We start from the raw sequence: 139803 nt of genomic DNA, 5'->3' as shown, positions 1-139803 counted from the left end.
TGAGTTGGGGAAGGGGAGAAGTGACAGAAGTGACCTGTAGATCCATTCTAAGGTGGTAAAGCTCCTGTGTGCACACAGCACTGTGCCCTCTCCAGCAGCCTGCTGACAGATCCTGCCAGGGAAGCTCTCCTTGCACGTTAGGTGGAGATGAAGCCCCTGACCTTGCCAAGGTCAAGGCAGTCCTCACTGGCAGGGTTTTCCCACAAGTCTTTTTGCCCTGTGTGACAGTCCTTGCTCTGTCCTGCCATCTCCTGGGATCACTACACCAACGTTTCAGCAGAGTGCAGCTGGTTGTTGGGTTTCCTGCACGGGTCAGCCATGCCTCAGTGCCCAGAGGTTTTGGGCACAGGTTGGCTAACTGAGGGCTCACAGGTGTTTGTGGGCTGTGCTCCTGCTGCTTCCCAGGGTGTCCTGTGTCACTGAGATGCTCAGAGCAGTGACATCCTGCCCTGAGTTACCCTGAAGGGACAGAAAATCCTTGCTTGGCAATGCAGCACTAGTTCTTGAGCTGTGCTGCTGGGCACACTGTTCCTTTGGGAGTGCCCTCTGCTATCACAGGGATTGCTGTCCCTGAGCCTGTCTGCTTGAAAGTACCAGCTTTTAAGGGAGAAATCAAATTAGGAAGATCTCTGAGTCCAAGGTGTGTAGTGTATAGCTGAACAAATCAGCTCTTGCCAAGACCGTATTTGTTTGTCATTCCTCCATTACAAAGGTCTGGAGAGTCAAGTAGTTTTGAGCAGCAGGTATTCCCTGTAACCACCTTGTTCATTTTCATCCACTTAGGCTGGAAGTCTTGAACTGGCAGGAGGCTCAGGGACTTCAAGCTGTCAGTGTGTTTTGCTCTGTGGTGCAAAGAAATGTCAGGCCTGGTGTTCCAGGGTAATTAATGCCACAGTTGACAGTTTCTAAAGCTCTGTTGTGGGCTCAGAAAATTAATTTGAAGCATTTACGGATTCCCCTGATAGAAAATAGATCTCTCTTGTTCCTCTAACTGGGAAGCCTCTGTACTGCCCTTCAGTTGTTTCTTGGAAACAACCCTTGAGCAGTGGAATGCACACTCAGCTAAGGAAAGTATTAACCCCGTATGCACAACTCAGAGGTATGTGCTGCTCTTAATCACACTCTTGGCTTTTTGGCAGCAACATCTTACCAAAACCACACTGCTTGTTACCTCAATTTCCTTGTAGATTTTGGGGTGTGGCAGCCTTTTGCTGCTAAGTAAAAGGCTTCTGATAATAGGCAGTCAGAATGTTTTTTAACTGCCTACCTGTATGCAGATGTGGTCGTAATTGCAAAGCTGAATTGCTCATCCCACATCTGTATCCAGAGGACTTGTGTATGTGTGTCCTTGTTCAGGGTTTTGCACCATTGGCAGATTTTATATAGAAAACTTACTTCACATGAGGATTTTAATATACCTGGATATTCTGGATGTTAGTCCTCCCTTTCACAATGAAATTAGGCTTTACTGCAGAAATTAGTTTAAGTCTAGACTATGTTTTTTGACAGTAATGGAAGGGGAAAAAAGGGACCTTTAAGAGTCTGCACATAGAATCTTGCTACATTCCCTTATTAAGGGCAGTGTAAGGAGCTGGGTGGGGAACTCGTCTTATCCTGCCACCAGCCTGGGCTGCTTTCCAGCAGGGAAAGGAATCTTTGGTAAAACAATTCCTTCTCCTTGGATTTTTTTTGTTAGTTGGGTTTTTGCTGGGAGGTTGTTTTTTTTAAGTTCTGTGTTTTAACCTGGGATGCCCCTTTGCTTTGGGGGCTTTGGTGCTCCCTCACTTTCCAGGAGAAGTGACTGAAGACCAGCCGAAGTGACTTGCAGACCAGACCAGTGGGCAGGAAGTGTCTGGCAGAGCTGTGGAGTTTGTAGATCTGAGAGATCAGGTTTTTACCTTGCCAGCAGCATCTCTGCCTCTGCAAACACCGGCTGGCTTTGTGCTGCCCACAAGACCTTCACAGGTGCAGCGTCCCTGAGTGAGGCTGCTGTTAGGTTTGGGAGATAATCCTCTCCTCAAGGTGAGAGCACGTTGTTCATTGATGTTCCTCTGTGCTGCAGTTGTGATCCAGTCCTCGGGCGGGCTCAGCAAGGATGAGATTGAGAACATGGTGAAGAACGCGGAGAAGTACGCGGAGGAGGACAGGCGGAGGAAGGTAACGGGGGGCCACAGGGTCCCTGCTGCCTGTCACCCGTGTGCCAGTGGCTGTGCTCACTTCTGAGGGGCTGGGGGCTCTGCTCTGTGAGCCCTTGAGCTGTTACCTCAGTATCTGCTTCCTTCCTTACAGTCAGTTCACACTGAGTTGCAAGAAGGTGTCTGCAGAAACATCTGGCTCTGGGGTTTGGGTTGGGTGCCGTGCCCTGTGTGCCTGGCATTTTATTGGCTCCCTGAGGAGTTCCTGGGCCATGGAGGCAGCAGTGGGCAAACTCACCTGCCTGTTGCTCATGACTAACAGCTTTGCAGCTCTGCTTATGTTTTTGCCATCACTGCTCTTTGCTGCCCACCTGCCTGCTACCTCGGCTGTGCCTTTGGAGCCAGCCCCCTGCAGCTGGGTGCTCACAGCAGTGCTCTGGTTAGATGGAGACCCTGTGGGGATAGTTAAGCTACTCTGAGTTCATTTGAAAGCTTAATTTATAGAACCTGCCAAACACAAGTGCACCTCAGCCTCTTCCTTGTTAAAGTGGGAAGTTGCTTTCCATAGTGGTTGAAGTCTCGCTGTGGCATGTGGAATTCCATATCCATGTGAGCACAGTGTTGGCCCTCAGTGCAGGGGAGGCCATCACGAGGTGCTGGAAATCCTCACTGGCTGTGTCAAGGAAAGACTGACACTTGCCAGTTGAGTGACTGGACCTGTAATACACACAGGATTGATGGTTGGAACTAATTGCTTTAATGAGGGTAATACTAATGAATTATGCAACTAAATATAGAGCATTGATTTTTAAGCAGACACAGCACAGGCTGACTCTGGGATATGGCACCAGCATATGATTAGTGATTGCAGGAACTGGCACGTGGGATTGATCCACTCTGTGCTCTTCCAGTCTGTAGGAAGCTACCTCAGGTGTTCAGGCAGTGCTGTAAATCTTGCCCTCAGTAGTGAAGGGATCAGAAAGGGACCGCAGGGGAGAAGGCAGGGAATAAATTCACAGGAAGCAGCATCACCTCAGAACTTGTAAAGCCACAAAGTACTGGCTGATGAGCATTTGTGGGTTAGATGGAGAACCATCAAAGAGCTTGGTGTGAAAGTCCCACTGTTAAATAACATCATTACCACGAAGCATTGAAGAGACTGCAATGAAAACCTTCCTGCTGCCTTACTTTGTATCTTAAATTGCGGGATAAGTTCTTCCCTGTTGTAGTCCTGAACTGGGACTCGCCCCTGTTCAGTGAGCTCTTGAGGAAGGTGATTAGGTTATTTTAACACTTCTCTTGACTTGACTTGTGTGATTGTAATTGTCAAAATTCCCTCGTTAACTTTTCAGATCATGGTTTTACTGCCGTGGAAATCTCATGAATGCATAAATGGGAGGTTTTGTAATAAGGGAACACAGCTAAAACAACCAAGCATTTGAGTTGTCTCTAGTGTCCTTGTTGCTGAAGAAGCTTCAAAAGCTTTTCCAAAAGCTCTGTTGCTTTCCCAAGGAGCAGAGTGTGCTGTGCTGTCCCTGAAGTTCCAGTGTGTGCTGACAGTGATGCTGCTTTAGTACTTCAACTTCAGGGAAGTGAGTTTGAGTGTGGCAGTGTGAGGGCTGACTGGCCTCTTTGGACCTCTTGGTGCCAGAGTGCATCTAGGAATTGTTTGCTTGCGTTTCTTGCCCCCTTGCCACTAAGAAGGACCCTTTGTGGGAACTAGAATGGAGCTTGGCAGTTTGGGCAGAGAAATGTCCTCAGGTTGTGTCAGCAGTGGTGTTGCAGCAGCCCCTGACGAGCTGTGTCCCCAGGAACGTGTGGAAGCTGTGAACATGGCCGAGGGCATCATCCACGACACCGAGTCCAAGATGGAGGAGTTCAAGGATCAGCTGCCAGCAGATGAGGTAGGGAGTTCCTGACCCTCTAGTGTAAAGCAGGTAAGGTTCCTTATCCAGTCTTTGCTCAGATTCTCACTTAACTCACAGCTGGCTCTGGCCCCTGGCACCATCTCCGGGCATGTTTCCATGCCAGGTAAAGGTGACATAGTCCTCAATCTCTGGTTTTGTGACTTGGGATGAGTGTGGCTGGTGGGAGGCTGTACAACAAACTTAGGAGGAAGCAGGTTTGGATAATGGCAAATACCCCATTTCAAAGTGTGAGTTCAGTGTCACTGAGGATCTCAGAGCCTGGGAGGCTGCTCACGAAAGGTTTCTGCACGAGCTCTGTCCTTGGCTTGGCCTTGCAGTGGTTTGATAAGAACTGTGCTGGGACCTGTGAGAAAGTTTTGCTCCAAAGCTGGAGATCCTGGACAGTGCTTCCCAGTGTGTTAACACAGGCAGAAAGGCAGAGCTGCTGTGCTGTCCTGGAAGTGCATGCACAGCATCCAGGAGCTGGAGGGCAATAAAAATTATTGTATCAGCTTAGCTCCAGCTCTTGGGAATGAAACGGATGTTTTAGTATCAAAGAGTGTTTTTCACACCACTCTGAGGTGGTGCACTGTGGATTTCAAAAGCCAAGTTCAGAACAGAGAGCCCAGTCTCTGGGAAGCAGAATAAAAAGGTTTCTGGGGCTCTGGGGTGTTTGGGGGACATGATTATAGTTTATTGGTAGTAGCCTCTGGTCAGTTAAAAGGCTGTTTCTCAGCCAGCAGATAGTGACAGGACAAGGGGCAGTGGTTTTAAATAGACAGAGGGCAGGTTTAGATGGGATATTGGGAAAGAATTCTTCCCTGTGAGAGTGATGAGGCCCTGACAAAGGTTGCCCAGAGAAGCTGTGGCTGCCCCTGGATCCCTGGAAGTGTCCAAGGCCAGGTTGGATGGGGCTTGGAGCAACCTGGGCTAGTGGAAGGTGTCCCTGCCCATGGCAGGGGGTGGGACTGGATGAACTTTGAGGTCCCTTCCCCTACAGACCATTCTGTGATTCCATGATACTGCCTGGCTCTCTGGGGTTATGATCACTGGAGTTTTCTCATACAGGAGCACTAAGCCTAAATCCCTGTTCCCTGCAGGGACTGTTCCCTATAACTTTTTTTGGGGGGAATACCAGGGGGAGGTGGGCAGCAGTGCTTGGAGCAGCCCTGTGCCAATATGGGCTGACAGCAGCCGTTGTTCTCCCTCCCCTCACCGTGATGTGACCAGAGCTCTGCCTGTTCCTTGCACAGCTGTCCCCAGGAGCCCCCTGCCCCTCCAGCAGCCTGCCAGGCTGGCAGGGGAATGCCAGCCTGTGTGGGGGTTGACAGATGGCTGCAGGGCTGGGATGAACCCACACTGCTTTGGTTTGCCTCTCTGCTTCTCCTCCCACGTGTGAGGGGATTAACCAGGGTGGTGAGCAGCCTTACTCGTTGGCTCCCTGACAGTGCCTTAAATATCGATGAAAACCAGCTTTCTCTCCCCTTCCCCTGGCTCCTGGGGTGGCTGACTCATGGCTGAGGTGTGCCAGGCAGAGACACGGCTGGCGGGCTGTCAGGCTCTGCAGGGCTCTCTGTCCTTGGCACCTCTGCCCAGACAGCAAACAAGGCCCCATTAACGCCAACTGGGACACGGTTAGTGAAGTGGACAGGTGCCCACTGGGAACTGGGCACAGTCCTGGTCCCTGCAGGCTCAGTTTGAGGCTTAACTTCATGATTTCTGGCAAGGAAAGGTAGTTTTGCTGTGGCAAATAGGTGGGATGGAGATTCTCAGTGAACCAAGTGCAGCATTTCACTGTGCTTGTTGTGTCTTACTTGCAGTGCAACAAACTAAAGGAAGAAATTGCTAAAATGAGGGAACTTCTGGCTCGTAAAGATTCTGAAACGGGGGAGAACATCAGGCAGGCAGCAACCAGCCTGCAGCAGGCCTCCCTGAAGCTCTTTGAAATGGCATACAAGAAGGTAAGTCTGGGGGCAGTTCCATCTCAGAGCCCTGGGATGGGGAAAGGGGGGGTTGGGACCCCAAACTCCAGGTAAGAGCTGGGCTGGAAGGGAGTTGGAACACCAGATTGCAGTTAGGGGCTGGGAGGGAGTTGGGATCCCAAACTGCAGAGAAGAGCTGGGCTGGGATGGTGCTGAGCCTTGGAGCAGCTCCCTCTGAGTGACACTGGCTGAAGGGGCAGCTGTGGAAGGTCAGGGAGAGCTGGAGGCCTGACGTCGTGGCCATGCTGCCATAGGTGCCCTGCATTCAGGCCTGGGCTTCTGGTACTGTACAGCATTCCATGGAAAAGTGCTGGGAGCTCCTCATGAGGAGAATCGAGAAGAACACAGAGGGGGTTTTTCCCTCAGTGTGGGGGGTGCCTGAAGGAGAAAAGCAATGCCCGATCTTATTTTCAGGATGACTAAACCAGGCTTCCTGTTCAGTCTGCCCAAAGCCACACTAGTAAGGCCACTGGGATTTTCTTCTCCATCTCCTTCCCAGTGAAAGGCCCCCCCATTTGAACCCTGGCCAGTGTGTTGTTACCTGTCCAGGGAGGTCTCGCACTGCCCAGGTGACCTTGGGGGTGCTGAGCTGTCCTTACTGTGGAAAGCTGCTTTCCTGATGTCAAACTGCAAACGTCCAAAGCTGCAGTATAAGCTTGTTTTGTCCCCTGGGAAAGCAGAAATAATGGGAAGATCGTTCCCTCCCTCTCAGAGCTCTTGCAGAGGTGAGGTTGGTTCTGTCCTCCAGTGGACAGTTGCCCCTTGCCCTGAGGGAGGGGCTCTCCGAGCTGGAGCAGCGAGCTGGGGAGGAATGTCCAGGAGCAGTTTGGTGTTACTACGACTAACAAACCAATGTTTTCACAGATGGCCTCTGAACGAGAGGGTTCTGGAAGTTCAGGGGATCAGAAGGAGGAGAAGCAATAAGTCTCTGTCTTGCCTTGGCTGGAGTATGATGAAGAGGTCGATTTTCTTGATGCTTGGGAGAGAAGGGACCTTCCTGAGCAGAAAGGGGCAGAATTCAGACTTACTGTGTTTTTGCAGTATTCTATATATAAAATTCTTTAATGTATAAACTTAGTGATGTGTCTGCTAGATAAATTGTCACTTGATGAAAGTTAATTCGTGCCAGACAGAGTTAGGCGTTGGGCCCTGGGGCGTTCACCTGAGGCACCTGGGCACTCGCTGATCATTTAATACTTGACACAATGGTGTATTAAATCTGAGATCCCAGTTTGGAAACCATGTCACTAAATTGAGGGTGGAGATGGAAGTCGTGCTGGAACAGGGAGGAGAAGAACTGCATGGACCCTCCTTGTGCATCTGAGGACCTGTGAGCAGGTAACGAGGCCTGTGAGCAGTAGGGCAAGGCTGGTGACGTTGGTAGAGACTGTTCAGCCCTGAGCTAGGCTGGTACCCTTGTTCTCAAGGAAAGGGGGTACTTCAAACTCAGCTGTAACATTATTTCTTACACAAGAGGCTATATGGAAGTTAAATACTTTGCTTGTCTGAGCCTTCTGCTCCATCCTGTGTCTGTTCTCTGCTTATGGTAAAACAATTTCCTTGATAATAAAACTGTTACTGGATTCACTCTGGATTTTTTTAAAATAAAAGCAGAAAAGTGTCCAACATGGAGTTCGTGGTATCCTGGCCTTTGATGGAGAACACGAGCCTGTTACTGCCTGTGAGAGCTCCAGGGGAACAGGCAACCTGTCTGGAACTTGGGCTTCATTCACAGGAAAAAAGAAGGTCTCTGGTGTCAGGTCGGGGTCGGTCCCTGCTGAGAGTGTCTCTGCTGCACTCACGAGATGCCTGAAGTCCTGTGACTGCAGTAACTGGGACTTCACCCTCAGGCACTCTGTGCTTGGGCTCAGCCTTAGCAAACCAGCTGTAGGCTTGGAGCAGCAGTTGCCCACTATGGCCTCTACAGCCCAGTCTTCCAAGGAGGTGCTTTCTCCTTGCCACAGTAAGGGTATCTGTCTCCTTTTTCCACATCTGTGTCTCTCTGTGTCATTGACTGAAAAGGAAATACAGTTTACAGCTGCTTTGTCCTGACACCTCAGGTATTTAGGAGGGAGGAAAGGATTTTTTTTTTCTGGCTCTAGGTGGTTTCCTAAATAAGAGAAGCTATGGGGGAAGGCTACAAGTGCTGATTCTGTGAGCTTTCTATTAAGTTACAGACTAGAAGGGACCAAGGCTGGGCAGTGAGGAGAGCTTGCAGCCTTCTGTCTTGGTGTGGAAGGGGCCCAGGGCAGCCAGAGGAGCAGGGAAGGGCAGTGCCCGGGGTGCCCAGCGTGGGGTGCTGTGGGGGGCAGGTGGCTGTGCAGGGGGGTCTGCACAGCACTCGGTGGTGTGCTGCCTTACTGCAGGGGACTGAGGAGATCCAACCCAGACTTCAATGCTTTGCTTTCAGCAGGGGAGCTGGTGGGGCCTGGGGATCCTGGCTCTACTGTGGCTGATTCCAGGGTGGTTGTGGGGTATGGTGCCAACTGCCAGCCCGTGGGGCTTCCACCAGGCTGGTTGAGTGAATGTGGGTCTCCCACGAGTGTACAAGTGACACAAAGGGTGTGGGTCCAGGCCCTGTTCTGTTGGGTTTTTCAAGTGGCAAGTCTGTATTTGTCCCAGTTTACTTGGACCATGTGGCTGGGGGCTTTCCTGGAAATTTTGAGGAACAGGTGGCTAAGGACTTTCATGTCCACAGCAACTGCTGCTCCCAGGAGCCGTGTGTGTCATCAGGATGGGCGGCTCCTGTCAAAAGTGATCCCCTGGACAAAACCACAGTCCGAAAAAGAGAAGGAATTCTCTGGCAGAGCAAGGTGGGTGTTTCAGATGCTGAAAGGAAATGTCCTTAAGTGAAACAGTTTGCAAACCATCCTCGGTGGAAGCTGTTCCTGCTGCCTCCCCCAAAAGGCAGCTGTTGCCAGAGCAGGGCTGGGGCAGCCCAGGACAGGGGGCTGCTCTGGGAGCTGCTCACATGCCATTTCCTCCCTGCTGGGCTCACGAAGCCGTGGACGGATCCTCTGCTGCCTCCAGGGTCCTGAATCATTGATCAAGATTGGCCTTTGCTGCTTCAAGGAATTATTTTCCCTGTTGCAGTTTAAATACATCTTTCAAAGATGTTCTTTATTTATTAATGTGCTCTTCTTAGCTCCTCCTTTATAAGGTAAATTATTGAACTGGGGAAGGAGCAGTGAAATGGGGTGATGTGTGTCATGCTGAGAAGAGTTTCTTGCTGGGAAAACCTGCCAGGGAGGCAGAAGGTGCAGCAGCTGGGCTGTACCTCTCCGGGAAGGAGTGACTGCTCTCCTGAGCCATTGAGTGCTGCCATCCCACCACTGGGAAGGCACTGGCAGCACTGGGACAGGCTGTTGGGGGTTTGTTTTCCACACAGGCTGATAGTTATTTCAGGAAGCTCGAGTGGTGCTGCAGCTCTAGAATAAATTACTGCTCCGTGGGTGGTAGTAATCAAGAAAAATTTAGTAAAACTTTGGGGAAAAGGCAACAGGATGATGTTCCCACCTACCTGTGGTGGAAGCTGGTCAGTGCCAGGCACAGCCCTTGGGCTCTGTCAGCCTCAAACACCATCCAGTGACACAAACAGGACTGAGCAGATCCCAGTCACAGCTCCTGCCTGACTAAGAGGGGAGGGGAGGCTGAGTTTCCAGCCAGGCACAGGAATCTCCATGTGCCTGCAGTGCCTTCTTTCCCTTTCCTGGGAGCCTTCTCCCCCAGCTCAGGACAGTGTGACCTGTTTGGGGAGTGTGCCTGGTGGGGATGAGGCTCTGCTGTGTTCCTGTGCAGGCAGGTGCTCAGCTTCCTTGGGAAAGTACTTGCAACACTGCCCAGGAGGAAAGAGAGAGTAGAGTCCCTGGATGGAGCTGGAAGGGCAGGAGTGCCTGGGAAGCACAGAGTAAGTTGACCTCCTGCCCCTCTGTGCACACTGTCCCTGGTACACTGGACACAAAACTTCTATCTCAGCAGATCAACTCCTAAAGCCACACCTAATCCACTGTCTTCCTGCTCCAAGGAGGATTAAAAAGGGCTGTGTGGGACTAGGTGGATGTGGAAGAAATACCTCTAAGGGTTGAAATTGGTACTTGCTCAGCCCCAGAAGAGAAGCAGGACTTTAAATCCGACTGGGGCCGGGGAGACACCATGGCCATGAGCCCCCCCTGCTCAGCATCCCCAGGAGAGCATCACCTCGGTGGGGAGGCACAAGGGAAGCAGCCTCCCTGCTACACTTAATGAAAGGAACAAGGAAATGGCTTCAGTGTGCTTTCATCGTGTTTCCAGCTGGTCCCATTTGGGACTGTCCTGGAGGCAGAATTGGCAGGTGCTTCCCGGTCCCTGGCACTCCCAAACCCCCTGCCTGTCATCTTTGGGGCAAAAAAGGCAGGTTGTGGGGTTGCAAAGCTGCACACTGAGGCTATGGGGGTGTTTGGCTGCAGTCCTGGACCTGTGCTCAGGCAGGAGAGGTGGGTGAGCTCCCCACAGTGCCACAAGGGTGGGCTTGGTGGCTTATTACTGCAATGTGCTCCTGAGAGCCAGGGACTGACAGCTCCAGTCCCCCCCACTAACAGGAGAAGCCCCAACCCAGGGCCCTGCAGGGGCACAGGGGAGCTCTGCTCCCCAGCCTCATCTGCCTGGGTTTGGTGTGACCCCCTGCCCTCCTGGGCCCAGAGGGGGGTCAGGAGGATGCCCTGGCCGAGCAGGGCTGTGGGGCTGGGCTGTGGCTGTGCTGTGGGGCAGGAGGCCCTCACCCCTCCCAGCCAGCCCAGTGCTTATCTCCCCTGTGCGGGGCAGGGCTGTGGGGCACAGTCCCCCAGCCAGCCACTGCCACCTCCTCCCTGGGCTCCCTGGGCACTATTCCAGCCTCTCCTGAGCCCCTGGGCCTTGCTGCCCTTCTCTGGACAGTCACCACTCCTTCAGTGCCTCTGAGGCAGTGCCTGGAGCACAGGGGGGCTTGGCCCAGACCCCTGTGGGTGCCATGTATGCCCTCAGATACCCCCAGCAGTGATGGGGCAGCAGGAAGGTGATGCTTCCCAGGAAAGGAGAAATGGGAGATAACCCTGTGGCTCCATAAAACCCTTCCATCTCCCCTCGTCTCCCTTCTCCCTGCCTCCTGTCCTGCTTGGCCTCCTCCAAATGTTGATGTTCACAGGCCAGAAAGGGACCAGGGGCATTTCCAGAACAGGGGTTGAGGGCTTTGGCTGCGCCTGGGACAGCAGTTGCTGCAGAGACAGGGCCCAGCAGAGGGAGGGAACCCTTGGAATGTGAGAGGGAGGCTGCAGCCCCCCAGTACAGGACCATCAGGTACTGCTGGGTGGGGTCTGGCCCAGGGGAGCTGGAGGGGGCACACAGTCCATGCTGTGGCCAGGTGAGCTGGCAGGGGCTGGGGAAGGGGCACAGGGGTGGTGTGGGGTGTAGAACAGGTGGCCTGGGGGGACTGAGGTGGCCCAGAGTGTGATCAGGAGTAGTCAGTGTGGATTCACTAAAGGCAAGTCATGTTTGGTCAACCCGATTGCCTTCCAAGATGGAATGATTGCCCGGATGGCTGAGGGGAGAGCAGTGGGTATTGCCCACCTCGACTTCAGCAGGGCCTTTGACACTCAACTCAGGCCATGTGGGCTGGATGGGCAGTGGGCTGGATGGAGAACTGGCTGTCATATCCCGGTGGGTTGTGATCAGTGGCACAGGGCTCGGTTGGGGGCCTGTCACTGGTGGTATCCCCCAAGGTTCAGTTCTGAGTATTGTTTAACTTGTTCATCAATTACTTGAATAAGGGGGTTGATGCCTCCTCAGCAAGTTTGCTGATGGCACAAAGCTGGGAGGAGTTGCCTGTGCACCCCTTCAGGAAGATCTGGACAAGTTGGAGAGATGGGCAGAGAAGAACCCTCCGAAATTCAACAAAGGCAAATGCTGGGTCCTGCACCTGGAGAGGAACAACTGTGGCACCAACACAGGCTGGGGGGGACCTGCTGGAGAGGAGAAGGCCCTGGGGGTCCTGGGAGACAACCAGCTGTCCCTGCCCAGCCATGTGACCTGGGGGCCAAGGAGGCCAATGGGATCCTGGGGGCATCAGGAAGAGCCTTGGAGCAGGGCAGGGAGGGGATCCTGCCCCTCTGCCCAGCCCTGGGCAGGCACATCTGCAGGGCTGGGCCCAGCTCGGGCTCCTCAGCACAGCAGGGCCAGGGAGCTCCTGCAGCGGGGCCAGCGCAGGCTGCGGAGATGCCCAAGGGATGGAGCAGCTCTGGGAGCAGCAAAGGCTGAGGGAGCTGGGGCTGTTCAGCCTCCAGAGCAGAGCCTGAGAGGGGCCCTCCCCAGGCTGTGTCAGGGGCTGCAGGGAGGGGGTAGAGGCTGGAGCAGGCTCTGCTCGGGGGGCCCAGCAATGGCCCAGGAGGAACGGGCAGGAACTGATGCCCAGGAAGTTGCAGCTGGACAGGAGGAAGAACTTCTTTGCTGGGCAGTGACCCAGCCCTGAAGAGAGAGCAGAGAGGGTGTGGAGTCTCCTGACTGGAGATCTTGCGGAGCTGTGTGGACACAACCCTGTGCCATGTGCTCTGGGATGGCCCTTCTGGAGCAGGGAGGTTGGACAGGTGATCCACTCGGTCCCTTCCCGCCTGTCCCCTCTGTCCATATCTCCGGGTCGGTGTCACTGTCACTGCCCCCCCCATCCCCTCACACTCCCGGCCCCGCCCCCCCGGGCCCCTTTAAGCGCGCGCGGGCGGTGCCGCTCAGCTCTCGCGAGACCAGCTGCTCCTCCCCGGGACTACACTGCCCAGCGTGCTCCGCGCGTGCGTGGATGGGTGGTGGCCAATGGCGCTGCGCCCCGCCGGCGGCGGCCCCCCCTCCCCGGAAGTGACGCGAGGGGCCCCATGTGAGGCGATTGCAACACATGGTGCGCGGCGCGGGGGAGCGCGAGCACCGCGTGCGACGTCAGCGCCGCGCGCCGGGGGGAGCGGGCACCGACCGCGCCCGGAGCCGCCGGGCCCGCACGGCAGCGCCCGGCACCCGCCCCGGCCCGCCCCACCGCACCGCGCCCCGGCACCGCCGGACCCGCCGCCGCACAGAAGATGGCGGACGATCCCAGCGCCGCGGACCGCAACGTGGAGATCTGGAAGATCAAGAAGCTCATCAAGAGCCTGGAGGCGGCGCGCGGGTGAGCGCCGGGCCCGGGGCCGCCGCCCCCGCAGCGCTGGGGGGGGCCCGGCCCGAGAGCGGGGCCGCGGCCGGGGCGCTGCCCGGGCCCGAGCGGGGACGCGGCGGGGCAGCGCCGGGCCGGGCCCTTTGTGCGGCCCTTGGGGGGGGCCGTGCGGGGCCGGGGGGGAGCGGGACCGCGCTCCCCACACGGGAGGGGCCGCGGCTGCCCCGGGCGGGGCGGCCCCGCACCCGCTCCCCCGCTTCTGCCCCCGCACTCCGGGCGGCCGAGGCCCCTCCGCCCCGCGGGCCGGCTCCGGTGCGTGTCCCGACCGGGACCCCGGGCTCGGTGCGGCCCCCATTCCCAGCCCGGCCGGCCGGCCGTGCCAGCTGGCACCGCGGGCGGGCGGATTCCAGCCGGAGGAGACGCTCCCGTGCCCCCCGTGCAGCTTTGGGCTGCTCCCAAGGGACCAACTGGGCCAGGGAAGGAGCGGGGCGAGGGCAGGGGGCGGGAGCTGAGGCAGCGCTGACTCGAGTGCTTCTCTTACTGACACTCACTTGATCTGTCTCGCCCCTTCCAGGGAAGGGCTCGGCTCCATTCCCCTGAAAGCAACCTTTTCCAAAGTTTGGGTAGTGTTAAATTTCAGGTCTCTAATCCCACTTATATCGTCCTGGCACTTTGATTTCTTTTTTTCCCACCAGAAGTAAAATTATTGGTTGTTCCTGCAGCTGGCTCATGCCAAAAGTGCCTGTTTGGGTGGGTAATTCAACAGTGGTTGGTTACATTGGTCGAGGACCCACTTGGGCTCGAGGAATTGTGAGATCTCAAGGTTCTGGGGCTGTAAAATAGCAAAGAAAGTGTGTCTCAGGATACACTTTCATAAAATAAAAATGAAAGGTTACTCCTTGGCCAGCCCAGTGGCTCCAGTTTCCACAGGCTCACTTGGGCAGGTGTCTCTGTACCTGAGGCACCACCTTGGGACAGGCTTCTTCACAGAGGCCCAGCTGCCCTTCTGCCATTTCCTCAGTGCTGGGGCTTGTTCTGTGTGGAGCAGGGCAGGGAATCGTTGAGCTGAAAACTAACCCAGGCAGAAGGGGAACTTGAGCCACAGGTCTCCCTAAATATATTTTACTTTGATATATGATGCAGCTGTGCAGGGTTGGGGCTGTGGGAGAAGGGAGTGGGGAGCCTGGGCTGCCCTTCCCTGTGGCAGAGTGGACTTTGGCTGCCAGAGCTGATCACTGGGCTGTGCCTTCGAACAGCACAGGTTGTGCCCACAGGGGTCCCAGCAAGCACAGAGCTGCTGCCTGAAAGTACAGAGGGCTTGGGAAGCCATGGGCACCCACTGCAGCCTGTGAAATAGGTGCCTATAACAGCACTGGGGGAGTCTGGGGGGGACTTGGGAAGTGTAGACTTGGCGTTTTGGGTCTCTCTGATTAGGAATGTGCCCACCTCTAGTATTGTTTGGGATAGGAGAAGGTTAAAGGTATTGGAGAGCTCCTGGCAGAGGGGAGGCTGAAGGGCAGTGGCTGTTGGGGGTATCAGCTTCCTGGGGCCACAGCCCATGTGCCTTCCCTGGTCCCCATCAGTGACCCCTGGCACACCTGCTTTGTGGTAAAGGTGCCATGGGCACCGTCAGATCCGTGTGGGAGGTTTAGCTGAGCCCCCTGGATCCAGCACCTCTCTTAGGTGTTGTGATCCTGCTGTTCCTTGGTTAAATATGTGCCAAACCACCACCCGAGGAAGGCGCTGATGGCAGCAGTTCTTAGGCTGCTTGTGTGGGAATGCGTGTCCTGCTTCCAGGGAGCCCTGGCTAAAATTATCCTAGTTTGGGTCCAGTAAGGAGAAGAGATGCTGCAAGTTGTGCCGGCTGCCCTGCACAGGAGGTGTGAGCAGTGGAACAGGCTTTTCCGGCCTTTGGGAGAGTCGCTTCCTCTTCCTGTGAAGTAGGAAGACCTGTTCTGGGGTGGGTTAGGGGGCACAGCCTTTGAACAGGGTGATGTGGAGGGCCAAGGACTCCTTGGCGTCTCCACCTTCCCTTACTCATGTCCTCCTAATAGTGACCCAGCAGAGTGTCCCAGTTTCATGTGCTGGTTGTTCCTGCAGTGGATCAAAGGGACAGGAAATGGAGGAAGCTGGAGTTAGACATTCCGTTGGCATATGGTGGTTGGGGCACCTCTGCTCTTATCCAGCTGTTTTGGGAAAATCCCAGTGAAGTCTGCAGGATGTTAACAAAATGTGAAGTGGGCAGGAGAGCAAGGAAGTGCTTTTATGGATTGTGGGATAGATGAGGGAAGGGGCAGTACTTGGTCAGAGCACTGAGGGGGAAGATTGGAGCCTCAGCTTTACCAGCTGGTCAGCTGGAGGCCAGCAAGGGTGGGACTGCCTCAAACTGGCGGGAATGCCCTGGATTATTTTCCCAGCCCTGCTAAGGAAAGCAGGCTCTTTCAGTGATGTCTGTAGAAAGAATCTGTCAAGTCAAAATAATGAGAAACAATTTTTAACCCCCCAACCCTCGCTCAAAGCCCTATCTCTGCTGGCAGGACTAGAAGGAGCTGGTATCTGTGACTTGCTTCCTAAACCAGAAGTGTGTCTTATCTGCTCCCAGCTCTTTCAAAGTCGAGTTGCAAATTGTCTGACCCTGTACAAAGTTAATGAGTTGATGTTTGTGATTTGGGGAGGTGGGAGGGAAGTAGCTGGTCTCTGCAGAGATGTGTGAGGGACAGCACTGGGATCCGAGTTCAGCACTGCAGGCAATTAACCTTCCTGGTCAGAAGAAGATGAGGTGAAAGGCTGGTCATGAGCCAGTTATGGCCTTGACAGAAGTACAGCCGTGTCATTCATCTCTGAGAGCTTGGAGTGCTCAGACTTTCATCAGACATCTCTGCTTCTCCCCTACACAGGGATTCATTCTGCTTTCAGTCCATAGGCAGGTTTTGTGGAACAGATTTGGTGAAATACTGTGCTCCCAGAAGTTGCAGCTGTGTCTTCCCAGGTAGAGGTTGCAGCAGTCCAGGTAGAAGCAGTATTAGCCACTGTTTTCCCCTTATCCTCTCTCAGGGCTTTTCTGCCGTTGCTTCATGCAGTTTTCCAGTGTCAGTGCTAAACTGACAATCCCTCTTTGTTCCTTTGGTCTCTGCAGTTCTGAATGGTTAGCTGGGCTATGGGCAGGGTTTTTTGCTAATCTAAGCTGTAAATGCAAAATCAAGTATCAGCAACAATAAGCAGTCTCTTTGATAGGAGAGGACCTGGGGTGTCACATCTGAATTGTGTTTGGAAAACTTCAGGTCTTAGAAACTGGGGCTTTCTTTGTGGAATCAGAAATGGTACTGACACCTTCAGAACAGGTGGGCATCCTGACCCACCATGAGCATGCAGGAGGTGCTGGTGCAGCGTGTGGAGCTCCCTTACAGTGGTAAAACCTTCAGGAACCCGTTCCCTGGAGACATCTCCCGCACCTGAACTTGCTCAGAGCAGTAGCCCTTAGTTACTTCACTGAAACCAGGAAAGAGGAGGCAAAAAGCAGGGTGTCTCTGAAGGCTCTGCCTGCAAACACAACTGAGGCTGACAAACTGTGTGTGGAAGAGTATTTTTTCCAAATTAGGTGTTTTGGAAGGTGGGGGGAACAGGGCAAATGCAGAAACTAAGTCTGAACAAGTAACTTATTGTGGTTGTAACTGGAAGAAATGTTTCCAAGCAGGAGAATGGTGAAATGGCAAGAGAAAGAGAAGTTTTGGTGTCTCCAAAGCTGTGGGAAGGCAAAGTAATGCTGTTTCCTGCCTGGGTTTGGATTCTGCCAGGTTGAGACTTGCATCTACAATGTGAGAGAAACCAAATGTGAGAGATATAAAAAGTCACCAGGAAGGACAGAGGGCTGAAAATACGTGGGAATTCCTGCAAAGTGAAACGTAGTTCTTCTTGAGGGTGGACAAGCTTGTGTGTTTTTTGGACATAAAAGATTTACCCAACTTGCTTTGCCCAGAAAGCATCATTTGCAGATGGGTTCTCCTGCAGTGCATCTGGAGTCTTGCTGGTCCTGATGGAAAGGGCCCAACCTTGGAATTAGTGACACAGTGCTGCTGTTTCCCAGCCTTGTGCAACAGGGACAGGAGGCTGTGCTTCTGCACACCCTCCTCTGGGGTGTCCTAGGACGGTGTTGTTTTGTGACCAGGCAAGCTGGCAAGACCGAGACCTGTTTGGTGGTTCTGGAGAACAAACAGGATAGTCTTGACCTGTTCCACCAATGGGCCTTTCCAAAAGCGGCCTGAGAGCCCACCTTCCTGTGAGTTAACACCACAGCACCAGCTGCTGGGCTGCATCTGGGGGGTAACTGGGGCCAGTGACAGCCATGTCCTGTACTGGTTTGCCTTGTTCCCCGTTTCTTTTGAACAAAAGCCTGGGAAACTGCTGGTGCTGGGGTTCTCTTGTGCTGCACTGGTGAGCTGGATTTCCCTCCTGGATTAGGCAAAGCAAATTCTCAGTCACTCCTGGGAGCACCTGCAGCACTTGCCTGTGGATGGATTGTCCTGCTGGTGGCAAGTGCTGTGCAGCTTCGTGGTGCTGAAGGTGCAGCTGTGCTGGAATGACTTGGACTGCAGAATAGTTGATATTCAACTCTGATGTGGATTCTCCTCCTGCTCCATCCCAGGCACAGCACCCTGGGTGCAGGGATGTACTCTTGATTCAGTGTAACACCACCACCGGGTCCAGGCAGGTATCAGTGCAGCTGTCTTGGCTTAAAGGGATGTCATGTACCAGGAGGAGCATTTGGTGTGGGATTTCATCCCTGTGACTGGCTTCTGGCTGCACTGCCAGAGATGTGTTGGTCCAGAGGCTCCCTCCCCTGCTCCCAGGCTGGCAGCAGATCATTTCTTTATCAGGATGTGCTTGTTGTTGTGGCTGTGCCTCAGGTCTGGGCTCTCTTGATGTAGGATCTGTTTCTGCAGAGCTGGAGCTTTCACCTTAGGACAGGGAGTGTGATGGAGACCTTGCTGGGTGAGCTGGTCCATCTGGGAAGGTGCTACTTGGCTTTCCAAGTGGTGCTGTGTGGTGGTATGTTAAGCTAGTGCCAGTCACGGCATAGCCTTGAGGGTCTCTCCACTTCAAACTGGTGTCTCCAGTGGACCTCTCTTTTAGGAAAGTCTTGCTTCAGCTGGAATTTGGACTGGGCCAGTGCTGGGGTAACCTGCTGTTTGTCACACTGCTGGGAATGTGGGACAGATGTGGGGCAAGGACTAGAAGAGGAGGGTCTGCAGAGTGGCACGTGGAATTTATCTTTACTGACAGTGAGTTTTCTGCTTTGACTTTATGATCTGCCATTACAGTGTGGAGTGTTTAGGGAAGAGGTTATGATTTAAGGTCTTACCTAAGCCAGATTGCTTCCTCAAGGTGGTGCTTTCTCAGCCTGCTTCTGTCAAGGGAGTTCCTGAAGGAGGTAAAGGTTATCATTAATACTGCCTTTTGCTTCTGGTAGTGTGAGGAGAGGGAGATGTTTGCAGAGAGGCTGGAATAGAAATAGTCCCAGGCAGAAGGGACAGCTGAGGGCTGTGGCAGCTGAGCAGGTAGGATGTGCAGCAGCTGCTTCCACACTGTTTCCCTGCTCCAACTGGTGGAGTCTCTCCAGGCTGCCAGTCTCCATAGCGCTGGGTTGGAAGCTGAATATGCATTTCACGTGAGCAGGGCTGGTCACACCTCTCAGGACCAAGGCAGTGTCTCTTGTGTTTCAGTGGTGCTGAGGGTGGGTGGTCTGAGAAAGCCCCCCCCCCCCCCGTTCCTGTGCCACGTGAGAAGGCAGCTGGAGCCAGGGAGAATGGCCAAGGGGTTGTTGATGTCCTGCTGGTTGCCTGTGTCTAATTGTTGTAAAACACTTCCTGGGCTCTCACCTGCCTGCTCTACCTGTTCCTTTTGAATTACAGCAGCAATTAGGAAGTGCTGTTTGGAGAGAACTTGCCAGTGAGTGGCTGAAAAGAACCCGAGCTGGGAGAGTGACTCCACGTCAGAACTCAGCGAGTGTTTGACAGCCCTGGGTCCTTCAGCAGCCTGGTACCTCTTTACAACTGTGTGAATCATTAGTGAGCAGTGTGATTCATGCACAGATCATCATTCACATCGAGCTAATGAATGAGCCCCTGAGGAATGACGTGGTAGGAGATGGGAGCGAGCACCTCAAAAGGGGACAGACTTTTTTGGCTTGGTGGCAATGATTTCTTTTCCCCCGTTAGCCACCTATTCCCATGTAGCTCTGAGGCATTAACATCTTAACAAGCAAATCTGGATTTGTTGTTTCAGTCCCTCAGTGTACATCTTGTACCCAAATGGCCCATTAGCATAATGCAACAAGTCTTTTAAACTTGGAGCATTAATAATTGGAGAGGGAGGAGGGAGAGCAGGGGAGCAGTGGCAAAACTGAACCTCCCAGTGAGTCACAAATGTCTGAAGTGCAGAAATGTCTGTTCCACTTACCAGTAATTGGGTATCCGGGCTTTCCACATGAGGTCAGATGCAGCCAATAGGGCCTATTCCAAACATGGCCCTGCAATTATGTTTTGTGGTGTGTTTCCTTAGATCTAAGGACTTCGGGGTGGCATTGATTCACCTTGCCTGTGGGGTGTGCAGGATCTACTTGTGCTGATTCAGTGCTCCTCAGCAGAAGGGGATGAGGTTGGGCTCTGCTCCTGGAGCTGCACGACTGATTTTGGGATCTGGGTGGTGGCCTGAGCAGCAGCCACAGTGTTGGAGCTGCTCCAGTTGAGGATGGAGGGACTGGGAACATGGAGCTGCCTCTGTTGACCTGTGGGAAGGTGGTGCATGGTGGACCAGTGGGCAAGGGCTCACTGTTACCTGCTCCTGTGTACCCTCAGACACATGATAGCTGGCCAGGCTGTGCTGTGGAGCAGTACAAGTCCGTGACCTGATTCTTCCCTCACCTCCATGCTGTCCCCGGGGAGGGAGGCGAGTGGAGCTCAGGAGGCAGGTCCTGGCAGCAGGCCAGGCTGGGGGGAAGCACTACCTCACCTGATCCTTGGTGAGCACCAGCCAGGCCTGCCTCTGCTCCTGCTGGAGCAGCCATTTGCTGCCTCCCTGTGGGAAGCTTTCCCTGGCTGCTGGAGCAGAGCACTGAGGAAATCAGACTTGCTTCTCTCTCTCAGGGTGGGTTCTGGCTTGATGCTTCTCTTCCTAGCTTCTCCAGTAAGCTTGGTGGCATCTGGGGGCTTTTCCTCTCTGAGAAGATCAATGGGTTAGGATACAAGGCCAGGATACCTTTCCAGGACAGCCTTAATGTTTGTCTTCAAGCTCCTCTGGCTGCACGAAGTGCTCTTTCTATCCAGTCTGCCAGCATTAGCAGAAAATGGTGTACAAGATTCCTGTCTTGGGCTCTGCAAGGACTACAGCAGGAGAGCTTGGCATTGTGTGAGCCATGGGGGAGCAGCTGCATGGTCTCATGCTGTGCAGCTAAGTGGTTTTCCTTTGTCCAGGGTAGAGGTGGCATTTACAGACTGATGAAGGAATTTGGTATCTGGGGTGTTTCCTCAGTTCAGAGGAGGGGGGCTCAATTTCTCCAGTTAATGCTTGTGCTGAAAAGGATTCCTGAGGAAAGAATGGCTTGGTCTCCTGACTCTGCAGTCCCCTCCTCATACCCACCCTGCCCCCATCTTGTGCTCTTTCTTTGCTTCAGAGGTGTCACTTGATCCAGAGAGGTGAACTCTTAATTTTGCTTGGGAACTGGACTCTTCATTATCTTCATACCCTTCTTTGGATGACTTGGAAACCTTTGAGGAACAACTTGTGTTGGTGTTGCCTTTTAGTAGATGATCCAGAGTCCTGTGCAAGCTGTGGTGAAATGCAGAGCACCACTGAGGTGCGGGTTGTGAGGTTCTTGCTGAAATTGTACTGTAGGAAGTTCTGCCAACAGTGTGGCTTCTGGCTCAACTCCACATTAAACTTGAGTGGAGCTCTGGTAGGTCCCACTCTGAGCTCACCAGTGCTGTGTGCTCTGTCTGGGTGTCTGTGCAGCACTTGTCTCCTGCTGAGCTGTGCTCTGAGCAGGGATGGGAGTTCATGTTTCTGATGGAGACATCACAAAGCTGTTGCCTCCAAGCAGCAGTTAGGTTGAGACATGTTGGCTGTGTTTGTTGCAGAGCAGTCAGCTGATATTTTCACAAGCAATGCATCCTTTGGCTTCCAGGTGACATTGCCTCTGAAGCACTGGGAGGGATCCCAGACTCCTGAGAGTCCCTGCTCTTTCCTAGCAGGCTGACAGGATTTCCAGGAAAAGTTGTGCAGCTTTTACATCTGCTGTTGTCTCTCTGGATTTGGCATCTCAAGTGGACTTGAGCCACTTTCTATTTGATGAAGGCTTTGTCTTATTAAAAGACATTAAGTTTTAAAGGGTACAGCTGTGACCTGTTTATGTCTTCACAGCCATAATTCATAAGTTGTGAGAGCATGTGCTTCCCTATGGCAAGGTCAGAGCTGTTGCCTACAGGGCAGGGATGGGTCGGGAGTGTCTGATGGCCTGTGTGTTGTAAGAGAACCCAAACCAGCAATTTTGTACTCTCCTATACCAAAGGACACTTGCTTTTTATAGCACTCCATTCAACGTCTCTGCTCAGATACAGGATCAAAAAATATTTTTTACTTACATCACTGATTCTGTGGACTGTGCCCTCGACTTTGGTGAAGCATCACGTGCCTGCAGCGCTGGGGATATTTGTTCAGAAGCAGCTCTGCCCTTGGACCTGTGGCATGTGCCTGATGGAGTTCTGCCTTGGATTACATGGATATTGCTGGCAGCTGTCTTGCAGCTGGCTGTGGATGTGTCAGTGATGGAACTGGTTTAGCCATCGTCTGGCTGGGGTGGTCTTGGCTGTCCAGGCAGCTTGGGCTCCTGGGAATATATTGTGCCTGCCCAGTAACTCAGTCCCCCCTGCATGGAGACCAGCAGAGGTTACCTGGGGAAGGTAACATTGCTTGGAGCACCGTGTGGCAACAGTTATTTCATGGAAAGCTTCCTAGCTGTGGAATGTGGTTAGGATCACGTTATCTGAAAGCTGTTTGCTCTGTGCTCCTGCCAGGCCTCACACTGCCCTTGATTCCTGGGGAAAGCAAGATGCTCATGAAGCTGTGCCCTGTAAAAATAGGCTCATTTTGAGTCCTAGAGAATGACTGGCCTCCCTTGCCTGTGTATCCCCACATTACACAGTGTGCTATCACGCAGTGTAAAATGTTTCATTGTGGAACAGCTACAGCTCAGCTGCTGTTTGTCAGGTCTCTGATACCACAGGGCAGGCCAGTCACTGCTATTTGTATAGCATGTCTGTGAAATTACTGCTCTCCTGTGCCAGCAAATATCCCAAATTGCAGGAGACAGGTTGACTGACTGTTCCTTCTCACACTTCTGGCTGTGGCTGCTCTTGTCTGCCAAGTTGAGGGGAGCTGTGGCTGGTGCTGCTGGTTTGGTTTGTGTGGCATGTTCAGGTCACTATTTCACTGACACAACACTGTGTAAGGTAGTGGGAGCCTTTTACAATACCATTTCTAGTTTTCAGCTGGAAAGCCTAAGGGTCTGCTCAGCTGTTCCTTCTGATGGGCATGGGAGTAGAAACCAAACCTCTGCGGTGAGGAGGGAGACCCAGAGCAGGAGGCTCCTGTGCCAGCTGTAATGGAGCACACTTGGCAGCTCATCTCTACATGGGGCACTGCCCACTTTGGCACTTGCCATCTGCTGACAGAACACAGAATATGCTGAGCTTGAAGGGACCCACAAGGGTAATCCAGTCCAACCCCTGGCCCTGGCACGAGGCCCATCCCCGAGAGTCACCCCTGTGCCCCAGAGGATCAGCCAAACCCTCCTGGAGCTCTGGCAGCCTTGGGGCTGTGCCCACTGCCCTGGGAGCCTGGGCAGTGCCCACCAGCCTCTGGGGGAAGAACCTTTTGCTGAGATCCAACCTGAGCCTGCCCTGACACAGCTCCAGCCATTCCCTGGCTGCTGTCCCTGGTCCCCCCAGAGCATAGCTCAGTCCCTGCCCCTCCTCTGCCCCTGCCCAGGCAGTTGGAACTGCAGTGAGGTCTCCCCTCAGTCTCCTCCAGCTGAACACACCAAGTGCCCTCAGTGTCCTCACATTCACCTTCAAAGCAAGGCCCTTCCCATCTTCATACCTTCCTTGGACACTCTCCAATGGCTCAATATCTTCCTGTATTTGGTGGTGCCCAAAACTGCCCCAGCATTGCAGTTGGGGCTGCCCCAGTGCAGTGGATGATCCTCTGGGGCACAGGGGGTGACTCTTGGGATGGCCTGTGCAGGCCAGGAGTGGACTGGATGATCCTTGTGGGTCCCTTCCAGCTCAGCACATTCTGTGATTCTGTGGTCCCTCTTAGGCAGGGCAGGAGGACCTTGCAGGGAAAACAAGCTCTTTGAGCTGTAGTACCTACTTGCAGGCAGAGTGGCAAGACTTTCCCTTCAGCTTTTTGGGGCCTGTGTCAGCAGGGATTCAGCGCTGCCACGCTGGCCACGCGCTGTGATAACGTGTTAACACTTGCTCTGAGGTCTCTCTGTCTGGGAAGGCTGTTATGTTTTGTGGTACAGTTGCCTGAAATTCCTTTATTAACGTCAAATTTTTAATGATAAGAACAGACTGTCCTATACCCAACCCTTGATTTTCTAAAGAACTTGCTGTCTTGGGAAGCAAAATATGCTTGTTCTTACTTCCCTTTTTTCCCCAAACAACTCTCTACCAGGCTGTAGGAGAAAGTTGGAGCCTACCTACAGTGCTTTAGGAAAAGTTGGAGGCTGGATCCTCATGTTCTATCCCAGAGATACCTAGTGCTACTCATTCCAGGCAGTGATAAATCTGAGCTAATTGCCAGTTCCTGGCAGGGCTGGCACAGTGAGCAGTCCCACAGTGCCAGCAGCACAGGGCATCTGCCTTCCCAGAGCTGGCACTTAACTGCCCCCATGGTTCTTACAGTGTGTGGGCTGGTGCCCTTGGTGCCCCTGATTGTTTTCCCCTCCCCAGTCCCACGTGCAGTGGCACACGTTGTGCTGGCCTGTGTCTGGGATGCCCTTTCCTGCAGAGCAAACATCCCGGAGCATCACGTCCTTGGATTACAATGGCAGCTCTTTGGCTGCTGTGCAGGCACTCCTTAGCCCAGAATAGGGACAGCAACTGTCTGGAGCTGCTGCCATCTCCCTGGCTCAGTTCTGTCGGAAAGCATTAGCTTCCAGCTGCTCTGGCAGAGCTTGGCTGGCTGTCCTAAACCGGGGGAAACCTTAGCAGTGCTGTGAAACTGGGATTGTGCTGAGCAGGATATAATCTGGAACTGGGTCCGTCCTTCCTTCAGGAGCACTGGGGGTGATCCAGGGAAGAAGCAGCTCATTCCATACTGGATCCCAGGTGCCAGTGTGAGCACTGCCCTTAAGCTGGATCGAATACTCAATTCACTATGGTACCGGGTGTGTGGGGCCAGGCTGGGAACATCCCCTGTGCCTCACATTCAGCAGAGCCCCCTGGGATTGGAGTCTGCTCTCTGGAAAGACCCATTTTGGGAGGCCTGAGGATGATTCAGGGGAAATATCTGACTCATTCCCAGGTAAATGCACTGCTGAACCTGGTGGCAGCTCATCTCGCAGCTGCCAGGGGGGCAGGATGGGATTTGCAGAAATACCTGTCATCTCGTTGAAGCTGCAAAGACCCAGAGGAGACCTGGAAATTGTCTTCCTCTGCAGAATAACCTACTTTTTTCTGAGTGTTTTTGAACAGCAGCTTTCTTAGAAACTCATGGCTGCGTTTTGTCTCACTGTGGTGAGTTCAGCAGATGCAACCACAGGGTTTTTTAGACCTGCTATCCTGCAGGAAGGTCAGAAGGCACAAGCTTGCTTGGAGAGGGGAAAAATGCCCTTCCGTGGTAGGATAGCAAGGTGTTAGTGGTGTGAATCAAGACAACCATCTTGATTCCTGTTGCCCACCAACTTCAGCTGGTGTCTTGCTGGTCTCAACCATTCTGGGATGTTTAGTGTTTAGTCCTGACCTTGTGCTTGTTGGAGGAAGAGGGAGACAAGCAGGGGGTGCTGGCTGTCCCCTCAGTTACCTGGCTGCCTAATGAGCCACTGGGCTGGGTGGCTGGGCTGGGTTAGGGTTAGGGGCAGTGGGCAGTGGCAGCAGCATGTGGCAGGGGCTCCCCCCTTGGGTGTCCAGGGACACTGGTGACAGGCTGACTGGCTCCTGCTGCTCCGGGCTTCCAGCATCCTGGGATGCCACAGTGTGCTCGAGCTGCTGCTCCTGTGGTAAGCTGCACACCAGCTGTGTCACTGGATTCTGCAGGAATTGGTTAGAGCCAAAAATAGCTTTGGCTCTGTAGTGGTGAAAGCATGCCAAAGCCAAGAAGTGCACTTGATGTTGGTAGTGGAAGGTGCTTTTGGATATAAATCCAGGCTGGAATTTGCTGAAGGGTTAGACCTAGCACAGTGCTGTGCTGTGTTGAACTAGTTTGAGATTTAAGTGAGGGGGAGTGCAGCATCAGAGAGACCCTTCTGGTTTGTTTGTTTGCAGTAATAAATCACGAGGGTTTATGAAAGCCACTGTGTCACCTTGGGCAGGGTGTTCCCAAGGGCCAGGGATGTGTCTCTGCTCTGTAGTTAAGGTGCTGTGTGTGGTACAAATAACCCCCCGTCTGATCCCATGGGTGCTCAGTGCTCAGTTCTGGGGCAGTGGAACACAGCACGGGGCCAGGGCTGGGATCTGAGGGCTACCTTGCATTTAAAAACTGAAGGTAGCTTTACAAGGCTTTTTTACTGAAGGATTGATCTTGGGAGGGCACACCCAGCCTTCCTCCTTGCTGTTCACAAAGCTGGGGAAGGGGCTGGAGCACCAGGAGCAGCTGGGGGGTCTCAGCCTGGAGAAAAGGAGGTTCTGGGGGGACCTTCCGGCTCTGCAACTCACTGACAGGAAATGTAGGTGCCGGGGCTCTTCTCCCAGGCAGCCAGTGACATGAGTCCTGTCTGCTCTTTCCCCTCTGGTCCTCATTCAGGAAAAATTGTATGACATCTCTTCCTAGCAGGAGAGCCAGGGAGCACCCACCTGCCACACTGGAATGCCCTTAGTTGATGCAGGAGGTTGTGATATTCTAATCTCTGGGAAGTCTGAGACTTTCTTCATTCAGAGGAAGAGATGAGTGCTACTTTCAGGGAAGTTAGGAAGAGTTGCTTTCATTCTGATCAGCCTCTTCCTCAAAGAAACCTGCTGGGAATGATAGACCATTATCTCTCCCCTAAGGCTGGTGCCATTCTCTGGGGTAGCCAGCTGCTTTAATTGAGCAGAATCTGGAGTGTTCTTGGCTGGTGTGACCTGGAAGCCTGAGAGCTGTCAGCATGGCTCAAAGCTCCTTCTGGGAATAACACGGGCAAGTGTCTCTTTGTGACTTTCTTGATTAGTGTGTATGGGGATCTTGGATATTAAAACCAATTAGTTGTCTTTAAGGTCGGGGACTTATTTGACCTGCCAGCATCTGTTTCAACTTGACCTGGATTGAAGATCTTTGAGAGAGGGCTGTCCAACTTCTGTAAAGAGGCTAATGAAGTGATGCTTTTTAAAGCACTTCCCTGCTGCCTTTGTAGCCCAAACACTTCAGGCAGTGACAGTCTGGAACAGCAGCAGGCAGGGGCTGTGTTAGTCTTCTCCTCCCCTAAGAAATGTAAAAGAGCAAAACCCCATTTTTTTGATGTCCGAAAAGCACTTTGTTGGTTCTCTGACTCAGAATCCTGAGAAGAGGTTTTTTCACAGAGCTTAGCTGGTTTACCCTTGAGAGAGGGCTGGAGGATATGATGAGGTATTTGATTTTTTTGTCATTACTCTAATGGGAAGCATGAGGTCTGGGTTAAATTTGAGACAATGCAGAAGCAGCACTTCAGACATCTGGGATACTTCAATGGCAAATGGGAGGTACCTGCTGGAAGGCAGATGGGAACTTCCCCAGTTTTCCTTCGGGCTTTGGATGGATTTGAACCATGAGGCGGCTTTGGGGATTAAGACCTCTGCAGGATCCATCCCAAAGCCGTAGGAAAAATCAATATCAAACTTACTTATTTTCATGTAATTTAAGCCTTTTCTGTAATTTGTGGGGTCTTATCTCCTGACTCCGTGCCTGGGGTTGGTGCTTGTGAACCAGCAGTCATGTACTTAAGCACAGTTTAGTTAAAGCAGCTGCCAGAGCTGGGGAGATGCTCTGGAGAGCAGAGTGCTAGTGGGGAAATAGAAAAGGCTGACTGAGGCAAAGGGATCCTTCCAGTTTTGTTTTCTCTATTAATCTGAGGAAAACAAAGTGCTAAAACAGCACTTGGGCTGCCTGGTGCTCCAGCTGTCTGAGAACAAATGGAATGGTCCTTAAAGTATGTGGCTGCACTGTTTTAAATAATCTCTGCTGGGAGCTGCTTCCCTGCCTTCAGCTCCCAGCCCTTAGCCTGCACGTGTATTCTTTTTTTCCCAGAGTAACATCCCAGGTTTAACAAGCAGCTTTTGGAGGACTTGCTTGGTAGTGGCAAACCTGAACACTGGGTTATAGAGTCAAATCCTCTGAAGAGCCTGTTTTATTTTCTTTACTGTCCCATTATTGTCCAGCAGAAGGGGAATTACACTGGTAGCAGTGAAGAAACATCCTTGGCGGGGCGGGAGGGATGGGAGGCAATGGCATGCATGGAATATCCTGTGGGTACAGTTGTTGCTTTGGTGGCTGGCTGCTCACAACCCCTCTCTTTTCCCTTCTCAGCAATGGTACCAGCATGATATCACTGATCATTCCCCCCAAAGACCAGATCTCGCGAGTGGCGAAAATGCTGGCGGACGAGTTTGGCACTGCCTCCAACATTAAGTCTCGAGTCAATCGCCTTTCAGTACTGGGAGCCATTACATCTGTACAGCAAAGACTGAAACTCTATAACAAAGGTAACTTCTAGCTTGTATGGATGCTGGCACACTTCCCTTTCTTGGAAGCAGCCTTAAGTTCCTGCACTATGCAGTTTTCTGCTAATCAAATCTGTTGGCCTGTGCTGCTGTTTTGCACTGATATTCCAGGTATGTTGCCCTTGGATGGCTACTACAGGGGTGGACTTTGGGACTAGAATAGTGTGGTGGTCCTTGTCTTTAATAAGCAGGCTCATGATTCTGTCCTTAGCAGTGCTGATTCTGCTAAACTTGGCCAGATTTAGGAGCTATTTATTCCACAATAGTTCATTTGCATTAAAGTGATTTTGCATCAAGCAGAAACTTCTGTGTGCCTTATGCACTGTGCAGCTGCCATCATTTGGGAGGGAACAGACCCAGACCATCTAAAATGGGCACTGAAAGAGTTCATCATTATTGCCTTTACACTGGCATATGGCCTTCCTTGGGATGGTCAGTCTGTAAATCACTGTATGAGCACTAGGAGAGCTCCATGGGGCTCTTCAGCCTTTCTCTGGGTCCTGTGAGTTTGCAAGCTCCTGGGTTTAACAGATCGTTGTAGGCATAGGTGCACTAAATGAGTTTGTTTTCCATTGTAGAGCTCTGGAAGGGAATGAGGTGGGGAAAGGGAAAGTTAAAGATTTGGGAACTTTAATTTCAACTTTGCCATAAGTCTCAAGGTCTGGCAGTTAGTTTGTGATGGGTGCAGCTTGCCATGTTTCTTAGTGAACTGAAACTGCATCGTGTCGTTTATAGTACCTCCAAATGGTCTGGTTGTTTACTGTGGAACAATTGTGACAGAAGAAGGAAAAGAGAAGAAGGTCAACATTGACTTTGAACCTTTCAAACCAATCAATACGTCGTTGTATTTGTGTGACAACAAATTCCACACAGAGGTAAGAATTCTCCTGTTGCAGCAGCCAAAGTCAGCCTGCTTTGCTGGGCTGCCTGGGCCCACCTGGGTGTGCTGAGCCTGTGGAACAGCAGGCTTTTGGGAGCACATGCTCTGGGGAGGGCTTGTGACTGGCCACAAATGTGTGATGTTTGCTGAAGGGAGTTGAGACACTGCCAGCTCCTGCCACACTGATGTCATGGCCCAGCCCATGACTGCTGAGTTGGTGTCACCCACAGACATAAGCTCCTCTCTGTAACTGGAGGCAGAGAGCTTTCTTCTTAACTGCAGAGGCCCATAGATCTTATTCCAAGCCAGGCCTTAAAGTACTGCCAAGATAATTATCAGTGTTGCCAGTCTTGATATCAGATGTGTTAACTGAGACCCTTGATGGAGAACTGGCATGTGCCTCATCTGTCTGGGATAAAGTGAGATTATTTTTATCCAACATCTAATTAAGTTAAATGAATGGTTTGAGGCATATTTAAAGTAATGTGGATTATAGCAGTCAGTTTGTTGCCTCTGTTTTGGCTCTGGCAGGTGCAGAGGTCTCAGTGTTTGCAGTACACCATTCCCCCCATGTCCAGGGTGTTCACCACAGTAGATGTGTGGGCTGAGACTTAATTGCCTGTTGTCAAACTCATGTGACATGGACTTGAGAGGCCCTTCAGTGAGGTAGTTCTGCTTGTTTGCTTGGGTTTTTGGAGATCCAATCCATTACTGGCTTTCAAAGGGTAGGAGTACAGGAAGGAACAGGTGAGGTACATCCCTGATATTCTGTGTCTCCCCACAAAGGATGAAATCCCAACACATCTTTGGCCTACCAGCAGTACAAACCTGTGCACAGGTCCAGGCTTAGAGTTCTGCTGAGTCCATGTGTCCACAGGCAAGTGAAAGCAAGAGGTAAATAAGAGAATTCAGGAGAGAGCCAGGGAGGTGTTTGTCCCTGCCATTGTTGGCAGTGGGACAGGGGCGGGTTTCCTTCTGCCCTGTCAGGAGAAGGATTAATTTGGTGTCCTCTGCTGAGGCTACTGCCTCAGGGCACTGATTCAATCCAAAAGTGCCCAGCAGGCTGTTCCCAGGAGGCAGCTCCAAGTACACTGGTGCTGCTGTGTGGCACTGCCCAGGCAGAGCGTGGCAGTGACCTGAGGGGACTCTGGTCGTTGCTGCTCTGGATGGTGTGATTGCTGGCAGGCCCTCCCTCTGGGGCTGTGTGCTCTCCCCTTGGGAGTAGGGGATTATTCTACTTCTGCAGAATCAGATGGAGCTGTAAAGCCTGCTGTGGGATGTGAGCACTGAATTCTGGGCTTTGTCCATCTCTTTGGTTGTAGAGCAATGCCTTTAACCCCATGGTTCCCCCAGCATGTACCCTGAGCTAACAGACAGGGCAGCTGGCTCTGTGCACTCACAGCTTTCCTAGGAAATCTGGAGGAGGGGATGTGAAGGAGCAGGGAAAGGAGGTGATCTTCACCTTCAGGCTAAAGCTGCAAGGAGGAAGCTCAGTCCAGGCTGCAGGAACAGAACAAAAGCAATAGTCTCTTTTTGGTGCTTGATAGGTCAAACAGTGGAATTGCTGACAGAGGGGAGACTGAGGGAATCACTGATCACTGGATACTGTATTAAAATAAGAGGGAATCAAGAACATCAGAGCTGCAGTCATCTGCTGCCTGGCAAGTTATCTGATAAGAATTCCTCTGGCTGTTTTATTGCCTGTGTGAAACCAAAGCACCTCCCCGAGGGGATCGGAGCCCGATGGGTCTGAGGGGCAGAGCTTACAATGACTTATTTTGATACCTTGGCTGGAGCATTCATTCCAGTCACACGATTTGCTTGGCTCTGTCCCAGTTGCAATGTAATATGCCACTTCCTCCTCTCATTCATCCCACTGCTGGGGAATTAATACAGAATATTTATTTTGGCCAGGAGATTCCATTAAACCTTAGTGCCTGTTTCTTTGAAGCTTGAAAGCTGTAGCTTGGTTTGTGGATTTTGGAAGAGGATGACTGATGGTTTTTATCCTTTCAGTTCAGCCCATTAATCAGGCAGGCAGGCTAAAGGGCCTGTGCAGTAAACCAGCACCATCACTTTCAGTATTAAACTGGGGACTTAAAGCAATCTGGAGTTTGACAAGTTCTCCATCCTGCTGATGTGGGTTTGCCAGTTAGAAAGAGGATTCTGGCTATTAGTTTTTTGGGGCATGTATAAATGAGAAAGAGTGTGTGTGCTGGATGTTTCCACCTGCTCAGGTGGCCCTTGAGGGAGCAGTAGCTGACAGATTCCCTTGAAATGGGAGTTTAGGGTGGGGTGCTCGGGATGTCCCACACCACCAGAAGCAAGGCTGGGCAGGAAGTTGGGCAAAAGTAACTCAAACCCCTTGATGCTGTGCAGTGCTTTAGTTGTTGGTCAACTTAAATGACCTTATGGGATGAATTCAGCTGCCCCCTGTACAGGGAAGAAAATGGAAGGATAACTTCATTTTGCAGCGAATGTTACGGCTGTCTTCTCTGTAAGCAGTTATGCACAGAACAACTATTGCTGCTGTGACTTGTGTTCTGTAAGGCTGAATCTGCCACAGACACTATAGATTTAATCATTCTGCCTGTGGGGCTTGAAGTCAGCAGGTGCAGCAGCCCAGTAGTTGTGGTAGAGGCGAGTTGAGAGGCTGTGTCAGTGTTTTGGAGTGCAAAAATGAACTGACAGTCAACTGAACAAGTTCTGCTTTCCTGGCTGGAGTGCTGGGAAAATGACTCTTCCAGCTGTGCCAGCCAGGGAGGTGCTGCAGCCTTGTAGGTGTGATCATTTCCCTTCTCACCTCCCTGAGCCCATCTCTGGGGCTGTGCTGTCACACCTGCCTGTGACCTCAGGTGAGGAACTGGCAAGGCTGTGAAATAGTGTTCAGAATTAAACTCGAGTTTCCTTTGTGCTCTTGACAGTGTTGCATGAGATTGGATTGTATATGGAAGGAATCCTTCCCTGTGGGATGCTGAGGCCCTGGCACAGGTTGCCCAGAGAAGCTGTGGCTGCCCCTGGATCCCTGGAAGTGTCCAAGGCCAGGTTGGATGGGGCCTGGAACAACCTGGGCTGGTGGAAGGTGTCCCTGCCCATGGCAGGGGGTGGAATGAGATGATCTTTAAAGTCCCTTCCAACCCAAACCATTCTGCAGTGGGCTGGAATAGTCACAGCTCCTGAATCTGCTGCTCTTCCTGTAGTTTATTTGTAAAACAAACAGCAATGAACACCTACAGAACTAAAACTGGTTGAGCTGGGCTGTCTGTGGTGACCTGTCTGAGCCAGGGTCCCTCACCCCCCGTGCTCAGTGACACCTCTGCTCTGTTCCAGGCCCTCACGGCGCTGCTCTCCGACGACAGCAAGTTTGGCTTTATTGTAATAGATGGGAGTGGGGCACTCTTTGGAACCCTGCAAGGAAACACACGAGAAGTCCTGCACAAATTCACTGTGGATCTTCCAAAGAAGCATGGTAACACGCTAGTCTGCCTCTAGACTGTCTGCAGCAGCATGTCCTGGGGTGGGATGTGGGGGTGGAAGCAGGGGAATTGGCCTGTAGGGGTTTAGCTCTATTCAAGTCTTTGCTTCCTTGGAATCTGACAGCAAAGCCTCTAGTCTGAACCTTCTGTCAGAATTAATGAATCATGGTAATATGCAGCTGATCCTAAAAGTGACACTTTTTATTTCTTGGTGCATTTGACCCTTTACTTGGTTTTGGGACAGTTTTAATGAAATGTTAGTAGCACAGGTAGTAATCCCACTTGGTTTAAAGTTTGCATCCCGTGGTGTTGTGTGCAAACATCAGTGAAGAGCAGGAAGTTGTTCCCTGCAAGAAGCACAGAAGCCTCATGTAGCAAGGAAAATTTGAGTTCCACTTGATAATGCTCTGTGGTAGTCAGGCACTGACTGTTAGGTGTTCCTGGCCTACTGTCCTGTGGAGAGTGGGATGGGACAAAATGAAGCAGAAACGTGTCCCGCAGTAAGGTTGTGCAGCAGGGGCTGCTGGGCTCACTGCATCAGCAGTGCACCAAAGGAAATGCAGAACGTGCACAGATGTTCAGTTTCTATAGAGAGTTGTGAGTCTGTATAGAAAGAAAAGAAAATCACCGTATTTTCCTCTATGGGATATGTGGAGAAAAATCTCTTGCTGTGAATGGACTCTCTGTTCACTGCCTGTGCCATGAGTGTCACAACTTGGCTTGTGGCACACTGCTGCAGCTGCCCTTGGCTTTGGTTCTTGAGGGCCTGGTTGGGCCCATGTTCTGACAGCCCTCCTGGAGTGCAGTGGTGCCCAGGCTGGCTCAGCCCTCTCGTGCAGGTCGGGGAGGTCAGTCCGCCCTGCGCTTCGCTCGCCTGCGGATGGAGAAGCGGCACAACTACGTGCGCAAGGTGGCCGAGACGGCCGTGCAGCTCTTCATCTCCGGGGACAAGGTCAACGTGGCTGGGCTCGTCCTGGCTGGCTCAGCTGATTTCAAAACTGAACTCAGTCAGTCTGACATGTTTGATCAGGTGAGTGGCCTTTCCTGAGCAGAGCTCCCCTGTCAAAGCTGTTGGTGGTAACATGGTAATATCGACAGTAACTCTGAGATGCTTCTCGAGAGGGGTGTAACTTGTGTCTGAAGTGACTGGATCAAAACTAAAAGTGTGGGGTATCCAAAGAGCTCTCCCTTTCCTAATCCCTCCTTGCAGGAGATCTCCTTTTCTTAAAACAGTGCCAATAAGAAATCTGTCCTCCCTGGTTTGGAAATAGCATTCTTTGTTCTTTGTCTCCCCAAATCTAAAGTAGAAGCTTTATAGGAATTAAACTCCAATAAACCAAATCTTAGTGTTCCTGTTGCCTGAAAATTGTGGTTCAATATCGTGCATTCAGAGGTCCCTCTGGCTCACAGCTTGTGCTTGCAAGGGAAGCCCAGTAGATGAATGCAGTGACTCTTGCCAGGCCTGTACTTTTGTGGTGGGATGAAGGAATCTGATGGCCCTGCTCTGGAACAGATTTAATTTTTCCTGTCTCCTCTTTCCCTTGTTTAGCGGTTGCAATCCAAAGTGCTCAAACTAGTTGACATTTCATATGGAGGAGAAAATGGGTTCAATCAAGCGATTGAGTTGTCAACTGAGGTCCTCTCCAATGTGAAATTCATCCAAGAGAAAAAACTAATAGGTATGTGCTGCACGTGCAGCCTCCTCCTGAGCCAGACACGTGTGACTGAATATGCTGGTCATACTTCCAACCTCCTGGTAGTGCCTTTGGGCTGCCCCAGCCCTGCCATGGTGGCTGAGAGCGTGACTTGTGATCCTTTCTGCCACCTGGGCACCTCAAATACTGGAGGGGGGGTGTTTGTTTATTTTTTTCTCCCCATCTTTTTTAGCCTTCTCCAATCTTTCACCAGAGATTGCCTTAGTTCCAGGCCTTCTGGTGACAGTTTCTTCTTGCATTCAAATGAAGCGTGTTTCAAGCTGTGTGTGGTGTGATGAGTGCTGGTGACAGTCTCCTTCTTTGTGCCCTGGCTGCAGGACGATACTTCGATGAGATCAGTCAGGACACGGGGAAGTACTGCTTTGGTGTGGAAGATACACTAAAAGCTTTGGAAATGGGAGCAGTAGAGATACTGATAGTCTATGAAAACCTGGATATAATGAGATATGTCCTGCACTGCCAAGGCACGGAGGGTAGGTGGCACGTTGGGAGACCGGGTGCTTGGGGGTTTGACACCTGAACTGTGTCACGGGGAGACATCACTCTGGAGGAGCTCCCTGAGGAGATCTGATCACAGGGAGGTTGTGTGGGCAGGTCACTGACCTGCAGCTTCCCAGCTCGGGGGGGAAATCCTGTAACAAGCAGGATTCCCCTGCAGAGAGGGAATTGCAGTGCCAGGGTGGTAGTTTGTCACAGGGCCAACCTGGAACCTGCCTTCCAGCTGTGAAAGTGTGATGCCAGAGGGGAGGCTGATGGGACCCTTAGGGCCAGAAACACAATTCTCACTGACTGCAGACAAACCCTGTGCCCACAGCAGGGCCTCTCCCTCTTCTGGTGTTGGCACTACAGCTGTTCCCTGCTGCTGTGCCCTCCTTGGTTGCTGTGAGAGCTTCAGCTGGAAAGGAAGGCAGTGCCAGTGAGCAGACCCTCTGAGCTGTAACTGCTGGCTGTGCTCAGTCTCTTGCTGCCTTTAACCTGCATCTGGTACCTTTATCCAACCTAATACTATTTTTTTTCTTGCTTCTCAGAGGAGAAGATCCTGTATTTGACACCAGAACAAGAGAAGGATAAATCCCACTTCACAGATAAGGAGGTATTCCAGCTTTGGGGCTTGTGGGTTTATTCTCAGTTACTGGTGCAGTGCTCTGGACATCTGAGCTTAGTTTGGCACAAGCACATGAGCATGGTGACCTTCTGGCACTCATGTGAGACTTCAAGGCAGTAACCTGTGGCTCTTCTGTTCACCTCCAGTGTAACCCCTGGACTTGCTTTTCTCCAGTCTTCCCTGCTGCCAGTTCCAAGGCTGTGTAAATGGGCTGAGGTGATAGGGGCTTTGGCCACCTTCAGACTATCTGCTACAGGAGTTTGGTGGCCACCATGCAGGCCAAGGTCCCAAACCATTGCTTCCTGCTCACTGTGCACTGATTTGGTCCGTGCAGAACCACTGTGAGGTTACAGAGCGTGACACGGATTGAGGTGCAGGGCAGTGTTTGCTGTAGGATGTGTTGGATGTGTGGAGCTGTCCTTTGCTGCCTGTGCAGGTCAGAAGCCCTGATGGGGTGTGGGGGGGTCTGTGTTACTTTGCAGAGTAAACTGGGCAAAAAAGTGTGTCCCTTGCCCAAAGGGTAGGCATCCCTGAGTCATCAGAGTTGTGCCAGGGAGGCCATTTCCAGCTGCTTTCCCTGCTGGAGGGAATTGCTGATTCCTTCTGTGCATGGAAGGTCTGCAGTGTTACCTGCAGTGAAGTGTGTCTATGTCAATAATCACTTGACCTTCTAGTTACAAAACTGTGCTTTTGGCCTCTGTATCTGCATGGATCAGTGCTCCTGACTGGAAGCAGTGTCTCTTTGAGTGGGCTGGAATCTTTGCAGGGTGTAGAACAAGTCTAAAGGAACAATGAAAACTGAGAGTGTAGCATGAGGTGACACTTGAGCAGAAGAACAAATAAGGCATTTTCTCTCTGGCTTTTGCCCTAAGTTCCAGATTAGAGAGGCCCAAAACAAGGCCTGTCAGTGTTTCATTTTATAGCACCAGGAGCCTTCTGCTTGAGCCAGGACTGTCTGACACAGTTGTGTCAGGAATGCCTTCCACCACGAAGCTTCCTGTGGAGCATTAAGGCTGCTGTCCTTCTTAGGAATGACAGAACCGTGGTGATTTTTAAGCCAAAGCCAACTTTTGGTGTGAATTTTCTCAATACCAAACAGACAGTGACCAGGACAGTTTTTATTATTCATTTCTCCCTTCCAATGTCTCCACAGACTGGGCAGGAACATGAACTGATAGAAAGTATGCCCCTCCTGGAGTGGTTTGCAAACAACTACAAGAAATTTGGAGCAACATTGGAAATTGTTACAGACAAATCACAAGAAGGATCCCAATTTGTGAAAGGATTTGGAGGAATTGGAGGTAAATTGCAAGAGAAAAATGTGGGGGTGGGGGTTTAGTGTTTGATTTGATAGTCTGGTACCAACAGTGGGATTAGTCTTAGTCCTGTCAGTCACGAAACTGGTTCAAGAAGAAATGGTGTTCACCAGGGATGTCCAGGTGAACTCATTCCATGTGCAGCAGGATGATGATGCCTTGTGGGCAGTTGTCACTGTCCAGCTGTGTTCCTCAGTCCCTCTGTCCTCCAGAGTGCTCAGAGGGGGGGCTGTTCTCCTTTCCAGCTGGGCATGTCAGGAGGGCCCTGAGCTGCCTCACTGTGTCTGACAAACCCCAACCCAGCTCCTGGGGCAGCTGGATCTCTTACTCAGCTCTCAGACCTTCCCTGTACTTGGGTCCCTGGTCTTGTGCTCCTTGTCAAAGTGTTTTTAGCCCAACTTCATGGAGCAATGAGACCCTGGAAGGCTTTAGTCCTTCTCCTGAGCTCAGTGACCAGGATCAGCAGAGGTGCAGGTGGATCCTGTGCTTCAGGCTGACAAAAATCATTGGCAGGGTAGGGCACAACCACCTGCCACGTTCCATGTTCTGCCCAGGCCAGGGATTCCAGGACAGAGCTGGGACTGCTTTGCTGCTAAACCAGCTCTGCCTCTGGTTGTGCTTGGCTTGATGGATGTGAACCAGGGATGAATGTATTGGAAACAGGAATTTCTAGGCCCAGAGAACCAATCAGAAGGAAACAAGCTTGGATTCTCTGGCTACATAAGGAGCAACAGGTTTCTAAGTGTTCAGGTTTGTAATTCCAGGAGTCCTTAATTTCCTGCCAGATCCAGCCTGTTCGCATGGTGGGATCCTCTGTGCTCCCAGGCCTGGTAGACTGGAAGGGAAATACTCCTTGAAAATACCCTTCACCTCAGTAAATGGGATACAGGCTTTCCAGAGCCCTGGATTGGTGTTTGGGGTGGGAAGAGTCCAGGAATACAACCATTAAATCCTGCTTTTCCTGCACTGTAAAAGTAACCTCAGTGCCAGCTGCCCTCTGGATTTAACTGACAGGCCTCTGTTGGAGCAGTTACATTGGAACAAGTGATCTGCTACTGGTATTTTTTGGAAATACAACCGTAAAAGAAATATTAGGAAGAAAATCCTTCCCTGTGAGGGTGGGGAGGCCCTGGCCCAGGTTGCCCAGAGAAGCTGTGGCTGCCTTTGGATCCCTGGAAGTGTCCAAGGCCAGGTTGGACGGGGCTTAGAACAACCTGGGCTAGTGGAAGGTGTCCCTGCCATGGCAGGGGGGGGATGAGATGAGCTTTAAGGTCCCTCCCAACCCAAACCATTCCATGATTCTGTGATACGATTCTAGAATGGGCTCAGCTCTTCCAGGAGGAATCTGACCTGGCTGGGCAGGTGGGCATTCCTTCCTTTGGGCCGTGAGTTCCCTGTGGATTTGTCCCTCCAGCTGCATGTCTGCTGGCAGGGCTCAGGGAAGCTCTGGATGTGCAGCCAGGGCTCAGGAAACTGTTCAGGTGGAATTTTGAAGAAGCTAAAGCATGTTGTCTTTACCAGGTATCTTGCGGTACCGAGTGGACTTCCAGGGCATGGAATACCAAGGAGGAGACGATGAATTTTTTGACCTTGATGACTACTAGGTAGTCGACCTGGGTCCGGCAAAACGTGCCTCGCCCCTCCAGCATCCAACCCAAGGAGCAAACTCATGGTGGAAAACACAACAGATCCCTGCCTTAGAATTGGAACATTTCCAGAACTTGATCCACAAGCATTGGATTTAAGAAAGCAAAACCCTACACTTTGATTTGTCATAGTGTCAGTGCAGCAGCAAACTACTAAGTTCCTATATGCCACTTTGGACTAATTTAAAAAAGAATCCCAGTTTTTACTTTTACTCAATGGTGAAATTGGTTGCTCTTGTATTTTATGGAAATGATTTTTTTAACCTTCATGATACATTAACTGCTGTAAACCTCTTCCTTCAAAAATTAATAGAAGTAAGATCCTACTGGTTTGTTTCTTTATACTTTGATTGGAGAAATCAATCGCTGCATTTGGCAGCGCCGTGACCCATTTACATGGCATTCTCAGCTTAGACTGCAGAAGAGATGTAACGAGGTTGAAGCCATTCTCTTCAAAACCTTGAAGAGGCACTGACCTGAGTGCTAGTTCATAACGTGTGGCTTGCAAATTCCAATGGTTTGGGGAGGCTCACCAGCCAAACGTGCTTTAATCTGTTTGCAGAAACACTGCTCTTATAAACTAGGAAATGCACTTCATGGATTGCAATGGAAATGCTGCTGAAGTCTCGGGCTTAATTTGGATTTGAGCAGTGCAGCCTTCAGGAATTCTATCTTTTTTTTTTTTCAGTCTTGACAAAAATAAACATGAGATTTCAGTGAAGTAAGGTACACTTGGCTTTTTGTTCCTCAGTAAGTTTTTCTTTTTGCTTTAGGACTGCGTAAGGTTTCCTTGATTATGTGAATTTGAACCCACAGTTCTTTAAGGGAAGTGGGTATTTTACAGGAATACTGAGTCAGTGAAGGCTGAAACTTTAGTGCTGGGGGTGTGGAACGTTGGATACCAACCCTTGGAGTGCTGGCACAGGCCCTGGGGACACCATCTCCCAGCACTAAGGCAGTGTCTGTCCTGGAGGGGATGTGCCCTTCATGGGTTAAAGCCCCTGGGTGCCCCAGACCCCCAAGGCTCTGTGTCCTGCCTGTTCCACGAGCACAGCCCGACCCGCTCTGGGTGTTGGGGTCCTGTAGGCCAGGGGAGCACTGGCACAGATCATGCACATGCACATGCACATGTCCTGCTTCTTCCCAGGGCTCTGGTCCTGCCTCTTCCCGGGGTGTGGGTTCCTGGCACTCCCGTGGGAGCCGGGCCTGTCCTGCCCTCCTGGTGCGTCGCCGGCTGCAAACCTGCCTCTTGTCCCATGATCCTGGTTCACTTGAACGGAGGGGGAGCTTGTCTTAAAATCTCTGCCACGCTGTTCTTTGAGGTCCAAAATTCCTGTGAGCAATACAATTTGTAACCCGGTCTCTAACCTGGCAGGTGGCTTTGCTGTCGCTCTCACATCCAAGCTGGAATTCTCACGGAAGGTGGGACTGGGTGTGCCGTGGCTGTGCCCAGAGCCAGGTCTGAGCACCCCTGGGGCCCTCACAGCGGTATGTTCTGGATTCTGCCATTGTAAATGGGTCTAATGTGACATGACAAGACCACAAAAATTGGATGTAAATTTACATTTTTGAATATACTGCTTGTTGTTTCACATGATACATTAGGGTATGCAGCTCCTTTTTGTAGTTTTTATTTTTACTATTTAAGTTTGGAAATGATGCCAAATTTTTGTATTTCTTTAATCAATGTGTTCTCTTCAGTGATATATATTGCATTATATATTGATGTGTATATCAATATATACTGATATGTATTACACTTACACATGCAAACACGTTCAACGGGGGTGGAAATTCCTAGCCTTCGCTACTATATAGCCTCTGCAGAGAGATCCCAAGCAGTGATATCTTGGTGTTGTGATGTACAGAAATGGAGAAGAGTATTAAACCATATTTAAGAATATAGTATGGACTCCTGATTTATTTTCTTCAGTTCAGGAAACTCCTGCTTTTTACTCCCAACTCAGTCCCAGCTTTCGGTCAGTGCTGGAGCATGGAGGCAGCTCTTTCAGCTGGGCTTATGTTTCTCTCTGGACCAGTTTTCCCCCTGTGCTGGCCCTGCTGAGGCCCCTCCAGGGCTGTGTCCAGTTCTGGGCCCTCATGGAAGAGAGACATGGAGGGGCTGGAGCATGTGCAGGGAAGGGAACGGAGCTGGGAAGGGGCTGGAGCAGCAGGAGCAGCTGAGGGAGCTGGGGGGGCTCAGCCTGGAGAAAAGGAGGCTCAGGGGGGACCTTCTGGCTCTGCAACCCCCTGACAGGAGGGGGGAGCCGGGGGGGTCGGGCTCTGCTGCCAGGGAACAAGGGACAGGAGGAGAGGGAACGGCCTCCAGCTGTGCCAGGGGAGGGTCAGGTTGGACCTCAGGAGGAATTTCTGCCTGGAAAGGGTGGTCAGGCACTGGCAGGGGCTGCTCAGGGAGGTGGTGGAGTCCCTACCCCTGGAGGTGTCCAAGGAAGGCCTGGCCATGGCACTGAGTGCTCTGGGCTGGGGACAAGGTGGGGGTGGGGCACAGGGTGGGCTCAGTGATCCTGGAGGTCTTTTCCAGCCTCAGGGATCCTGTGTTTCTCCAGCACATTCACTTGCTCGTTTAAGCTGTAGCTTAAAACCTCGACTTCAGAATAACAGAATCAATGAGGTTGGAAAAGACCTCTAAGGCCAAGTCCAGCCCATGAGTGATCACCACCCTGTCAACTAGACCAGAGCACTGAGTGCCACGTCCAGTCTTCCTTTAAGGATGGGAGGAAAAAATCCAACACTCCAAAGGTTGTTGTGCCATGAGTGTTACCTGTGGTGATCTCCTGAGGCAGGTGAAGGGCAGCCTGCAGGGGCAGAAACCTGCCCTTAATCTTCCAGTCACAGAACACTTGAGAATTTTTTTTTCAGGGGCCTTTCCTACCCTCGCTCCTGGCGCTGGACCCGCACAGACCCGCTCTGGCTCCGTGGGCCTGAACTGCCACCTCTGGTCTCTGGAGCCAAGCTCAGTGTAACCAGGGCTGTCCAGAGAGCACCTGCCTCCTGCCCCAGCTGGAAAGGCAATACGGGAAAGACATGATTAGTATCAGGAATTTTAAGGGATGTGTGAAATCACCTCCTGGCTGGTGTTGCTCAGCTGAGATGCTCTGGCTGAGGCTGAGCATCTACCTTCACAGCAGAGCAGCAGGATCTGGGTGGGAGGCTCTTTGCCTGTTGCTGTCACATGCAGGTTGGTGCAGCAGGAGTTGTTCTTGAGACCTGAGGCTTCCCCTTTTGTAGTCCCTGCCTCTCCCTGTGTTTGATCTGCAGCTGGAGCAGACAGGAGGGTCTGGGCTCGCCGTCCTTGGGTCTCCGGATACCCGAGTTTTGGAGATGTGCCACTTCTGCTGGAGCAGAAATAATGATGCACAAATCTCATGCTGTCTGTGACCTAAGTACAGAAAACAGATCACCATTCATCTTCTGGTACAGGTCAAAGCATCGAGCTGAGGTCAGGACCAAATGAAAAATATAAAAACGATCCCCTCAGTCAGCGCAGTCACAGGAGAAGCTGCTGCTTGCAGAAAACTGCCCACTGGTCTCCCCCCTTGGTGTAACCAGGCATGTGGATGTGTATTGTTAAAAAACCCCAAATATTTCTCATTTCACCCTTTACTGGCAGCACCAGCAAGCCTGGTTTCTGCTTTCCAGTTTTGCATTCCCGGGGAAAGGAGGAGCAGCAAGGCCTGGCTGCTGTGGAGGGATGCCCAGAGCTGTCTCCTCTGGTGTCACAGCTGCTCCACGCCAGACCTGCTTGGAAGCTGCTGTTTCCTCACTAATCTTGGCTGGTTCTCCTGTCTCTCCCCCTTCACATTTCAGTGAGAAAACACAAGTGGGTCTCATTGGCCACGTGCACTGGGCTGCCTTGAGGTGTGTCTGGGACCCTCCAGCTGCCTCTGGAACACTCCCAAAGGCACCTCACCCTGACAGAAGGATGAGGCCACTGGAGAGAGAGGTGGTGAAACTCTTTTCTGCCTTCCAGCTGCCAAGATCCAGTCGCTGGGTCCCTTTCACCCTTCAGAAAGCAGTTCTGTTGCAGCCTGGCTTTTGTTCCAGTTGCACTCAGATTGTTTCCTGGCTAAAAGTACTGACTTCCAGCCTTTTTTCACACCAAATATTGCAGCGGATCAGGTGGTTTTTCCTGCTGTGTAAAGGTGAGAATCACCCTTGCAGTGCTCCCATCCAGGAGCCTCGACTACCTTCAGCACATGGAACTGATACAGCTTGGAACTGGGAAGGGGGTTTGGGAGGGGGCAAGTGTGGCCACTTCCAGCCACAAGTGGTCAGGGGCTGCAGGTTTGGGTTTGGGAGCCAGGCAGGATGGCTGGATTGGGTGGATGGATGGATGGAGGGATGGATGGATTGGATGGATGGAGGGATGGATGGATTTCCACCCACCTGCCTGCTGGACCATGGGCTGGGAAATCCCTGGAAGGGATCTGGCCTTGATCAGCTGAAATTGAGAGAATAAATGAAGTGCCACTTCCAGGCTGTCCCGTGGAGCTGGTGCTGGGCATCTCAGAGTGGCTCAGAGCACACCCAGGGTCCCATCCCAGTGTCCAGCTGAGCTCGGCCGGGCTGGGGGGAGGCTCCGCTGCAGTGCCTGCAGGGGATCATCAGCTCCTGCTGCCTGCCTGCTTCTGTTTCCTCACACCGAAGGGCTTCAGCTCTTCCAAACGTTCCAGCTGCCTGTGCCCCAACCATCAGTGTTACCTGCTCCTTTTCATGTCATGGGTAGTGAGCCCACCCTGCCCTCGCTGCCTGCCCTGTTTGCTGTAAAGCTGTACCGTGTGCTCAGATATTCTAATAATGCACTTTTTAAACACCATTTTTTTGTCTTGCCGTAATTAAAGCCAGAATTTGCCCTTTCTAAGCTGTTATTTCGGGAGCTGGAGCCTGGCCTGTGCTGTTGTTGCTCACGGGCTGCAAATGCCATTGTCCTGGGCAGCCGAGCCCGGCCCGCGGCACTGGGAGGCAGCTCTGGAATTCCACTCGGCTATTCTTAGTCGGTGGTGAAAAATTGCACTTCCAACACTTCTGAGTCGTTGTCAGGGCTTAAATAAATCAAAGAGCAAATCCTGGCTTCTTGCTAATGAGTGAGACGAGGGGGTGACCTCGCACTGCTGTGGAGGCTGAGCTGGGGAAAGGGTGGAATTGGGGGTGGGGAGAGTCTGGCTGGGGCTGGGAGGGGCTGGGACATCCCAGCTCTGCCCCAGCCACTGCTCTGTGCTGCTCGGTGCAGGTATTCCATGGCCACTGCTGGGGGCTGACTCCTGGCTCCTTGCTCTTCTCCCAGTGCCCCTCTCAGGGCTGGTCCCAATCCCCTCTGCCTCCCCGGGCTCCCCCTCGGCTCTGCCGTGGCTGTGGCTCCCTGGCTGTGCTGTGTGTGCAGGTCTGCTCCTCCCAGAGCCACCTCAGTGCCCACCCTGGATGTGGCAGCTCTTGGACAGCCAGGACTGGGAGGCAGGAGCTCCTGAAGGAATCTGTGTGCAAGTCCAGCTGTCTGAATGTCCAAGTGTTGGACTCTTCCCTACAACCCCAACCACCTCTGGAGCTCTTAAGGCACAACCAGTTTCTAACCTACGTTCTTTTTAATGTCAGGGCAGGACTTTCCTGAGGAGCAGCTTCACCTGTTTGGTCACCAAGTTTCCACGTTGGCACAAACCTCTCCTCTGGCAATGCTCTCTCAGGAGCACCAGTGAGGTGCAGCCATGCCGTGTCTCCTCTCCAGCTTTTCTTCTCCAGACTAAACAAACCAGCTCCTGGATGCTTCCCCAGGGATCAGGGTCCTGGCCACACTCCTGCAGCCCCTGGCCAAGGCACAGGGCACAGCTTGTGCTGCTCAGCCATGGGGGGATTGGGATGGTTTGGGGGGCACAGGAGGGCACTGACTGGGTGTGCAGGAAGGATGTCAGAGGACAGACCTTACCCCCAGTGGGGAGGTTCTGCACTGTCATGTCTAAATTTACCCCAGATAGCAGAGAGGTTTGTATTATCTGAAGACAGAGGGGATGGAGGAGGGAGACTTGCCTGGAAGGTAAAAGTGAACGAAAAAGCCGTTTTCCAATGAGGAAAATGGAAACTGTAGAGGAACTAGGAGGCAGAAGAGAAGAGGGAGGGCTGCCTGGTCTCCCCTGGGCACTGCTGGAGCTGGATGCCATCTTTCAGGAACACTTTGCCTGGCCACAGATGTCCCCAGTGTGGGGACAGTCCTGCTGCTGGGCCTGGCTGAGGTGGAGGTGTCTCCCCTTGCTTTGTCCTGCTGCCGTGGTGCCTCCCCCAGGTGTGGGGGTGGGACACCCCAGTCCCTGTCACTGGGTATTTTGGGGGTCTCAGCCTTCCAGCTCAGCACGTGGCTTCCACAGCTCCCAGGATCTCCCTCTGGGCCGAGCCTGGGTGGTTCTCAGAGGGATTGCAGCTGCTCAGAGGCCTGGAAACATCCATGGGTGTGAAGGTCACCCCCATCGGGGTCCTGACTGTGGCCTTCCAGTGTCTGAAGGAGCAACCAAAAGGATGGAGAGAGACTATTTCCAAGGGCCTGGAGTGACAGAACAAGAGGGAATGGTTTCAACTACCAGAGGGCAGGGTTAGATGGGATATTGGGATGGAATTCCTGGCTGTGAGGGTGGGGAGGCCCTGGCACAGGTTGCCCAGAGAAGCTGTGGCTGCCCCTGGATCCCTGGAAGTGTCCAAGGCCAGGTTGGACAGGGCTTGGAGCAACCTGGGCTGGTGGAAGGTGTCCCTGCCCATGGCAGGGGGGGGTTGGAATGAGATGACCTTTTAGGTCCCTCCCAGTCCAGGCCATTCTTGCTGGGCTGGACATCCCCCCCCATGGGCACAGACCCTGGGTGCTGTTTGGGAGGTGCCCCTGTGCCACATCACCCACTGCCTCATCTCCTGGGGTTCAGGCTACCAGAGGAATCAAAGAGCTGCTGTAAATATGTCAAAATATCAGAATACATCCGAGGCTCAGGAAGAACTGCTGTTCCTAAGCCTCTCTCCTCAAAAAGCTGCCTTTCCTTTGGTGTCTGGCCAGACAGGAGGTGTTGGGGGCTCCTGCAGCTCAGGCTGCACTGCACAGGACAAGAAATCTGGGGCTGCTGGGGGCCAGCAGGGATGGCAGGACCCAGGGGGACCCCCAGGGCATTAATCCTTCCCAAAGTCCACACAGCTGCAATTTGTGGTAAAAAAATAACCTGTAAGTAAATTCCAATGAAGACCAACAAAAGGGCTGGGGCTTTTCCCTTTCACTTGCAAACCCAGCAGGAGGTTTCATCCCTCACTGCCCAGTGCTGGGATAAAGCCCCTGTGTGAGACTTGCTTTTATTCTCAGTTCTTGTGATGGGATAAGTGGGCTGCTCTCAGTCCCTCCTGTTTGTTGGGATAGGTGGATGTGCCTGAAGGGCTCTGCAGAGTGAAGCAAGTCTTTTGTAGCTTTATTGTCATCCTCCAATCAATTATTGGCTTCAGGAGGTTGTCTTACCACTGGCAGGCCACCAGCTGCCCCAATGTCACCTCCTGGAGCAGGCTGGAGAGCCAGCACTGCCCTCTGCCACACGTAGGAGCTCCTGTGCTGCTCCTGCAGCCAGCGCCGTGTCCTGGGTGGATCTGCCCCGAGCAGTCCCTGGGGGCTCTTCTGTCTTCTGGTCTGTACATTTAATTCAATGCTGAGGGCTGAGCTTTGCAGCATTTTCACCACATTTGATCCAATTCTTGAGGGCACCCACTGTAATTTCAGCAACCAAAGAAAAGCTGGGGCTCAGTGAGTTGCTGTCACTCGACAGGGACAATCCCTGGCTGTGGTGGGAACATGGTCCAGTTCCAGCTGAGGTCAAGTGGAGTCCTTGGGGCTTGTGGTTGGCTCAGAGCGATGGCAGCACCACATCCTCTGCACTGGGGCACCTGCAGCATTGGGGCAGTTTGGGGGGACACAATGAAAGGAAGAGATTGAGCCATTAGAGAGCGTCCAAAGGAGGGCAAAGGGATGGGGAAGGGCCTTGATTTGAAGGTGTGGGAGGACACTGAGGGCACTTAGTGTGTTCAGCTGGAGCAGAGGAGACTGAGGGGAGACCTCACTGCAGTTCCAACTTCCTGGGCAGGGGCAGAGGAGGGGCAGGGACTGAGCTCTGCTCTGGGGGGACCAGGGACAGCAGCCAGGGAACGGCTGGAGCTGTGTCAGGGCAGGCTCAGGTTGGATCTCAGCAAAAGGTTCTTCCCCCAGAGGCTGGTTGGGCACTGCCCAGGCTCCCCAGGGCAGTGGGCACAGCCCCAAGGCTGCCAGAGCTCCAGGAGGGTTTGGCTGCTCCTCTGGGGCACAGGGGGTGACCCTTGTGGATGGTCCTGTGCAGGGCCAGGGGTTGGACTGGATGATCCTTGTGTGTCCCTTCAACTCAGCACAGTCTGTGATTCCGTGATTCCATGATTTACTTTGCTCCAGCCCCCTTTAGGAGTGACACCCCCAGCCTCAGCTTCAGGGAAGAAGGTTTGGATCTGTTTTTGACTCCTGCAGCAAAAGGGATGCTGAAGTTCCAGGCAAGGGATGCAGAAACCCTTTTTGTTATTGTCCCTCCTTAAAATCCAGGTGAGAGCCCTGGAAAGGCTGCAGAGCAAGGCTGGCTCCGAGGATAAAACAGGGATTTTGTGACTCTTTTTTGTTTTCTTCATCCAGTACAAGGTGAAAAATTTTTTTAATTTCTTAAGTGTCCAAAACATGCTGAAGGCATCCAGCAAAAATAAAGACATTGCTGGAATAACCTGACTGTGTGTCTACAGAGAGCATTTGCCAGGGACAAATCAACAGGACAAGAGGACACAGCCTCAAGCTGTGCCAGGGGAGGGTCAGGTTGGACAGCAGGAGGAATTTCTGCCTGGAAAGGGTGGTCAGGCACTGGCAGGGGCTGCCCAGGGAGGTTTGGAGTCTCCATGCCTGGAGGTGTCCAAGGAAGGCCTGGCCATGGCACTGAGTGCTCTGGGCTGGGGAACAAGGTGGGGATGGGGCACAGGGTGGATCCATGGGCTGGGAGGGCTTTTCCAACCTCAGTGATTCTGGGATTCTGTGAGTACAGAATCAAATGCAGTGTAAACATGAAATAAATAAACAGAAAGGTGCATGGGGTCTGGGTTGGGGCTGGGTTTGGTTTTAATGTTGGGGTACCAGTGCTGTGAAACAGCATTTCAGTGCCCCCAGTGTTTGAACATTGTGGGTGATGTGGGGAGGAGCTGGCCTGGGGCTGGGGGTGGCTCAGGGCTGTGTCTGTGCAGAGGTGCCCCTCTGGCAGGGCAGGGGGTGTGGGGGGGCTGGGCATGCCAAACCAGGCTCAGGTGGGGCTGCGGATGCTGAGTCAGGCTTAGGGGAGAGGCTGCAGGTGACTCCAACCCCAGAGGTGCCATCCAGGACAGAGCAGTTCCCACTCCAGAAGTCCCCACAATCATTTTGCACCAAGTGGAACGGTGTCCAACAGCTCAGTGTGAGGGGTGTGAGGGCTGGGCAGCTCTGGGGTCTCAGCCAGTTTCAAATATGGTTTACTACAAACTGAAGGGTTTTTTCATAGTACTCTAAAGCTGACACTGTATGAACTCTTCCCACCTTGTAAACACCTTTCTGAATTGTATGAGCTGATGGTTTTTTGTAGTTTTCATATGACTGGCAGTTTGAGTCCATATTCAAGACCAAGTCCCATCATACCAGAGAGTATTTTTTTACTGACTTCACCTGCCTGTGTGAAGTGCAAAGAGCAACTAGTGCTGTTTTCCTACACCTGGGAGAGGGTTTCTGGGCTTGGGGAGACTTGAGGAGCAGCGGGCTGTGAGCAGAGGACAAGAGGCTTAATCCATGCTTTGGAAGGTGATTTTCTGCCTCTCTCATCTTTGGACCACAAGCCCATGTTCTGCTCATCCCGTGGGCTGTGTGAGCTGTGTGAGAGCTGCAGCCCTGAGTCACCAACACGGGCACTGCAGTTGCAGCCTCTCGCTGCTCACACCTGCCTCTCCCTCCCTTCCTCATATCCCAATCTTTATCCAGGGAACAAAGCCACAGGAAAGAAGAATTGCTGGACCCCATGCTTGGGAGTGTGGGTGGAGATCAGTGGGTGCCCTGTGCCCCATCACCCAAGGCAGCAGTGCCAGCAGCCCTGTGCCCACACCCTCGTGAGAAGCAGCCCTGGCACCACCCTGGGACACCACGAATCTGCTCATGAATCTTTTCCAGATCTTTAAAAAACCCATCGAACCCAGTGTCAGCTCATTTTGGCTACAAATACTTCTTTGAAGGAAGAATAAATGTTTTCACGCTCCAAGTGCAGCCATCCCTGCCCTCACAAGAATGTTTATTTATATCTTACTCCTACCAACTGGAAGTTCAATAATTATTCTTCCAGCAGGAGAATTTGGAATGGTTCTGCCCTTGCTTTTCTAGTGCTCTCACTGTTACTGGTCATTGAGTAACCCCTGATCCCTATCCAAACAGCCAAATAAACACTGCAAGATCCAAGATGAGGGTTTTAGTGAGTAGACTCTGTTAGGCTGGGGATTTCAGAAAGGCATCTGAAATTTGGGAAACGGATACCCACAGAGCTGCTGGAGGATTTGAGCAGCTGCCTCCCACCAGCCCCAGAGCAAATCCCAGAGATTCTGTCATTTTGTCACTGCCTGGCTCTTACTTTAACTTGTTTTTCCCTGCCTCAGGCTGGATCAGCAGTGGCACTGAGGGCAGTGGGTGGGTTCAGAGCAGCCTGTGTCCAGTTGCTCTTATGCTTATCTTGTGGATGTTTAACACCCAAAGGCAGCCTTTGAATAAAGGTCCAAGCTGCCAGGATGATTCCCATCTGCCTGGGCTATCCGAGGCCTAAAAAAAAATGCAGGAAATGGGCACAGGCTTAGAAATAGTTCACTTTATTATCCAGAAAAATGTGGTGAGACAAACTCAAGTGGTGTCTGTTCCAGTACCCCAGCCCAGGTGTGCTGTGGGGCTGGTTCATGGCAGTGTGACCCACAGCCAGACCATCCCGCGTGGGAATAGAGGTTGGGGGGATCAGGGAGCAAATCCTCCTGTGACAAATGAAGGTAGAAAAAACAGGGACTTGAAATGATGGCCAAGGCTCAGCAGGGTCAGCCCAAGGTGCTGGTTTGGGCCGGGGCCGTGTCCTGGCGCACGCCCAGACAGGGTGACACGGAGCTCTCAGGGCAGTGCTGGGCCCGAGACCGCAACACAAGTTGTCCAGGGTTTTATTAAACACCTGATTCCTTTTGCTTTGATGCAGTGAGGATGACATCACCCTCAATGGATTCTGGCCCTGTTGCACAACGTGGAGATATCTCTGGGTTCCTTGGCACCGGGACTTTCCCTCTTCCACTTCCCCTCATCCTCACAGGAGAACGGGCAGAGCGAGTTCTCTTGGGCTGAAACTGCCCCACCGCCCGGGTGTGCTTCCACCTGAGCAAGGTCCTCATTAGCACTAATTACCAGCCATGTCCCTGCGTGGCTGCTGTGTTGATGTGACACAGATCTGTCACACACCGGGGAGGAGCTCCTGATATGGCCTTGTCTCAGCAGAGCACACGCCCACAGACTGCTGCCCAAATTGCTGCAGCCTGGGGGTCAGGTACTCGTGGGAATATCGTGCTTGAATCATAGACTGATGGAATCACTGGGGTTGAAAAAGCCCTCCAAGATCATCGAGCCCACCCTGTGCCCCATCCCCACCTTGTCCCCAGCCCAGAGCACTCAGTGCCATAGCCAGGCCTTCCTTGGACACCTCCAGGGATGGGGACTCCAAACCTCCCTGGGCAACCCCTGCCAGTGCCTGACCACCCTTTCCAGGCAGAAATTCCTCCTGATGTCCCACCTGGCCCTCCCCTGGCACAGCTGGAGGCCGTTCCCTCTCCTCCTGTCCCTTGTTCCCTGGCAGCAGAGCCCGATCCCCCCCCGGCTCCCCCCTCCTGTCAGGGGGTTGCAGAGCCAGAAGGTCCCCCCGAGCCTCCTTTTCTCCAGGCTGAGCCCCCCCAGCTCCCTCACATGACTGACCCTCTCTCAGTGAGTTCGTATCTCAGAAAAAATTTATCAAAAACCTGTTTTTTCATCCATTTTATTAGGTCTTGGACATGTCACTCACGAGGTCTTACTTTGGGAGCTGCTCAGAAACAATTTGAATTTACAGATGCAGGGATCAATATCCTGGTGTTCCCTGCTAAAGCCAAAATGTTTGATTTTTTTAATAATGCTGTCCTTAATTAATTTCAACGTTTTTGTCTTTCTCTCATATCATAGGAATTGTTTTTATCACTATTACAAGCAGATTACAGGAACTCGAGTTCCAGCTGACATCTCCTGCCACAGAGTGAGACCCACGGCCGCTGCTGCACCATCCATTGGTGCAATGCATCAACTGCCAGAATGAGACACGGATTTATTCTTTCTACAAGTAAATGGAAGATTTCCCCCCCTCCCCTTTTTTATCCTTTTTTTCTTTTTTTTTCATGTTTTCCTCATTTCCTATGTCCTGGCTATGTCCTTTCCATAGTCAGGACACCAGCCTGGCTGTACAGCAGTACTTTGGAAAGCCCCAAAAGCATTGTGCTGGTCAGCAAATCTCTATTCTGTGTATATTTAGACTGAGACATGCTGATTTTTTACTTTGGTGTCACAAACAAATCTCTGCTGCCTTGGGTGATGTCCAGAGCAAACGTCTGATTACAGGGAGAGCAGAAGAGGCTGGATTTTGTCCCATCTCAGTCTCGGTGACACCTCTGTGAGCTGGCTGAGGGGGAGTTACAACGGGTGTGATCTGACCTGCAAGTCCTTTGTTACAGGTCATGATGTGAAGGTGGAAGGAATTCAGCTCAGGTGCCCAGGGTTGACAGGAAAAGCCCTTGGATGTTTTTTCACCTGGAAATGGAGTGTTGTCCATTGAGGGTCAGCAGTGCTCACACAGCCCAGGCTGACATGGGCACGTGTGTGACTTTGGGCTTTATGGTCCCACTTAGAGGGACTTTGGGGCAATGGCATGTTTGGTATTGGCTTTGTCCAGAAGAATGTAAATGGGGCAGCTTTTGAGGTACATCAAAGTTTCATCTCCAGACTTGGAGCAGTAGCAGTTGTTTGCTGGGGATGGAGACTTGTAGCTCCTGCTTTACCTTTTAAGTCCTACAAAAAGGGTTTAGACCTCACAACAAGCATTGTCCTAAGCAATTTTGAATGGATTAAAGACATTTCTGCTGACACCAGTGTCCTGGGAAGCAGGTGTGCTGTCAATAAGAAAGGACTTTGCACCATTCCCATTTGTCCACACTCCATCTCTCTACCATTTGGCAGAAATTCAAACAGGTAACGGAAAAAAATGCTTAGCAGGAAGCTCTGGGTCCATTTCCATGGCAAGCCCCAGTGCTGTGCTGTCACACTATGCTGCTGTTAGGACAGTTTGGATTCCAAATTCCAATGCCTTCTGCTGCATTCGGTCCCTGCTGTGTCATCTGCTGGCAGCCTGTGTGTCCTTGGTCCCCGAAGCACCTGAGTGTCTCCCATCCTGCCCTGGCTCCTGGGTGCTCCTTGCCCTGCTGCAATGGGGGCACTGCAGTTTGACTGCGGGATACAGACCCTGAAGGCTGAAAAAGCTGCTCCTTGCCAAAGGCTGAGGTTAAGTAGATGGAAATACCATCACCTGAGCCAGGTGTTTCCATGTCCCCTTGCAAATATGGCACATCTCCTTTACAGGCTTTTGTATCTCACCCTGTCTCCCTCTCACCTGCATGGGAGGTTTTCTCTGGCAAGATCTATTGGTTATTTCTGGATGCTGGGCCTGCTGTCAGTGGGATTGTGGTAAATAATCCCATGTCAGTGCATCCATGACAGGGATCCCTCTCCTCCAGGGCTGGCCCTCTGAGCAGCTGGAGGAGCAAAGCTGACAGGAACAGGCACCCTGCTCGAAGACAGGACAACCTGAGCCAGCAATGCCAGCAAGGTCAGGCCCGAGGTTGGGGCTTCTTAAATAAAACTGGTTATTAAATAAACAGCACAGTGTGCAGAACCAGCTCGTGATTCGGGGTATCACAGAATCCCAGACTGATCTGGATTGGAAGGGACCTCAAAGCTCATCTCATTCCACCCCCTGCCATGGGCAGGGACACCCTCCACTAGCCCAGGTTGCTCCAAGCCCTGTCCAACCTGGCCTTGGACACTCGCAAGGATGGGGCAGCCCCAGCTTCTCTGGGCAATGTGTGTCAGGGCCTCCCCACCCTCACAGAGAAGAATTCCTTCTCCATATTTTCACCCCTGAGTCCCAGGTGGTGGCACCTCCTCCCGTGACACCGTGGGCCGTGCAGGAGCTCAGAGGGGCAGGTGTCTCATCTCCCAAGGTACCGTCCTGTGTTGCAGCTCTTGGGTTTGTAACAGGCATTCTGGGCTGAGCGAGTCACTCCCAGCTCTGCTGAAAGCAGAACTGGGTCAGAGCTGCTGGGACACCTTACAGGGACAGCTACAACCCCACCCAAGGTCTCATTCTTCATGAAAACACGACCCGTCACACACCCCGGTACCGGTACCTGGTGACGCTGACGAGGCTCCCTCACCCCCTGAAGCTCTGTTCTCCTCCCCCCCCAGGGCTTTCTCAGCGTTTATCAGGTGGATACAGCCCTCAGGCTGGCATCAAGAGGGCGATTCCCTCTCTGGGTGAGCCAGAAGGATCCCAGAGCCACTTCCCTGGGCACAGTCCAGAGCGAGGGAGGGATTCTCCCAGGACTAGCTGCTGGAAGATTTCAGTTTTCCTTTGTTGGTCTGGGTGTAGAGCAGGAAAAAGAAATTCAGCCAAGTCTGCTTCAGTAGTGGGATATTCAAACTGCCTGGGACAGAATCAATTTGAGAACAGGAAAGCGTCATCTATTTAAATCTGTTAATTTGCCACGGCAGGTGGGAGGGCAGTGGAGCAGGACAGGGTGGAGCAGAGGGAGAATTACGGAATCCCAGATCGGTTTGGGTTGGAAGGGACCTTACATTCATTCCCACCACCTGCCATGAGCAGGGACACCTTCCACCAGCCCAGGTTGCTCCAAGCCCCGTCCAACCTGTCCTTGGACACTTCCAGGGACGGGAAAGCCACAGCTTCTCTGGCAGCCTGTGCCAAGAGCTCGCGGCGAGCACACGCGGGTTCTCAAAGGCGTTTTTCCAGCGCTTTCGATTCCCCGTTTCCAGCACAAACCGCAGCGCGGCCCCTCCCACACAGACACACGGACCGGCCCCACAGCCCCGCAGGGCCGCCCGTCCACGGGAGCGGGGACACGGCAGGGGGGCTGGGGGCGCTCCGAGTGCCGCACGGTCCCCTGCGCTCCCAGAGAGCCGGGACAGCCCCGCCTGTGTCGGTCCCCCCACTTCCAGACGGCTCCGGGGGAGCCGGGACAGCCCCTTTGGTGTCGCTCCCTGAGGGCTCCGGGGGAGCGGGGACAGCGCCGTTACTGTCGGTCCCCGCGCTCCCTGAGGGAGCCGGGACGGTCCCTTTGGTGTCTCTCCCTGAGGGCTCCGGGGGAGCGGGGACAGCGCCGTTACTGTCGGTCCCCGCGCTCCCTGAGGGAGCCGGGACGGCCGCTTTGGCGTCGTTCCCTGAAGGCTCTGCGGGGCCGCTCCCGTCACCCCCCGCGCGCGCGCGCGCGCGCGCGCCCCGCCCTCCTCCCCGCTCCGCGCGCCGTGACGTCACGGCTCGCCCCGGCGCGCGTGCGCGGTCGCGTGCGCGTGCGCGCGGCGGGGGCGGGCGGGCCGAGCGGGGCCTGGCGGGCGCGGGGCGGCGGCGGCGGCGGCGGGGCCGGGCCGGGCTGGGCCGAGCGGGGCTGGGCTGGGCAGGGCTGGGCAGGGCAGGGCAGCGCCGCCGCCGCGATGGAGCCCGACTCGGTCATCGAGGACAAGACCATCGAGCTCATGGTGAGTCACCCCCTCGCGCCCCGCTCGCCCCAGGCCCCGCGGGTCCCGCCCCGCCGCTCTGAGGGGGCCGAGCCGGGGCCGCGCCCCCCGCGAGGCCCCGCCGGGGCTCCCCGCGGGTAAATCACTAACAACAGTTAACCCCGCGGGGGCCGCGCCGGGCCGGGGGCGCCGCACGGACTCGCAGCGGAACGCCCCGGGGAGGGGGGTCCGGTCGCGCCGCCCCCGCACCCCCGGGCCGGGCCCCCCCGGCCCCCGCGCCGGGCCGGAGCTCCCGCCGAGCGGGGCCGGGGCCGGGGCCGCGCCGGGCCGGCACACACGGAATCACCTAATTGTGTATTGGTTGTACTCCTAATTAACGCTCACGCCGCTAAATTCACCGTAGTGGAGAGGCGGTCTGATGGGAGCAGTGGGAAGAGATGTTTTTTCTTTAATATAAGAAAATTAGGTCTCTTCAGTGAAATATGAGGGACCCTTCGTTTTGCTGCCTTTAGGCATGAATTAAATTCAGTTAGGAGCTGGGAGAGAATAATAATCAGTAAATATCTTCTAATTTATTTGCCATGAGCGTAACTGCTTTTTGTGCTAAGCATAATTTGGTCTCACATACGAGTTTTCATGCAGTTCTTCAGAATTGAGGGGCAGAATGCAAGTAATTTGCTGTTAAGGCACTCTGAAGGTGAGCTGGGTTCAGTGGAGACATTAAATGGGTTTTTTGGTCAGTGGAGTTCTTGCTAAATTACCTGATCTGGAAGATATGAACTTTCTTTAAATGTATCACCTGGCCTCAAAAAGCAGAAATAAAATAGAAAAAGGGGAAACCTAAAAACCCCTTATGTTTGTTTCATTATTTTTACTGGTCGCTGAGGCCAAGGGCTTAAAAGCTGTTCCTGGGGAACCTCCTGCCCTGGCCCCTGTGCATCCCTGGGGGACATCAAAGCCATCAGTGCCCTCCAGCAGTGAGGGGAAGGCTGGGGCCGCTCTGTGGGGTCCCTCACAGGACCAGGCTCCTCCAGAAAGATGCCTGTGAAATTCCCGAGGGGAGAAGTGAGTTCTGATGGCTTTTTCCCTCCCTGGAGCTGTGATTCACTGACGCCCCTCTGCTGGGGGTTGTGTGAGGGGCTCAAATAGCATTTGGGGCTGCAAGGTTTGGCTCCCTCAACTTTCTTTCTTGTTGTTTTCTAAGTGCTCTCCTTTTTAGTCTCTCCTATTTGGGGCCAGGCTGTAGCAGGAGGAAGCAAATGGAACTTTTGCTGGTAATTGTTGTACCCTCCATTTACAGCTGGAGCTGGGAAATATGCTGATCCATGCAAATATCTGTGGGGTTAGTAAGAGTTTCATTATGTAGGAGGAGGTTTAAGAAACAAATTTTTCTCTCTTTCACAAGAAATGAATATATGTAAAAATTTTAATAAGATGAACAGTTCTGTAGCTTCTAGCAGAAAATGGTACTCTGCAAAATGTAGATGGTAGCTGAATTTAATGTTAACCTTAGCGAGGGCTTGCACAGAAACACTTGTTTGAGTGGAAATGTTTCACTAAAATAATTGAAAATCATCCCTAAATGAGGACGTGGAAGTTTTGCCTTCTTGTGTGGTGTGGAAGGTGAGATTCTCCAGGAGATTTGTTTAAATCCACAGAGTAGAAGCTGTTTGGGCTGAGTTTCCCATCAGGGATTTCTGTGTAAGATGAAAGCTCGGGTGTTAGTGCTGGTGGGAAACATCCCAAAGCCTGGGGCTTAGGGCTCATCCCAGCCTGGCAGACCTAGGGGGGTGCTGTCTTCGTGAGAGTGCTCTTGGTTACTAAAAGCAGGATGTTTTATGCCTCTCTGATACAGGAGATGCCATTGGTGCTCTCTGGGTGCTCCATTACTTCCCTGCAGTGCCAGGATGAATCTGTAGTAAATAGAGGAGCAAATGTGTGATGTGAAAGTTCTGAGGAGCAAACACAACTGGGTTCTGAGGGGCTGATAAACAAGAGATGATGTGTCAACACAGTAATTGCACGGAAGTTTCAGAACGCGCTGTTCTAGCCCTCGACTCTGCCTTCCCTGGATAAATCATTTGCATTTATTTAAAGGAAAATCAGTTATGGAAATAACACTCTTCTATTTTTAAAGCTGGAATCTAAGAGAAATATTTTAAGGTTTCAGAGTGACAACTTTGATTTGCTGTATGAAGTTTTAGTGAGTGTTCCCAAGTCACTGTATCTCTTAGGACAGCTGAGGGCTTCCCATGCCTGGTGCCAGTTCTGTATCCTGTCATCAGTCATTTCCAGGGATGAGCAGTGATTGAGCGATGCCATTCCATGGCTTTGAGCTCCTGGTGCCTGCAGAGGTGGTTTTGGGAGGCTCGAGGCCTCACAGGTTTCCTGGGGCTGACTGGGGTGTGCAGAGTCAGGCCCATGGTGTGTGCAGGGGTTGGGTCTGGCTTAGTCACCTCCGGCCTTAGGACGGGCTCAGGGAAGGGCTGTGTGAGAGTGGGTGGGAAGTGAGGGGTGAGGAAGTAATCCGGAACAGATGGGGGGCCAGCCACAGTGATTGAAAGGGCTCTTTCTTCCTGGGCTTGGTTTTCTCAGTGAAATTAGATAACTGTGACCTTTCTGCTCTTTTAAAGAACCAACCTTTTTTCTTTCTTAAGGTGAAGTACTAACAATGCTTTGTGAAATAGGTGTTGTTACCTCCAGAGTGTGAGCTGTGTATAAAATCCATGGTGTTCAGTCACATCAACCCTGTGACTTGCCTTTGATACCTGCTAAAAGCCTTGGGTTCTTCATTTTCTCAGGAAGCTTCCCTGCACCATACTTCAGTTTTACCAGCAGCTTTCAAAGCAGGGGTTAATTAGCTGCTTAGTTTATATTAAAGTGGTTGTAAAAGAGTACATAAATATGACAAAGAAGGTTTTTTTAATACAGGTTAAAAAGTTAAGCATTTATGGGGTAAACTGTGTCCAGCGTAAGATGTCGATAGTACAAGAAAATAAATCTGTTGCTCCCAGGCTGTGGTACCCACCAGACCCCTCCGGGCCGTGGCTCCTGTGTGTAAATTCTCACATCTGTGTTTCACTGTGCCCCTGGTGCCTGTGCTGTTCTCCAGACACAGATCCCCATGCTGGCAGTTCAAATCCAGCATGGCACTGCTCCTTGGCAGGAGCAGGAAAGGGTTATGGAAAGGCCATGCCTAGGAATAAAAGGGACAAGCACTTGTTCACAGTGTTATCATTTGCATCTTGAAGTTCCATATGTGGAAAATAATCTTCCTAACACACTGCCTTCAGTGTCTAGAACGTCTCTGGCTCTCCTAAAAGCATCCAGTGTTTAAGTACCTCTGTAAATAATAAATGAAGAACTCTAATTGAGTATCTTGCCAGAAATCTTTCCGGCTGAAGGTCTTCAAATCTGAAGGTACCAATTTCAGAAGGATGTGTTTCACACAGGCCTGCCTTGCCAGCAGCAGCTCCTGCTGTAAATCAGTTCCTTGGGTTACTGCAACTGGAGCTGGTTGTGCCCCCAAACTATTTAAAGCTTTACAGTGCAAAATAAATCTCAGTATTCTGTTTGGAAACTAAAATACAGCTGCTGTGTGTATCTCAGGAGGGCTATAGTAGTCTGACACTTTTCTTCCCTGTCTCAGTCTTTTCAAGCCAAACAGGCAAAGCTGTATTTGTGGGAATTTTTTTCTACATGTTCTTGGAGGAATCCTTCAAAGAGCAGACTTTTGTAGTGATGGAGATACAGGCAATGATCATCTTTGCAGCTGAAACAAAGGAGGTGCTGTTCTGGCTGAAATGTCACTGGTTCTTAATCGAAGCCTGGGAGTAGATTGAGAGTTAGTAAGGCTTTTGTAAACCTGTGTGTAACCTAGTTGTGCTTTCTTCAGCAGGGTAACAATCTCTTGGCTCTACAGTTATCATTTTTTTGATCTTCAGTAGCCAAATGAGCAGAGCTGGGAGCTGTGTGTTGGACATTAAAGCACACAGGGGTTCATACATGGGCTAAAGGCAGTGGCTGGAGCAGACAGCTGAAGACGTGGTGCTTGGATGGGTGTTAGGAAGGCACAGCCTTAGGATGAGCCTGTGGGGCAGGGGATGTGAGGTCTGTGCTGCTGCCAGGCTCCGAGTGACAGTCCCATTTCAGAGAGTGCCTCCGAGAGGAAGGATGCAAAGCTAAAGAGAAGAAATTGCTGTGTCTCTGGCAGCCACGCAGAAAATGGGGAGGAAGAGCTTAAGAACATGAATTAGAGCACGGCAACTGCATTTGGAGCCAGCAGAGTGGGGAGGAAATGAGGGAAGTAGACAAAGAAGTGTGGAAAACTGCACCTTTTGGGAAGGGTTAGGTGAAGGAATGGTCTGATTGGGGAAATGGGATGGCAGAGGGAAGAAGGAGACTACAAAGATGCAGAAGTGTGAGGTTTGTGATGAGGGTGGCAGCAGCCGTCAGTTTATGCAGGTGAAGGAAAGCTGCAGATGTGCCAGTTGTAGGGAAAATTCTGAAAGTAAATTGCTTTTGGTTCTTAATAGAAAAGTTACAGTATCTTGAGGAGAGTAAGCCCTGGTGTTTGACCAAAGTTTCACTTTTTCAGTCTCTTTCGAGGTTTGGAGGCTTTTTACCTCCCAGTGCAGCTCCATTTTGTACCATCAGTGAATTTTCCAGCTCTGCCCCACGTGAGCAGGGGAGGTGCAGCAGAGAGAGTTCCCTTGAGCTGGAACACGTGCAGGGCTTCCTGTGTGAGAGCAGCGTCCGGGGCTGCTGCCCGAGCCCTGCCCGTGCCTGGGGATCCACATCCCGGTGTCCATGAGGAACGAGATCCCTCCCTGCAGGCAGGCTGGGGTGTGCACAGCTGCCCTCTCTGAAGTGCTCTTGGGTTGCTCCTTTCCAAAGCACGTGGAGCATGTGGAGCACGTCTGCCGTGGCTGTCACACGGTGCTCACTGTATCCCTTGGGATACAGGGCTCCGAGCGGTGTGGAAAATTTGGGTCGCTGAGGAGCGTCGTGAGCAGCATGTCAGCAAAACAACCTGCTGTGCCCTCAGAGAGGCTGGGAACGTGCTTTGAAGGACGGCTGTACCTTTGCATTTCCTGTGTGTTTTCTCAACCACCTTCTCTCCTTACACCACCGTGCTGTGTGTCTCTGCTGGGGGGGTGTTGCTGTGCACTTGGAGGTCTCCGTTGCTTTGGCATTTCCAGATCCCTGTCCCTGGGCAGCTCCGGTGCTTGTGCAGCAGCATGTGAAGGGAGATTGCTGATGGCCCTACAATGAAATGGATGTTGCAGCAAACGTGCCAATGTGAGAGGGATGATGTGTGGGAGAGAGTAAGAGGCCATGGTTATGAGAGGGCTGCTCCATGACAAGGGGTTTTTTTGTTGCAAGGGAGAAAATAAATTGAAGGGAAATGAGAATATTTACTGAGTTGTTTAAACTAATGCTGATTAGTAACAATCCTTTCCTTCCAGCTTTTTTCTTGGGTGATGTCTTCTTTATACAAGTGCCACTGTTTATGTTGTTACATAATCTGATTTCTTGGTTTGATTTTTATGGCATCATTATTCACAGAAAATCCATTTTTTCTGGAAAATCCCTTCCTTCCCACCTTTATTGATGTATTTATGAGCTCAGTGGTGTGACATCTGACAGCCTACTCTGCTTTCCTGTACCACTTCCACACATTTTCCAATATGAACAATGCATGACCGAGACCAGATAATGCAAAAGTAACATAATGCTGTTTGTGTTTTAATAACCAAAAAGCACTGACTCTTTTTGAAAACTTAATTTGCTTCTCATGCAGGCTAAATTAACAACGGGAACGTTTGAAGGCATGTTGTTTCTTTGGTGCTTTGTTAATCCAGGTCCCCGCAGGACTTGCATCCTTGTATTTGCACCCCAGGAAATTACCAGTTTTATTTGGGATCAAAGAGTAGTTCAGCTTCCCAGGCCTGTTTCTCATATGAATACAGCTGGAAATTTGTAAGATGTAGTAGGGACCTACTTGATAGGAATAGGGACTGATGTGCTTTCTGGGAAAAATGGTGAAAAAAAAACTTCTGGCTGTGGCAACACTACAATATTTAGTTTTGCTCATTGACTTGGAGGAGAATCACAACTATATATATGTGTATATTCAGTGTACAAGTTGCAGGACTGCACTCTGAGTTTCATTCTGCTGAGGAGTTTGTGAATGTGGAGTTCTGGTACAGAAGTTGTGACACGTGCACTGTTTGCCTTTTTGAGAGGTGTGTGGTTGTATTTCAGGGTGGTTTGCAGGATGAGACTGTGTTCAAATCTCCCAGCCTTTTCAGTGAAGCCAATTTCAAGTTTTCAGACAAAAATACCTACAGCTGTTTGAAAATCTACTCTTAGAATTTGCAAAATTTAGTAATCTGCAGCTTGGATTTGATAGAGAATCTCTTGGGGCATGGAAGGACTGGCCAGGGAAACTTGTTATTCAAGCTGTCTCCATCACACCAGTCCTTCTCCAGACCAAAATCAGACCTGTGCTGTGACAATTGCAAATAATTTTGAGGTTTGCCTTCATGGAGAAATACCTCTCCTTCCAACACCCTGCTGGCTCTGCAATGACTTAACAAATCAGTACATTTATATAATTTTGATAGGTGACTTCTTGCTGAGCTGTATTGTACTCTTAAAATTCTGACTCATATGCCTTAACATCTTAGTACTTTTCTTGGCAGCCTTAAAAAATCATACATTGGACATGGTACTGGGCCTACAGTGCTGCTTTGTCCTTGAAATGCTGCCCTGTAATTACTATGGCCTTACCAGTGGTAGAAAAGCAGGAAATTGGCCCAGATGCTCCTTTCTTTGGGAAGCTGTGAGCCATCAGGGACATTCATGTCCTCATGGAGCAGTTTCTTGACACAGCTGGGGACAGTGGCAGTTTCTCCTACCCTTCTGAGTTGCTGGTGCCTTGAGATGTGGAGCACAGGCTGAGGAACAGTCGATTCAGCTCCCTGGAGGGGCTGGAGAGCAGGGCAGAGGGTGAGAGACGACCGTGCCGTGTTCGTCTGGGGATGTGGCAGCATTTGGTTTTAGAAAACGTTGTTGTTGCTTCTGGCTGCTGGCAGGGCAAGTTTTATAGGCCACGGCCTGGACTTTTTGAAGATCTCTCTGAAAGGCTCACAGATTGTTCTCTGTAGGATGTGCTTTCTGTGACACGTGTAGTGTGAGTTTTCTGCAGACTCCGTCTTTTAGGGGTTACTGTTCCAGCTGCTTTAAATGAGTCACCTAAAGTGTGCTGCTGACAGTATTGGCTGGAGGCCTTTTATCTCTTTGCTTAGCAGGGGGTGACATTTTCTTATCTCAGGAGTAGCGGACTGTGTCTTCCTCTGTCCTGGTTCTGGATTGTTTTCCAGAGAAGGAGCTGAAAATACACAGAATTCAGCGCTGTTGTTCAGGTCTGGAATGTCATAATGGCTCCATCTTTGTACTGCAGATATATGAGGCAAGTCAGGTCATTTTGAGTCTGGAAACAGGGAAATAATCACTGCAGTCAACTACTTTAGAGCATGTACATAGCAGATCAGGAGAAGCACATGGGGCTGTTTGCAGACCTGTGCATGGCCCTTGGGGCAGCTCCTGGAGCGGCCGTGTGAGGTGTGAGCTGGTGCTTGGAGCTTTAGTATTTGTTTTGTTGTTTGCACTGTAGTGTCTTCTCATCTTCTTTAATCTTTGCAAAGTGAGCTGTAGCCTCAAAACACTTGTTCATTGGGTGATTCAGGGTAGGGGAAGGAGCACTTGTTGTCAGTAAATCCGTTTCTCTGTCTTAGATCCACCAATCCGCCGCCCCACTAACGCAGTCGGTGCCGGGCTGGTCAGTGCCTTGTCTCTAACAGCTTTAGCAGTAATTGGGCTTTCGTTCAAGAAAGAAGTAGATACACCAAGCTGAAGATGATTGGCTGCTCTCTTTTAACAGACAAGTCTGAGAAGGAAAACCCATTCGAATCCCCTTTCATTCTGGATTGGTGGATCTGAAGCCCAGAAACAAAGTTTCAGGTAAGATGTCACCCTGTACTATATCTTGCTGCTTCTGCTTAGACGAGTTTGTCCGCACATTCAGTCTCTTGCTTTAACTGCTTCATGTCCCCAAAGTGTTTGGACACAGGGAGTCAGCTGCTGAGCTCGCAGTCAGAAGGGGCGTATCCAGGAGTTACAGTAGGACTGTAGGGAATTGCTGGTCTGCTGTGAAGGACAGGCGTAGGAACATGAGACAAACTTCTGTGGAGCTGGAAAGCCGTGTGTGCAGGGGCACGGAGTGAGTGGCTGCCACATCCTGCCTCTGGAAGGGCAGAGCAGCCTTGCCAGGGACTGCATTGAGCTTCTCGGTGGAGTTCAGGGAGCTCACAGGCTCTGAGTTCTGATGGCTTCAGCAGAAATGGAGAGAGTTTCTCTAGTTGTTCCTAGTACAAACTCCTGTAGCTTTTCCTGCTGAAATACCATTTGAAATTCTGTTGTGGGCAGTGTCCTAAACCCTTTGTGGGATTTCAGTGGGAAGATCTGTCCCCAGCTGGTTTTGGAGGTATCTAAGCCAGGTGTAAGACAGGGCCTTAGGAAGGAACCTTGAAGTGATAACGGGTTTATTTCAGAGCAGGGGAGAGTGGCTGTATTTTGAGTCACATTCATCTGAGATTTTGAGATGACTGTAAAAGGCTACAAGATGTTGTCTCAGAGGTGGGTTTGGAGGGTACTTTTGTGCCCCAGGAAGGAAAGCTGTGTCCCTAACTGGTAGGAAAATAAAGTTCTGCCAGTTCAGTATATATGGTGTGAACAGGAGAGCTGCAGCTCTCCCAGTGCCCAGCTCTGTTGTCAGTTAGTGCTTTGATGAACTTGGCAACTTATTTCCAAAGTCACTCCAAAGCAATGCCCCTCAATTCCTTTGGGCAGTAGTAGCAATAGCACTAAGCCACTCGTGTGTTCTCTCTGGCAGGGAGTTGCTACAGCAATTGGTAAGGCCTCAGTATTTAACCTCCTGTACCAGAGACTCGTAGGTGCCATTGGTTGTTTTAGCTCTGCGTTTGTCTTGCTGGCGTGGTATTTTGTGCAAAAGTTATATTTGAATTTAATTGATAAATACATGTGTAATGAATTATTTGTGCACAGGGTGCTGTTGGTTTTTGATTTGGTTTTTTGAGTAGTAGAATTTTATTTGGTTAGTGTGGAGAGGTGTTGGACATGCTGTTCTAGTGTAATTCTTTAAAATAAACCTGGGGGAAAATCTAAGGGAAGTACTTACTAACCTTAGTCTGGCACATTTCTTGCAGTCTTATCTGATATCAAATTGAATTTGTCCCATGCACTTGTCAGACTCACTTTGGAGTTAAAACTGTAAAATAACATCTTCCTGTGGAATATTTACTGTTCAGGGTGTGCCTTTTTCTAAAAAGAGAAAATTAGGAGGCAGAAGTGAACTTGGCATCTTTTATGATGAAACCTGAAAAGAGGAAATAATTCAAAATACACTGAGGGGGGAAAAAAGAGGAAGCATAAATGTGTGCTCCTGCTGATCAAGATCCCCAGTGTTATGATATTTAATATTGCTTAACTTTTGGAAACATGAAACAGCCCTACAAAGGCAGCAGTAGAGCTGAACAGGTTGATGGCTTTGTTCTTGCCTGTGTTTTGAATCTTACATTTCAGAAAATACAACATAAGGCAGCTCTCATGGCTGTGTCAATATTTCTGTGCAGCCTCTGGTGTACAAACCCTGCCTGTGAATCCCGAATTTTGTTATGTGAGAGCCCAGGCTTGGACCTCAGGAGTGTGTGTAGTCGGGGGTTAATATTATTGTTAGTTATGTTAGGCCTCACCCTTAAAAACTTAATACAGAAGAGAGTCTGAGACAACTTTTAACATGTTAGACAAGTTTCAGCCACATTTTTGTACATGTTTAACTCACTCAAAGTGTCTCCTGTCCGAGTTGGCAGTGCTGGGTCTCTTTTTCCCAGCTGTTATGTGCTCAGAGCAGGGGTGCTGCTGTCTGGAGGTGTCTGTGACCCCTCTGTTCCTGCTGCAGGAGAACAGGGGAAACCCTTTGCTTTTTGAATGTAACACAGGGTGTGTTAATGCAGAAGGGAGTTTTGGAACTGGGGGAGTTGGGGTGTATGTGCATGAAGGAAGGAGGGTTAATCTAAATACTGTGTATTTTGGAAAATTTAAATGATTTCAGTTCATGTTCAGAGTGATTTACACAAACGAATTAGGATTTTCTCCCTAGTCCTTTGTGTCTTCCTGAAAATGAGCTGCTGCATCTGATGAGTCTTATCCTGATGAATAAATTATAATGGAGTAAGATGGTTATTATATTCAGGGAAAGCATTTTATCTTCTCTCCACTGAACCCATATTCCTTTTGTAGCATTCATTTGGTGTAGCACACGTGTACTTTGATCTCCAGGAGCAGAGTGGGACAGCGTTATCCATCACCCTCCTGTGAATTCAGTGTCCTATCTAGAGCAACGGTGTGGTAATGAGGAGAATTTCTCTCATCAATTATTTTCCCTTTGTCTTGCTTTAAATTTCCTGATTCCTCACTTACTGCTTTTCCCCAAATGCAAGAGCTCACGTGCAGATCTTGAATGGCTGTTGGAAAGTTGTTGCATTGAGCCACTTTTATTGGGAATGGCAAATCATTTGTCTAAATTGGTTTTCCTAATGGCACCATGACTCAGTTCTTGGTTACCTATTTTTTTAGAATGATCTGATAATAAAGGAATAACCAGAAACATTTCACAACTTAAAAAGAGTTTGCTACTGTGTTTTTGAGAAAATCACTTTTGCATTTGTAGTTCATCAAAGGACAGAAATGCAAGAGCAAATTATATCTAAGACAGTTTTCTTGACCTGAAAATATAGTCCTCCTTAGATTGAAGCAGGTCACTGGAACACATGTGTAAAACTCCATGGAGTTTGGAAATGCGTTGTAGGGATGGTGCTCCAACAGCCTGGTCTGGACGCTCCGGACGTGCCGTGAGGCTGCGTTTGGCCCTGGGAAAGGCGGCGCTGGGATGGCACCAACTGCAGCAGACTGGTACAGAGCATGTGGACACCCTGCACCTCCAGGGGACAGCGTGGGCTCGCAGTGGGCTGGGAGGAGCACAGAGTGCTGCCCTGGGCTGGGGGCAGCCTGTCACTGTCCCAGTCCCTCTGCAGAGCAGGGCCGGGCTGTCACCGGGGACACTGTGGGTGCTCCCTGCATGTCCCACACGAGTATTCACACACACCCCACACTGACATTCCTGCTCTCCCACCCCTCACATCCTCAGAGCACTCCTTCCCGTGCCCAGTGATTCACCACTGCTCTGCCTGGCACTCTGAATAAATCACTTACAGTAAAAGCTCCAGGTAAGATCTGGATGATATCCCAGCCTGCAAACCGGGATGGACTTCCAGCTGGCAACTGTGCCCTGCTGAGTGTAAAATAATACTGAAGGCCTTGAAACAGTGCTGCTGCTTTATGGTTTTCATGTCTTATGGTGGTTAATGCTGATTTTTGAGAAACTGAGATCTGAGCTTGATATTAAATTTGAGTTGGGAGCATAAGGCTTTCCCAGGTGCTCAGACTACCCTCAAATCCAAGTTTGCTTTTCATAAACACCCCTTTGTGCAGCACCAAACTGAACCCCCAGCCGTGGAGAGGGGATTAAGTAGCAGCAGTTACCCTATAAATTTATCAATATTAATTGTTAATAATTGGAAATAAAGAAGTGTCAGTTCTATTGGTCCAGGCCTAAATCAAAGTAAACTAAGCAGTAAATCACCAGAAGTGAGTAGCATGTGAGTTTCTTACAGCTAAAAACCTGTACCTTTTTTGCCAGTTCAAATATCAATTTATAGCCCTATGGACATCCAGAGCACAACCTAACCTTGCTGAGGAACTGGTCTGCTGTCCCAGGAAAGCTGAGAAAAGCATGTCAGACTTTAGGATTTATAAACTGAAAAGATTTGTTGGGTTCTGATGTTCAATTTCTGTGTAAGTTACTGCAGGAGGAGTGAATTAATATAGTTAGCCATGCTTCCTGGAAAAAATGAAGAAAATTAGCTCCTTCATTTGTTTTACTGCATTTTCCTTTGGAATTCCAAAATACCTCCCCTTGCCAATCTTTTTTGGAATCTGTCTAGAAACTGTTTGTGAAAAAACAAGGATATTTTTGCCTTATGACCCGAATTTCCCAAGCTGTAAATTTGGATTCCAGTTAATTTGGATCCAATAAGTGTGGATTCCTTAAATTACCTTGTATAAATAAAATGAATGCTTATAACTTGCGAGGTCATAGTTTTAATACTTTCTAAGAGCTGCAGCACAAGGCTTGGTTATGGAAATGCTGTAATTCTTGATTCTGACACTGCAGTGTTGCCATCCCTGGGCAGCAAAGGGATGCTGGTTCCATCAGGAATACCCACTGTAGTCCAGAGGCATTTCTTGAGCAATTTAATGGGCTTTATAGGATAAATGAGGGATTTTTCTTTTTAAGGGATACAAAAGTGTGAGGATTTCCGTGGGACATCACTCTTTAATGATGCACTGAACCAAATGGTTTCTGGACATTTTACAGTACTTTAACAAGACAGCAGTGCTGTAACCTGGGAGAAGTCCAGGGGGAATGAAAACTTTGGATGGTTCAGGGCCTGAGAGGGTTTTTTTTGATACCTTCATCCTAAAATGTTGGTTTGTTGGGTGAACACTGCTTTGTGCTTTGCTGTTAATATAAGAAGTTCTTAGCATCTAAGATTTAAAGGCATTGAAGCATGTTCCTTTTTTACTGATACTACTGAGAATTTCCAGGTTTGAATGCAAATGCGGCATTTACATAGGCTGCTTAAATTTGAGATTTAAGGTTGAAACCTAAATCTTGCAATGTAATTCCTGGAGCTTTGTGTATAGAAGTAAAATCAATCATCTAATAATAAAATTAGGGTACGAATCCTTCCAAGTGTAAGGCATGGCAAAGGTCAGTGGGAGTTTCTGTGTTCTTGCCCTAGAGCTCAGAGCCCCTCTGTGCCCTGCAGACAGGGCCTTCAGGTGATCCCACGGCTCTCCAGACTTCCTGAAATCGTGCTGCATCTCCCTGGGATCCTGTGGAAAGACAAGTGGAGAGTGAAGGCACGAGTTCAGGCTCCTGCTGGGCAAGGTTAAGTTTGTAGTAACCATTAAACTTTTATTCCTGACAGTCCCTACGCAAGCAGGTCAAGCAATGACATGTCGGTGAACACACAAATGTTTGCACGTTCCTGTGTGGTGTGAAGTGGGAGGCAATATTTAATTTGTAGTGTTGTGCAATATGGTTTTATAAATCCTTTCAGTCGGGGTTTCGTAATCCTGTGAAAAGGCTTTTGTGGGGCTTCAACTTGGCATGGAAACGGCCTCGCTGTCTAATGTATTTTAAATGAAATTTAAAAAAATGTTCTTGAGTGACCCATCTTTCTTTTAAGTATTTAAAATTCAGCTTATTTAGGTATAAAGTAGTTCATAAAAGAAAAAGCAGTCTAACAACCTAAACTAGTGAAAAATAATAAAACTATTTAGCTTATAATTTATGGACACCTACAGGTGTAGATTCATTAAAAACATTATACTCGGCTTTGTGCATCTGATCTGAACATCTTAGGAGACAAGTTTGCTGTGTTTTTTGATCAATGATTTTTATTAAGTCATGTGAGTAAAATGAAATTTTTTTACCAGACCTATATGTTTAAAAATGCAACATTTTCATTGGGCTTTAATAAATACCTGCAATGATTCCCTGAATTTTAATGGTTCAGTGTTGCAGAAACACCATACAGGAGAGAGAATTCCAGTGTGTTTTGATGCTGGGAGTGGCATTCTTGTCCTGTTCTTGCTTTAATTTCTCTCCTTAGCATGGAGATGAAAATATTACACTTTCTTTTGTTTTATTCATAAGACATGAAATGAAAACAATTAGTTTTTAACCCCTTCAGGTGCTCTGAGCTCTCTCCCCCTCCTCACTCCTGGCACAAACTGCTTTTCCGGAGGCTTCACCTCCTGTTATTCCACTGTCAGCTTTGGCCTGTGTGGGGTTTCTTTTTCAAAGATCTGGTCTTTGTTATAACTAAGTTGAAAGCCAATGTGAAAAATACTGGAAGCTCAGTCTGTGCCAAGGGCTGAAGCTGGGTTTGTGCACTGCTTGATGCTGAGGAATTGAAGCCTTTTCCCCAACTTTATCTGGTGTATGAGCTACTCTGTCCTTAAAAGGAGCTGTGAAATAATACCCTGGAGCTATAAAAGGTTTGAGGAGTCTCTGCAGAACATTTCTTCAGCTTCAGAAAAAAACCAAAAAGGATTTCCAGACTTTTCCTAACTTGTCCTGTCAGCAGTGGGGAGTCTGGTAGTTAAGCTTGGTTCTTTCCGGCTTGGGTGGTGGTGTGAGTAATAACTGTAGTCAGGATATAATTTGGCTTTAGGATATCTCCAACTGATAATTCCAAAGTTTTCCCCCAGTTTCTCAGGATACCATGCATCTTGACTAACTAGAACTTGGTCTTGCAGTTTGAACTTAGAGGTTGTTCCTGTCTAAAAAATACCTCGATTTTTTGGTTGTCAGTGTCCCAGAAGAGAGACCGGAACCTCAGACATTAATGTTGGTTTTGCTGTTGGAATAAAGCACCACAAATAGTTTGGGAAAGCTGAGACAGTGGGGAGGACCAAACCTTAATTCTCAAAGCTCCTCCACTTCCACTCAAGATTTGCCACCCTAATGGGAACCTCCTGCCCTTGTGTCTCGGGGGGGACTATGAAGGGAACACATGGTACTGTTCCCTCTTTGGGGTGCACTCTGGGGACAGGATCCTTAAAAAATCCAGAGAGAGGAAAATAAGGCAGCAGCAACACTGTATTAAGATAGAGAACGACACATGTTTTTATGAAATAACAGTAAAGAACCAAAAAAACTGAGGATTTTTTACACGTGATGGTGTTTGTGGTTCTCTTGTCTAGTTGCTGCATTCCCTGCAAAGAGCATTTGGCAATGGGTGTATAGCTTTGCTCCAGAGCTATTAATCTGGGTTAAGCAACAAAGATACTCAGTAACCTAAAAAAAAGCAGCTGAAGTTGCTGTTGCTGAAGGACAGGTTCCCCAGTTGCTCCACCAAGTGTCCCAGCGTTTCCCTCTGCTGAGTGAGGCCCCAGAACCTCTGTCAGCAGCAGTGTGGGACCCAAACTGTGACAACTCCCAGACTACTGGTACTAAGTTAAAACCTTCAGCTGGGCACTAAACCCAAGAGGTTACAAATGAGGCAGATGAGCTCAGGACAGAGGGGTGGCTTGTCCTGGACAGGACAGAGGGATGACTCCTTTGCTGCACAGGATCTTCAGTGGTTATTTTACCCTTGGCCGCCAACCTGGTGACTGATGTAGAAATAACATAGATAAGTACCCACGTTAACTTACTAATGAGTTGCCTGCCTTGAGTGATTTGTTGTGGCATCTAACTGCTTCTTCTCTTCCTTCCTTTTTGTCACCCTGCAGTGTTCTGTGCCAAGGTCTTTGTGGCTAGGCTGCTCCAACCTGGTAGAGAGCATGTGCGCACTGAGATGCCTGCAGAGCATGCCCAGTGTCAGATGTCTCCAGGTGCCTTTCTTCTTTCTTGTTGTAAATGTTATGCCTATGCTTTGAACTTGTGTTAAACTCGCAGGACTCTGTTTAATCCAATTGTTAAGTCTGCTAAATGTTTGTTGTGCATCCTTTTCTGAAATCTTCTACTTAATTGCATTGGAGGAGTGACTCTTAAAGGGCTGTCTGTGCCAGAGGTGCTGGGGGGTGGCGAGGTTGTGTTTGATTGCCTGTTTACTGAAGTTGTGATATAAGTAGCACATAGTTCTGCATGTTGCCTGCTACGTTTTGCTTTCTCGTTTAATTTAAAAAAATAACATAATGAGCTTTGCCATTTCTCTTAAATTGCAATGAACTGACTAGCCTGTGATATTTGTGTGATTTCATGTAGAAAGGATAAGCTTTTTGTTTGCTGCTGAGCGCGGTCCTGGGTGTCGCCTTACATTGGTCTTTGCACGTGTTTGAATGCAGAACAGTGAGCATGGAGTCCTGGGGTCTTTGGGTTACCCTGTTCACTTAGTGTTTTAATTTAAAGAAGTGAAGGGATGGGGGGTTATTCTGCATAGAAAACCACTAAACCTTAAGTTCTCTGTTGTTTTTTTCTAGTAAGCTGTTGGAGCTGAGCCTGCATAATTTATAGATGGGGAATTGCTGCTGTTTCTTCACTGGTTTGGGAGGGATTGAAAATGATAAAAAAGGAGCTTTTGGTACCAGTTAACAATATTGAACTCCCAGGGGATTTACCTTGGAAAGAAAATGCCCAATGTGTGTAGTAACTGTGTGCTACTTCCTCAGGTGTTTCTGAATGTATCGGTTTTTTAGCAGAGCACAGTGATTATTTGACATTTGTATATTTTATAACATAATAACATTATTCATTGGTTCAGTCTTTCATGTGTACAAAGTGAGTACTTAAAAGAAATTGCTTTTGTGAATGAAAACGAGCAATTGAGTTTTGTTTGTCACTCCGTTTGAGTTCAGCCACAGTCTTACCTTAGAGAGCAACCAGTTATTTCAAAGCCTCTCCTCCCACTTGCAAAATGTGGCCACTTGAGATCCAGGAAATTTCAGTTTCAGAATTAGAAATTCCTTCAAAATTTCTGTTAATAAATAGAAATGTTTTTCTGTTTCAATGCTTTATATTTCCCATTTTGAAATAGTATTCAAAGCAAGGAAAAAACACCCTGAGATAAACACATAGAAGGATAATTCAAATGTATAGAAATTATCACTGTCTCATGGCCAGATAATGGTTATAGAAGGTGCCTATAGTTGTGCCAGGGCAGTCACTGAGGTTTGGTGTCTGTCTTGGGAATATTTGCAAGCTTGTTCTTATGCAAAATCTTCCTACTCCCTTTTCCTGATCCTCAGCATTGACTCCCTCTTGGAAAAGTGAAATAAAACTTTGTTTCAGTGGGAATTCTGAATTTCTTTTTCTCCCTGGATCTTATCTGTGAGTGGCCAAAGGGTGTCTCAGAATGTTTTAGCAAGTGATCATGGTTGGTTTGAAGCTGGACAGTGATGTTGGGAGTGTGGTGGGATGGGCAGGATGGTTCCTGAGCCCTGCTGAGGGTGGGAGCTGCTGCTCTGCTGCCACGGCAGACCCAGGGCTTAATTTGTTACCTCCTCCCTACCTGATTTTGGAAGTTGTGACTTCCACCTAACTGTGTTCACCAGCTTGAGAACTGTTTCAGGACTTCTTAGTGTGAGAACTTTGACTGTCCCTAGTTCCTTATAAATCAACTCCACTGGGTACATAAACTGTAAATTAAACAGAGGCAAAGCTCTGCTCAGGCTGGGAGTTGATTAACTGATGCAGAATGTGTTGTATTACAAACTTCTGTTGATAATATTGATTACAGGATAAAATACAATCCAGTTTGTTCATGAACGTGCTGCTTTATACACGAGGCTGTTGGAAACTTGTTATCACACAGATGTGCCCTATAATTAAAACCCAGAGCTAAGGCAGCTGTTTTGTCAGAATGTGTCACTTGGAAAGATTTCTCAAACCTGTCTTGTTTTCAGGAATTATTACAGATCTGTCAGCTTTTATGAGAACCATGTTGAAGTGCCAGTTCATTTGTGTAAGGCTTTCCTGCTCCATATGCCTGTGGGAATTGCACAATCCCAGAACATTTTTAGCCATATAATAGCAACAGTTATTAGGGTGAAGGAATTTCAGTGATTAAGTACATGCTGCAAGGGCAGCCCTGCTGTTCAGGCAGGTGGGGTTGCTCTGGGGCTGTGGGAGCTCAGTGTGTGCAGGGAAACAACTGCATGTGTCCAGCCTCTTGTACTGAGGAGGGACTGAGGAGGATTTCACCGGGATTTTGTTCCCCCTGCCTCTTGCAGGGCTCGTGCTTTGTTCTGGCTGCACCCTCCTGATGGGTTGTCCAGGCAATAAGAGGGATGAATGTCCCAAGTAGGCAGATCCCTGGGGGATTTACCACTCAGTGGGGTGTGCAGGGTGCTTGGCTGGTTTGAGTCCAGTGGCTGAGGGCACTTGGTGTGTTCAGCTGGAGAGGAGGAGGCTGAGGTCAGACCTCACTGGGATCTGCAGCTCCTCCCGAGGGGCAGCTCCATCTCTGCTCAGGGACAGCAGCCAGGGAACGGCTGGAGCTGTGTCAGGGCAGGCTCAGGTTGGATCTCAGCAAAAGGTTCTTCCCCCAGAGGCTGGTTGGGCACTGCCCAGGCTCCCCAGGGCAGTGGGCACAGCCCCAAGGCTGCCAGAGCTCCAGGAGGGTTTGGCTGATCCTCTGGGGCACAGGGGGTGACTGTTGGGGATGGACCTGTGCAGGGCCAGGGGTTGGACTGGATGATCCTTGTGGGTCCCTTCCAACTTGGGATATTCCATGAGTCTATGAAGTATTGCTCCAAAATGAAGGCTTTTTTCTTTTCATTAAGGTCTAATTTATTTTGTAGAGCTGCAACCAGAAGAGGTTTTGAATCTTTTGGAAGTATCTGTGGAGATTCTTTTTTTAAAGTTCTCCTTTTGGGTGTGCGAGCTGGTGACAGCTGAAGGGGAACTTGGAAGTGAAAGTGGCACCAGCTGCTTTTCCCCATTTTTTATTTTTGGCACCATGGCTTGCTCTTCATTGTTTCCTGAGCTGTAAGCCCACATATATATCAGGTGGGGCATAGATAGATCTTGGTTCTGTAGCACACAATCATTTAGGGTAATGATGATTAATAGGAAGTGCAAGGAGGGAGATACAGAAGCTCTTGGGTGATTCACAGACCTTATCTGGGAGATATAGCTGTTATCTGTGTGGTGTCTGTGTAGAGTAATTAGCGAACAAGCCAGAAAGAGGCAAGAAAAGTCTTAAATCTGGAGCCTTGTAGAATCTCTTCAGGAAGCTTTTATTCAGTCTTGGTGCTTTTTCAAAGATTTAGGCTTCAGGAGTCATTTGGAACCCATCTGAAAGGAGAAGGCAGAGATTAGGTTTGTTCTTGCAAACCATCTTGCTCTCCATGATGTTGTTAATCATGAAACCTAACAAGGCTCTTCTAAAATGAGGGTGTAACATTAAGCAAATACCTCTGATGCCCATGGATTGGGGTGGTGTTCCAGTTGTCCATAAATAGTCTTTGTGTTCTGTGCTTTTTTCTCATGCAGTCAAATACCTTAATAATTCCTGTAGTTTACTGGAAAATTATTTGCTTTCTGCATTCTGTGAGCTGTTAGTGAATGGAGAGGAGAGACAGATAATTTATTAAAAAGTATTTATTCCTATTTGTGGTGCTTGGAGTTTACTCTGATCTATTCTGACTTGCAATGTAATTGCTGTTATTTGGAAATAAAGTCCTTGGTCCTTATCACTTGTTGCTGTTGCATTGAGAAGCATATATTAAATGCCAGTTCCTAATACTTGAAACTGTTATAGATTCCCAGGCCTTATTTTTAACTCCTTAATTATCTTTAATAATGCTGTTGTACCAAGGAGCTCACAATTATGAATGCACAGGGATTCCAGTGGCTCCTGTTTTCATCTGCTCCAGTATGGATTTGACTCCAACATTCAAACCATACTGGTCTCTTATTTAGGTCTCTAGAGGAATTCGTTCTATTACCAGTTGTGTAATGTAACCCTGTGGGTACAGCACCTTCCATGGCTTCATCCTTGTGGAGCATTGCAGGGTTTGAAGCATATTTGTCACACTGATTTGGGAAATAGCTCCAAGAGCTCCGTCAGGCATCAGCCAGGGCTCTGTAAGCAAACGTCTACAGTGTGAACTGGAGACTAATCATTCAGCAGCAGGAGATAAGAGCCCAGACATCACTTTGAATTATTGCATAATGTAGGATGTGATGAAATAGTCCTTGGGAAATGAATTATTAGATAGGTGTAATGAACTTAACCTAGTAACCAAATATTGCCCCACCAACTTTCTTCTCTGTTTCAGTTACACTTTTCCTTCACTTTTTTAAAAAAAGATCATTTTATCTCTCTTCTAAAACTCTGCTTAGGTTTTTTCATGCTTATTTAGACCCTCACAGGGTCTTTGGGGTTCTTAGAAAAGGTTCTTTTCTACACCTTTCTTTCCATTTATTTTTCTTAAAATTCTCAGCGTAATTGCACGTAGTGCCCTGCTCTGACCTTCCTCTCCTGTTCACACGTGGGCTGTGGAGCTGGGAAGCTCTAACAGAGAACAAGGAACTTCTCTCTTCCAGAGCATCCAGTGGGAGATATCGACCTGTTCCTCCACAGGCCATGTCTTAAAATTCCTGCGGTGGCTTTGTCAGACTTGACTCTCCCGCCTCCTCCCAGCCCCTTCTCCCAGTGCTCCGTAGGCTCGTGATGGTGCTCTTGGCTTTACCCGTCCCGTATCCTGGTTCTGCCCAATGGCATGTCCAGCTCTGTGGGCTCTCCTTCATCTGCATTTTTGTTTTCATGGAGTCCCCACCCCTGGAGGTGTCCAAGGAATGACTGGATGTGGCACTTAGTGCTCTGGGCTGGGGGACAAGGTGGGGATGGGGCACGGGGGGGACTCCATGGGCTGGGAGGGCTTTTCCAACCGCAGTGACTGTGATTCTTCCTCCATGTGTCCTGGTGATGGATGAGCAATAGGAGCAGGATGTTGACTTCATTCTTGGTGTTCTCATTCCTGCTTACAGGTTGACAGGAGTGGATCAGTTTATACCTGGAAGCTGTCTTCACAGAAATTGTAGTCTTAATTTGAATTGGCCAGTTTGTAATTTATTACTGTTCAGAAGAACCTGTTTGCCCAGGGGCAAGTGGAGTTGTGGAGCATTAGGGTGTATATATGTGTATTCATTCCTTACACCAGCATTCTCTGCAAAGGCAGTTATTTGTTGGTGCTGTCACAGCTGAACTGAAGCACAAAGAATCTCAGAATCCCAGAATGGTTTGGGTTGGAAGGGACCTTAAAACTCATGTTGTTCCACCCCCTGCCATGGGCAGGGACACCTTCCACTAGCCCAGGTTGCTCCAAGCCCCATCCAACCTGGCCTTGGACACTTCCAGGGATCCAGGGGCAGCCACAGCTTCTCTGGGCAACCTATGCCAGGGCCTCCCCACCCTCACAGGGAGGAATTTCTTCCCAATATCCAACATGAATTTCCCTTCTTACAGTTTAAACACAGAAACTTCCAGAAGGAAGTTTATCTTTCTATTTATTGATGATACAATTTAGGATTAACTTGCTTAAGCTTCTGTTTGTTATTCTTTACTAATTTTGAGCTTCTGTTGGTTGATGTTTCTATTCTGATACCAGAAGGAAATACAGCAACGGAAATTGGAGTTGGAAAAGTTTGTACTTGAAAGCCACGAATTTAACATCATAACTTCATCATCCCTTTTTCATGGTACAAATTCATGCACAGACATGATGCAGTGTTCTTAAAATGCCAGCAAGTGCAGGAGATGCCTTTCTGCTCAAGCCTTTTCCTCTGGAGCATGAAATCCCAGTTGGGAGGTGAGGCCTGGCCTGTCACTCTGGAGCCTGCATCCTTTTGGAAATGTTCTTCTCTGCAGCTGTTAAAATGAGTTTTCAGAACCAGGCAACTGCTTTGCTGCCTCTATTAGGTTGGAAGGAATTTACAAATACCTCTTTGACATGTTTTTTGGTATTTTGCCTCAAGACAGTGGGACTGTTACTATTTGTTTTTGGAAACAGTCCAACAGATCCATTAAAAAGAAATACATATTTGATTCCTTTTCTTTAAAGGAACAGAGCGTTCTCTCCAATATCTGAAATATTTGTGCTTGTCCCTTTGTTTTAAATGGGCTTTTTTCAGAGACATGAGGCTTTCATCCCGAGCCCCTCAGTGTAGAAGCAATGAAAGCTCTGCCCGTGGTCAGCCTGGTGCTGGTTGGGGCAGGGGGATGGCCTGGCATCCCCAGTCCTTAAATCTGAGGTAAGAATGCCCAGTTTTCCCTCTGGTGACCAACAGCAGTGCTTCCCAGTGTTGTTGACTCTTCTGACTGAAGCTGGAGTCTGCTCTCAGTTAAAGTTAACAGGACTTTGGGGTTTGTTTTCAGCAGTTTCTTGTAACTTTTTTTTTTTTTTTTTGAGTTCTTTGTGTGGGTGTTACAGATTTTGAGTGCTGATGTGACAGCCCAATTTGGTGGTAGTTGCACTTACTGCAAGTATTTTGCAAAAGGTGACATTGCATTTTATTCCCCCTCGTGCTCCAGTGCTTGGCCATCCTGGTTGTCTCCACCAGGTCTGTATCCCAGCCATTTCCTGTGGGGTACCCAAACTGGGACGAGCACTAGGGTGGCTCTCAGAGCCAGGCACAGCTCTGCTGCAGCCCCTTAGGGGGACAGCAGCTTGTGGGGCTTCTGCTGGTGTGGCCGTGGCTTGGTGCTGGCTCCGGACACCGGCTGGATCAGGAGCTGTGGAATGCAGGGATTGCTTTTGCCAGGTGTGATTTGTTCTCCAAAGGAAGGATAAGCACTTAACTCAGCCTGTTCATTCTTAGGGCAGAAGAGAGAGCTGCTCTTTAGGGGGTCGATTCCTAGTGTTTATTTTGCAGTAGAAGTGAGTGGTTACTCACTGGATTAACTGCAGCCCCTGAGCGAGGAGTGAGCTGTGAACCAGAGCTCTGCTCAGTGCTTTCAGCTGAGGAGAAGAAGTGTGTCCCTGATGTCCAAAGACCAGCAAATGGAGTAAATACCTGTGAGTTTTGGTTCCTGATTTTCCTCAGACGTGACGTACACCGGTCCCTTGGCCTCTGCCACACCAGCCCAGCTGTATTCCCTGTGGTCTGTGGCCAGCACGTGGTGAGAGCGGCCTGTGGAACCACGTGACAGGTTGGGGTCACCTGTGGTGGCCTCCCCAGCATGGGACTGTTTGAGAGCTGCCAACCCCCAACCTTTCTGCTCGTGGGGAAAAGGCTTTGCTGGTACAAACAACTTCATACACATGAGTGCTTTTTTTGGGCTTGATGGTTCTCAGTGGTTTTTAGAGAGCACTAAAGATCATACACCTCATCCCTGAGCTGCACACGGGCTTGAACAGAGGAGTGACCCCTTTCAGGAGCCCTGCTCTCTTTCTGAAGAACTTTTCAAATCATTTCAACCATGGCTGTTGGCTGGTGGGCAGTTCTCTCATCTTTGTCTTTTCCTCAGAAGTTGCAGCTAATCAAAAGTTAGTAATTTACTTAATCACTAATCTTGATGATCGAGATTAGGAGAAAGTGGTGATATGACTCCCTCCTGAGATACATCACTGAGCTGCTGCAGAAGGGACTTCTGAACACAGAAAAAGTGGTGTGAGCTTGGAGACCTGGTTCTTATTCCTCTGGGTGACCTGCTAGCCTACCTTTTGTTTCTCTTGTTCAACATAAAGATCTCAATCTATCCTCTCTCAGACTAGAAGGATCTGTCCCTGTGGAGACAAGTACATTTCTCTGTGATGCATTCATGTAACCCCACAAAGTACTAGACCTTGTCTCAGCAAATCCAGAGCCCGTTGCTCAGAGCTGCAACAGGGAGTGTAATTTTGACATAAATCTGTGTCCCTTAAAGCTTAACACAGTCCCACTAAGCTTGAGAGATTTCACAGGGAGTGGGCAGGAGCTGTTATTGCTGATACCTCTTAGGAAGCATCTGCAGCAGGCTGTGTGTGAGTGCAGGGCTGTTGTCAGCCACAGCCTCATGTTCGTGCTTTCTCAGCCTCCTTTGGAAAAGAGGATTTTTTTTTTGCTCTCTGATCCTGTTACGGTGGAAAGCAATGTGCTAGGAAATGTGCCCTGCTGTGTGCCTGCCTCCTGGGAGTGCCATGCTCCTGCTGGGAGGGGGGGAGGGAAATCTGGAGAGAGGAGATGCCAGGCAGCGTGTTCTGGGTGGGCGTGACACTGTCTTCTTCCTTGCAGGTCTCTGGTCTCTCTTCCACAGGAGAATTTTCAAGGAAACAGAAACATGTAGTCATATCTTCCCAGCTCAGGTTGAAATGACGTTTGTTCGGTGTCTTTGCACTGCCGGACTCCTCCTGGGACAGAGCCCTGCAGGAGGGGCTGGCTCTGGCCTGGAGGGAATTCAGCAGCTGTGGTGATGTCAGGGTTAGGAATGGTCCCACTCGCCCTTCCCTGTGCCAGGCTCCTGGGGCTTTAACAGGTTGGCTGTTCCCAGGTATCCCTGGGCCTCCATCATTTGCATCCCACGGGTTATTCTGCAGGCCTTCAAGGCCATGGCATAGAAGAGTCTTCAAATGGGTGGTTTGGTTCTTGTGATTCTTGGAAGTGGTGAGAGAATCCACGTAAATCAGAGGAGGCCTCAGAGGGAAGGGTAGGACAGGACAGATGGCTGCAACCACAGCAGCAGGACTGAGCAAACCACCAATGCCCATCTGCCCAGTCTGGGGGAAGTGGCACAGAGAAAGAAGGAACTATAGCCAAAGCTTTTTACGACTTTGCATAATATTTCTGTGGTAAAATATTCATGTTTGCAAAGTCCCCCTAGGGAAGGGCATTACTTGGTGGTGCAGAATGTTCTCCCAGTGCTTCCAAGTGGATTTTACTGATACTTGAGAAGTTTGAGTTGACTTTGTTGCCACAGAGAAATAATAGAGGCTGTCTCCATCCCAGCCTTTTCACTTTGTAAGCGCTGAGGTCTGTTCGGTGCCGTTGCACTGGTGTGATCAGGAACTCTCAGCTGTCGAAGACCAACTCTTTGCTTTTTTAATTCTTACATGGTTTTTGCATTCCTCAAGTTCACATGCATTTTTTGGATGCAATTATTAAGCCAGGCTTTAGGGATGATCCAAACTATGTTTCTAATCTGTGTTTTTCTGCATCTTTTTAATATTATTTTTTTATAAATAGACTGCTAAATATTTACTATAAGGTGTGCAAGTGCAAGCATATTGGCATGTCTTTCATGCTGTGACTGATAAATGATGAATATCATTGTGCTAAATGGATTAGGGCTGTTAGAATCTAAATTTGAAGGAAAATACAGAAAAATGTGATCTGAAAGAAAAAGATGAGTGAATGAAAGTGGACCGTAAAGTTCTCTCTGAGTTCCTCAGTAGCTGATGATTAAATGTCCTACTTGAAAAATGACTTAAACAAGGATCAGGTGAAGTTATTTTTAAAGTTTTATAATGATGGCAGAATTCGAATGCATACTTGAGCTCTAAAAAACTGTAATGCTTTTGTTTGCTTTTGAAGATTCTTGAACTAGAGAATTTATTAAAGGCATATAATACTGAAAAAATATTTGCTGTACTGTTGCAGAAACCCACCTACAGTTCTGTACACTTAAGCCTGGGTTGTTAAAGCAAACAGAGTCTGAAAGTCTCAAACTTATACATGGGAACCTGAGACCTGGGGCAGGTGTTCCTCCTGTTCTCAAAACCTTTCTGTAGAGTCTTACACTGATGTGCTTTTTGTGTCCATCAGCTGGATCTTGAGGCTGGAGAGGGAGAAGTGGTGCTGACCGTGCAGGTCAGGAGCATTTCCCATCCATTATATAAACCATGTGAAGTCTCAATTATGCAATTGCACATGCCTTTGAATACCCAGATAAAATCAGCACTCAGTGCAGAGTGTCTGGCTCACCCCAGGCAAGGCTGAGTGGGGGTTGGAAAAAAGGATTTGGGCATTTTTTTCCATTTCATGTTACTGAAGGGTTTGTTCTTTGGCTGGTTAGTCTGCAACCCTTATGGAGATAAGGTTCTCTGCAGGTTTTGGGTTACCTGGATGTCAGCAGTTCCAAAAACACACTGAAATTGTGTATAAACAAAAGCTTGTGTTTCAGACAATTAGTGAATGATTAGAATTTCCTGAATGACTATGAAGGATTGATCCAGTTTCCTGAGTTGCCAAATCTGGAATACACTGTCATACATCTTTGAAGTTAAAAACTGAACTTGGAACAGCACGAGATTCTTCCTTGGAGTAGCTCACTGGTTCTAGTTGTATTCAATATTTCATTGCAGTGCTACTTCTTCTATATTTCTTTTGCATGCAAACACCTTCTATTTTGCAAAAGATAAATAATTGAGGGTCACTGCAGTTTTAGTATTTCAGATTCCTCAGTGGTTTTGAGTAACCTTTTTGTAACTTTTACACTAAAAGTCTGTATAGAAGCCTCTTCAAAATACGCTTAAAATTTTGCTGATCCTCGGGGAAGAAGAAAACTCAATGAATGTGAATAAATTCTGATGTGGTCCTGGTGCCCAGGCAAAACAGGAAGGGATGTAGAGGAAGAAGTGCCAAAATCTGGTTTAGAAAAATGAGAGAAAATATAGAGCCACGCTGGAGGAAATTACTGAACTTTTAATTGAAGCTCATGTCTTCTTTTGGTTCTCCATTCCTGGTGCCTTAGTATTTAATGCCAATGAATTTGTGGCTCTGGGCTTGTAGTTGTTTGGAGCTGCTTATTTTTCAATTATTCCTCATTTATGTGTGCTTTGCTGTGTGGTGTTTGTTGCTCAGCCACTTTTCTCAGGCTGGAAGTTGTGTCCACTCCTCTTCTCAGTGTTGTTCTGCTTGAGGGTTAAAGGGCTGCGGGGCTTCTCATGGAATCATGGAATGGTTTAGGTTGGGAGGGACCTTAAAACTCATCTCATCCCCCCCCTGCCATGGCAGGGACACCTTCCACTAGCCCAGGTTGCTCCATGCCCCGTCCAACCTGGCCTTGGGCACTTCCAGGGATTTTCTAGACCTTAGGAAAAGACAGAGGTATTAAACAGTAGTGGATCTAAGCAAACAAAGGCTCACTGTGTGTAAGGATCCTGCCTGTCCCTGGCCATGGTGCCGGTGTGTCCGTGGTGTGTCCATGGTGTGTCCATGGTGTGTCCATGGTGTGTCCGTGGTGTGTCCGTGGTGTGTCCATGGTGTGTCCGTGGTGTGTCCCGTGATGTGTCCCTGGTGTGTCCCCTGGTGTGTCCCCTGATGTGTCCCTGGTGTGTCCCTGGTGTTTTCCATGGTGTGTCTCGTGGTGTGTCCCGTGGTGTGTCCCGTGGTGTGTCCCATGCTGTGTCCATGGTGTTTTCCCTGGTGTGTCCCTGGTGTGTCCCGTGGTGTGTCCATGGTGTGTCCCGTGGTGTGTCCCATGCTGTGTCCCGTGGTGTGTCCCATGCTGTGTCCATGGTGTTTTCCCTGGTGTGTCCCTGGTGTGTCCCGTGGTGTGTCCATGGTGTGTCCCGTGCTGTGTCCCGTGCTGTGTCCCGTGCTGTGTCCCGTGCTGTGTCCCGTGCTGTGTCCATGGTGTTTTCCCTGGTGTGTCCCGTGGTGTGTCCCGTGGTGTGTCCCGTGGTGTGTCCGTGGTGTGTCCCGTGCTGTGTCCGTGGTGTGTCCCGTGGTGTGTCCCGTGCTGTGTCCCGTGCTGTGTCCGTGGTGTGTCCGTGGTGTGTCCCGTGGTGTGTCCCTGGTGTGTCCGTGGTGTGTCCCGTGGTGTGTCCCTGGTGTGTCCGTGGTGTGTCCCGTGGTGTGTCCCTGGTGTGTCCGTGGTGTGTCCCGTGGTGTGTCCCGTGCTTTGTCCGTGGTGTGTCCATGGTGTGTCCCGTGGTGTGTCCCGTGGTGTGTCCGTGGTGTGTCCGTGGTGTGTCCATGGTGTGTCCCGTGGTGTGTCCCGTGGTGTGTCCGTGGTGTGTCCATGGTGTGTCCCGTGGTGTGTCCCGTGGTGTGTCCATGGTGTGTCCCGTGGTGTGTCCGTGGTGTGTCCATGGTGTGTCCCGTGGTGTGTCCCGTGCTGTGTCCCTGGTGTGTCCCTGATGTGTCCATGGTGTGTCCCGTGGTGTGTCCCTGGTGTGTCCCTGATGTGTCCATGGTGTGTCCCGTGGTGTGTCCCGTGGTGTGTCCCCTGGTGTGTCCCGTGCTGTGTCCCCTGGTGTGTCCCTGGTGTGTCCCGTGGTGTGTCCCGTGGTGTGTCCCTGGTGTGTCCCTGGTGTGTCCCCTGGTGTGTCCCTGGTGTGTCCCCTGGTGTGTCCCCTGGTGTGTCCCTGGTGTGTCCCGTGCTGTGTCCCGTGCTGTGTCCCGTGCTGTGTCCCGTGCTGTGTCCCGTACTGTGTCCCTGGTGTGTCCCTGGTGTGTCCCGTGGTGTGTCCCGTGGTGTGTCCCGTGGTGTGTCCCGTACTGTGTCCCTGGTGTGTCCCTGGTGTGTCCCGTGGTGTGTCCCTGGTGTGTCCCGTGGTGTGTCCCGTACTGTGTCCCTGGTGTGTCCCTGGTGTGTCCCGTGGTGTGTCCCGTGGTGTGTCCCTGGTGTGTCCCGTGCTGTGTCCCGTGCTGTGTCCCATGCCCATCCGTTCCATCCCTGTCCCAGCCCCTCAGCCCCTCCATGTGCAGGGCTGTTCTCCAGGGCTGTTCTCCGGGCTGGCTCAGCAAGGGAGCTCAGCTGGGACAGAGCTGCTGTCATGTGGAACCAACAGCAGAGACCTGAACCTCAATTCCCTGGAGGAATCTAGGAATAACCCTTGATATATTTGAACCAGGAAGCTGAGTTGCAGATGTGTAGTTAATCTTAACCTAGGCTAATTTATTTTTGATGAATCTGAAGTCATCTAATTACCACTTTACCATGAAATTTGCTTCTGAGAAGTTCCTTATCCTGCCTTTAATCTGGAATACTGTTAACACGTGTTAATTGGGTGGGGTAGGAGGGTGTGTTGTCTTGTTTACCCATGAGTGTGATCTAAAGAAAAATGTCCAACTTGGAGCTTTTGGAATTTGAATTCTGCCTTGCCCCTGACTCGGGGTGTACACACAGCACCCCCACTTTTGGAAAGGATGCTTCAGGGGAACTGCTGGGCTTTTGGGAGGTGCATGGAGCAGGTTCAGGGCTGTGGAACATGTGTTAATGGAGCAGTTGTGTGTTGTAGGGATGCATCAATGGGCTCTGAAATGCCTTGGCTGCTCCTGGAGCCCTGGCAGTCAGATGTGCTGCTCCTGTGCTTCAGGCCCTCAGTTTGTGCTAATTGGAGAAGACAGCGGTGAAATGCAACTGTTTAAATAGTTTGTTTTCCTTTTACAAGTCCTATAATTGATGAGTGGATCTGAAGAAGCTTCTTTACACCTGCTCTAAAAAGAAGAAAGGTGACAATAATCTTGAGTCAGTATTTTCCCCTCAAGTTTTCATTTGTGTATTTTTTTAACACAGGAAATAAAAGCTAAAGGGGCTCTTTACTGGACATTGAGACAGTTTCTAAGGTAGTAAATGCTACTTAATGCTTCCGTTATACCCCCCCCCCAAAAAACTTGCCATATCTGATCTTCCTGCCTAACAAACTCCAGTTTTTTAGGGTGGCTTTTAGTATAGTTGTAGGTGCAAATGTTCTGAATAAGTATGTAGCACAAGACAAATGTCCATGGTGTAGTCAGAGCTCTAAAAACTTAAGCTCTGCATTTACTTCAGAAGTTTTAATGAGTTCACTGAGTAACATGGTTTGAAGTTCCCCTTGAGTCCTAAAAGTACAGAGGAAAAACTATTTTGCTTTGGGATGGATTAAGATTGGGAGTGCAGATAGGTTCTACCTAAATAGATTTATGTGGAAAATAGATGAACTGTTGGTGCAAAACCAATAGTAATAATTACAGCTGAGAACTTGAGGTAACTTCTCTTAATTTAAAAAAAAAACCCAACAAATTAAAAAAGCAAAGCAGTATCTTGCTCCTAATGTCTGTGTACCTTCCTACTCCAGTTTGTCAGGGCCGTATTTCTGATTGACACATTTTACTGTTAAAATCATTATTTGCAGGGAGAAAGGATTTCTCTTTTGAGGTAGTTGTCCTCTGGAGTTCTGGAAGTTAATTGAGAAATGTTCTAGGAAAGTGACTGCAACTGTTTTCATTGATATCAATGATAAGCTTGATTGCTTTGATAAACAGTTTGAGTACTGAGGTTTGTCTGCTCTGGGCAAGAAGTGGAACCAAGATAGCTGAAAAACAAGCCCCACTTGTAAGCTGCAGGTACAATGAAAGCTCCTCCAGGCTGGGAAGGGGCTGCAGAGCAGCTGCTTGGAAAAAGAAGCCGGTTTTCAGTTGAAGTAAAACCATGACCACTGAGCCTCAGGTGGAGCTTTGCAGGAAGACTTGTTGGATGCTCTGTCAAGAGCTAAGAGAGTATTATGATTATTTCATTGATGCAAAATCTTGCCGTGCCAGCTGGCGCTGAGCCCCTGGGCGCTGTGGGGATGTCAGAGCAAGGCTTGACTTGGCCCCCAGGCCTTGCCAACTGCAAACTGCTTTTGCCATTTCTTCCAGTGAGCTGATTCTGCATCAAAGTGGTGCTTTCTGCTTGGAGGGGCAGGTGTAGAGGGAGTGGTTTCTGTCTCTATTTGGGGCTCAATGTATTTATATTCAGCAGAAGAGTTTGCGTGATGTGCAAGTTCTACAAGCCCTGCTTTGGTACCCGGAGTGGTGCAGGGATGAGTCATCACACTGCTACAATTACACAATTCAGTGCTCATTGTCCTTGGAAATACAACATATTTTTATAGGATGGATACAGGCAGGTTTTCGTTACTGACTCTTTACTCCGGACACTCCAAAACTGAAATGAGAGTTTAAGGTGACTTTGAAACAGTTGCACAAGGGCTGTGTTGTGAGGTGTGCTCCTGCAGTACCTGTTGAGGGAAGCCTGCCTTTAAGAACTAGTAAACTATTGCATATTTAAAAACCAAAACCAGCAAAACCAAACAAAAGCCACCCCTGAGTGTCTCTTGGGATTACAATAATTACGTTTTTTTTTCTGGTGATGTCAGCTTGCTGAGTGGAGATTGAGACATGCTGGAAAATAGCTGCTAGCTGGATCAGAAGTAGAATTTTTTTGTTTCTTATTGCAACCTAAATTGACTGCTAGTTTAGTCAGGCTTTTTATGTAAATCTTGATGAGAATATGCATTACACTGTTTCAGAAGCTCTGAAAGCCAGCAGAGTGATTCTGCTGTTACAGTTCTCCATCAGCTGTTGTGCTTCACAGGTTGAAGTATGAATTAAATCCCTGCTCTGCCAGGCAGGCCCAGGCTGCAGTTTGGACACAACACTGCCCATGGAAAGGATGTGCCATCACCAAAAGCTCAGTGGTGGAGTTGGAGTCCTTCATGTTTCATGGATCAGGAAAGTTATCCTGAAGTGCTCGGCATTTTCATGTATAATTTCGTTTTAAAAGCAAATTATGTAATGTAACTCTGGACACAGCTCACAGTGATCTGACTGCTGAGGGCCACCAAGATGGTCAGAGGGATGGAGCAGCTCTGCTGGAAGGAAAGGCTGGGAGAATTGGGATTGTTCAGCCTGGAGAAGGGAAGCTTCAGGGAGACCTAATTGTGGCCTTGCAGTGCCTGAAGGAGCACAGGAAAGATGGAGAGAGACTATTGACAAGGGTGCCAGGATGAGGGGGAATGGCTTCCCACTGCTAGAGGGCAGGGTTAGATGGGATATTGGGAAGAAATTCTTGGCTGTGAGGGTGGGGAGGCCCTGGCCCTGGTTGCCCAGAGAAGCTGTGGCTGCTTCTGGATCCCTGGAGATGTTCAAGGCCAGGTTGGACAGGGCTTGGAGCAACCTGGGCTAGTGGAAGGTGTCCCTGCCCATGGCAGGGGGTGGAACCAATGATCTCTAAGGTCCCTTCCAACTCAAACCATTCTGGGATCAGCTCTACCTGGAGTCACATGTACTGAAGATACACAGTTATGGATATACAGAGGATCAGGTTAGTTTTGGGATGAATTCAAGGCAGCTCTGATACTTCAGAACCAAAGTTCCCGTAGGGGTACTAATTGCTGGTTATCAAGGCATTGGTGATTCAGCAGGATGACCTGTTTAGTAACTGTTTGTAGTCTTTGGAACCTGAAAAAATAACTGGCCTAGAACATTTAGGTGAAGAATGGCCTGAGATTTTCTTTCTCTGAGCAGAGGCAGGAACAGGCAGCTCTTGGTTTTGGGAATTCACTGCTCTGGCCAAAACTTCATAAAAAATAGACCCTTGAGAGGTGTCAAACTGGGTATGTAAAGACATTAGGTATCTTTTAAAAACTTCCCATCTACAACTTGTGGTCAAACTACACCAAATACTGTTTGTTTGTAGCAGCTTGAAGCACAAACTGGGTAACTGTGCTGGTGCTGAATTCTCCCTGTTTTTCTCTCAACTTTTTGGTGGTTACTCAGAGGCCGAATAAAAATTGATGCCTTATTTTCAGTGTGAGGGTTTTTTTCTAATTTTACCTTCAGCTGTTGGCTCTTGGTAGACTCTTTTAGTATTTGAAGTGTATTTTTGTTTGAACTTCCAGCAATAGCTGTACTAAAATAAAACCTGGCAACTGGGAGAGCAGTGAGCTAGGTAAGAAATGGAGCGTGTTCAGCCGAATTTGTGCAGATCTCTAGTGCTTACATAAATAGTTTGGTTTAAGCTGAAACAAGCAGTTACTAATACAGATGTCAAATATAGACATGTCTGTGGTCAGCAGAGTTAACTTTCATGTTTGGGGGACAACCAGCTGTCCTTGCCCAGCCATGTGACCTGGGGGCCAAGGAGGCCAAAGGGATCCTGGAGGCATCAGGAAGAGCCTTGGAGCAGGGCAGGGAGGGGATCCTGCCCCTCTGCCCAGCCCTGGGCAGGCACATCTGCAGGGCTGGGCCCAGCTCGGGCTCCTCAGCACAGCAGGGCCAGGGAGCTCCTGCAGCGGGGCCAGCGCAGGCTGCGGAGATGCCCAAGGGATGGAGCAGCTCTGGGAGCAGCAAAGGCTGAGGGAGCTGGGGCTGTTCAGCCTCCAGAGCAGAGCCTGAGAGGGGCCCTCCCCAGGCTGTGTCAGGGGCTGCAGGGAGGGGGCAGAGGCTGGAGCAGGCTCTGCTCGGGGGGCCCAGCAATGGCCCAGGAGGAACGGGCAGGAACTGATGCCCAGGAAGTTGCAGCTGGACAGGAGGAAGAACTTCTTTGCTGGGCAGTGACCCAGCCCTGGAGAGAGAGCAGAGAGGGTGTGGAGTCTCCTGACTGGAGATCTTGCAGAGCTGTGTGGACACAACCCTGTGCCATGTGCTCTGGGATGGCCCTGCTGGAGCAGGGAGGTGGGACCGGATGAGCCACTGTGGGCCCTTCCAGCCTGACCCACTCTATGACTCCTGTGGTGTCTCAGGTTGGAAGGGATCCATAAGGATCATTGAGTCCAGATCCCTGCTTGTCACAGGACTGCTGAAAACTAAATCAAATTTAATTTGATGAACCCGAGAGCTTTTTTTTCCAAGTGCTTTGTAGTGACTGTGGACAGTGGAGTTAGTTTATCTACCATTGGATATTTTCAGAAGCTCTATATTTGGAAAATCCTTTGACCATGGGCTCTATTTTCTACTTTTATCATGGGAATTATTCTTTTTTTTTTTTTTTTTTTTGCATAAAGCTACAACATGATTATCTCACTATATTAAAAATACAAGTTACATAATCAATGGAGAAATATCGGAAAGAATTATTTTCCACAGGGAACCTGAGTGAGGTTAAACCTGTAGCTGAAGGTGTGTGATTGCTCTGTGAAACCCAACATTTTTATTGACCAGATTTGAATAACTATCCGTACCTTTTTATGCTTGTACATGAATCTTTGATATCATTGCTCCATATACAGCCCATGGCTGTGCTTCCAAAGATATTTCTTGTGGGGATTAATCTTTTCAGTGTTTAGGATAAGCACAGTTGGATCCCCTATTCCTGACCTGGCATTTGGAAGCACTGTAGTATTTTTGTCTTTCTTTGCAGACAGATAAGTAGGGATTTGGTCTTTGATGGGAGATGGGTTGATTCACATCTAGTGCAGTTTAAGTTCTCCAATTTAATTTAATGTTTGTGCTACAGTATATTTTTATTAAGAGTCTCTCAGTAGTTAAAAGAGGAAAATCCTTGATCAATAAACATTGTTTACCAGGCTCCTGGTTTAGCAGATGTTGTCCATTGCACCCAAAGGAGAGTCTCACCCTCATTTGGAACGGCTTTAAAGCATTTGGGGTTTCTGGCTGTTTTATAGCAGGAAGACATGAAGACAGATGCTCTTCACTCTTGGATGGTACAGATGGATGCCCAGCTTTCTCCCTTCCTGCTGTGCTCCAGCTGTCCCGTGGGATGGAGACTCTTCTCCTCCTCTGGGAATGTGTAATTGGTGCCTCTGGCAGTCCCTGTGTGGGCAGAGCTGGGTTCGGGAGGTGGTTCAAGCTCGAGCTCAGTCTACTGTGTTTGACTTCAAAGTATCCAAGTATGTAGTAGTTATTTTTTCTTGTTTCTTCAACTTCTTCAAAGTCAGATATGGACATGATTTCTTAAAGGAGATCAGAGCCTGTTTAGCTGAACTGTTATGATTAGGTTTGCTTATTTTGTAATTTTAACTAAATTCCCTAGTGCTTTCTCCAGAGAGTGGGAATCTTGTGAAGAGTTAAGATTTTGAAGACTTAGCTTGTTCTTTAACTGAGATCAGAATTGCTGGTGTAATCTCAAGGGCAGTGGGAAATACAAGTGATTGTTTTCTATCACTTTCTCTTTCATTATAGCCAAAATATAAGACTGTTATTCTTTTTTTCCAAGGTAACAAAGCTGTTGTCTGGTTTTGTCCATCCATCCTTTGAATGCTGTGAATCCCTTCTTTGTTAGGGCAAAGTTTATCACCAGAGAAGCTCAGTGATGTTGTCTGCCCAGCTGAGTGCTCTCCTGCACCTCATGTTTCTGTCCCAGTTCCCAGGATCACCTGCTGTCACTTCTCTAAATTGCTCTCCCGATACTGGAACTAGAACTGGGTTAGAGAACAAAGCTGCATGGGGGCTGTTCCTCTTCCCAGTCAATTAAGTGACTCAAGGCACTCCCTGGGTGCAAACCGGGGTGTTCCCTGCCTGGAGCCAAGAGCAGTCTGGTGGAAATCCGGATTAGCCTGTGCAGGTTTGATAGATTTCTGCTAGAAAAGGTGCAGCTTTTGCTGCCCCTGCTGAGGGAGGTGAGCCCTGCAGGCCCTGAGCCCTTCAGCTGCAGGAAAACATCACTGCTTCTACACCTCCTGTTGTACAAACACATAACGGGAAACTACTAAACTTGAGATATTGGCTGCTACCAGGTATCTTAATGGAAACTGTGGTTTATAGAGTTTTACAATACTGACAAATCTTTTGCCTCTGGGGATCATTGCTAGTTGTTTCTATCTTGGAAGCTTTTCATGATCTCCAAAGGGAATGAGCCTGTTGTAATTAGGCTTGTCAGTACCTCTTTCTCCCCAAGTAATTCTTGAACCCGTTTGCCATGTTCATCTGCATCTCATAGAAATCCCAAAGACTTGAGTCGTTGTGGAGCAGAAAGACTAAGGAAAGCCTGGAGTTACTGTGGGACTGAGCAAGGAATATGGGATGCAAAAGTTCAGGAAACCAGCCTTTTAAGCTTGCAGAGCAGTGTGTCAGCTTTACTGCCATTGCTGGGCCTTTCTCGGGCTAACTGGGCTCAGTGGGGTTTGAACAACTGTAAGGCACCAGCAGAACATCCCTGCTCAGACCTAGTGTTATCTCTTGCTGTTGCTGCCATTCCCAGTAGGGATGGAGAGCACTTACTCCAGGCTGACTAATTAAGGAATGACAGCTGGTTGGAAATAACCATTCTACTTTTGCAAGAGCTGTGAGCAACTTCACAAGAATCTCTGGAAAAAATGAACATATAAACAAGATGAATTGACACTTTAGAAGCTCCGCTTCCCCTCTGAGGAGCTGCAAGACCCTTGTGGGGGTCCAAAATCACACCTGGGCACTGTCTGCGAGGGCAGGTCAGTATTGCAGGGGCTCACGGCCTTGATGGGTCATGCAGTGAGATGGCATTGATGGCATCGGGTCTTGGTGCTGTTCAGCTGCAGGGGAATAGGTTGAATTCTGTGTTGATGCCACTTTAAAGCCACCTGGGAAACAGGCAGAGGTGGCTTTATGTAGAGAATGGGTGGGGTGAACAAGGAGGTGCAGGTTGAGGGATGAGTTGAACTTGTAGATGCCTATCTTTGTTCTTGCACAAGAGCTGGAGGCCTTACAGAGCAGGGACTGGTGACACCAGCTGTTAGGAATTCTGAAATTGTTTTGCCAAGTGCCCGGAATGGACAGGACAGGTTAGAGTTGTCTAATTGCTCCTTCCAGACAACAGGGCAGGATCCACTCTGTCATCTTCTGGTCTTACGTTAGGTTTAAGTGCTGGAGAGAGAGACTGTAGTCGGAGCTAAGGATGTATGTGACCTGGAGAATGGCCCCAAAATTAAGTGTTTAAGACAGGAGAGCGAATTTATTAGGAAGAGAATATATAATAGTGAAAACAAACAATGTATTTGGGAGTGGAAAGGGAAAGGCTGAAGGATTTAAAAGCTCTAAAGTATAGTAAGAGAACACAGAGTGAGGATGGGAAAAGAGAGAAAACACAAGAAACTGTAGCAGTAGATACCATTATATTAACACAGCTGCTGCTTCCTGGTGAAATGTCTACGTAAACTGTTAAATTTCCACCCTAAAAATCAATCTGTGTCATCTACCCTCACATTCATGGCTCAGATGTTGAGAGCTGGAAAGTGCCTGTTGGGAAAGGCCCTGGGGGTGCCAGTGCCAGGGGCTGGACATGAGCCCAAGTGAGCCCAGGGGGCAAGAGGCCAATGGCCCCTGGGCTGTGCCAGCCATGGTGTGGCAGCAGGACCAGGGCAGGGACTGTCCCTGTGCTGGCCCTGCTGAGGCCCCTCCAGGGCTGTGTCCAGTTCTGGGCCCTCACAGCAAGAGAGACATGGAGGGGCTGGAGCGTGTGCAGGGAAGGGAACGGAGCTGGGGAAGGGGCTGGAGCAGCAGGAGCAGCTGAGGGAGCTGGGGGGGCTCAGCCTGGAGAAAAGGCTCAGGGGGGACCTTCTGGCTCTGCAACCCCCTGACAGGAGAGGGGAGCCGGGGGGGGTCGGGCTCTGCTGCCAGGGAACAAGGGACAGGAGGAGAGGGAACGGCCTCCAGCTGTGCCAGGGGAGGGTCAGGTTGGACATCAGGAGGAATTTCTTCCTGGAAAGGGTGGTCAGGCTCTGGAAGGGGCTGCCCAGGGGCTGTCCTTGGAGGTGTCCAGGGAAGGCCTGGCCGTGGCTCTGAGTGCTCTGGGCTGGGGACAAGGTGGGGATGGGGCACAGGGTGGGCTCGATGATCCTGGAGGTCTTTTCCAACCTAAATGATTCTGTGATTCAGTGGCATGCCAAGGATGTAACATCTCCCCAAATCCTGCTGCCCAGTTTTTTTTCCCTGGGCAGCAGCAGAGGCACAGAAGAATTGAGTGGGCGACAGAACAGAGGAAACCTGGCTCTGCAATCTGCCGGGGGTGGAATTCCCATCTGAGTGTGTGACCTTACACACTGTTACAGGGCTGCTCTGCTGCAGGTTTATTGTATGTGCCTGAAATGAAAAGACACCACATTTAGGAGGCAGTTCTTGGCCTCCGTCCCAGGGAAAGCTGGCAGTGAACTGAGGTGTTTCCTGATAAAGGGAGAAGTGCAATGGCAGAGTCTGCTGTGACCTGCTGAAGGAAAGTTAGGCAAGGGCTAAGTTGATAAAATGTGGGATTTCTGCTGAATATGCTGACCCAAGCCACCTGTGTTTGGTATTCCCTGTGTTCCTTGCTTGTGGCTCACAGGATTGATGCATTTCTTTAGCCTTCAGCTGCTAAAGGAGATGAGATGTCCCTCAGCATTTAAGGACATACTAATTGGAAACACCATTAACATACATAACATGCCATTAACAACATACAGTCAGTGTAATGAAATTTCTACACATTCATATTGAAATAAAATCAAATCAAAGAAACCCTGCAGAATTCCCTGGTGGCGTGTTTGCTTTCCAGAATGGCTTAACTGGTGTGGGCTGGTTGGGTCCTGGTAGGTGTGTGGCTGATGTGTGTCCTGGGCACCGTGTGGGGGACGTGGTTTGTACCCCATGAGAGGGTTGGGTGGGAGCAGGGAGTAGTTTGGGATAACTGGGGTGGCCCTCAAGAGTCTGTCACTTTAAAAACTGGGCAAAGTGTGATTTACTTTCAGTGTTACTGTTCTATGTATGTCCAGGAACACTTCCATATATGTATCTGTGGAGTCACCCAAACCCTTTCCTGCCCTTAGCCCTTTCTGGATTCCCCTCCAACCATCTCCTAGGCTCGTGTTTGTCATTGTCCTGTGTGTCAGAACTGGGTAGACTTGAGTCTTTCCATCACCCTGTGGCCACAGTTTTTATAATGTCATCTGAAGTCCATGTGACACATGTTTTTCCATACCTGACTGCAAAGCAGAAGAGGGTTCAAGGTAAATGTGAGCCCAGGGTGGGGTGAGGGAGGAAGGCTTTGCTGTAGAGCTCATAGTGTTAACTTCTCTGCGTTTTCTGGGTTTGGTACAATCTGTCCTTATGGCAGAAAGGGGAGGAGATGAATGCTTTTGAGGTGGAACTGTGTTTTGAGTGGGAGTGGATGTGGTTGTTAAGGGGTTAATCCATAATCCATAGTGACGAGAGTGAAGGAATTGTGTGATTTATTCCATCATGTGTTTTACTTGAGGGTGTTGTTCCTCTTTCTGCTGAGGCAGCTGATGGAGGGGAAGGAGGCTGAAATAAATGCAGACAGTGTTTGAGGACACTGAGTTTATGGTGCTGACCCCTGTGCCGGTCAGCTGGTGTGTCCTGGGCAGAGGGATGGGCACAGGGCTGGGGCTGAGGGACCAGGGTGGGCAGCAGGAGGTGGGGGCTGTGCCTGCACAGCACGAGGGAGCGGGCGATGAACGAGGCACGGAAGGAGGGAAAGCTTTTGGGAAACCAAGGTGAGCTCAAAGAAACACTTGCAGCTGAATGTTCATAGAAATTCTTACATCTTCTGTTCATGAAGAAAACAGAAGGGAGGAGCAGTTCTGATGTGGGGAGAGCACTGCAATTAAGGCAGGGGAAGAAAGATGGGGACTGCCAAGGGGTAGAGACACAGAGTGGCAGTGAAGTGCAGAGTTGTTCTGCAGAGAGCAATCCCTATTCCTTGTGGTAGCTAGAGCTGGGAAAAACCCCTGTTCTGTTGCATGTAAGTAGTGTATAGTGATTTTTAATTTTTTTTCTACGAGCTGTATGCAATTTAAGTTTGGCAGAAAGTGCTGGTTGAATACTTTGACAGGTTTAATTGCTTTGGCTTGAGTAGGATGAAAGTGAATTTATTTCCCAGTGAGAAAAGCGTTGAAAGGCTGCATGAAAACCTGTCAAAGGAAATTGAAGTGGGGTTGGGAGTTATCTTTACAGTAAATGGAATTGATAAACATGTCAGTTAAAAGGGGAATTTATTTATAATATTCAGGTTTTGTGACCAGAAGTCTTTGATAGTTCTGTTCACTAGGAAAATGAATTTTATAAGTTCAATTGATTTGCTTCTTCATAGTGCTTGTAGAGCGAGAAATTATCACAGAATAAAAAGATTGAAGTGATATTTCTTCTTTTTTTCTAGAACACGTCAGTAATGGAGGATCAGAATGAAGATGAGTCTCCAAAGAAAAATACCCTGTGGCAGGTAGGACTAACATTCTTGTAGAAAGAGAGTTGACATGATTTTGTGTATTCCTGCTTTTGAGAAATATTGAAATCTTGTGTCTCTATAATCATCCTTGGACGTAGTTCAGTGTATCATTCTAAAATTAGCCCAGCCTTGGAGTAAAGGATGACACCATTGGATAATCCTTGAGAAATTACTTGTTGTTCTCAGATTTTGTGGTTGGTGCTGACCTTGGAAGGACAGTTGGGAATAAAGTTCAGCTGTGTTTCTGAGCATGTCACTGTTGTTTGAAAGGAGAAATTCAACATGGCAAGGACATGCAACCAATTTGCTCTGAAGGAGTTTGAGTATTTCAGAGAGCTGACAATTGGTCCCCAGCAGCGTGGTGGCCTCCTGAAGGGCTCAGAGGAGCCTGGCATCAGTCTTATGTTCTACTCAGTAATTAGCAGTAACTCCTGGGGTGGTGTTCTTGTAGCATCCTCATTTGTGGCTCCAGCTCCCAGGATTTTAATGAGGTATTTATGTGGATGTCCCAAACACTGACAGGAGCTGGTTTTCAAAAACAAACCAAACCCTAGATGTCATGTCATTCTCAGTTTTCACTTAGGGACAGGAAGTTCAACACTGACATGAGGATCTCGAATTCTTGTGTTAATTAGAGTATTAATATCCAGCTTTGGTGTGCTGTTAATTTAACTGCTGGAACCTGAGTGAAACATTTGTGGAGGCAACTGCAAAGTGCTGCAGAAACCACTGGGTTAATCTGGGGAAGTCATGGCTAAAAAGAACTAAATTCCTTGCTGTTGAAATGTTAAGAGGTATGAGGGAATTCAAGACTTTCAGTGTAAGAAGTAACTTAGAAGCAAAGTCCTTTCATTGATCTTTGTCTATGAAAGATGAAATTTATCTGGTGTAACTCATACTTGAAGGATGTGTTTTAAAATTTAGTTTTGGTTATTTCTTTGCATCTTCCGTGTTTTTCCTTTGGAGAGTTCTTACAAAGCTGTTCCTGGTGTTTGTATTTAACACTGCTGTTCTTTTTCTAACACCAGATAAGTAATGGAACTTCATCTGTGATTGTCTCAAGAAAAAGACCATCGGAAGGAAACTACGAAAAGGAAAAAGACTTGTGTATAAAATATTTTGACCAGTGGTCTGAATCAGATCAAGTGGAATTTGTGGAACACCTTATTTCCCGAATGTGTCACTATCAGCATGGACATATTAACTCTTACTTGAAGCCCATGTTACAGCGGGACTTCATCACTGCGCTGCCAGGTGAGCAGGGGCTGGTCACAGCAGGAATGGAGGGAGGGGTTGGTCAACACTCTGGAGGTGTGCAAGCTTTTAGGAGCAGCCTCCAGGAATACATGGTCTCTTCTAATGGTGTTTCCTGGGCCAAAGAAGGGCAGGAGGGTAGTGAAGTCATTCTGTTCTGTGATTAATTGAATTGGCCACTGGATGCCAGTGTTGTTCCATGTGAAAATAGCTGGACTCGCGTATCCCGAGGAACACGAGTTGGAACTGAGTTGTTGCAAAGGTTGTATCTCTACAAGCTCTGATCTAAATCACTTTTTCATGCAAACCCCATAAGTGCAGAAAGTACTGCTACAGAGGTTTATTAATTGATGAAGTCTTAAGTTTTGAGTTTCTTAACTAGAAATTTGACTGCTTAGATGGGTGGATCTAGTTTGTCTGGTCTTGTTGCTGACTTCAGAGCAAAAGCACTCGTGGATTTTTATTGTATTGTACAGCCATGATTCCTCCCTTCAGTTCCTCAGAACTTCTTCTGTCACCCATCAGTACCAACCTGTGTCACTAGTTCAGATGTGAAATCTGTCCTTACACTTGCTCTGTGCGTTTCCTAAAAAAACCACGGAGCAGCAACAACGAGGCATAGAATCTCTAGGTTGTGGTTTCCTGGTAAGGTGTGTGTATTTTTTCCATTAATTTTTGAAAGAAATTGTATCTCTGGATTTTTGCTGCTGGGAAGAGTGATTCATTTATTCCTTGAAAGGTAAATGTGTGGACATTGTTTCCAGAGTGGGAAATAAGCCAGAAATAAGGGTCAGAATGTTTGGAGTGCCACTTGCAGTACGACAGCAAGACTCACCCCTGCAGTGTGTGAGCAGCCTGGGATGTTATCCCAGGAATGCCAGGACACAACAGGGAACGCTGAGGGTGGAAGAGGAGGTGATACAAATCATAAAAGGAATTGAAATCTGGTAGTTTTTCTGCACAGGGACATGGAGTAAACTCTCTCTAAAGCTCTGAGGCTCTTGCAGACATCGGTGTGCTCAGGTGGTGTGTGTGGGGCCTTCCTGGTCTGGGGGACAGGATCCTGCTCCGGTGTCAGGAGTTCCTGAAAGTGCTGCCGTATTTTCACAATACCTGGAGGAATTCGGCTCCAGGAGCTGATGGGGAGGTTTTGGGCTCAGCTGTCCAACATGGGTGAAATGAACTTCTGAGTCCTTGGATGGGAATGAAGAACACAGAGTAGGGCAGTGATGTGGAATTTTATATGTGCTCTATTTTCTTAAAAAAACAAGCTGAGAAAAGGTGCAGGAGGGCTCTAAAAGGGAGGAGGTGTCCTTTCCCCCACCTCAGTTTCACAGGAGTTGTTTTATAAAACAGTGAGTTTGTCTGGAAAATGTGCTCCTCGGTTCCTGTGCAGAGCTGTCTCCTTTAGGGAGTGTGGATGCTGCTTTTCAAAATACTCAATGTTGATTTCTCTAGGGAGTATCTGGGGTTAACTGAAAATAAAGTGATGTAGCAAGTCATGGTGATCACAGAATCACTGAGGCTGGAAAAGCCCTCCCAGCCCACTGAGCTCACCCTGTGCCCCATCCCCACCTTGTCCCCAGCCCAGAGCACTCAGTGCCATAGCCAGGCCTTCCTTGGACACCTCCAGGGCTGGGGACTCCAAACCTCCCTGAGCAGCCCCTTCCAGTGCCTGACCACCCTTTCCAGGCAGAAATTCCTCCTGATGTCCCACCTGGCCCTCCCCTGGCACAGCTGGAGGCCGTTCCCTCTCCTCCTGTCCCTTGTTCCCTGGGAGCAGAGCCCGACCCCCCCGGCTCCCCCCTCCTGTCAGGGGGTTGCAGAGCCAGAAGGTCCCCCCTGAGCCTCCTTTTCTCCAGGCTGAGCCCCCCCAGCTCCCTCAGCTGCTCCTTGTAAAACTGACTCTCCAGACCCACCATGTGCAAGTATGAGCTTCAATTATAGTTTTATTTTGTTTGCTTTTACCCCTCAGAGCTGATAAAGAGTTATACAGTTCTTTCATATTCTATATTTCTGCCTAAGAAATTTTTGAAAGCTTCATAAGATGACACTTGTTTACACCTTGTTTATATAAATCAAGATATATCTTTACAACTTCTGTTGCTTTTTTACAATGTAAATACTGTGAATTGTTCCCATGTTCAGCCATCCTTGAAGGTGATGGGTGTGCTAAGAACATCTGTCTAGATTTACCCAGGAACTTAATCTGAGGTGATTGAAATCAATCCCATGTTGGGCTGCAATCACATTAAAGGATCACAGAGAAGTACCACTTGCAGGCACTTGGTGGGATTATTTGGGTCATCCTGTGCAGGGCCAGGAGTTGGACTCGGTGATCCTTGTCCAGTTGAACTTAGTCATCTCTGTGATTTTGGTTATTTGGATCTTTAGGATGTTAATATTACTTGTATGGTCTCATCCAACCTGTGCCTTTTCCTCAGAGGAATTACACCTGTGATCCCTGAGCACTGCCTTGTCACCCTTGGTTAGTAGAGTCCCTTCCATCCCTGTGTTGTGTGCTGAACCTGTGAGAGCTGCACTCTGTGTCAGGCGAGTAAAACTCTCCCAGGTTTCCTTTGAAATTTGTTTCTAAACTAATAAAAACCTGAGCAGTTGCTTCATCTGAATGACTGTTTTGTGTCTAAAGTTGGGCAGTTTTATTGCGTTGACATCCCATGTTTGGATTTTGTTTTCATACAAAGTGATATTTACACATTGACCTTTGAAAACCCTGTAAATTTTAATTGTTTTAATTTAATATTAAAATTCAACCAACCCTTCAGCTGATCCCTCTAATCAACAATAGCTCTAACTTTTTCACCATTTTCTGTAAAACTGCAAAAACTCTTGGAGAGGCATAAGAGATGGGTGTCATGTTTTCTTTTGAAAGGTCTACCCATAGATGCTACATACATTTTACTTAAGAAAATGGATAGGTTTTAGTACCTATTTCAGAAACTCTTTCTAATAAACACTCACTGTCTTCTAATGTGAAATAGGGATATGCAGCTATTTCGTGCCTTAATGTGTCTTAAACTTAGTCCTGCATGTTGTCTGGCACAACTGGAGTGGGTCTGTCCTAAGTATCTGTGCTTTGGACCTGTTCCTACTTTGTTAATTTGGGTAAATATTTTACTTGACATCTTTTTTAATGTAGCAGTTTAAAGGAGCACTTCTGCAAGCAGTGAAAGTCTTAGCAATAGACTTGATGGCAGAGCAAAGCATTTGTGTGTTTGTGCTCAGTGTGGGACTTTGAAGGCTCTGTGTGTTCAGAGAAGATGAGATTGTCAGATTTTAACATCAGAAAACACTGCAGTTTCTGGCTCATTAAAACTATGCTTTTAATTGTGACCAGTGTTATACAGAATTGTGAAAATTGGGCATCTTGATAAAGAAGGGGCTTTTGCCTAATAATTCCCAGTTGATCCTTAAAACTCAGTGAAATCCTGGCTTCCTGATGGGCAGGGTGCCCCTGGTGAAGGTGCCCAGCCCCAGGCTGACGTGCACATGTGTGTGAGAGCTGTTGTGGGGGTGTGGGAGCTGCTTGCAGTGGGCTTTGATTGAAAACCTTGGCTCAGCTCAGTTAAACATTAACAAGACTTTGGTACCAGGATTATACTGGAAGGAAGAGGCTGAAAAAGCCTTGGGTTGAAGTGAGTTGAGTCAGCAGTGCCCTGGCAGCCCTGGGGGCATCAGGGAGGGGATTGTCCCCCTCTCCTGTGCCCTGGGGCGGCCTCACCTCAATATTGGGGCAGTTTTGAGTGTCACAGTATCAGAAAGGTCTAAAACTCTTGGAGAGTGTCCAAGGGAGGGACATGAGGATGGTGAAGGACCTGTAGGGGCCACACGAGGAGCAGCTGAGGGCACTTGGTGTGTTCAGCTGGAGAGGAAGAGACTGAGGTCAGACCTCACCGGGGTCTGCAGCTCCTCCCGAGGGGCAGCTCCATCTCTGCTCTGTGTGAGCAGGGACAGCAGCCAGGGAATGGCTGGAGCTGTGTCAGGGCAGGCTCAGGTTGGATCTCAGCAAAAGGTTCTTCCCCCAGAGGCTGGTTGGGCACTGCCCAGGCTCCCCAGGGCAGTGGGCACAGCCCCAAGGCTGCCAGAGCTCCAGGAGGGTTTGGACAACGCTCTCAGGGACAGGGTGGGATTGTTGGGATGTCTCTGCAGGACCAGGAGTTGGATTTTGGTGACCCTTGTGGGTCCCTTCCAACCAAGGATATTCCGTGGTTCTAAGTGAATAAAAATTAGCTGCACACTTGTCACTTGGGGTTTGGCTCTCCAAGCACTTGACCTTATAGTTCCATAAAACATTCTTCTGTAGACAGTCAAGCTGAAATCTTCTGTAGAACTTTCCTAACCTGTGGGAAACAGAAGGCACCTTAAGAAGAAAGATTTTTTCCTTATATTTTAGTTTATTTGCTCTCCTTGGGACCTGTGTTCTAGTCCTGTCCTCTAAACTCTTGGTATGTAGGTTATAGTGACAGGATTTTTTTAAAATAGGATTTTGAGAAAGACCCAAGTCTTAGCCCGGTCCTTCCAAGTTCTGCACCTCCCACAGAAAGGCACCAAACACTGTAGTGCCCAGTCCCCTGGGCTCTCTGGAGTGGAGGAGAGGCTTTGGTTCAAGACTCTGGGCCAGCTCTCCAGTGGCACAGTGAAGTTTGTCCCTCTCTGAGGACATGGCATTCATTTCTGCTTCAAATTGTCCTGTAAACAGCCAGAAATGGGAACATTGCCCCCTCCAAAGAAGGCTTAGCTTGGGGATGGATTGCTGGTGGTGCCTTGGTCATTCTGGTTGCACTTCCAGACTTTGAGCGTGAAGGGTGTCTCTGGATCCAGATTTTCACAATATTTTTCAGAGGATTGTCATTGCCCTTTCCAATGCAGTTGTGTGAAAGACTGAACAGCTGTAACATGTTCCTGCTTTGTCATCTCTAATTTTTTTTAATCAATTCTGGGCAACTGCATTTAATCTGGAAAAGTATGGAAAAATCTTTGTGAAAAATATATTTCACAAGAAAGCAAACTGAAGTTGAACATAAGTGACTGAAGACCACATTCATTTCTAAATAGGAAATCATAAACCCATGGACTTCAACAATGCTGTGTTTGCCTTGTGCTGAAAAGTGTCAGGATAGAAGGCAAGCCCTGCTGTGTCCTGTCTGCCATTGGGACTGACTTCGAGTGCTTTTTTTATGGTGTTAAAATTGTGACTCAGTCAAATTCTTCTGACACTGCTCAAATGACGTGTACATTCTTACTCACGTGAAGGATTTCAAATACAACATGGATTTCTGATACCAGAATATGCTGATATGAAACTTGTGAAGTGTTTGTGCTCGATTCAAACCCACTTGCCAGCTCTGGAAACACAAGTGATGCAGCAGTGCTGACTCTGAAAGGCTTGTCAAGTGTGATTCTCAAACTGAACTGGTCGGTGTCTTCTGAAAGATAATCAGAGTGTATGAGAGTAGGAGGGAAAACCCAAACCCAACAGCAGCAGAAAACCAAAGAACCAGGCACATGTTTGGTTGAAAGGATGCTCTGCAGTGTGGCCTTGGTTTGGTTGTGGGTAACTTTACAGCTCCTTGGAGTTCTCATCCATCTCTCCTTCAGGGCAGGAGGATTGTTTAGTTTGTTGCCAGGAGATGGCAGTAACAGATAAACTCTTACAATATTTTTTTATCCATGAATGTCATGGAATCACAGAATGGTTGGGTTGGAAGGGACCTTGAAGACCATCCAGTCCCACCCCCTGCCATGCCAGGGACACCTTCCACCAGCCCAGGTTGCTCCAAGCCCCGTCCAACCTGGCCTTGGACACTTCCAGGGATCCAGGGGCAGCCACAGCTTCTCTGGGCAACCTGTGCCAGGGCCTCCCCACCCTCACAGGGAACAATTTCTTCCCAATATCTCATCTAACCCTGCCCTCTGGCAGTGTGAAGCCATTCCCCCTTGTCCTGTTCCTCCAGGTCCTTGTCAATAGTCTCTCTCCATTTTCCTGTTGGTTCCTTTGGGTACCGGAAGGCCACAATTAGCTCACCCTGAAGCTGCCTCCATGTCATTTGAGCATCTTCTATTTATCCATCACTTTCTCCTTTAGGAATTGTTGATTTCACAGCTGACATGTTCATGATCTCTACATTTCAAAAGTTGCTCAGAACTATAAGTGAGGTGTGAGCATCACATTGCTGTGCCAGCGTGGCTGCCCTGTCCCTCCCACAGCCCCTCCTCAGTCCATGGCTGAAAGAAGGGCAGAGTTAGGGTTTGCTCAGTGCTCTTTTCAGTTTCTCTCACCTAAGGAGTTCAGTACACATGTTATTGTTGGTTTATAAAGTATGCTAATTGGGCAAAATTACACTTCTCACCTTGGGCATAACAACAGCATCCAGCAGCTGGGTCCCTGTTCAGCACTGATCCTGCTGTCCAACCTTCTCTAGGGATCACTGTGCCCTCCACTTCCACAGTCAGTTTGTTTGTCATTGTGATATCTGAGGATTCATGATTTTAAACTGACTCTTCAAAGTGACCTTGCAATAATTATATTTTCTGGAAAAACCTTGAGAATTGTTTCAAAACATGAGTATTGTTTTGACCCCCATGTGCCAAGGACAGCTGTTCCTTTGGCTCTCCAGACATTTATGTGATGAACATTGCATCATTCCTTTGCTCAGTCTCCTGCAATCTTAGGGATGCAGGAATAGAGAATTTACCACCTGAAGAGTGCAGACATTGGCAGATTTGTCTGATGTGTGCTCCTGGCTGTTTTGGAACCCAGCCATAGCTGGGCCATGTTTTTCTTCTAACAAAGGGGAGTTCAGGACATCTGAAAAGGTTGGTTTGATGTGTGTGTGCTCTCCTGCCACACCACTGCTGGTTCCAAATGCCTGTCACAGGGAAGGGACAAGACAGCATCCTGGGATCTCCGGGAGAGATGGAAGCTGAAAGTCAGTGTACTTGTCACTCTGCCCCATATTGCAGAAATCCTGTTGGCATCATGGTGTTCTCCTCACTTTTCAGTAATTGCTGAGTCTGCTGAAATTATCTGTAACTCTTTGGTGTTAACCTCTGGTTTCTTTGAACTTGTTCCAAGTTTTGCTGTCATTATTTTTTCTGTTTAATTAGTACCCATGAAATGTAGCAACCTGATGGAACTGAGTGATCAATTCTGACAGTTCTTAGCATTGTAGTCTCTTTATTACCCAATGACTTGACTAACTGTTCCTGTGGGAGGTAAATAATACACCTTTAGTACATGTGCAGGACAGTGAGTGCACTAACAGCCTCTGCAGAGGGAGGGGGAGGTGAGCTCAGGTCAGATGGTGTATATTGGCTGTTGGAAGAAAAATGGTGCAGTGAAATGGGAGCTTGAAACACCTTTTGTACAGGAACTTCGATGTAGTGCTCTGCTCACACGGGGTTTGCAGTTACAGGGGATAATTGCCGTGTCCTCTGCACTGTTTGCTGTGGGAACTGCTGAGCTTTGTGTAGAAAATCCTGCCCCTTCACAATGTCCTGAACAGGAAGAGCTCTGTTGTGAGTGCCGGGTTAGAGATGAACCACAGAGTCACTTGCTCTGCCCAGCCGTGTGTCCTGGGGGCCAAGGAGGCCAAAGGGATCCTGGAGGCATCAGGAAGAGCCTTGGAGCAGGGCAGGGAGGGGATCCTGCCCCTCTGCCCAGCCCTGGGCAGGCACATCTGCAGGGCTGGGCCCAGCTCGGGCTCCTCAGCACAGCAGGGCCAGGGAGCTCCTGCAGCGGGGCCAGCGCAGGCTGCGGAGATGCCCAAGGGATGGAGCAGCTCTGGGAGCAGCAAAGGCTGAGGGAGCTGGGGCTGTTCAGCCTCCAGAGCAGAGCCTGAGAGGGGCCCTCCCCAGGCTGTGTCAGGGGCTGCAGGGAGGGGGCAGAGGCTGGAGCAGGCTCTGCTCGGGGGGCCCAGCAATGGCCCAGGAGGAACGGGCAGGAACTGATGCCCAGGAAGTTGCAGCTGGACAGGAGGAAGAACTTCTTTGCTGGGCAGTGACCCAGCCCTGGAGAGAGAGCAGAGAGGGTGTGGAGTCTCCTGACTGGAGATCTTGCAGAGCTGTGTGGACACAACCCTGTGCCATGTGCTCTGGGATGGCCCTGCTGGAGCAGGGAGGTGGGACCAAATGAGCCACTGTGGGCCCTTCCAGCCTGACCCACTCTGATTCTGTGATAGGTTGTTCTTGTGTTTTTGAACACGACTCTTTGGTACTAAAGTCTAAAATAACTGTTAGATGAGTTCCTGTTAGAACGTGGTGTGTGCCCTGTTCACAACTGGAACCTTCACAGTCAGAAGTGCTTTACTCAGCAGACCTGTTTGTTCATTTTAACCAACCATGTCCTCCACTTTCATAATGAATTAATTTGTTGTCTTGGTACCTAAGGCTTCATGATTTTAAACTGACTCTTGAAAGGGACCTTGCAATGATTATATTTTCTGCAAAAACCTCGAGAACTGTTTCAAATCACATGGCATCACAGTAAGATAAGTACATCCCAAGTGAACAGCATCTAGAATCTCAGAGCTGTTTTGACTAGCAAGACTGGGATGTGGCAGACTGGCAGGCCACTGTTCTGGTGGATTTAAAATGCCCTGGTATTTTCCTCAGACTGCTGATGTAGGAGATGGGGCAGCTTAAAGCTCTCTGAGACACGGTGGTGTTAAGAGAGAATTTGCTTTTTTGGAACCGGTGAGATTTGAGACCCACCAGTTATTTGGACATTGTTACATTTCAGTTATTTGAATCTGTTATTATGACTGGTGTTGAAAAATTTGTATAAACTCAGTTTACATTGTAGGAGCTTTCACCATCCTTTAAAGCCTTTTTTTAGTTCTCTAATTATGTAGAAGAAATGAATAAATGAATAAAACTACATGTATTGGCTTCTCCTTTCTGTTGCTGTTCATTTTTACAGAGGCCATGCCAAGTTTAGCGTGCAGTGGAGGACACACTTTCTTAATTCCTTCAGAAATTAACAGGAGTTCCTTTGGTTTTCCAGGACTATTTGAGGCCTAAAGTAGGCTGTCATGAGATAAAGTAGAAAATTAAAAAGGTCGTCATCTCCTGCTTTGAGAGATTCTTTTCATACTTGGCCAACTGGTCTGTGTTACTCATGAAAATGGAGTTATTCAAGATCTCAGATTCAGGGGAGTTTTGGGGAAAGCAAAATTACAGGTCCTTTGAAATAAATAACAGACTTATGAGTGACTTTTTGTGGGACCCATCATGCTGTAGTTAGAACATGGACAAGAAGAGTTTGATTGCTGTTTAAATTTAGTGCAAGCACATTGTTGAAGTGGTTTCTGTGTATGGACCTTTGCTCAACTGCAATCCTGTTTTTAAATCAGGCACCCTCAGCAGGAGACGAGGTCTGGGCAGAGGCAAACACGTGCGGTGTTCACCTGGTTGGTGTCCTCATTGGTCTGTGCTGGCAGCTCACTGCAATAATCCTATTTATTGTCGTGTTTATTTCTTCTGCCAGTTTCAGTTGAAGTGCCCGGTGCTCCTGAAGAAGTATTAACTGAGAGCTATGAAATAATCTCTTGTAGCATGTTGCCTTATGTAGTCCTGGATCAACAGGCCAGGCCCCCTTCTGACAGTCTGGAATGTGCTGGGGTGCTGAGAGCATTTCATACCTAACTGTGACCCTACTGTGATATGAAAGGATCACAGGGGTTACCAAGCTACTTCTGGGATCTTTGAAGGGAATGTTGGTGTATCCCTAGTCCCCAGATAGTGGGGCCTGGAGCAGCCTGGCCTGGTGGAAGGTGTCCCTGCCCATGGAATGAGCTGAGCTTTGAGATCCCTTCCAACCCAAACTGTTCTGGGATTCTGTGGTAGCTCTTGGCTGTTGACCAACATCCTGATGCTGCAGGTGGAATCACAGTGTTGGAGCTCCCAAGTGGATGTTCCTGGGATGAGTACTGGCCAAAGGCTTTTGCTTGGAGTCATGTCCTGTTACCTGGGAGTTCTCCTGTGGTTCCCTGCTGAGCTCACTCTGATGGGCAGTACCCAAACTCACACCTCTGTGCCCTGAGAGTGGGAGAGCAGCAGCTGCAGGAAAGATACCAAGATAATATCCATTCGTATGGCTGTTGTAAATACATTGGGAAATCTTTGGGAAGCTAACCTAAGTCTATTTTGCACTGGAATTTAGGATGCAGAAGCTGCACTGTTGTCCCTCATGATTTGAGAGTTACTCAGCTGCTGCTGATCCTGAGGGTTCTTAACTGGTTCTCATACTAGAACCAGTTGCATCCATTGGCTCCTCAATAAATCCTTTATGGAATGTTACAATCTGAGTTGCTCAACTTGAAGTTGTTTAAAAAAAATTACTGCTCTTGATTTTTTTTTTTCCCTCTTGTGAAGCCTCAACCCCCCCCCCAGCCTCTGGTGTAAGTAGTTCAGGAATAATTTCACTAAGTATGGATCTAGGAACAGTAATCCCTGAATTGGGATAAGTGCTTTGGATGTTAGAGCACCATTTGCAGTTAACAAATAACTGTCCAACTCATTATTTCCCCTCCCTACATCAGGCTAGAGGGCATGGTGCCTTTGGCATATGCTCTGCCACTCGAGTCCTGAGGAAAATTAAGGAGTGGATTTGGCACCAGCAGATTCCTAAAAGGGCTTAAATAGAAAAGATGTCCTTGTGTTTGGTGCAAGAAAGTGTCTGCAGAATCTGTGCTCACACTTTCAGTGCTCTGTGTCTGTTTCTGTGGTGCCCTGTATCGTTTGAGCCGAATTACCTGGTGTTACATGTGAGGGAATGGTCAAAGAATCAGTAGTTTAATTTGTTACTGCTGCTGCTTAGTAAAGTGTGTGCTGGAAGATGACCATGTGCTGGGGGATTGTGTGCTCAAAGTATCCCAGATTCTGTGCCCAGAAGTAGCAAAATGCATTCTGCTGCTTGTGCACTCTGCTGAATTTTAGGTTCACAGAACCACATAGAATGGTTTGGATTGGAAGGGACCTTGAAGACCATCCAGTTCCACCCCCTGCCATGGGCAGGGACACCTTCCACTAGCCCAGGTTGCTCCAAGCCCCATCCAACCTGGCCTTGGACATTTCCAGGGATCCAGGGGCAGCCACAGCTTCTCTGGGCAACCTGTGCCAGGGCCTCCCCACCCTCACAGGGAGGAATTTCTTTCTAATACCCAATCTAAACCTATTCTCTGTGAGTGTGAACCCATTCCCCCTTGTCCTGTCTCTACAGTTCCTCATGCAAAGTCCCTCTCCAGCATTCCTGTAGCCCTTCGGACACTGGCAGGTGCTGGGAGGTCTCCACACAACCTTCTCCCCTCCAGGCTGAGCAGCCCCAGCTCTCCCAGCCTGTCTCCACAGAGGAGATGCTCCAGTCCCCTCAGCAACCCCATGACCTCTGCTCCAGCAGTTCCATGTGCTCCTTATGTTGGGGGCACCAGAACTGTGCCCAGCGCTCCAGGTGGGGTCTCAGGAGAGCAGAGTGAATGGGGACAGTCCCCTCCCTGGCCCTGCTGCCCTTTGGATGCCTTGTTGTGCTCATTCTCCCTGCAGGGCAGAGGGACAGTCCCACAGGGCAGAGCAGGGGAGGTGTCAAACATTGGAGATGCTGTGGTGTGTGTTTGCAGTCGTTTGTAGCTGGTGCTTGCCCGTGTGACAGGGTGACTCTGGTGTCCCTGCAGTGCCCCAGAGCTCTGCATTTCTGGGGTGTTTGCAAAGCTCATTCAGTTCTCTGTGCACCAACTGACTGGTTGCCTTTATTCCTTTGCAGAGCAAGGCTTAGATCACATAGCAGAGAACATCCTTTCCTATCTCGATGCCAGATCCCTCTGTGCAGCAGAGCTGGTGTGTAAGGAGTGGCAGAGGGTCATCTCGGAGGGAATGCTCTGGAAGAAGCTCATCGAGAGGATGGTACGCACGGACCCGCTGTGGAAGGGGCTGTCAGAGAGGAGGGGCTGGTAAGTACCTTCACAACTAAACTCTCCTTTACAATGCTCTAATAATGAGCTTTGCCAAAAAGGAAATCTATAGTAAATGGGTATTGCTGAGCTCCAGGGACTGGGGGGTAGCCGTGGTCAAAGCTGTCAGCTCCCCTTCCTGCCCTGCCTTGTCCTTTTGTGCTCCCGTGTCTGTCACACTTGCTTTCTTGCTTAAGTCTTTCTGCAGATTTGGAATTTCTGTTTTGCAGGGAGAACTAACAATTCCATCAGCTCACAAAAGCTAGTGACAGCACGTTTGCAGGGCTTTTTCTCAAGTGAAGTATTTCCAATTCAACTTTTTTGCTTACAGTGTAAAATAGCTGCTTGGGCTGCAGAAGCCTCTCGAAGAGAAACCATTTCTGTTTGTGGCAGTGGACTTCTGTCCTTTCCAAGTATCTGAAGAGATGTTCTGCTTCAGAAACCTGTTTCCCTATGCTCTCTAGTGGTGTGCCTGAGCACAACAAGGCATGTTGTACAGAGCAAGGGACAGCCTGCTGCCTGGAAACCTTGTGGAGCAGTGAATCCTAATTGGAAAACCATAAGGAAAATACCTGTTATCTTTTTAATCTTGGACATTTTAAATACTTGTCAAATTGCACATTCACAGGGGTTGTAACAGCAATACTAAAAATTCTCCCAGGTATCCTGTGAGAGTATGTTGTAATGGTTTGTTTTGGGCAGGCTTTGCATCCCTTTGAAGTTTGGATTCTTGACGATATAATGAAAACTGTGTTTCTGTTTCTTTCTAGGGATCAGTACCTGTTTAAAAACAGACCAACAGATGGGCCTCCCAACTCATTTTACAGGTCCTTATACCCAAAGATAATCCAGGATATAGAGGTAGGTGTTGTGATGGATCTTGTCTGCAGGACAGACAATGGTGCACGTTGGGGGGCTTTCAGAGGGGGTGCATGTTGGAGCAATGGATCTGTGTCACTACTGCTCTCAGCAACTCGCTGCCACAGTACAGGCATTAACTTGGTGTTAACACCATCCTTTTTGCACTTAAAGATTTTTGGAACTCTTCTGGGACTATGGATCTTAATAAAATAGCTGATATAGAGCACATGACTGCCAAACAGTTCCGTGTATTGCTGAATGTTCAGTATACTGGTCACATTCCCTTAGGAAGTGATCTGAGGGTTAATGCCTTAAAACTCCAGTCATTTAAAATGTAACTTAGTACTTCTAGAGCAGTGACTGACTTTTGCAAATCCAGCTTTGCTCACCATGTGGGATTTTTCCCCTCTCCAGTGGTTTGATGGGAACAATAACCAGGCCTATGATGATAAACCCACAGGGGCATCAGTGGCAAACTTTGGATATAAAATTTTGCTCATCTTGGTTTAAGATTTCCAGAGTTGGGCTTACTTGGTCATTTAAAAGTATTTCTGATAAATCAGGATAATCCCAATATTCTACCTGCAGGCAGCAAATGTGTCTTGCTCTATTTGCTGTGTACCCACCACAACACTCTGGAGTTACACCACAGACTGTCATGGATTCATTTCAGGATGTGAAATTATTGGTCTGAAATTCATTAGTGGGGAAACACGTGTTTTGGTGTTGAAGACAGGTGTGAACTAATGGAATCACTGGGCAATGGCAAATGGCAATTTGTGTCCTTGGCACTCAGGAAACAAAATTATCCAGAGCTCTTAACTTGACTGTGAAAAGGATCTGCTGGAAGGCATAATATACTTCTCAAATATCTTTTTATAAACCTTGCTACATAATTTATTAACATTCAAAGATAAAGAACTAAGCATGCAATGCAGCCTAGGCAAGATATGACCAAACTTGATATTTACCTGTGAACTGAATGATACACTTTGTTATTTGATGTCTTCTCCCTGTAAGGAATGAGAGTGATACTGCAATCAGCAGAAGCCCATGGGATTTGGAGGAATTCTCACTGTGATATTTTCTTGCTTTCTGCACAATTCTGGCCTAGTTCTGTAAAGAAAATGGGCAAAAAGCAGCATGAAAACTTTTGCACAGACCACTGAAAGAGTTCGGTGTTAGTGTAACTCACACTTTTAAGGATGGTCTTCTGAAACTCATATATATATTTGTGTAAGTGGAACATTTGTGTAGGGATTGTTACTGTTAAAGATGAGAGAATTCCTTGAAGGTGTTTTGAGGACTTTCTGAGGCCTTTTGAACTGTCCCAGTCTGCTCTTTAATGCTGTGATTCTTCAGTTGCTGTATATTTGCTGGTGCAGTGCACAGAAACAAAGCTCCTGAATTGGACAGCTCTTGCTAGAATGAAATAAGTAGGAAAAAAAGAAACCCTCCATGCTTTTCTCATCCCCAATATCAATAATAAATCTAGAAAAATGGTCAGTCTGAGAATGGGGAAAGGGTGTGCCATTAAAAAGATACAGTCATGAGCCTGTTTCTTAAAAAAACCCTTGAATTTCATTAAATTAACAATAAATATATTAAACCTTCAAATTAGGAGAAAAAATTGCACCGCACAGCCTGGTAAATAAGAGCTCATCTGTTCAAAATGGAGAGAAAACACCCTGGTGTTTGGAAGTCAAGAGATAGAGTTGTGTTCTCTGCACTGCAGAGAGCAAACTGGGAGCTGTTGCTGCAGTTTCTGCCCATTCCAAGCTGCCTGGTGATCCAGCTGCTTCTTCCTATGGTTCTTGTAGTTTCTGTCCAATGCTTCCATTCATAAGGAAGTGAAATATTCCTGGGGCACACAGGGAACTCCTGTGTGGCTCAAGTGGAGGAAGAAAGGAATAGAGAAGCAGAATCAAGGCCGTTCAGGGAAAACCTCCTGTAGTTCTGTGCTTTCCCTTCCGTGCTTGTTTCTATAAACCCATGAAAAAACTTCGTTTGTTGGTGGTTGTCGATGGTTGTCAATCACTTGGGGTTGAATTTAAGGTGTTGGCAGTAATCTCAACACCATCCATGGTCCGGGGGCACTTGGGAAGTGGAGTAAAGCAGGGACCTGTCAGCTCTGGGCTCCTGCCTCTGACCTTCACTTGAGCAAGAGGAACTGAAGCCTCTCTTTGCCTGAACTAGGAAATAAATTACAGAAACACAGAATGTGCTGAGCTGGAAGGGACCCACAAGGATCATGGAGTCCAACCCCTGGCCCTGCACAGGCCCAGCCCCAAGAGTCACCCCCTGTGCCCCAGAGGATCAGCCAAACCCTCCTGGAGCTCTGGCAGCCTTGGGGCTGTGCCCACTGCCCTGGGGAGCCTGGGCAGTGCCCAACCAGCCTCTGGGGGAAGAACCTTTGGCTGAGATCCAACCTGAGCCTGCCCTGACACAGCTCCAGCCATTCCCTGGCTGCTGTCCCTGGTCCCCCCAGAGCAGAGCTCAGTCCCTGCCCCTCCTCTGCCCCTGCCCAGGCAGTTGCAACTGCACTGAGGTCTCCCCTCAGTCTCCTCCAGCTGAACACACCAAGTGCCCTCAGTGTCCTCCCACACCTTCAAATCAAGGCCCTTCCCCATTTTCGTTGCCTCCTTTTTTGACACGCTAATGGCTCAATATCTGTCCTATATTGCTGTGTCCAGTGTTCTAGAGTGGAGAAGTCTCTGTTTGAAAACCAGTGGCCACTTCCAGAATCACCAAGGCTCCATTTACACAGAGAGTGTGATTCCTATTCCTGGTTCTTGAGCACGGCTGAGCTGGAGGGGAAGGCAGGGGCTTTGTGCCACAGCAGAGTTTTCCCTGCTTACAAATTTCCTTCAAGCCCTCTGAAATATTGCTGTTTGTCAGGTTTCCAACCTACAGTGGGCTGAGTGTTTCTGCTGATAGTCAAGGGGCTAATAATTCTTCCACTTGCAAAGGTCTATTATAATTTTTCAAATAAATCTCCCTTTAAAGTACTTTTCACAAATTACTTCCCTAAAGGGCTGTCAAAAGAAGCTTTTAACACTTTTTAAAAATGTAGAGGGTGAGTACCATAACAACCAAATTTAGCTTTAAGATTAGGAGCAGTTCTTAACTTCTTCCTCCTCTCATTGTTTTTAAGCCTCAAGTTGTGCTCTCCCACAGTTTCTTACTTTTCCCATTCTTTCATGTTTCACAGCCATGTGCAGAAGCTCTTAAATAGGACTCTCATCTTAACTGTGATGAAGAATTTTGTATCTCTGAATACCATAATGTTTTTTTCTTCAAATATTTTCCTGGGCCTTTAATAAGATCTTCTTGTTTCTGTCAGAGGGTCAGAGCTTGGGGAGCGAGTGATGAGCCAAAGCATTTACAGAACCTGTTGTTAAAAGACTTAATTTTTTAATTCAGTAAAACACCCCTGGAGCACAAAGATTAACCAAATTCTGCTGGACTGTTTCTAATGGTGAGAGTTTGGAATTCACTGCAGCTGGTACTAAATTGGGTTGTGGGCAGAGATAAGCTCAAAGGAGAAGGTGCTGTCTGACTGTCAGAATTTGAAAAATAATCCCAAATCTGAATTAACAATTGGAAAGAAAAATGACAAGTGAGAAACAGCAAATTGGAATTCTTTCCCTTGGGCTCTGTTTGCATTTTGGTCAAAAGTTCATGCCAGCACAATGTGGTGATATCTCCAAGGTAATACAGGCAGTGAGTGACTTGGCAAAGGGGGCTTCCCTTGCCTCTGAAAATTTAATGGTGCCAGCATCTGTTTATTTCCAAACACGTTTTAGGAACATCATGTCCCTTCTGAAATCACTGGATTTGAAAATAAGAGGACATTAGAGATCTGAAACCAAATTCTTGGAAAGAGGTGGTAAATCTCCACCTCCGCTGTGAAGCCAAAGATTTAATTAGGTTTCATTTCACGAGAGGTGGCCCAGTCATTTTGACCATCTCCAAGTCACATGTTGGGTTGCCAAACTTCTTTAAGAGATTTTTTAAAGGGAAAACTTGATTTGGGTGTTGTCCTAGGAAACTGAACTTGGTTTGCAAGGCCTTGTTTCTGGAGAGCACCTGGTTGGTGCAGGGTGTCCTTCCCACGGGACTGTGTCCATCCCACGGCACCAGGCTGGGGAGTTCAGTGATGCTGATTCCAGAACCCCAAGTCCCTGGAATTTTTCCATCTGATTTGTGAAGCTTGGCCAACTATTCTGTTTTCCCCTCAGGATTAGCACAAGTATCTATTTCTGGTGGTGAGTTGAGAAGACTTATTTCATAAATGTTCCCCTTATCTTTAGGCACATGATGGATGCCCTCATCTGGTTTCCGTGGAGACTTAGATCCACTTAATTAAGACAAGAATTAAAATGTGTTTTTTCTGAAGACCTTAGGAAAATGTGGTGCCAGACCATCAGATAAACATCATGTGTTCTTCTGAATTCTGGATAAGTTCAGATTCTAGGACTGGAACTGAAATTTTAAAGCCTTGGGACAATTGGAAGAGGGGAAGAAATCAGCTCCCACCCTTAGTCCCTACCAGCACGAGATGGTTGTTTATGAAAGTTGCAGTGTATAATTTCTGAGAGAAATGGATTTGTTTAGTACTGCTCTCATTATGATCTGAAGAAACTTTATGTGCATGTGTGGGGAGAATCTGGTCAGCATTATTTGCCTAGAAATTTTTTCAGCCAGCCTTTGAAATCTCTGTTCCACAGGCGCTTTCCAAAAGGCATTTCTTAAAAATGAAGCTGGCCAAGGAAAGGAGAGGCTTTGGAGCAGCAGGGACATGGTTATTGTGGTGCATGACACAGATCTCTACTGTCCCCTCTGAACAGGGCAAGCACTCCTTTCAGATGCCCCAGCATGGGGTGGGCCCTGTCTTGGATTCTTTGACTCACTTTGCCTGTGTCACACCTGCTGGGGAGCAACTCTAGGGGAAGGGCCCTGGGAGTCCTGGTGGGTGCCCTGTTGGCCCTGAGTCAGCAGTGCCCTGGCAGCCAGGAGGGCCAACCCTGTCCTGGGGCATCAGGGAGGGGATTGTCCCGCTCTGCTCTGCCCTGGGGCGGCCTCACCTTGAGTTCTGGGGGCAGTTTTGGGTGCCACAATATCAGAAAGATCTAAAGCTGTTGGACAGTGTCCAGAGGAGGACATGAGGATGGGGCAGGGTCTGGAGGGGCCACATGAGGAGCAGCTGAGGGCACTTGGTGTGTTCAGCTGGAGAGGAGGAGACTGAGGTCAGACCTTACCAGAGTCTGCAGCTCCATCTCTTCACCCTTGTGAGCAGCAACAGGACCTGAGGGAACAGCTGGAGTTGTGTCAGGGCAGGCTCAGGGTGGATCTCAGCAAAAGGTTCTTCCCCCAGAGGCTGGTTGGGCACTGCCCAGGCTCCCCAGGGCAGTGGGCACAGCCCCAAGGCTGCCAGAGCTCCAGGAGGGTTTGGACAACACTCTCAGGGACAGAGTGAGATTGTTGGGGTGTCCTGTGCAGGACCAGAAGTTGGACTTCAGTGATCCTTGTGGGTCCCTTCCAACTCAGGATATTCTGTTTTTCTAAGAACTTCGTGTTTTTATGATGTTGTGCTTGAACTTAGTTGTTGTCTCTAATGGAACCTAAAAGGTGCAATAATTTTATTTTTCAGCAGCATGGTTTTTGTCAGGTGTTGTGTATAGTCAGAGGCACATGTCACTGAAGTGCCTCAGAGGATCTCTCTTTTTGTTGCTATTTGGCTTGATTTCCTCTCCAGATCTGGCACTTACAGCAGTACTTCTCCTCCCTCCATCACTTTGGTGTTACCAGGAATCCATTTAAAGTCAGTATATATTAATGTTGCACCTCTAACATAAAAGCTGGACATTTTAATCTTAAGTTTGTTAGTTGGTGGAAATTGGTGGAAATGAGGATCCTTTAAGAGAAAAGCAGCCAGACCCATCAGTGTGTGTTACTGTGATCATGGCACTGCAGGCATGAGAAAGGTTTCCTTCAGCAGGTGCTACCCTTGAATCCCTTTTGGGCTCCTGTGCTTCGTGGCTGTGTGTGCAGAGGTGGAGAGGACAGACCTTCAGTGCCACGGTCTGGGAGCCATGGTGGGGTTGGATCAAGAGTTGGACTTGATGATCTCGGAGGTCTTTATGGTTCTGTGATTCAGGGAGAGCATCTGCTTTGTCCATCTGCATCCTCCTGTTGTAGGGACTGCTGAGGAGAAGCTGAGTGGATTCTTTACTCCTTCCCTGGGGAGACAGAACAACTGGTGTCCCATCAAAGGCTGGCCAGCACAGCATCCAGGAATGAGACCGTGGGGACAGGATGAGCTGCAGTTCATTTCCTTGGCAGTAATCAGTGAAGCTGCAGTGAGGTTGGAATGGTTGCACTTGTGGACCTTGGAGCAGCTCCATCCTTATGGGATCAGTCTCATGCAGAAAGGGAGCACACTCATCAGTTTGTGTTGTCACATTTGGATCTTAGGCCTCAAATTCTGCCAAGACACTTGCTGGGGAAAGCTTCCGTTTCCTTTTGCTCTGGAGTTGTTTAGATTTCTGGACTGTTTACAGCTTTTCCTCTGGTCTTGGGAGTCCATCCTGGAAGGGCTCTTTTCCCCCAGACGGAGCTGAAAGCCCACGTAGTGTTCAAGTGTGAGTAGCTCTCAGTAATACACTCCTGGTTTTTTGGCCTCACTTTAATTTGGGACTGTTCTTAAAAACACAACCTTGACTATCCTAGGATTTTTCTGAATCATGCCAGAAGCCCACTTACCAATTCCTGGAAATCTCCCCCCTTCTGTATGTGTGTGTGTGTGAAAGTGGGCACTTCTGCTTGTATTAGACAATGCATGCTGAACTTGAAATATCTGCATACATATGTATAAAATTAACATTCCTTATATGTTAGTGGGGTATAGTGAATCCCTCTTTCTCTGTTTGACTTGCTACCAGTTATTATTCATGAAGGTGGTTTTTATTCTTACTTGACTCTTCTGTTTGCATAAAGTGATGTAAATACCAAAACCCGGTTGATCACTTTTATGAATTAACCTTTGTTTGCATTTATTTCCATGTATTTGTTTCCTTTGTTACTCTTTACTACCTCTTCCAGTGTAACATGCCAGCAGTTTCTTCCATGTAACTTTTTGTTTTTTCCAGGGTTTAGCTTTAATGTGGATAATCTAGGGTAGGGCTGGTCTCGTTCTCCCAAGTAACAAGGGACAGAACCAGAGGAAACAGCCTCGTGTTGCACCAGGGGATGTTTAGGATATTAGGAAGGTTTCTTCATCAAGCACTGGCACATCTGCCCAGGACAGGGCTGGAGTCCCCATCCCTGGAGGGATTTAAAAGCCGTGTGGATGTGGCACTTGGGGACATGGGTTAGTGGTGACCTTGGCAGTGCTGTGGAATGGTTGGACTGGATGATCTCAGAGGGCTTTTCCAAGTAAATGATTGTTTGATCAGGTTGGTTCAGGCTTTTTGTGGGATAGGATGAGAGAATTAATAGCACAAGGCAGAATCCTTAATGGTAAAATCCTAGAAGTAAGATTGGAAAAGACCTCCTAGACCATCAAGTCCATCCTGTGCCCCATCCCCACCTTACTTCTGCCTTTCCTCTGCCGTGGTCAGGAGGGGTTTTCTCTTTTCTCTTTGAAGAAGGCACGTGAAGAGCTAATGCGTCAGAGAAATCCCTGTGTACGTAACAAATGTGTACGTTCCTTCTTCTTTTTCCTGCCCCATTTGTCCTGCAGAAGAATTGTGTATTCAGAGGGAATAGAAATCCTTGGTTTATGGGATTAAGATAAACCCACTTACTCTGCAATAACATTCACAAGGATAAAAATGCAATTGTTAGTCAAGGAGCTGAACACAGTGTACATTATCCAATGGAAAAAAACCCTGTTTGTAGTAGGTTATCCTTAACACTTCTAATGTATAGTTCCAGCTGTTAATGCAGATGAATTGCATCATTTTGCACTGTGCATCTTTGTACCAGTGAATATATTCTGGCATGGTCAAGGCTTGACTTTACCTCTACATATTGGACTGCTTTTTCTATGTGGACTTCTCTCATTAAATGCCTTTTTTCCATATCCGTTTATGCACCACTTCAGCTGCCAAATGGCTCTCCTGCTGTGGGAAATGCTTTGGCTTGGTCTTTATCCCTTGTATGCCCGAATTTTGTTGGTTGTACAGCATTTGTCAGCTACTTGCTGCTGTTGCTCTGGTGAGCATTTAGCAAAGGGTGAGAACTAAGTGTGAACTCAGGAGACTGTTCTGCAACATCTTGCTTTTAATGTGAAAGCCAAGAACAGAGGCAGTTGGAGACTTTTGAGGGGATCTGTAGAAAATACAGTAGTGGGTGTTGAATATATTGGTGTTAGGTTTGGAACCATAAACACACGAATAAACAGTGAGACTCTTCACTGAGTCCCTGGTGTTTGTGAGAGTCCATGAGCACAGTGATCTCCTCCCTGCCCACCTGCTCAGTGTATCCATGGTCAGTCAGATACCTCCTGGAAGGAGGTTGCAGATGAAGACTTTTACGAACTGCACAATTGAGTAACAAGCAGAAATTTCCTAGAGCAAAAAGCTTTCATGTGGTTTCCAGTATTGTACTAACCATGTTCCTTCTCGGAGGGTCCTCCAGGTTGCCCACCCACTCAGCCCTATTCAGTCATCTAAAATAATGTTATTTCTCTATACATCCACATCTGGTTTCACTCTGCTGCCCATTGCAGTGCTGCTGTGTGCTGTGTGTATGGTGGCTGCCTTCCCAGCACACCGAGAATTTACGCAGTGTAAGGGGATTTTACAAGTTCTCAACAAACATGCAGTATTTTCCCACAGTAGCCACCCCGTGTAATGCCTACATGAAATGACCTCTATTCACAGAATTAAAATGTACACCTGCATGTGACTTAACTGCTTTACAGTGCCTTCACAGGGATATACATGGGACTGCAGTTTCCTTTATTTGAAACCATCATTTCCTTACAGGGAGTGTGTTAAGTAGCTTCCTATAGTGAATTTGTAAGAATTAAGGCACCCTGTGTCCCCAGTGTGTGCTGAGTGAACTTTCGCTGCTGTTGTGGCTGGGGACTGTGAGCAGCAGCAGCTGGGATTTGTGGTGTTCCCGGTGTGTTCTGGAGCTGTTGGGAGTGGCTGTCGCAGGAAGCTGGAGTGTGAAAGTGCTCACTGAGTGTTGGAGCTCTCACAGCTCATCTGGCACCTGCTTTGTGCAACCGCTCGTTGCAGAGCTTTCCAAGAACAGTGCTTTAGGGAAGCTCTCCCCTAAGGCTTCTTAGAGTTGAGTATCTGAACATAGATAGTTTGTAAAACTGTTTAAATTGGCTAACTCAGATCTCTGATGCTTTGTCTCCTGTCTCTTCAGTGTTACTGTTGCATTTTTAAATCTACCTTCAGATCTATAATTGCATTGGTTCCTGCTGTTATTGCTTGCAGTCCTCTCCTGTTTCTGAGGGTCACCTCTGGAGCAGCAAAGGAGTTAATGAGCTGCAGTCCTGCCCACTTAGTACAGATGAAAAATCTTCAGATAAAGCCTGAAAATTGCCTGTCCTTCCCCCTCCATCCCATGCTGAGCAAGGAGCATAATGAGGAGCTTCTCCCTCCAAGGCTGAAGCAGAGCAGTGTCAGATTGGAGCCCAGTTCCCAGTCTGACAGTCAACAGTGCACTGCTTGGCCAGGGAAGCTGATCCCAAACTGACAGCCGCCTCATTATCCTAATTTCATCAGCTTCCCCACCAAATTGGAAGAGAATGAGAGAGGATGAGTGGCTTGTCAGCTGCTCCTCTGGAAGCATCTCTTGGTATTTATGATCTAGAAAAATTCCTGGGGCACATCAGGTTTGTATTATGACTGTGTATAATTCTCTCCAAATTGCATAATGGGAGACAATTGAAGGAACAAATGCGTGAAAAACGAAGTGGAAAGTTAGTATTCCCCTGAAGCAGAGATACTTTCCTAAAATTGGGATGTCGTAGTCACACTGCACTTCTGTCTTTGCTAAGTGTTGGTTTTGAGTCTTGGAGGAACTGCAGAGGTGCCTGCTATTGCTTTGAAAGTTGGGATTATAGGATTATATGGGTTATAAATATGCTTTTCCAAGCAAACTGGCAGTCAATCAGCTTCTGCCCAGGATTCCTTGCAGTATTTGGGGAGAATCCCTGAGAAACTGCTAAATAAATGGCCTGTTCTGGTGCCTCTGCTGGAAGGTGAAAACATTCCAGCCTGTCCAGGTGCTGCAGGTGTTGGCCTGGAGTTCTCTGCACACATTCCCTTATGGTTGTTGTTACGAGCTTCCTGTCCAAAATCCCACATGGCTTTGAAACCAGCAGTGGTTGTCTAACAAGTAATAAAGCTGATTAAAACACAAAAATTATCCTGGTTCTACTATAAAATAGTTTGCAGCTTTTTAAGGCATGTCAGGTCTCTTTCTGTAAAAATATCTCTCAGAATGCAAACGTGCAGAACTACCCTTCCACAGGAACAGGAGGAAAGCAACTTTGGATTGTTTGAAACTTTATAAAGTCCCTGTTCAGTTTTATTTTTATCAGGCTTCAAGGGGCTTAGAGGAGGCTTTCATATCTCAAAATCCCTTTTTAAAGTGTGTAACTACAATTAATAGGTGATTTGGCTGGGTAGGGGAAGGAAAGGTCCAAGAACTCACATAACCCAGCTGTTGGACTCAGCAGTTTTGTAATGTTGGTCACTCAGGGGAGACTAAACATGGCTGTACGAGCTCCTGGTTTCATCTTTGCTGCTTCTGTCAGATGGTCACATAAATATGGGGGGGGGAGGAGGAACTGAATGTATCTCTGTAGTGGCTCCTTGGGAAACTGTCATTAAGGTTGCCTGACCATAATTTTCCCCACTAAACACAGCTTTAGGCAAATTACAGAAGTGGTAATTCTAATTCATTGTGGTTTGTGTGTTTTTATTGAGGAGGGAGAAAAGATTCACTGAAGTTTTACATAGCTGAGATTTAAGGGCGGCATGTTTAAAAGTAGGAAGCTGTCTGTGTGTGTTGGAGCATTCCTGCTCTAATCTTGGGACTAACTGCTGGTTCTCCCCCTGCCCCCAGACCATAGAATCCAACTGGCGGTGTGGGCGACACAATCTGCAGAGGATCCAGTGCCGCTCCGAGAACAGCAAAGGGGTCTACTGTTTACAGTATGATGATGAGAAGATCATCAGTGGCCTACGAGACAACTCCATCAAGGTGAGCACTGCTGTCAGGGGAGCTCTGCCAGGCACAGCTGACTGCCTGTGCTTCCTTGGCTCCCTTTGTCTCCTCATGGGACAGTGTTTGTCTGTGCAGGGTTTGGCAGGGTGGGATGTCTGCTGGAGCCTGGCAAAGTCACCTGCACTTTGCCCTGGAAACGTTGGGCACTGCCAGCCAGGGGTTGGTTCTGTTGGCCACAAAGACATTCTTGTGAGATCAGTGTTCCCACAAGAGGGGTGCAGTGTTTGTGCCCCGCTGTCCTTCGCTGGGATTGTTGGCGTTGCCAGGGGTTTGCTGTCATTCTACCAGGTTGCTTCCATGCTCATTGTCCATGGCTTTTCCTTTTACCAGACAGGATTTGATCTTTCCATGATGGTTGGTCATTTCAAACCACACTTGCATCAAGACTTGCCTTAAGCTGAAAGGAAGGACAAGGCTCACTGATGGAACAGACTCACTCCTCATGGGGCTCTAGTTTTCCTCCTTCCTTTGCAGTTACGACAGTTTTCAAGTCTTGGATCCATGTTCTTGGTCTTGATAAGCCACTTATCCTTCTTGTTTTTAATAGATTTGGGACAAAACAAGCTTGGAATGTTTAAAAGTATTAACGGGACATACTGGCTCAGTTCTTTGTCTGCAATATGATGAAAGAGTCATTGTAACTGGATCTTCAGATTCTACAGTGAGGTGAGTGTCGAGTTTTTCCACAAGGATAATTTGAGTATCAGGGCTGGGAATATTTACAATTAATCTCTAAATATCAGAAGACATCTCTAATATAAATGCGATACTATTATTCCAGAAACAAGATATTCATAGTTGGGAGAGCATCTCATTAAATAATTTTTTTTCAAAATCTGTCTCAAGAATTTTGAAGGAATATGACCTGAGTGATTCAAGGCATATCCTGAAGTTTTAGAGTGGCTGATGGCCAACTGTACAATAATTTCTTGTTTTAGGGTTTATGGTACTGCCTTCTGACATCTCTCAGTTGTGACTATTATTGGAAGGGCATTTAGTACATATGGAGCATTTGTCTGACTGCAGTTTTGCTTATAATGAGTTAAAATTCTTCTATGATCTTAATGGTCAGTAGATGTTCCAGTATGAAGACACTCAGGTGCAGTTCACTAGAAGGGCCTTGTCTCCTCTAGTGCCTTGCATTGGTCTGCCAATGGCAATCTCTCAAATACAGTAAATTAAGTAGTGATTTTACACTTCATGTAAGCTGCTGGGTAGCTCTGGAGGGTGCTGCATCCCAGTTGCTACTGGTGGAGATGAAATCTGAATGAATAGTGTAAAACTGGAAAAACCCCATATGGATAGTGTTTGTTTTGGTCTGTTCCATCATACAAACTTTAGTCATCCTGGAAAAGTTTGTACAGTTGTTAAGTAGCTTATTCTCTTAGCAGTGATCCCAGGTTAGGCATTTCCTGCCTGAGTGTTTGCTACCATTAGTTGTTATTTGTGGGTGTGAGGTGTGACAAGAATACTTCCCAGCACTCATCTCCCTGCTTTCCCCAGGCCCTGGCAGGGGTTAAACAGCCAGAGAGCTCTGGTAGAGATCAGACAGACCTGTGCCCCTTCCCGCCCTGCAGAGCCATCATCCTTCATGTGGGATACGCTCTTTTCTCTCGCAGGGTTTGGGATGTCAATACAGGTGAAGTTCTGAACACGCTGATCCATCACAACGAGGCAGTGCTTCATCTGAGGTTCAGTAATGGCCTGATGGTGACGTGCTCCAAGGACAGATCCATCGCCGTGTGGGACATGGCCTCACCCACCGACATCACCCTGCGCCGGGTCCTGGTCGGCCACCGCGCTGCCGTCAACGTGGTGGACTTCGATGACAAGTACATTGTGTCAGCGTCAGGGGACAGGACCATCAAAGTGAGTGGGCACAGCTCTGGTCCAGCTCTGCGTGGGCCACCAAGCCAGGGAAGCCTCAGAGCGTCCTCAGCTCGGAGCAGCCATGAGCAGTTCTGGGCCTTTACCTTTCTTGTTCCCCCTTGGCTTCCTCTTGCTGACAGTTGGTGTTTGTGCAAATAACTGTGCTTGAATACTCTCGTGGCTTCTGTGGTGCAATTGCAGAAGAGCAAAGCACATTTGCTGTTTGAGCTCTACTCTCAAGATGGGTTGGTTTATTGAATGTGGAACATCTTGTGCCTATTTCCAGTGGGTATTTTTAATTTCACTTGGCAGTCTTGTCCAGTTGTGAAGTTCATCAACAGTGCCTTTCACAGAATCCCAAGATGTGCTGAGTTGGAAGGGACCCACAAGGATCATCCAGTCCAATCCCTGGCCCTGCACAGGCCCATCCCCAGCAGTCACCCCCTGTGCCCCAGAGGATCAGCCAAACCCTCCTGGAGCTCTGGCAGCCTTGGGGCTGTGCCCACTGCCCTGGGGAGCCTGGGCAGTGCCCAACCAGCCTCTGGGGGAAGAACCTTTTGCTGAGATCCAACCTGAGCCTGCCCTGACACAGCTCCAGCCATTCCCTTGGTGTTGTCCCTGGTCCCTCCAGAGCAGAGCTCAGTCCCTGCCCCTCAAGCTGGAACTGCAGTGAAGTCTCCCCTCAGTCTCCTCACTGTGCCTTCCTAGCAGCTCAGCCAGGCTGTGCCATGTTTGAAGGCTGAAGAGGCCATATTTGAAGGCTGTTATATACCAGAATATTTGAGTTACCCAGAGTCTACAGTATAACAAAGGCATTTCCCTGCCCTCTCTGAACCAGAGCTGCCTTAGCCTGGGCCAAGAAGTTCTTGGCAGTTTCCTGTCCAGATCTCTGCCAGAGATCCTACTGTGCCGTGCTGGAAAATGAGCCACTTGATACTCTGCATTACAACTTCAATTACAGTTCATTAAAAATGGGCAAAGTTGTTTGAATCCTTTAATGTTAAGAAAGAAGCAGCCACCAAACTTTTAAAGGCCACAGTTTGGACCTTCTCTTTACTAGTAGCTTGCTAGTAAATTCATTGGTAAAAAATGTGAGGGTTTTGTGTGTTATAACTTCCACTTTTAAAAATGATTTTTAACTTACCAAGATTCAAGTGTAATCAAATTTATGATATCATTTGGGGCAGTCTCTAACACCTGAAAACATTTTATATGCAACCCTCCTGCTCTTCTCAGTGGCTCTGTGTGCAGTGGCAGTGCTCAGTGTCACTGTTGGGTCCCCAGAGCACCCTCTTGGCCGGTAAAGTTACACTGGGGGTTTGCAAAAGCTGAGCCTCAGGGCTCTCCAGTTTGTGAATTCATAGTGGTGTCTATTGAAATCCATAAACCTTGTGTGGTGTAGTCCTCAGAGGAGTTTGTGCTCTGTTCCCCAGGTCTGGAGCACGAGCACGTGTGAGTTTGTGCGGACTCTGAACGGGCACAAGCGCGGCATCGCCTGCCTGCAGTACCGGGACCGGCTGGTGGTCAGTGGATCCTCAGACAACACCATCAGGTGGGTGCCCAGGGCTGCTGCTCCTGTGTAACAGTGTCCATTTGACCAGGGAAAACGGAATTTCCTCCTTTTTTGATTCCTGCGCATCCTTGGCATGGCTTCCAGTGGAGCAGATGATTTATGAATGAAACTTAATGCAACGTGAGAGTAAACATATCACAGCCCTGTGAAAAAGTGGGCCACAGGTTTATTTCAAACTAAACAAAACTTCTTGCCTACTGCTATATCACCTTGTCTTCTGCTTGGAGAGGTGGGGAAGACATTGGTCCCTGGTTTTCTAATTGCTTGAACCTCTAATCAACTGTTTATGCAGTGTGTTAATAAGTGTGTTAAAAAGTGTGTTAAAAAGTGTGTTAATATTTCCCAGAATAACACAGATCTAAGCTTTACTTCCATGTAATTTTGAATGACTACACCAATTTTGATAAGCTGCAGCTGCTCTGAGTGGCATGCATGGTTCTCATGCCTTTTTGAGCAAATTATATGATATTTTGCCTAGGAAACCAGTCGGTAGCACATTTAAATCCCTGGGTGTGAGGCTGAAGCTGCAGTGCTCAGCCTCCCTGCTCTGTTCTCTGCAGGCTCTGGGACATCGAATGTGGTGCCTGTTTAAGGGTATTAGAAGGCCACGAAGAGCTGGTTCGATGCATCAGGTTCGACAACAAGAGGATTGTTAGTGGAGCCTACGATGGGTATGTTGGAAAGCATTTGCCAAAAATTTTGCCTTTAGTGAACCGTCTTCTGAAAGCCCCTGAGCCTTGTGTTCCCTGGGCCAGGGTCTCTCCTGGTTTGGTGAATGGATCACTGTATACCCGAGAGGCTTCTGCTTGAGCATTTCAGCACAGTTTAAGTGGCCAAGAAGCTGCTTGGCTGGTGCCCTTTAGCACACTCCTGAATTGTGTTATCACTTGAGTTTGACTTTCCATCGTAAGTAAACTTTTGTTTGGCTGAAGTGACATTGCTTTGTTTCTTCCATCAGGAATTACTCCTTGCCAGGTCCTGTGTGCTTAGAGTAGTTTCAAACTTTCTATTTTTCTAAGGCAGCACACTAAAAATATTTATTATGAGTGTTAATGTATCTTGTGGGGCTCTCAGAAGTCTTCAGGGACTGTTTCTGTGGGGCTGAGGGCAGGAGTCCCACCAAGGCACCTCTGTCTTGCTCAGTGTTTTCAGTGTTTAATGGATTTGTGGCATTTTACATCCATGGCCAAACCCTCCATTTCTTTCTCTGCCTGAACAGCAGAGTTACTGAAAACAATTCTGGAACTGTGTCTGTCTGTAGCCTTTTATTTGGGGTCAGTGTCTCCCTGGAGTTGGCCAGTCCAGCTTCATTCCCATGTTCCAGAGGGGTTTGTGTGTGCACAGTCCACTTGTCTGTCATACAACCATCAACTTGTCTGTCATACAACCATCACACTGAAAAGAAACCCAAAACTACCTGTGTTTTACAAGATTGAGTTTTAGTATTTTAGTGACAACAGATTCTCACAATTTGCTTAATCCTGAGGAATTAGCTTTAGGGAAAACAATGGCAAACTTTCCAGGGCTTTAGATGTTGTTTTCTGTGCTTATACTTGAAATGATGTTTTCATAATGACCTTCTTCTCTTCCTTTTAGTAAAATTAAAGTTTGGGACTTGCAAGCTGCTCTTGACCCTCGTGCCCCAGCAAGTACATTATGCCTGCGTACGTTAGTGGTACGTAAAAACTCGTTAATTTGGGGTTATCTGAAATATTCTCTTGATGAGGGGTGTTTCTTTGCATTATAGTGGGATAGGTGGGAATGTCAGGATGTTTTATGAAGTCTAGAGTGCTTAAGAGTAAAGAAAAATTTGTTGTTATATCCTGAATGATTTGCATCTGAGCTTAAATGAAAGACCAAGTTTTTCTAGTTTGGGATTCTCAGGTGCTCTTACAGGAAAAAAATCATGAACTGTGTAAATCCTTCTAGTTATCGGTGTGTTTCCTTGATATCACACTGTGGGGCTGGCTTTAAATTTCCTCTTTATTAAAAAGAGAGGAGGAATCTTGGGAGCCTTTCCCAAACTTTTCTCCTAACCCTTCACTTTGCAAGGAAGAGTTGGGAAGGGGGAAGGGGGGTTGAGTTGCACGTTGCCACAGGAACTCTTGTCCCTTCAAAAGATTGTCACATTTAGGGCTGTTGCTTAAGTTACGTTTTTTTTTTTTTTTTATAATTAGGGTTTTGGCTTATGACAGCTGACTTGATTAAAAATAGATTGGGGAAATGAATTAATTGTTCTTTTAATCGAAATGTGGGTGGAATTTTCCTTGAAGAGTCAGTTTGACAAGCTGATAGCAACCCGAAGTCATTGGCTGTAGGTGTGCACGTGCTTGGCCTTGCCAGCACCTAGAGAAGGGCTTATGTGGCCAGAGGTGCTTCTTGTTTTTCTTTCCCTTCAGTAGTCTTTGCACAGAGATAAGATTTAACTATTCTTTAATTTAGTTTTAGTGAAAAAGTTGATCGTTTTCCTTCTCTGGGTGTCCTGTAGCTCAGGGGATCATTCTGCCAGCTGGGATTAGTTCTCCAATAAAGACAGTGTCCTCCTTTTGAAGTGAATAAAAATCAATAAGCAGGACTAAGAGGAGACCTTTTTCTGGGCTTCTTGGTGCCATTTTGAGGTTTCTTGGAAGAGCTGCTGGAGCATGTGTTCCACTCCCCTTCTTATGGCAGTCTTTGAACTCCTGGCTTGTGGGTGAGCCCTGAGGATCCTCCAGCGGCATCTCTGGGTGAAGCTGGGATGTAATGTTTTGGGGCTGCACAGAAACAGAGTCAGCAGAGAATTCTGCAAGAGAAGGAGCCCTGGGAGAGCACTGGTGCCAACCAGTCTCCGAAATTGCTGGTTTGGTCTGGAATACTCTCAGCCTATGGCTGGCCCTGCTGAGGGAGGCTCAGGGTGTACAGGCACTGAATGTGGAAGCAGTGAGTTTTGCTGTAAAAAACTTACATACGAAAGCAGCTTTTCTTGAATTTGTGTGTAATGTTAACGAAGGGTTTCTGAGCCAGCACAGCAGAGTTTGGACACACTGTCCTGTGTCCAGATACACGTGTGATGCCAATGTACTGAAGTGTTCCCCTCTTGCCTTGCTAACTTCTTGCCTATTGCTCACAGGAACATTCAGGACGTGTCTTTAGGCTCCAGTTTGATGAATTTCAGATCATTAGTAGTTCCCATGATGATACAATTCTGATTTGGGATTTCTTAAATGTGCCACCGAGTGCCCAGAATGAGACCCGCTCTCCATCTAGAACATATACTTACATCTCCAGATAACAGTCTGCACTTTACTGCCCTCATAAGGTAAGGAAAGCTCCCTCCTTTTATTGGATGTGTTATAAATATCTGAAATGTTCCCTCTGCCTGCAGGTTGGCTTAGTCAAAACACAAGATGAAGTTTTCCTTAAGCAAATAAAGCCTGTTTATGCCACTTCTTTCACCATCTAGTCTTGGTGCAGTCACGCTTCAGCATGTCCTGTTATCTCCCCCTCCTGTTAGGAATTGGGTACTTCAGGCATTTTGTAGAAAGCTATTATGTGTTCACAACAGCCTTGGGCAAATGCTCACCAGGAAAGAGCAGCTCTCTGAGCACCATGAGGAGCAGAGGAAGCTCTCAGAGCTCAACGTTACGTCGTGTTGGGCACCACGACAGCTCAGAGCTGTCCAAAATGGACAGGAACTTGGTCTGTTTTGGTTCCCTTTTCCTGCCAGTCAGCTCCAGTTAGTGCTCAAAGGCTCTGCTGTAGATTCCCAATCCTTGTTGGGACAGTGGATTCTTTTCCCTAGGTCATCTATGCCAACAATTGAGCTTCCAACTATACACAGCTGTGAGTGCTGGGACGTGGAAACATAGGCACTGCCTTTCCAAAGTAGAGCAGTCTCTGCCACTGCCAGACTGGATGCTTCCCAGGCACTGGAGACACCACAACAGGAGGATTAGGAGTGACATTGCCCCAACAGGAAGGATTTATTTTATTTGAAGTAGATAATGCTTTGCTTAAATGTGATCTGAAAAGCTTTCCCTATCTTCACATAAGAATGGATTTTCATTATCTATCTGGATACATTTGTCCCTGCTGTGGCAACGTGTTCCTCAGGTTTGCTGCTCCTGTGGGATCTCTGCTTCTGGCTAGGAAATAGCTTCCCTTGTGAAGGCATACTTTGAGATGCTCGTGCTTCAAACTGAGTTTGCTTTCACCTGGAAGCATTCCTGGGGAAGTGTTGGCTGCCTTCCCTGCTGCTGAACTCTGCTTATTCTAGAAAAAGCCAAGGCAGCTGCCTGTGCCTGAGCTTTAATTATTCCACCTAATCAGGCCCATGATTAAGAAAGAAGTCTAATGATGTGATGATGAGCCATGTGCAGAATCCCACTTAAACTTTCCCTTAAGGCCATGTTTTAGGAACATTGCTGTAGGGTAGTTTAGTGAAGCTCATGGACCTGCTCATCCTGCTGCAGAGGGACAACAGACACCTGGAAAGGCCCAACTGCTGAGCTGAACGTTTGTACATGGTGGAGACTGGCTAAAGACACAACTCCATGGGAGAGAGCTCCTGAACCTCCCCACAGAGCCAGACCTTCCAGCGCTGCCTCCCTTGTTCCGGATGATCCCAGAGGACACACTTGCATCCCTGTGGAAAGCTCAGTGTTGTCACTGATGTGTCCCTGGGGACTCTGTCCTGCCCCTGCCACTGGCTTTGTGCCCCTGGGTCCAGACCTAAGTGAGCTGCTGCTGTGGGAACTCCAAGGTTTCTTGAAGCTAAATAGTTTTCCCTCTGAATGGAAAACTTCCTTGCCTCCTTTCTGAGTAATTCTGTTATTTATTTTTCTTGATTTCTCAGACAGAACAGGCTGCATTTTAGGAACAGTCTGTCTTTTAGTCCCTGCACCACTGCTTGCTTCTGTTAACCTGAAGATCATTTGAGGTAGACCAGTTATTTTCTTACAGAAGTATATTGGGCTTCTTTTATTAGCTTTGATTCGTGGAAGAGCTACACATAGTGTGTCTTAAGCACAAAGGAATCACAGAATGTCCTCAGTAGGGAGGAACCAACAAGGATCATCCAGTCCCACTCCTGGCCCTGTGCAGAACACCTCAACAATCCACCTTATCCCTGAGAGCGTTGTCCAAACACTCCTGGAGCTCTGGTGCTGTGCCCACTGCCCTGGGGAGCCTGGTCAGTGCCCAGCCACCCTCTGGGGGAAGAACCTTTGCCTGAGATCCAACCTGACCCTGCCCTGCCACAGCTCCAGCCATTCCCTTGGGTCAAGAAATTAGGAGTTGAATAAAAGTTATATTGATTCACTTGGACCAGCAGCATGCTGGTGTGGGACTTCCTTGCCACATGGCCCAGATGACTCCCTGTCATTGGGATTTGCCAGTGGAATATGAAATGCCTTTGGCAGGGTGTTCTGCAGTTCAAATTCTGCACACTTGACAGTTCTGCACAGCTCAGTCTGGCTTGTCCCGTGACACACAGCTGGAACCACACAGCCCCCGTGTCCTGGGACTTCTTGTGTTGGTAATGACAGTCCCTTAATAGCTGTTTCCTCTCCTGGAGAGATGCTGTGATGTCACTTTTTGACAGGTTTGTCTGACTTCAGACTCCAAAAACCATAGATCTACATAAAATTATGGTCAAACAGCTAATATTTCATTATGACATTTAATGAAACAGTGTTATATGCTTTCAGACAGTACAGTCTTCTGAATTTTGAAGCAACCCTGTACACGTTTTTACAGGCTTTGCAATGTGAGGCCTCTTCAAAGTGGATCATTTTTGACAGTCCTGGCAATTGGCTGTGAGAGTCTTATTGCTTTCTGTTAAATTCCTGTTGTTTATTGTAACATGATAAAAATTGTTACCATATGATAGGCACTAGGCCTCGGGTTGGGGGAAGGGAAGTCAGGGGGAAGTGCCTACGGATGTTTTAACCTTTCATGGGAATTTTGTATCAGAAGAGGGAAGTTCTCCCTAGTCCATAAAAATGTCAGGGAAGTGGCAGGTACAATCAAAGTTCAGATTTAATTACGCTCAGAGCTTGCACAGCCTCCAAGCGAATAAGGGAGTCATTGGGATGGAAAAGGTCAATGAAATATCAAAGTACTTGAGTGTTGTGTCTGTTTTCTTAAAAGCTCCTCATGTATTAAAGCAACTGAACTTGCCTCCTGTGGAAAACTCCTCCTCTGCAGGATGAGGAGGAAAGGACAGTTTTCTGGCAGCTGTGGGTCACTGTTTGAGTAAACAGTGTTTGGGGTTCAGTGACCTGAGCTGGGGGTCACCTGGCAGTGCCCAGGGAAGGTTTAACTCTGACAAGTCTAAGAACACTGCCAGCCTTGGGTGACCCCCTAAGGAGCAATGCCCTGCAGAGCCTGGCTCTTGCTCCAGGGAATTCAGAGCACATCCCACAGCACAGAGTCCCTGGGGTGCTCTCCCCTGGAGGAAGGGTTCTTAGCAGTGAGCAGCCCTCCATGTGCTGCACAGTATCACGCCCTCCAGCCGTTCTGCCCTTCTCCTTCCAGCAGAGGATGGTGAGGGCCTGCTCAGCTCTGGATGCTGTTTGATTTGTGCTTTTTCTCAGTTCACTTGTCTTTTGTCTTTTGCAGGGTTCCACAGTCTTGAACTACTGGATTTTTGGCTACTACATGCCTGAAGATGTTGATTGACAGCTAAAGTCAGAATTGGTTCTAGATGCTGTGTAGTTGCAAAGCAGCACAATTCTATATCTAAATTTCTTAATCTTCCCTGCTCTCAGTGGTCGTCTTTGAATTTGCTACAAATTCACTGACTTGGAGTAGATGAATTTCAGAAGCCTATCCTTCCCTGCCGTGAGAAATCCAAAGCTTCACATGTAAATTGTCCGTAGAAACTGAACTCTGATGGCTTGTTTTTCAGAAATAAATCAGAAGTCAAGAAAGGACTTGGCCTAATTTATATTGCTTTGCACTTTTGTCTGACTTTAAAGAAAAAAAAACATTCTCCAACGAAATTTGGGTGCCAAACACATGCCCAGAATGTACAGAGCTTTGCTTTCCAGTCACCACTGTCCTTTAGGCGTTACTCATGCCAGGTTCAGAGCCCGTTCTGTTCATAGGAGTGTACGTTGGACTCTTACAAATATTTCTGATTCGCTCAGTAATATTTTTGGATGACAGTTTACTTGTTTCTGCACCAATAATTTCTTTTAAATTAAAGGTTCCCTGTAATTCAGGCTAGGTTATCTGAACTAATTGTATAGCACTGTCTTTTCCTTTTCCCTGTGCTCTGTACTCCAGCCGTCCTGCACTCCCCGATGTTTGCTCTAGTAAACCCTCCCCATGTGTGCTTGCCTCATTTCAGATACTGTGTAAGCATGTAGATATGATGTACATACAGAAACCTCTGGTGCCAGAGTCAGGATTTCCTGACAGTACACACTAACACAGAACGTGGTAGCACTTGGCAGCAGGATGTCCTGAGTGTGGCACTGGTGGGGACATGAATTACTTAGACATTTTCTCTGCAAAAGGAGGTTTTCAGTATTCATTAGTTGGTTTTGGTTTCTTGGGGGGTTTTTTTGTTTTGTTTTGTTTGTTTGTTTTTTTTTTAATGGGAACTACATATTTTAAATGTAATTTCTAAACTTTTTAAAAATTAAAAACTGTTTAATTTATGTTCTGTATCTTATATTTTTGTGCCGCGGTATTTACAGATGTCTGTCTTTAACACCAGCGGGTCCTCACAGACACCTGCTGATGTCCTTTGGTAGCGTTAGTTTGGCTGCTCAGTGGAGAAGATACCATGGGCCAAAGTTACATTTATTTATGTTTGGTTTGCAACGCTTCCTTACGGTGGAGTGGAGCTCCCTTCCGGTCTGGTTTCCGTGCTCATTCCCGTGCTGGTTTTCCATAACAATCTGCTGTGACCACATTGCGATGTCCTGGTTCCTCCTCATTAGCATGGTTTTGTTAGAAACTCCATAGTTTCTTAAGTTCTCATAGTCTCCCCTCTAATTTCTGTGGTTGTACAACTGCATTTTCCTGAGGTCAGGATGAGCCGTGGATAAGTCAGGCGTGGATGTTCATCGGCCTCAGCCGTGTGGCTCCGCTGTCCCCCCGTGAGCCCGCCCGCTGTCCGGGGAGTTGTGCTGGCACAGAAATGTCCTGTCGTTCCTCTGGCCATGTGTATGTCCTGTGTCTCTGTTGTCCTCTGGCAGCATTTGTTGGTTTGCATTCGCCCCGTTCCAGTCCCGGGTCAGGCCCAGGCGGTGCCGAGGCCGCTCCGGGGGGACCCTCCATGACACCCTCTGGAGCACACGGATGGCGAGGTGGTACCAGACCCCCCGGGAGTGCAGCTGGAGGTGTTCCCTCCCCCCTGCACGGGGAGAGTCAAACTCCCGTTTCCGTGTTCCTCCAGTGCCGTTTCCTTCATCGCCGTGACCGAATGCGCTGGAGTGTGGAAGATCCAACGCTCTGGGTGTCCATAAGATCATTTTTGGTAAGCTTGGCAGTAGTTCGTGCAAGTGTCTTACTTTCCCCTTCTCATCTAACAGCTTTAATATTAAACTGGCTAAAAAGAGAAATCTGTCGCAGCCCTGAAGAAAAAGGTATTTGTTTCCGAAGAGCGGAGTCCTTTTGTTAAAATGCATGTGTAAGATTTAAATTCCTGTTTTTCCTTGGGAGATAATGGTATTTGAACATGCAGTCTAAACTTCTTTGTGCTTTGTGTAACATAGCAGTGGACTTTTGTGATTGGCACCCAAGGAACTCGACTCCTGGGATTCATGGTAGTGATCCTGGCTGCACTCTGGACTTTGTTTTGCTAACCATAATTGAGCAACTGTACATTACTGCGATATTAATGTTTCAAAACACTGGGATAGTCTAATTCTAACTTGTAATTATGTTTGCCAATTATCTGTTTGGAAAGTTGGTGTATGAACAGCTTCTTGAAACTGTTAAATTGTACAGATATTGTTCATGATCTAAAGCTTTGTACTGTGGAATGTGCTTAATAAAAAAAAGTTTGAACTTAATTTGTCAAATGAATGGATGAGTGACATCGTCTCCACAGCCCTCAGTCCCGTGCTGAGTTAAGGCCAGATTGGACTGGGCTTGGAGCAACCTGGTCTAGTGGAAGGTGTCCCTGCCCATGATCTTTAAGGTCCCCAACCCAGACCATTCCACGATACAAACTCGTGTGCAACTGCACAGCTCAGAGCCGGGGGTGAGGGTGTAGTGCTGGTGCAGTGCCCAGTGGAGGGCACAGGCTGCCAGGCCAAAGCATTTGGAGTCAGACCGTGTGTGCTGTGGCCCAGCTGTGCTCTGGCACGGGTGGTGTGAGCTGGTGTGTCACCCTTCCCTTTGCTGGGTGCAAACTGGGAGGACACAGTGGCTGAGGGAGCTGAGCTCGTTCCCCTGTGGCAGAGGTGCTGAACCCCCCTGGCTGCAGCACTTCTGCCTCCGCAGGAACATCAGAAGAATTTTTTCTTACTTTATCAAGAATGCAGATGGAATTTTTAAAATATTACTCATCTGCTTGCTTGTTAAAACAACCTGTCCATGCCCCGAGCCCCGTGTCTTCCAGTGCTAGCTCTGACTCAGGAAAAGCCTTGTTTTGGGTTTTCTTTAATGTGTAGTGACTGGGGAGAAAAGGGATTCCAGGTTCTCGGCTGTGCCTCCTTCCCCTGCTCTCTCTCAGTAGTTTCATTCGTGAGTTCAGTTCACTTCAAATCAGTTTGAGCAGTTGCTGCCTGTGTGGTTAATGAGTTGCTCCAGTTCATTCCTGACCAGAGATGGTCCATGGTGCAGATCCTCTGCCTCAGGGGGACTGGCCAGGACTGTGCTGGTTTGTCCCAGGTCGGGTCCAAGGACAGGGAGGGGTGACAATCTCTGGTTACATCCTCATGCTGTAGTGCTCGGGCTGGCTTTGTGTGCCAGCCATGGGGGTCACAGGGGTGAAGCCTTGGGTTTGGTGAGGTGTCTGTTGGAGCCACTGACCTGAAATGCTTTTAAAGGTGCTGTAAACCCTGTGGTAAGAATATGAACTTGGTTCTGGCTCAGTGTTGGCAAATACAGTCCTCAGAATTCCTCTAACACAGAGCACTTTTTATTCTTCTTGACCCACTCTAGCACTGGGTAATAGTTTCTAAGCAGGGTTGCTGCTGCTCAGGTTGAGGCTGCTCTCAATGAGAGCAGAGGATCCAAATCTCATCTGTTTTCTGTCAGAAATGCACTGTAAAAGTGCAGCCTCGCTGGCTCCTGAGAGGGGTTGGGAAGGTCTTGCTGGGTGTCGTTATCCCAATAAGCTGCAAAAGCTCTGTGGTAGATCTGCATTATAAACCTTGAGGTCAAACTTTAACATTCCACCTTACCTGGGTGGCCTTTGGTTTTGGTTGTTTTGTTGGAGTTTTCCCTTGCAGTTATAGCCTTTTTAACAGTTGTCTCTTAATTCCCACCAGAGAACTTCCCAGTGAAGCTGTGGAGGCACCTCTCTGCTGGGTGTTCCCACCCATCCTGGTGTGATTTGGGGCCCCTTTGGACTCTCCCCTCCCACCAAAGGTTAGGAGCATGTGGGCAAGGAGAGCAGGTCTGGGGTCCATTTGCCCTCACAGGCACTGGGGTCTCTCGCTTGGGCCCAGCATCTGCTGCCAACCCTGCCCACCCTGCTGGGGCTGCCTTGGGTGCTGTTGGGACCCCTCCCTGCCCTGCTGCTGGAAAGGGCGGTCAGGCCTTGGCAGAGGCTGCCCAGGGAGGTTTGGAGTCCCCACCCCTGGAGGTGTCCCAGGAAGGCCTGGCCGTGGCACTCAGTGCTCTGGGCTTGGGGACAAGGTGGAGATGGGGCACAGGGGGGACTTGAAGATACTGGAGGTCTTTTCCAACCTCAGTGATCCTGTGATTCCAAGAACACTGAGCACCCTGGGTGAGCCTGTGCCTGCCCCCCTGGGGGCTGTGGGGAGGAGGGGTCGGGCTATGGGGCTCTATGTGGGGATGCTGCTGTGCTGCCCTGGCTCTGCCCCTCCAAACCCACCCACGGGTGCAGAGGCCATGTCTGTGGGGTGCTCTGGTCTCCATTTAGAGGTGAGAACACAGCAGGTGACAGCTGGAAAGAGAACAGTAAAGCAGGCCCTGTGGAACAGGGTGGGTGCTGAGCAGGGCTGTTGGCCCCTCTGCAGAGGATGGGGTGTTGTGTGGAAACCCCAGCAGGTGGCACAGAGGAATTTTGGGGAACAGAGGAGATGAGGGGGTGTCCTCCTAAAGGTGTCTCAATGTGACCCAGCTCCTAGAAGGAAATCTCAGATCTGTTACTTGTACAGGCTGTATGAGGAAAGCTTTAGAAACTATTCTTGGAATCAGGTGGAAGCAGCCACCTCTGAGCCAGGGCAGCTCAGGGCCGGCAGTGCTGAGTGGGAACACGTTGATTTACCCTCTACCCCTTCTGGACTGGGGCAGTGAGCAGCTGCTGGGGAGCACTGGGGACCTGAAAGGGCCTCATAGCACAGCAAGGCTGGTGCTGAGTGCTTGCACACTTGTGACCTGCTCTGATGGCTCAGGAGGACACACCTGAAGGACGAGATGCCATCCAGAGGGACCTGGACAAGCTGGAGAGGAGGCCCATGGGAATCCCATGGGGTTTAACAAGACCAAGGGCTGGTGCTGCACCTGGGTTGCACCAAGCCCTGGGATCAATCCAGGCTGGGGATGAGCAGATGGAGCAGCCCTGGGGGGAAGGACTTGGGGGGCTGGCGGGGCAGAGGCTGGACATGACCCAGCCCAGAAACCCCTGTGCTCTGGGCTGGTCCCACAGCGTGGGCAGCAGGGATTCTGCCCCTCTGCCCCTCAGGTGAGACTCCCCCTGCAGAGCTGCCTCCAGCCCTGGGGAACAGCACAGGGAGCACATGGAGCTGCTGGAGCTGTGTCAGGGCAGGCTCAGGTTGGATCTCAGCAAAAGGTTCTTCCCCCAGAGGCTGGTTGGGCACTGACCAGGCTCCCCAGGGCAGTGGGCACAGCCCCAAGGCTGCCAGAGCTCCAGGAGGGTTTGGACAACACTCTTGGGGACAGGGTGGGATTGTTGGGGTGTCTGTGGACTGGATGATCTGTGTGAGCCCCTTCCAACTCGGGATATTCGGGGTGCCAACAGCAGCAGAAGTCCATTGGGGTGAGTGCCCACTCGGTGAGATATTTCCCTCTGGTCATGGAGAAAAAGGAGTGAAACATTCCCTGCATGTTTATGGATTGGGGGCTCCTGTGGGCTCAGCTCTGGCACTCCCTGTGAGGTGTGTCCATGTGGGAATGTCCCCATCACTCCCTGTGAGGTGTATCCATGTGGGAATGGCCCCCTTGCTCCCTGTGAGGTGTGTCCATGTGGGAATGGCCCCCTTGCTCCCTGTGTGGTGTGTCCATGTGGGAATGACCCCCTTGCTCCCTGTGAGGTGTGTCCATGTGGGAATGGCCCCATCACTCCTGGCAGTTCCAACAGGGCTGCTCCAGGCTCTGCTGTCCAGGGTGGGGAGGCAGCCCTGGCTGGGTGGCCCCTCTTTTTTCTGGAGACAAGGCTCAGGCTGAAGGAGAAACAGCTTTCCTTGTCGGGACGATTTAAGGAATGGCAGTTCCATCTTTTCCTTGGCACAGGTCAGTATAAATAGAGATGCGTTTGTATCTCTTGACTATTTTTTTTCTGCAGTTGAAAATTTTGTATTTTCTTTTCCTCCTTTTTTTTCCCCTTTGAAGGTTTAATTTTTAATTTCCAAGCACATCATGCTTTTTTTTTCTGTGAGGCTCCCACTAAGATGGGCTGGCCCTTCCATGTCAGGGGTCAATGGGATGACTCTGCTGGGTGAGCCTCTGGACAGCAGGAGCTGAGCTGGGAAATGCACAGTGCTCAGCCACATGCCCTGGGTTTGGGGCATGATGTTGGGTGATGTTGGGTCCTGGGTCTGATGGAGCCTCCTCAGACTCAAGGTTTCACTCTGCCCAGCTACTCTGGGCAGTAGCTCTTCCCAGCAGGTCTCAAACAGGGCTCTCCATGGCAGGTTGTGCCTGCCCTGATTTGGGAATGGGTGAGCACTCTGTGGGGCCAGCTCATTAAATCTTGCAAATGGGAATGGTTCTGAAGGATGAGTGTGTTCATGGTTAACAAATAAACCCCAGAACACAAAGGCTGCAGTCATTCAGTCCCTCGGGGTTTCAGGAACCCTGTGTGGGTGTGTTCTGAAGGAGCCAGCTGGTGTTCCCAAGAGGTGGGAAAGCTGTGTACACTCAGGTTTTGTTTTTTAATGGCAGAACAATCTGCTTAAGAAGTCCCACGTGGTGTTAGTTCTGTGATCCAGTTCCCTGGGGGAGGGCTGTGCTGAGCAGCCCCGAGGCTCTGTGTCCTTTCCAGCTCTGGTGAATCCCAGCACATGCTGGGGCTGGACTGGGAGCTGTGAAGGGATTTACCTTCTCTGGGCAAGAGCCCTGTGCCCATCCCCTGCCTCTCAGCTGGAGAACCCGACCTGTTGGCCTGGGCTCTGTTTCCCTCTATCTGTGGGAAGATGCTCCTTGAGCTGCCACTGGATCTTCCCTGTACTCCCCACAGTGCTCACTTTTTTCCTGCAGGTAAAGACTGAGTCAAAAGGTCACAAGGGATTAAAAATGGTACCTTCTGGGGGGGTTCTCATAGTTTTTAATACCTTTAGAGAATTAATCTGTTGCTAAGGGAGTTAACTTGAGAGAAATGTGTTTCCCTAATGTGGTTGGTTGAATTCTCTTGTATTTTGTAAAGAAAAAACCCCCAAGCAAACACAAACCAAACAAAAGCTGTGGAGAGATTATAGAATTTGAATCTTTCAGCCGGAAGGAAATGCTGGGACTGGTGGAGCCATTGTCTTCATGCAACTCCTTATGCTGCACCTTTCAACCCCATCCTGGGACAGGCCCAGTTTCCCATGGGAGCCACCTGCTCACCATGGAAAGCACATTCCAGGACTGAGTTCTCAGTGCTTTTCCAGGAGAGTGAGTCCAGGTTTGTGCCCTCAGTGTCTGTATTTTTACAGCACCAACCACATAATCCCACGGTATCAAGATCAAGGCTTTAGCCCTTGTTTCCAAAGTGTGTAGGTGTGTAACACCCTGGGCTATGGATTTCTGAGAGCCAAGAGCTTCCAGCCTGAATTAACCAACACAGCATTGCTGGCAGTGGGGATGGGCAGAGGTCCTGGACCTTCCTCTGCTGTGACAAGAGCCTGGGGAATGCCCAGGAGCAGAGTCAGGGACACATCCCCCCTTTCTGAGTCCCACAGGGAGCCTTCATGGGACCCACTTCTGAAGAAAAATCATGGAATGGTTTGGGTTGGAAGGGATCTCAAAATCACCTTGTTCCACGCCCTGCCATGGGCAGGGACACCTTCAACTAGCCCAGGTTGCTCCAAGCCCCCTCCAACCTGGCCTTGGACACTTCCAGGGATCCAGGGGCAGCCACAGCTTCCCAGGGCCTCCCCACCCTCACAGCCAAGAATTTCTTCCCAATATCCCATCTAACCCTGCCCTCTTTCAGTTTGAAACCATTCCCCCTTGTCCTGGCACTCCAGGCCCTTATAAATAGTCTCTTTCCATCTTTCTTGTTGCTTCCCTCAGGCACTGGAACGCTACAATCACGTCACCCCAAAGCTTCTCTTCTCCAGGCTGAGCAATCCCAGCTCTCCCAGCCTTTCCCCACAGCAGAGCTGCTCCATCCCTCTGATCCTCTTGGTGCCTCCTCTGGACTCTCTCCAGCAGCTCCATGTGCTCCCTGTGCTGTTCCCCAGGGCTGGAGGCAGCTCTGCAGGGGGATCTCACCTGAGGGGCAGAGGGGCAGAATCCCCCCATCCGGTGCTGGCCAAGCTGTGAGGATGCAGGGATAAAAGTGTAGGAATAATGTGTTCAGAAAAGACCCTCTTCTCCACCCCATCTCATGCCACCAGAGCTTTTCCTAAAATTCCCAGGGCAGACCCAGTCTTCAGGAACACCCTCTCTTGGCTGTGCTGCCACAGGGCTCAGAGCACCCTTGAAAGGGTCTGTGACCATCCCTGCAGTGCAGACCCAGCCCTGGGACGCTGCAGTGGCACCTTGGTTGCTCTGTGGTGGCTCGTTGGTTGTCCCTGTGCCCCAGCCCAGGGTGCTGAGCACACACCGTGTCCTGTGGTGCCCCCCATGTTCCTACTGCCATGGGGGTGGGCTGGAGCACTCACCAGCTTTTCCAAGGTCCAGCTTCTCCCTGGTTCCTTCAAAAGCAGTTGTACTGTGCTCTGTGGTGCCAAAACAGGACTCAGTCACTTGTCAGTCACACACACACACCAGAAGAAAATACCCCTCTGGGAGGTGGTGTCTTCATGGGAGCGCTCCCTGCCTTCTGCAGGAATACTTGTTATTTTCCTGTATAACAGGAATTCAGGACATAAGATGACAAAAGTCAGCAATGATTCCCCATGTCTGTAGCTGACATCCTCTTTGAATACCTCGTGGATGCTGAGTCCAGGTGCTGTAGCAGGATGAGGGACTGAACTGAGTCGAGACCTCTCTGCTTTCAGCTCGTTGAGCTCCCTCAGTTTCCCTGGTTGTTTCTCTTATCAGGAAACACGTGGTATGTGCCCACTAAAATCTGTTAGCACTGACTGAAACATTTTTATCCTTAGGAGATTTTCGTTTAATTTTAGCACTGAGGTTATTTTTTTTGAATATTCAAAACAGTACTTTAACAAGTGAAAATTCCAACTGAACCAAAGAGAGACTCCCCAGAATTTTCAAGGTGGTTTATACACACAAGGTAACTGTGTGCAGTCAGGCTTTAGGGATGGGCACCTTTTGTCTTCTCTTTGGTGGTGACTCAGTGCAGCTCCCCTGCCTTCCCTGCGCTCTGTGGGAGCAGTGATTAGTTCTGGCTGCATCTGGAAGGATTTGGAGTCTGACCACCCTCTCTCCGGTATCGTCTTTCCCACTGTCTGCTCGTGGCTGTGAACCCGGGGCAGCCTCGTGTCCCAGGAATGCAGGTCCTTGTGCCTGTGGGATTTCTGGGATCAGCATAACGAGGCTCCTCACCCGCGGCCGAACCCGAGGATCCTGCAGATCTTTGCCATCTAAACACGAGTCTCTGATATGCTGTGCAAGGTCTGCACCCTCCACCCTGCTCTGTGCTTTGCTGCACCGTGACAGCTCCTCAGAGGTGGTGTGGGGGGATCCATTGGGAAAAGGCACTTGGAGCACTCGGCACACCCGTCACCGACTCCAATCCCTGGCTGGTTTGGCGCAGACACCGTGCCAGCCCCTCGTGGGCACTGCTGGACCTCGGCACGTGCTCCTGGCTGGCCCCAAGCCCCTGTCACAGGTTGCAGCAGATGCCACAGGACTTGAGCTGTGAAAGGAAAAGTTCAAACCCCCAGCACTTGGTTTGGAACACAAACATCACCCTCCCGAATGGGGTTGCTCTGAGTGAGGAAGAGGCATGAGGAAGTGACCAGGAGAGTGTGGCCCCAAACCTTTTCTTACCTTTGGATGGGAGAGAAAATGGCTCCTGGTTTTGCTTGTGGAGCCTTGGTTTTAGGGAGAGAGGCTTAGCTGGATCACAGAATCACAGAACATGCCAAGTTGTGAGGGACCCACAAGGATCATCGAGTCCAACTCCTGACAGGACCCTCCCCAAGGGTCACACCCTGTGCCCAAGGTGGGCAGCTGAGTGGTCTACCTGACTGTGACCTGCCAAGGACCCTTTGTACTCCCCAGTCCTCATCCTGCTGCCCCTTGGCAGGGCCCCCATCCCACTGTGCAGCCCCTCTCCTTTTGATCCTGACCTGCACAGAGAGGGTGTGGGGGGATGTGGGGATGGGAAGAGCAGCACAGTGGGGGCTGCCACAGGCAATGGGGGCAGGGAAGGTCTCCTTCACAGAGGTGCCTCCTCTGTCGTGATTGCACCCATTTCTTACAGCAATCAACATGGATCCTGCTCAGCACCTCCAGGATGAAGCAGGGGATGGGCAGCCACAGTGCCCGGGGGTGTCTGGCACCGTGGACAGCAGCTTGTGCAGGGTCCTGCCTCTCCCTGACAGAGTCTGGGGTGTGCTCCCAGAAGGCTGAGCCATCACCCCAACACTGCTTGGCTGGGATGGTGGGAAGCTGCTGAACACCAAACCCTGCTCCAGGATGAGCTGCACCTGGTGTGAGTGAGGCTCTGCAGCACCTCAGGCCCACCAGGAGCCTCATTCCAGGGACATCCCATGGGAGGGAGGTGGGTGAACACAGCACTGTGAGGAGACAACCTTCTCCTCTGCCTCTGGGCCTCCTGGACGTGGCTCAGAAGTGAAGCTCAGCCCAAAAGCCAAGTGTCCTGGGAGCCACCTGAGCACAGCCAC

The 139803-nt window shown here is 49.0% G+C and overlaps 3 protein-coding genes across 7 annotated transcripts in view; all 3 read left to right on the top strand.

Moving 5' to 3' along the window:
* Positions 1–7652, top strand: part of HSPA9 (heat shock protein family A (Hsp70) member 9) — a 22211-nt gene extending 14559 nt beyond the window's left edge. For both annotated transcript variants that reach the window (XM_032702776.1, XM_032702777.1), the window contains exons 14-17: positions 2063–2157; positions 3947–4039; positions 5863–6003; positions 6889–7652. In XM_032702776.1, coding sequence (XP_032558667.1) covers positions 2063–2157; positions 3947–4039; positions 5863–6003; positions 6889–6948 — 389 coding nt within the window. In that variant the 3' untranslated portion in view covers positions 6949–7652. The remainder of the gene's footprint in view (positions 1–2062; positions 2158–3946; positions 4040–5862; positions 6004–6888) is intronic.
* A 5398-nt stretch (positions 7653–13050) lies between these two features.
* Positions 13051–40156, top strand: ETF1 (eukaryotic translation termination factor 1). Its single transcript, XM_032702966.1, has 10 exons — positions 13051–13180; positions 27920–28095; positions 28849–28988; positions 32324–32462; positions 33309–33499; positions 34019–34148; positions 34502–34657; positions 35213–35277; positions 36443–36590; positions 38127–40156. The coding sequence occupies exons 1-10, from the start codon at positions 13095–13097 to the stop codon at positions 38207–38209; spliced, it is 1314 nt and encodes a 437-aa protein (XP_032558857.1). The 5' UTR covers positions 13051–13094; the 3' UTR covers positions 38210–40156.
* Positions 40157–54048: 13892 nt separating this feature from the next.
* FBXW11 (F-box and WD repeat domain containing 11) lies at positions 54049–131478 on the top strand. Of its 4 annotated transcripts, XM_032702900.1 has the most exons (15): positions 54049–54161; positions 62089–62168; positions 69654–69755; positions 93620–93682; positions 94717–94942; positions 106722–106908; positions 107679–107769; positions 118867–119004; positions 119576–119694; positions 120648–120897; positions 122331–122449; positions 123031–123141; positions 124067–124145; positions 125580–125768; positions 129071–131478. In XM_032702900.1, exons 3-14 carry the CDS (start codon positions 69705–69707, stop codon positions 125739–125741), a joined length of 1596 nt encoding a protein of 531 aa, XP_032558791.1. In that variant the 5' UTR covers positions 54049–54161; positions 62089–62168; positions 69654–69704; the 3' UTR covers positions 125742–125768; positions 129071–131478. The 4 variants fall into 4 exon arrangements, with proteins under 4 accessions (XP_032558791.1, XP_032558793.1, XP_032558792.1 ...); XM_032702902.1 differs by lacking the exon at positions 69654–69755; XM_032702899.1 differs by lacking the exon at positions 62089–62168 and having other exon boundaries at positions 54062–54161.
* Positions 131479–139803: the final 8325 nt, after the last annotated feature.

The sequence above is a fragment of the Chiroxiphia lanceolata genome, chromosome 15 (genome assembly GCF_009829145.1).
Source record: "Chiroxiphia lanceolata isolate bChiLan1 chromosome 15, bChiLan1.pri, whole genome shotgun sequence".
Classification (NCBI taxonomy): Eukaryota; Metazoa; Chordata; class Aves; order Passeriformes; family Pipridae; genus Chiroxiphia; species Chiroxiphia lanceolata.
This window is presented reverse-complemented; position numbering and strand designations above follow the sequence as displayed.

Excerpts from the sequence above, each read along its gene's own strand:
- ETF1 (XM_032702966.1), top strand. The coding sequence starts at position 13,095 with ATGGCGGACGATCCCAGCGCCGCGGACCGCAACGTGGAGATCTGGAAG. Across the intron at positions 28,989-32,323 it reads ACAACAAATTCCACACAGAG|GCCCTCACGGCGCTGCTCTC; the intron begins GTAAGAATTCTC and ends GCTCTGTTCCAG. Across the intron at positions 33,500-34,018 it reads AGTCTGACATGTTTGATCAG|CGGTTGCAATCCAAAGTGCT; the intron begins GTGAGTGGCCTT and ends TCCCTTGTTTAG.
- FBXW11 (XM_032702899.1), top strand. The coding sequence starts at position 54,117 with ATGGAGCCCGACTCGGTCATCGAGGACAAGACCATCGAGCTCATG. Across the intron at positions 94,943-106,721 it reads CTTCATCACTGCGCTGCCAG|AGCAAGGCTTAGATCACATA; the intron begins GTGAGCAGGGGC and ends ATTCCTTTGCAG. Across the intron at positions 120,898-122,330 it reads CAGGGGACAGGACCATCAAA|GTCTGGAGCACGAGCACGTG; the intron begins GTGAGTGGGCAC and ends TCTGTTCCCCAG.